The sequence below is a fragment of the Eleutherodactylus coqui genome, chromosome 10, assembly GCF_035609145.1.
Source record: "Eleutherodactylus coqui strain aEleCoq1 chromosome 10, aEleCoq1.hap1, whole genome shotgun sequence".
NCBI classification, from domain to species: domain Eukaryota; kingdom Metazoa; phylum Chordata; class Amphibia; order Anura; family Eleutherodactylidae; genus Eleutherodactylus; species Eleutherodactylus coqui.
In genome coordinates this window covers 53,429,628-53,562,026 of record NC_089846.1, presented here as the reverse complement: position 1 = coordinate 53,562,026, position 132,399 = coordinate 53,429,628, and the positions used below count along the sequence as shown (strand labels likewise).

At 43.4% G+C, this 132,399-nt stretch overlaps 1 protein-coding gene across 2 annotated transcripts; it reads right to left on the bottom strand.

The window, feature by feature from the left end:
* Positions 1-12,163: 12,163 nt before the first annotated feature.
* Positions 12,164-128,542, bottom strand: SHROOM4 (shroom family member 4). Of its 2 annotated transcripts, none has more exons than XM_066581006.1 (10): positions 128,291-128,542; positions 74,419-74,570; positions 51,098-51,229; positions 48,121-50,998; positions 36,354-36,418; positions 29,657-30,277; positions 25,901-26,107; positions 20,586-20,781; positions 15,665-15,937; positions 12,164-13,161 (listed from the first exon to the last, which is right to left on the bottom strand). In XM_066581006.1, the coding sequence occupies exons 1-10, from the start codon at positions 128,420-128,422 to the stop codon at positions 12,913-12,915; spliced, it is 4,905 nt and encodes a 1,634-aa protein (XP_066437103.1). In that variant the 5' UTR covers positions 128,423-128,542; the 3' UTR covers positions 12,164-12,912. The 2 variants fall into 2 exon arrangements, with proteins under 2 accessions (XP_066437103.1, XP_066437104.1); XM_066581007.1 differs by having other exon boundaries at positions 25,901-26,104.
* Positions 128,543-132,399: the final 3,857 nt, after the last annotated feature.

The following is a 132,399-nucleotide window of genomic DNA, read 5'->3' as shown; positions in this document are numbered from 1 at the left end:
AATCACTTTTATTGACGATCCGCGGGTATTTATGTATGCATCCCTATGGGGTGCGGATCCGCATGCAGGAAATCCGCTGCGGATCCTAAATCCTATTTTCCCCGTGGACATGAGCCCTTAGAGAGTGAGGGGATGGGGAACTATGCATCAGGTAGAGAGGGAGCAGTGCGTGTGAGAGAGAAGGGGAGGGGGCATGGGGAGCAGCACTTGAGAGGGGTGATGGGGAGCAGTGTGTATGAGGGGCTGGAGAGAGGGGGTGATGGGGGTCAGTGCATGGGAGGGGGAGAGGGGTGATGATGGTGAGCAGTAGGTGACAAGTAGAAGAATGAGGTGATGGTGCAGTACTTGAGAGGGATGGTGGGGAGGTTATGGGGCAAAGGGGGATAATGGGAAGCAGTGCGTGAGAAGTAGAAAAGGGTGATGAGGAGCAGTGCTTGTGAGGGAGAGGGAGTGATGGTGAGCAGTGCCCTTGATGTAGAGTGGGGAGCAGTGTGTGTGAGAGGGAGGTGATGGGGAGCTGTGAATGTGAAGAAGAGGGGATGGGGAGCATCGACTGCAGAAGTGGAGATGGAAATAAGCCCTTTGTAAAAAAAAAATAATAATTATATATATCTATATCTCAAGCACCTACGATTTGTTGTTTTGCTGTAAAAGTCAGCATGCAATTAGATCTCAGGCAGATATGCAAATAACACTGGTCAACAAATCAAAAAAAAATTTCTGTATCTGGTTTGGAAACAGGTTGATTCAACTAAAGAATACAGTATTGACAAATATTGTCTGGTTTTAAGTACAAAAAAAAACCACTCAGAACTCAATAATGTTTTTCTGGTAATGTATTTATGAATGGAACTCAAAAAATACCGATATGCTGAGGTAAGAATGAAGAGAAGTGCTTCATGCAGATTACAACAAACACTAAACAGCAGTACAGATAGGCTCATGTCAGTAACCTTCCTGCTCAACTACATTGTTCTGCTAACCAGTGACCGTTTTTAGAACTTCACCCACTGTGTATTACATTCAAATAAAGAGTTTAGCTTAGTCACTGATTTAATTTTAGATAAATAATTCACTAGAAAATGAGCACAAACACAAAAACCTTTTTTTAAAAATGTAAAAATCTAAATTGCATAAAACTCTTACGTGATATATCATTTCTAAAGGTAAATTTGAAATCTACACCCAAAAATCCATAAGCATTGATATATCGCACACCAGATGCAAAAATGATGTTGAGCAGTGTAATTAGAGTTGTGGCATGATTAGATGAGCGGTCTTGTCATCTGAGGCCCTAAAAGTTGTTCCAGCCTTGGTCTATAAAAAGACTGTTCGAGGCTACTTGTGTGTAGTGGACCTCTTTTTCCACTTGTGTACAACTTGTTGACCACTAGACGTACTTCTACGACACAATCAAAGAGATTTCATTAAAGTTTCAGAGGGGATGCATTATTGGGATGTGAGAAGCTGGATGGTCATATCAATGAATTGCCGCCACCTAGGCCGGTCGGACCAGACTGTTACGAGGTGTTGGGACCAGCAGATGTATGAGGGCACACGCACAAGGTGACCAGGCTCAGGATGCCCTCGACAGACCACCATAGAGAGGATCATCCGGCAAGCAGGAGTAGCTCTGTTTCAGGTGGCACTATCGTTACAGGCCTCTGTGTCTGTTAGAACAATTTCCAGGCACTTGGCTGAAGGACATTTGGTCTTACAGCACCCATTACATGTACTGCCTTTGACACCCACAGTCGTTTGTGTTTGCAATTGTGTCGTGAATGACGAAACTGGACGGCTACATAGTGGAACCTGGTTGTCTTGAGCGATTAATCCAGGTTTAGTTTGGGCGCTGACGATGGCTGTGTTTGTATCTGGAGACCTAGGAGTGTGCGCCTCAATCCTGCCGCCACTCCTTGTTTGATGGTCTAGGGGGCGATCACATATGATGCTCACTGCTAGTAGTAGTATGTTTTGGACCTTCTGGGACAGCAAATTGACAGCCTATGAGTTTGCACAATCAGATGCAGCAAACGTGGACAGATATGCCGCAGGATGCCATACAGAACCTGCATGACTCCATGCCCACCCGTATCATAGAATCAAACAATTGGAAGTGACCTCTAGGGTCGTCTGGTCCAGCCCCCTGCTCAATGCGGGATTCACTAAGTTGTCCTAGACAGATATTTGTCCAGTCTCTGTTTGAACACTTCCATTGAAGGAGAACTCGCCACCTCCCATGGCAACCTGTTCCACTCATTGATCATCCTCACTGTCAAAAAGTTTTCCCTAGTATCTAATCTGTGTCTCATCCATTTCAGTTTTATCTAATTTCTTCTAGTCTTTCCTCCGCAAGGAGGTTCTGTGGGGAACAGTTGGGGAATTACTTGCTCTGGCCCTGCTTCTCCCTCGGGCCACCCCACTGCCTCTTCCAACCTGTTCTGGTGCTGCACTTGCCTCCCCATCTGAAGCGCTGTCTTCAGTAGGCTTAACAACCCAGGTTTGGTCAGTCACCTCATCATCGACCAGCTCTATCTCTGAATCCTCAGTCTGCTCCTCCCTCAGACTTACTGATCTAACAACAACCTCACTGACAGACAACTGTGTATCATCATCATCAACAAATACCTTTTGAGACACTACTTGGAAGTCCCCACCCTCATCACCCTGAGACTGTGAAAGGTCCAAATTTTGGGCATTGGTCACGACAAACTCCTCAGGTGGCTCATGAACCATTGTTTGCCACTCAGGGAAGGGACCTGAGAACAGTTCCTGTGAGTATGCCTGTTCTGAATCTCTCCTTTTCCTGGAATGAGCAGGCTAGGAGGAAAGAGGATCAGCGTGAGGATTTACAGGTCCAGTCCCTTGGCTAGCGTGAGTGGACTGCGTGGAAGACTGGGTGGTGGATAAATTACTGGACGTGTTATCTGCTATCCACGTGATCACCTGATCGCACTGTTTTGGTTTTAATAATGGTGTACCACGCGGACCGGCAAACTATGAGATGAAGCTAGGGAGCGTAGATACGTGGCGTTCTACTTCTCCCTCAGCAGCAGGCACTGTTTCACCCCGCCCAGGACCTCGGCCTCTACCCACACCCTTATTCGGACGCCCGCATCCTCGACCCTTACCCCTAGTCTTGATCATATAGTATAATGTACTGCGTCAAAATGCTACGCAAACGGTATTTTGAGTACACTATAGCAAAAAAAAAAAAGAACGCGAAAAATGTGTACGGTCTGCTTATATAGTGTGGATTGACAGGACACACACTGGGGCATTTTGCGTACACTATAGCAAAAAAAAGACCGTGAGAAATGTGTGCAGTCTGGTTATATAGTGTGGATCGACAGGACACACACTGGGGTATTTTGCGTACACTATAGCAAAAAAAGACTGTGAGAAATGTATATAGTCTTTGTGCGCACTACTGGTCCCAGGTAGCCAAACTGCTGATGCACAAAAGTGGAGTTGTAGTCCTAAAAAGGACTGTTGGGTTCTTTGAAAATGGATCCCTGCCTAAACGCTCCTTCTAACCTACACTAATGCTCTCCCTCATTCACAGCAGTTCTGTCCCTCAGCTAATCCAGCCTCTGTGTGAGGTGAGCATCAGGTGACCTGAGTTTTTATGATCCCAGGTCACCTGTTCCGGACAGCCAATCACAGAGTTGGCACGTCAGAGCAGGAGGTGCCAAAGCCTTCCCTGCATGTTGATTATCTTAAAAAAGCCGCTTAACTTGGGGAGGAGAGGGTGAAATTTTCTCGAGCACCGCATGATGCTCACTCGAGTAATGAGTACTCTCGAGTATGCTAATGCTCGGACGAGCATGCTCGCTCATTTAAACCTTTATTGATTTATATACTTCATTGATACAATTCCGCCATTTTGGGAGGGTCTTGTTTCTACGGCATACACCAGCACCAAAAATGACGTAGTAACTTTATTCTCTGGATCAGTACGATTGCTACCATGCAAAATTCCTATAGTTTTTTTTTATTGCTGTAATGTTTTTATTTTTTTTTTAAAGATACTTCATTTTTTAAAATTATTTTCTAAGAAGTAGTCACCTGTGATCTTTGGAGGTAACTTCACTGTAATCACTATTAGGCCAGTTTCAGACTAGCTTAAATGTGCCTGTAAAATGGACTATGGATCTACTGACTCAAACTCACAGCATCATAGATCACCAATTTGCCATAGATACAAAAATTTAGCACTAATGCGCTTGTATTTACACTATGCTTACATAAGTATTGGGACACCTACCAATCCTGTGTTATCAGGTTAGAAGGATAGGCAAATTGGATGCGTGCGCATTAGGTATAACGGAGAATATCACACAGGCATCTCCCAGTACAAAAACTATCAGAATGCCACCAGATTTAGAGTTGACAGGCTTCCAGTGGGGTATAGTGGTGGTATGTTACCTGAGCACCCAATCAGCAGGGTATACTGCGGAGCTTTTGGACCTTTCAAAGTCCACTGTTGGCAATATTATTTGGAAATGGAAAAGTGCAGCCATGTTCGGGGAGACCCCGTAAACTGACAGAGCATGGACAACAAAGCCTTGTATGAGCTGTGAAGGCATCACCCATATCATCTACCGAACACTTGTACAAGAGGTCTCTCGGGTCATTGGAACATCCATTAGCACCAGAACCATAGATCACTGCATGCAAAGGGTTACCATGAATAAGCGTGTGCATGCAAGCCTAACATCACATCAGTGAATGCCCAGAGGCACCTGCAATGGTGCTTGGAGCGTCATTCTTGGATTGTAAATGAGTAGAAGCAAGTGTGGAGAGCTGAAATCACAGCACTCCATCTTCCGTTCAGATAGCTGCATTTGGGTGTAGTGGTTGACTGAAGAATGGTTTCTATGCGACTGCATCATCCTAACAGTAAAGTTTGGAGGTGATTTTGTTCTGGTGTGAGAGTGTTTCTGCTGGGAAGGACTACTGCCATTGGTTATAATGAAGTCCACCCTCTACGTCAATGGGTACAAAGACATTCTGGACAATGTGGCATTAATTTCCCTGTGGCAATGCTTTGGTAGAGCGCCATGTTTCTACCAGGATGACTGAGTACTATAATTCACAGATAGACAAAAGACACTGACTGACAAATGCCCAAAACACAACCAAGCATACCTGCATGCATAAACATGTAAATAGATACGATGCGAGGCAATGGTTTGTATTGTGGCCAAGATACTTAAGCCCACAAGCCCACTTCAAGGGTCCTCATTGTCTTGCGGGCCCCTACTCTAACGAGACCAGTTCCACATGAAACCTACCTGCATGTGGCGCGATCATCCCGACAGGGACTGCCCTGTCCTGGAACCTAGGGACCTACCTAGACCTAGATGACAAACGAAACACAGCAGGACTGAATGCAACACATACCAACACACCAGGGATTTGCATACACCAAACACCATGCACTCTGAGCAGGACTGTCTACACCTCATGTCCAGCACCCTGCACAGATACGTAGGAACATGATACTGTTTACACTGAACAAACAGAGGGAAGCCCAGCAGCCTCTAGCAGAGGAACTGGTATATATGAGCAGCAGATTATTGGTGATTGGCTGGCTGGAGAAATCCACACCCAGCCAGCTCAATCAACCCCCACCTGTGGGGGGGCTGCTCTGTAACCTAACACCCACACTGCTCTCTTTCAGTCCTTCCCCTTTCTGGTAGTGCAGTCATGTAAGATGGTATGTGACTGCTATGGCGAATTTCTAGCCTCAATGCCTGAGGCCAGGATTACCTACAGCGATCCTTTTTCTTGTCAAGTTACCATGCTGCTCAGAAGTGATGGACAGGTTTACCAGAGCAGAGTATCATGGGGAGTGTCATCTTTTGTTTTCTCACAGCATAAAAGGGGGCACCTTGGCTGCTGGGGCATAAAGTGGCATTATGGCTGTGTGGCACAAAAGAGGTAATTATTACTAAACTAGGCACTTACTGTGTGGGGCCTAATCACTACCTACGGCAATATGAATTGTGGGATTGTGTAGAGGTGTGGAAAATATAGGGAGGTTGCCGGAATAGCAAGGAACCAAAGATGCCTGTATTTCAAATATTACAGTGAGGAGCTCTCATGATGGACTCCGCTGGATGGAGAAGTTCACTTGCCCTTTCCAATCCAGTCAGAGGTGACGTCACCTGTGATCACTGGACATAATAATACAGAGTTACAATATGCAGCCACTGACTCGCCTCTCCCAGGGGCTGTGCCACACACTTAATGTCTTCTCTTGCAAATACCAGTTCCCAGATTGTCTAGGACCACGTCCTGTGTAACGGCCAGGAGAACTCACAACAAAGCCCACATCCTGACTGTTGTGGTTAAAAGATGGAGACTGTAATATCTCAGATGTCACCCTTAGAATTTGACCCAAAGCCAAACCAGTCTATAGCTTGGTGGAGCCACATCCACTGATCTTGATACATGTAATCACTTACACAGTGTGCATAGCACTTGTGTAGAGCTGGTGTTTATCACTGTATGATCACTGTATGGGGATAATACACTCTTTGTAAAAAAAAAAAAAATCAAGCACCTAGTAGGAGTTATCATTTTGCAGCAAGACACAGTATACAGTTACATCTCATGCAGATATGCAAATGATTAGAGTTGTGGTGTGATTAAATGAACTATCTTGCCATCTGAGGCCCTAAATGTGGTTCCACCCTTGGCCTATAAAAAGGCTCTCAGAGGTTACACTGTCACACCTGTCTCCTCGGATCTGTGGTACTACAGATGATCTGCAGCTTTCCTGCTCAGGTGTGGGGGATTGGGCTAGCTGGGCATGTGTGTGTGTCTCAAGTCAGCCAATCATCCTAGGTCAGTACACATATAAGCTGTCTTCCCAGGTGTGGGTGTGGTCAGCTTTCTCTGTTCTCGTTCTGTCTCTGTGTGTGGTGTGAGCAGGTTCTATGTTTGGTTACTGCAAGAAAGGTTTGTGTTTTGTGTTTGTTTGGTTGTGTCGCTGTACTTCTGGTTAGTGTAGGGACTAGCGGTAAAGCCAGGAGCCATGAAGTGGCCTGCTAGCTTCCATATTTTGATGTCAACTAATACCTGGCATTTATAGCAATTACATCTTCTACTATGGTGGCGTGTTTACTGCTGTATGGTGTGATTATGGCTCTGTGTGTCTTCTTACCCTGTTCAGTTTTCCCTGTCAGTGGTGGCATGTTTATGTGTCCTATCCAGGGTGTGTGGGTTCTAGGAGCAGCAAGGGCCCCGATCCAAAAACTGTTGGTCCGCCTTTTATTGGGGCGATGTCCCCGCTCAGGTAGGTCAGTGTCACTTACAATAGTAGAAGATAGGGAGAGGTACTAATCTGTGGTAGTTCACCTGGTGTTCCCTATCAATCCTTGGTAATGTTCGTGTGGGCCCGGTGCTCACTTGCCCAAACGAACATAACATACACTTTTTCCACTTGTGTAGAGCTTGTTGACCACTAGACATTTCTCTACGACACAATTAAAGAGATTTCACCCAGTTAACCAGGGTTTGAGAGGGGGGCGCATTATTAGAATGTGAGAAGCTGGATGGTCATATTGACGAATTGCCCACCACCTGGGCCATTTTGACCAGACTGTTAGAAAGTGTTGGGACTAGTGGATACGTGAGGGCACACAAGGTGACTAGGCATAGGATGCCTTTGACAGACCACTATAGAGAGGATCATCTGACAAGCATGAGCAGCTCCAACAGTTTCATTGTCTAGCATCCAGAGACAGGTGGAACCATCGTTACAGGCTGCTGTGTTTGTTGGAACAATTTCCAGGTGATTGGCTGAAGGGCATTTGGTCTTTTAGGCTCTCGGAGACTACTTGTATGTAGTGGACCTCTTTTTCTGCTTTTGTTGAGCTTGTTAACCACTATTCTATGTTGCAATCAAAGAGATTTAACCCAGTGGTTTTATTTCATCATTACATGGTATCAATACATGATCATGGTTTGGCCCTTTTATGGTATTATCAGTAATTTTGGGCTTGGTATAATGGATAGTGTTCAGTGACAGTATGGAGGTTATATGAATGGAGATAATATTTACACCTTGTAGATATATATGTTATGTGAACATATCAGTGCTCAGCTGTTTGTTGCCTTATTCCAAAGCCTGTAAGGATTAGGGTACTTTTACACGAGCTGACAGTCGCAGAAGTAATCACAAAAAAAATGATTACAGGCGACTATTTTCCCATGTAAACATTTGTTGGAGTCACTTGGTTTTCAGCTCACTTAAAAAACAACAGACTGTCAGCCCATGTGAACAGGCAGTCGTTCAATTATAATGACTGCCTGTTTATTCTGAATGGAGGCGTGCAGCCGGAAGAGATGTTCAGCATACTCCACTCCCATTTAGTGAACAACCATCACTCCTATAAAAAAGCACAGGACCAATAATCATTGGGACCACTGTCAGATGCTTAAAGGGGTTCTGACATGAAAAAAAAAAAAATTTACTTACCTTGCCTGGCCAGGACTGATCGTCAGGCATGTCCCCTCCATTGGGCATCTTCTTCTGTAGCTTCTTTAAGCAGAGCTTCCTGCTCTGCTCTGTCCGTGAGTCACTTCCGAGGTGAACGGACGGGCGCCACGTCACAACCAGTGCTTGCTGTGGGCAGCCCGTCCGTCCAGGCTGAACTCCAAGTTCTGCGCGTGCACAGTGGAGAGGCGGCCCGTCCTGACTCCTGTCAGAGGGCATCTGTCCTCTGCGTCTGCGCGCAATCCCGGAGGGGGCAGCCCATCCTGCCTCGTCAGAGGAAGCTGTAAGCCTGCTGGGAGATGACCCCCGCTGCACAACAACAACAGAACAAAAAGGTAAGCATTAGGTTTTTATGCTTAAGCGCGCCAAAAATTGTGTATTCCCTGTGTCCATTAGGCAGACCAGGGAACAATGGCTGCTAAAGCATAAAAACATTATTTGTGTCAGAACCCCTTCAAGCGCCCAAAAGTCATCCTATGTAAATATACCCTAAGGGCACACTTGATGGCCTATTTTTTTTGCAAGTGCAATTCCACGGGAAATGTGTCCTTTCATTATGTTCTACATACGTTTTATATGAGGCTGGTTGTCATGCTCGAGGGGGGCCCCATTCAGAATTTTTAAAGCCTTTTCTAGTTCTGCCCCTGACCCCTAGCAACATTTCTACATGACTAAAAGACAAAACACCATAGACAGCATAGATCTGAAAATTTGCATTGCCATTATGTTTAATCATGATGGAGTTTTCCAAAACATTCATTGATCATAGAATATAACTTACATAAGCCTTCATTTTCACAACAGCCTATTCTTAGCTTTATGCTAATTGTGCAATTATTTAAGACATAAATAAATATTTATAAAATGTCAGTTAAATGAATGTTTGTGAAATCACACCATGACTGCACCAATTGTATCAAACAAGGGAATGGATCTCAATAGATATTATATTGGCACAACCAGGAAGAAAAAGCAGGATAACTGATGCTCTGGTGTCCAGGTGACATTTTGCAGGTTTGGTATTCTGATTTTTAAAAAATCATAACTTTTTTATTTGGCTTGTAAAAAACTGCATCGATTCCCTGCATTTGTACATGCATTTTGTGTTTTTCCATTCAGACATGTTTTACATGAGTTTTTATCTAATGCAGTTTTTAATACCTATAGAGATGCCTATGTCGAAAAAAAAATTCCATTGACCACAAATGCTCACCAAAAGTGAAGAAGTATGCCACTAAAAATGTAGTCTGTAGTTTTTTTTTTAATATTTCCCCATTGGCTTACAGCTTAACATCCGGCTGTAGTGTTTTTGACAAACACATATGTGAAAAACACCAAGTAAAATGCTAAAAACTGTGAAGGCACCTTTAAAGCAATTTAAATGCTTAAGAATAGTGTGTGAAAGAGCCCTTATGAAAATACGGAGAACAGTTTTTCACTTGAAAAACGAATATCTTGCAGTGTTTTCCATTAAAAAAAACCACAATTAAAAATGGCAGTCAAGCTTTTAAATGATTAATGCCCAATGTCCACAGTTGGATCTGATTTGCGGAATCCGCAAATCAAGCCGCCCATAGGGATACATGGGCGTTCGCAAGTGAAATAAAGCATGCGGATTTGATTTGCGGACCTTTTGGTCCGGAAAAAAAATCACAGCATGCTATGTTTCACTGCGTATCCCACATGGACAGCTTCCATTGAAGTCAATGGAAGCCGTCCGATCCGTGAGCCGTCTGCAATTAAATTGCGGACGGGACGCGGATTTCGCCGGAAAGCAGGGGATTTAAAAAAACTGTACTGTGCATGTACAGTGGTGCGTCGGGCAGCACTTCTACACACATCTATTGTGAAGAAAAGAGAAGACCCGGACGGGCAAGTAAAAATCACGCAGCGTCCTCGGCCACGGGCAGGGTCGGATTCTGCTGTGGGCTTCTGCATGCGGAAGCCAATCTTCCTGTGGACATAAAGCCTTAGGCCTCATGTCGACAGGGAAAAGAAGAATTAAAATCCGCAGCAGATCACCCGCACGTGGATCCGCGCCCCATAGGAATGCATTGACCACCCGCGGGTAGATAAATACCCACGGATGGTCAATAAAAGTGAATTAAAAAATTTCTGGAGCATGAAAAAAAATGAACATGCTCCATTTAGGTGCTGGTCTCCCACGGGAACGGCTCCCCCAGGCTTCTATTGAAGCCTATGAAAGCCGTCCGGATCCGCAGGAGACCCGCGTCTGAATTAAACTCACCTGCTCCGGGCGATGCAGATCTTCCTTCCTTTGTGGCAGGATCTTCTTTCCTCGGCCCGGCGGATGTGCCTGGCGCATGCGCGCAGCACGCAGCCTGCGTGCCGAGCACTTCTTCCGGGCCGAAGAAAGAAGATCTGGCCACGAAGAAGGGAAGACCTGCACGGTCCGCAGCAGGTGAGTTTATTCTTATTTTAATGCCTCATGTCCGCGGGGCAGGAGGGATCCGCTACGGATTCTCCATGGAGAATCCGTAGGGGGCCTGATTTTTCCCGTGGACATGAGGCCTTAGCCAAAATGAATATGGATATTCCACAAATGATTTTACTCTACTTTCTGCTGTCCAGGTAGTCATTACAACGTTTATCGTATTATAGACTGATATTACCTTTTATTGCAATACTTTAGGGTAAGCTTTAATGTAGTGCACCGGGCTAAAATACGTAGATATGAAATGGTTATAATTTAAAAATGTGCAAAATAAATGTATACAAAGATGATGTATGAATCTTAGTACAAATTGTATACGTTTAAAGTAAAATATTTATAATAATTTAACTCAATGGGCTGACCCAAACTTCTTGAGCTAGAAAGAAGAAAAGAAAACGTTTTGTCGATGTCTCTTCACTATAAAAATATAATGTACAGTACATAAATATATATTCATATATATATAGTTCAACAATTCTAAAACTATATGTGCCATGGTAAAAGAGATCACAAACTATTTAAGCTTTAGATGAAGAAGGCCAACTGAATAGTAAAAATGAGAAAAAGTCAACTGGAGAAACTAATATTTGTGTGTACATTGTAAATGAAAATTCTTTGTTTTATATTAACATAAAAATATACATAAACAGTAAGGCACTTACAGATCCACATTGTGGAACCACAGTTTGCTTCATTTTTTCTTGTTTTAGCAATATGTTAAGTTTACAAAAACAAGTAAGGAGATTAACAAACTGTTTGGGTTGATTTAAAGCCATTAAATAGTTTAAACAAGACCAACACATTTAGTCCAGTTCATACAGCAATATCTTTGGACCCCTGAATACTCTGAAATCTATGTATCCAGTTTATATATAAGTTCTGCTGTGTCAACTTATATTTTAAAGGAATACTGCATATCCATTCCACTGTGGTCCCAAGACTGAGTTTCAACAGTTATGGATTGTATAAAGAGATAGCACTAGAGATGAGCGAGCACGCTCGGTTAAGGCAATTACTGGAGCGAGCATCGGTCTTTTCGAGTAACTGCATACTCGTCCAATAAAATTCGGGGGGCGGCGGGGGGAAACGGAGGGTTGCGGGGAGGAGAGAGAGATCTCTCTCACTCTCCCCGCTCCCCCCCGCCGCCCCCCGAATTTTCTTGGACGAGTATGCAGTTACTCGAAAAGACCGATGCTCGCTCCAGTAATTGCCTTAACTAACCATGCTCGCTTATCTCTAGATAGCACTTTTACATTTGAGTTAAAGTAAATGCATGCTAGCTAGTAAAACCAAAGCACCTCTAACTTAATACATGCTTCATGCCACAATATTCAATGTAGCAATACTGAACTTTACGTAGTCATTAGTTTATACAGCCAACATATATGAGAAATGGCTAGAACATAAAGATTTTGAATTACTCTGTTTGTGAGAAACATCAATTCTTCTTATATGAACAAGGTTAGAATTGTAGCTTTTGAATCTGAAGATAATATTCATTAGTCTAAGTTTGTGCAAAATGAAATGGTAATTGTCAATTGCTCGAATAGATCATGGCAATTTAGTGAAGTCTATTTGAAAATTCAATTTCACAAATTAAATCATCTATAAAATTACAGATGTGTAATATATACATAATACGAGAGATGCTAAAGAGGGGAAGTGAAGATTCACTCAACATTTTTTAAATAGAAGCATCTTTAAGAAATTCAAAGAAAAAAACCATTTGCTGGTTACACTTGCATGGATGATTCTTAAAATACAGCTAAAGAAATCTGAAGAGGTTTCAAATACTTCTAATAGTGAAAAAAAGTCTGAACAGTTATCATTCAGAGTCTTATACTAGTGTAAGGCTCGTTCAATTAAATTATTAGCTGGCAAGAATTAAAAATACTAGGGAATAACCTAATATTACACCTCTTCGGCATTTTTTTAACTGCTAGTTTGTTTACAGACTTTCTCGCAGACACCTCAGTTGTTCCTCTCCCAGTCTGATTTTGTCTTCCAGTTCTCGCTGTTCCACAACAAGGGCAGAGGTCATCTTGACATAGTGGCGATAGTCCTGAAGCTGCTCATCGTTTAGATACTTAGATACTGTCTCTAGAACTATTTGCTCTCTCCTTGTGACATGTGCTTTGAGTTCTTTAGCATCCTCAAGTTGGTCGGTCAACTGTTTTTTCTTCTCCAAGAGATTCAGCTATAGATGGAAGAGAAAATATCCAGTAAATTATAAATACAAAATACAAGTTGTCACCTACCTGGCATGTTGCTACACATTTTATTTAGTGTTTATATTTAGTGGTACATTGTACAGGATTATAATACTCTATATCACACGTCAACCACACCGTATTTTATCTGGACCATCGGCTGTGCAGCAATCTAACAGACATTCTACTCATCCAGCCTGTAGCTGTGGTCCGGCAGTGGCAGTGCATAGTCTTTGACCACTGATCTCTTACCCCTGGCATCCTGTATGCAACTTAGACGCAGAGGAGAGAGGTCAGCGTTCGCAGACTCTGGGTGAAGGGAATGCCTGTAGGGATGCTGTGCGGCCAGAGACCATAGGGAAGGGTCACTATTACTACTGGGGCTAATATAGGGCATACTTATTACTATTGGAGCCACTATGAGGGGCGCTATTATTACTAGATCCACCAGTATAGAAAACACTTACTACTACGGCCACTACAGGGGCACTTGTACTGCTGGGGCGACTATGGGAAATACTATTACTACTGTGGCAACCAGAAGGTTCACTATAACTACTGGGGCCACTATGGTGCTCGCTATTACTACTTGGGCAATTATGGGGGTCACTATTAGGGTTACTATTACTAGTGGTGCCACTGTGGGGGACACTATTACTATAAAGTCTACTATTACAATCGACCCTTTGCAGGCAACCATAAGGCTAATGCGGCCCTCAGTGAAAATTAGTTTGACACTCCTGCACTATATATATTGAACTGAGTATAATACAATTTCAGTATATGGGAAGAACACTGAGCCAGATGCTGCAGATTTCTAATTTGGAACCTAAGTTCACACTTGGCTGAATTTTTTCACTGCTGATCTTGGTTCAGCAACAAGACCAGCATGTGATACTTGAAGACTTTGCCATGGATATCACCCTACTTTTAGAATGGTGAAATTTGCTATGAAAATAAGCATCTTTCCACAACATAATAAGCTTGCTGAAGATTTGATTTTTTTCCAGTGCAGATTGTTTTCCCGCTATGTATGGATGGAGTTTGGAAAATATTGCAAATTGTGAACATTGTAGAGTGCAATCGACAACCAGCTGCCAGCAGGAATAGTTAGTAGGAGATGGCAGAACAGTTAAGGTGGCCATACACGTTAGATGAACGTTGGCCACACCTAGGGATGTCTAACCTGTCAGTGGAAAGAAGGATCTGGCATGTTACATTATAACTTGCACCGCTGTTATCTTCAGATAACATGTAAATATTTAATGACTCTTATTGGAGATCAAGGATTATAAATTATTGCCCTGACAGACTCATCGCCCTGCTAACCAATACCCTGCTCTGCACTGATGAGGGGTAAACATCCTGCAAAAGCACGTCTGCAGATGGGTGGCTTTTTGCTTCTGGAGAATACTCTGATTTGGCTTATATTAGTCATGCTTTAAGGCTTGTCAGGGTGCTTTCACACGGCAGAGAACTCAGCCAAATGCAAATCTGCACCAAAATCCATATTTTTTGCATGTGGATTTTGCTGCAGAATTTTGGTTGAATAGCTTAGGGTTTTTGCACACACAAAATGCATGGAAAAGAACCCATTGTTTTCAATGGGTTCCCTCACATTCTGCATTTTTTGTTTTCAATTTTCGCATGTGCAAAAATATATAACCCACATGCTCTATTTTTGTGCGCATTTGCACACATAAGACACCATAGGAGTCTATGGGGGTGCGCACCTGATCCGCATGAAATTGTGCAATGAACTGAACATGAATTTTGTCATTGATTTACAGTGGAATTGTTGTTGCCTTACAGTACGAATTGAAAATATGGAGCATGTCAATTTATACTGTGGATTTTCCCATATCATCCTTTGCAAACGAAATCTGTGGCAAATCAACCACATTTCCACAACAAAGAGAGTACCCTTTGGTGCAGTTTTTCCATTGCAGATTTTTCCTGTCCAGTGTAGACATACACTTAAGTTGCTTTGACACGGCCTGTAATATTCTGCACAGAGATTTTCTACACTAAAATCTGCATATCTTGACATTGCAGATCTGCCACAATGTCACAGTAAATCCACGGCAAAAGTCACATTAGTGAGGAATATGGGCGTAATATTTCCCCCGGGACGCAGCAGAATTTGCCACTGCGTGATTCCACATCAAAACCTGCAGGGGTAAGTGCAGATTTCGAAGTAGAATTGCAGTCCAGTTTAAGCCCTTTTCATTCCACATCAAGATCCACACAGAACCGTTTTTGACCCCTCAGTCGGCTAGAAGCACCACAAAAACCAAAATGCTATGCTTGTAAAATTTTCAATATTTCACTTATAGTCAATAAAATGACATCTGACGGCAGGGTATTTGACCTTGTACTGCACTGTGTGAAATGTTCTTTGTTGTTTTTTTTACCTTAACCTTCCCCCCTCATATATGTTGAGCAATGTTCTGTAAAAAATACACAAGTGCATTTAAAAAGTAGCGGTACCTTTTCTTCCATGGAGGGCTCTGGGTCTTCACAGCTCAAGGCACTCTCCACTCTACGCAACCGTCCAGATAGGGACAATAGTAAATTGACCACCTTGTCTCGGTCCCCAATGAAGATTTGAAACTTATCGTACTCATTGGGTTTGCAAAAACTTTTAAGTAGATTCTCCATCTCGCAGCCAAGAGTAGCATTGGCACTAATGTCCTCTTGAAGTCCTTGCTGAGCTTCACGGAGGACAGAGATCTTTCTACTAATGCTTTCTATTAGTTGCATCTGTTAAGAAGAAAAAACAAAACATGACAGTTGGAAACTAGTAGTTAAATGCAAAATCATTTTAAATTGCCTTTATTTTTACATCAAAAGTCATATGTATAAATTACCAAAATAACAATAATCAGGAATGTTTGCATGTTTATTGATGATACAGCACTTAATCATAGTAAACATCTGGATTAGGCCGGTTTCACTTGACCGGATTTCTACTGTGGAATGCGCGATCGTTGTCCACACGGAGAATCCACAGCAAATGACATGCACTGAAAGGTATGTAAAAATCACTTTTTCCTTCACACCAGCAGAAACAAATGGCGTATTCCGCGAGCGGAGGAAAAATCGCAGCATGCTCTATTTTGCTGCCGACTCCGTGCGGATGGCCTACATCAAAGTCAATGGAGGTCGTCTGACCTGCAGCCCATCCGCAATTGACATTGTGGATGGGCTGCAGGTATCCGCGTTATTGCCTAGCGACAGCACAGTAAATACAAGTATTTAGAAAACAAAATCTGTACTGCGTATGACCGTAGTACAGTGAGCATAGTACAGAAATAGCAGGTACGCAGGGTTACAAATGGATTTCACTGCCGGAACCCGCATGCAGAATCCATATCGTTCGCCTGAGCCCGGCCTTAGACTGTCTGTTGTAGTAGTGTATCGTGGGTCCAAGAAGCACACAGCACAACCACACACTTAATTATATATGGAGTTACTGTGGTTTTGTGATGCTGTTTGTGTAATGTCGTATTTACATGGATGAGAAAAACACGTGAGTTTTGTGTGATGAGACTCACAGATCTTGCGGGTTGTGATAACACAATATTGCAATATTGCCCATTATTTTCTATGGGAGCAAAAAAAATTGCATTGCACTTGCATACAGATGTGATTTTCATCCAAATGCAATGTGATTTTTTTATTTTTCCTATTGAAACAACATGTCTAGATGGTTTTAAAAAAATGTTATTGGAAAACCACTTTAAGCAGTTTAAAGCAGGCCTGGGCAAACAAAGATGGTTACACCAGCTTTTCTAACTACCTGCTGCACATTGTGTATTAGTATGCACCATTAGTCTAAGCCTGGGTTCAAACGAGGCGGATTTGCCACGGAAATTCTGTGCGGAATTTCGCCGCGGCAAATCCGCATGCGGCCGCTAATCCCGGGATTAGCCAGCCATGTGGACGAGATTTCTGAGAAATCTCTTCTACACGGGACGGCAAATCGGCTGCGGCTAAGCCGGCAGAAGCCGCCGCTGCGGCGCGGATTTGCTGACCGCAGCATGGCCTGTTTTTTCCCCGCTGCGGCCGTTCTCTCCTCTATGGGAGCGCCAGCCGCAGCGGAACATTGAGCGGCCGGGCCGCTTCAAAGCCGCCGCGGGTTTTGCAGCAGCGGTTCTCCCGGCGGAAATCTTGCGTTTTTTCGCTGCGGCCAAACCACGAGATTTCCGCCGAGAATCCACCCTGTGAGAACCCAGCCTAAGACTCTACATGTGTTGTCTACATGAGCAGTGCTGGCCAGTCAGATCAGCATGTAGGGTCTTAGACTACCAATGTATAGTAATGCACAGTATGCATCCGATAGAGAAGCGGTGTGGCCATCTTTGTTTGTCCAGGAGCAGAGGGACACTTTAATGCAATAATCATAGTCAATTAGTACTCTCTCTTTAAATTTGTCTATGATTATTGCATAAAATTTAATAAGGAATATTACGCTGATTTCAAGTTCAGTTTTAATAATACAATATATCATATAATCTGATTAAGAACTTCAATTATCTCTTTGACACCAATTCAATATAATAAAGCAACATGATAGCAAAATCCTTGCATTCTACAATTCACAATGCAATCCCTGGGTGGTTGCAATGAAAGCATATATGTAGGATAGAGATCTTGTGACAGAGTGCAAAATTATGTTGTTTAGAATAGCTAGTATCTCATGTCATACATATTTGAATATATCTAGCAAAGAGTGCAGGAGGTACAGCTATGCATAGTGGTAGAGTAGGCATTAATGGCAAGCCCAGTGAGCTACGGCAGGAGAAGGCTTGAAGGGCTTTTCCGTCTGGCCATTTGTCTCAGGATGGTAAGCGGACGAAAAAGACAGTTGTATGCCTAACTGGTAGCACACAAAATGCCAGAACCCAAATACAAACTGCACCCCTCGATCAGAGACAATGTTAGATGGTACCCTGTGTAACCTAATAACATGAACTATGAAGAGCTTAGCCAATTTCTTAGTGTTAGGTAGGCCGGGCAGAGCCACAAAGTGACACATCTTACTGAAATGATCAACCACGACCCAGATACCTGTATTTCTCTCGGAGAAAGGTAAGGTTGTGGTAAAATCCATGGACCGATCAGTCCAGGGTCTCTCCAGCACCGGTAGAGGCAACAACTCTCCGGCAGGGAGATACCGAGGCGATTTGGCTCTGGCACAGACCTCACATGCCGACACACACAAAAAAAAATCTTGTCTTAAAAAACGCCTACCAAAAAGCTCGACTTAATAACTTATGCGTATTATTGATGTCAGGATGACCTGCCAGAACAGAGCTATGCATCTCCGAAAGTACTTGAAACCTCAAAGTCTGCCTTTAGGCAAGTCAGTAGGTGCCAAATCTTGAGCCTTATGGATCTGCTCCTCAAGATCCAGGGACACCGCGGACACAACCACCCCCTCCGACAGAATGGGTGCAGGGGGTTCATCAGAGACCACCGGAACAAAACTCCTAGAGAGAGCATCCGCCCTGATATTACAACTGCCAGGTTGGTATGTGCCCACCAAATGAAACCGAGCGAAAAACAACAACCACCGAGGCTGTATAGGGTTAAGTCTTTTCGCTGATTCTAAATAAATTGAATTCTTGTGATCGGTGATAACTGTCACCTTATGTTGAGCTCTTTCCAGAAGATGTCGCCATTCCTCAAACGCCCACTTAATGGCTAAAAACTCTCTGTCCCCAACGCCATAGTTCTGTTCAGTAAAAGTAAACTTTAGTGAGAAAAATGCACAAGGACGAAGATTCTTTAATTTGCCAGTGCTCTGAGACCCCCTAAAAAACATTGGCTAAAGGCAGGGGCTGTGATAAAATAAGAAAAGAAACGTTGTTCACCTGGCATATTGCCTGTAGATCCATGATGCAGTGGGTCTTTGTTAGTGGTCCTGTAGTAATCACACGCTGACTGCCTGCACATGACCGCTGCATCAACAGTGAGGCCAATGATTGGCTACAGCAGTCGTGTGCAGGTAGCAGACATATCATTACTGTGCAGGCAAAGTGTTATGTTCCTTTTAGACAGTCAAAGAATCTCATGATTCTTATTTGCCTAAGCGAACAAGCTGGTAATGTCATCGCCAGGCCACTAGCGCTCAGGCGGCCTGTTTAAACTGCAAGATTTTCGTTGAGAATCGCACAGTTCTCGTGCACTAATCCTTTAGTATGTCACATTCCTATGCGAAACCCTGAATGATCAGTGATTAAACTACACGAGAAGTGCGCAAGCCGGCGGTGATTTTTATGCTGGCTGAAACTGAACAACAAACGAGAAGCGCACGATTCTTGTTCGTCATTGGCTGTGATTAAACTAAACAATTATCGTTAAGTTTTGCTCATTTGAACAATTTTCTGAATGATAATCATTGAGTCTAATTGCATTTGAGTGCTTGCACACATGGCATATTTTTAAATGTTACTATAGATGGCAAAATCAAAAGTTAATCCAGCAGGAAAGATGAGTTTAAGTCCTTCCTTACATTTCACATTCATTATGAATCTACTGCTAGCTTTGGCTCGAGAAATCTGTCACAAAAACACTGTGGGTGAAACCACACTTAGGATTCATGAAAAGAGATTTCCCCTTTAATGCCCTATTTCATTGTGTTCAAAATCACAAAACAATGCACTCACCCATAAGATGTTTATTTCCAAAATGCTCCGTTCTCCAGATTTTGCAGATATTGATTCCTCCTGCCTCTGCTTGTTTTTTGCTTGTTGCAAGGGAAACAGACTACCTCTTCTATGGAAATGCTTATGCTGCTCCTCTGTTAAAGGGGTTTCCCAGGTACAAACTATTGATGACCTATCCTAAGGATAAGTCATCAATAGTTAATCGTCAGGGACCCACCACTTGGGTTCCCCAGCAATAAGCGAGAGCAGAAGTGCTCTGGCTGTCTTTACTCCCAAGGAAATCAATGGGAACTGAAACCGGGTATTATACTTCCGGCACTTTGACCTCAGACACAGGGTTCAGACACATAAGTGTAATAGCTGCTTCAGCTGCCATTGATTTCAATGGAAATGAAGTCAGCTAGAGCACTTCTGCTCTCGTCTCCTATGACGATGTTTGGTCCCACTGCACTGACAGTGGGCCGGGCAATCAGTTTATCGCTGGGGATCCCGAGCAGCGGGTCCCCAATGATTAACTTTTGATGACCTCTCCTGGAGGGGTAGGTCATCAATAGTTTTTGTCACAAGACTTGTCGCGCTCTGTAAGGACAAGACTGCTACTAAGTTAGTGCATAAAAGACAAGAAACTACACCAAATTCAACAACGATTAACTTTCACACATATGCTGTTGAAAATTAAACTCCGTAATTGGGGACTACAGAGATCCATACAAAATCTGTGCTCTCAGAGTTCTCACCTTCTTAAAGGTCAATTCATTCTCTTCATTCTCTGCCTCTGTGACATTTCCGGTTTTCTCCTGGATTTCACTCATTTCCTTCATTCTATTAAGCAGTTCAGCCTTGGCTGTTGATGTATTATAATACGTGGCACATGTAGTAGGACTAACAGTTCCACACAAAAGTGTTGGAGAGACTGATTGGAATTCATCATACCTTTAGAGAAGATACAGTTATATTAATAAACCTTATATAAAAATAATATCTATAGTGTGATAAGCTGATATATTCTCTTATTCTAGACATAAAAATAGGACAAAATAAAATTAGTAGTATGCAGGTATTCAAGGATTATCTGCTCATTTGCAGATTTGCTGGGGAAACTTCAATACTCTGTGGCTTTAACAAATGTTATGGGGCATTTTTTTTTTTACAAAAGGCCATAAAGACACTGGACGAATTCACCTCTATTGCCATTACATCGGTAACAAACCCAAAACTTGGGGTATTGCTAGCCCTCATGGCCAGGAGATATGCCTTGGAGCTCTAGACTGGTGTCCCAGAGTTCTGGCCAAGTGCCCCAGATACACATTTAAGCTCTGCTCTTAATTGTATCGCTGTCCACAGGATACCATTACAACTATAAAGCCCTACCTTTCCCTGCTCTGTAGGCTGCTTTAGGCCTGTGGCCTACAAGAGGCCACTTACATCCAGGCACAGAAGGTGCAATGATGTCATTATATCGCACATGCCTGCATTGGGCCAATAAGTGAATGAAGAAGATTTTTTTTCTTCCCTCCTGGAGGCACTCAAAGGATATTTAAGAGCATTGTCACTCTTTATGATGACATTGATGGGTATTATTACTCTTTAAGGGAACACTGAGGGGCGTTATTACCCTGCAAGGGGTCATGATGGTGGTCATTATCACTCTTTAAGAGGGCACTAATGGGGTTGGTATTACTTTTTAAAAGGGCACTCAGGGCATTATTACTCTCTAAGGGCAAACAGAGGGCACTTTCTAGGGGGGCACAAAAAGGGAAATATTACTTTCTAGGTGACACACAGGGCATTATTACATTCTAGAGGAGGTAGAATGTCCCGTGTCCCTTATGAGTCAGTTCAATTATGATATCCCTGTTTCTCTGAAGGATTTTTATGCCTTTTTTTTCTTTAATTAGGATTTTGTGGTCATTTTGGGAATTACATGTTTTCTGCCTGCAGGTCTTCTAGCACCAGAATAAAAAATGTTCTAATGTAGTGGCCCTGACTTCTGCTTAGAAGATCTGTAAAATCAATAGGAGACGGCTGTAAAGAGAAAAAAAATGTAAAGGAAAGGGGCAGACCCATGAGACACTACAGAAGTTGGGGTAGCTTGTAATTTGTTGAAACATCTGGGGATCCTTCGATTTTTTTGCAATGTGTATCACTTCCCAGGTTGTTGTTTTGAGGGTGGCTGTAGTAGGGTTGCTTGATGGTCATTTTGCAGGTAAGGATAAAGGTCTAGATTAATGTCCAATTCCAAACAGATGGTTTTATTCTCTCTGCACATCAGGCAATCAGTATCTTTCCATTTACTGATACAGATATTCCAAATGGGAATAACCAACATAACTGGTGCTGTTTTTGTCTCAGAGTGGATGAAAATGATTTACTTAAAGGGGTTGTCCCGCGCCGAAACGTTTTTTTTTTTTATTCAATAGGCCCCCCGTTCGGCTCGAGACAAACCCAAGGGATGGGTTAAAAAAAAAAAGGTTTAGTACTTACCCGAATCCCCGCGCTGCGGCGACTTCTTACTTACCTTACCAAGATGGCCGCCGAGATCTTCACCCACGATGCACCACGGGTCTTCTCCCATGGTGCACCGTGGGCTCTGTGCGGTCCATTGCCGATTCCAGCCTCCTGATTGGCTGGAACCGGCACACGTGACGGGGCGGAGCTATGAGGACCAGCTCTCCGGCACGAGCGGCCCCATTCACCAGGGAGAAGACCGGACTGCGCAAGCGCGTCTAATCGGGCGATTAGACGCTGAAATTAGACGGCACCATGGAGACGAGGACGCTAGCAACGGAGCAGGTAAGTGAATAACTTCTGTATGGCTCATAATTAATGCACGATGTACATTACAAAGTGCATTAATATGGCCATACAGAAGTGCTGAACCCCACTTGCTTTCGCGGGACAACCCCTTTAATGATATAATTGCTAAATCTTAATAAATGGACACCAGGGAATTTTCATGTTATGTTGTCTATTTCTCTGGCTTTTTGAGAAATGTGTCCTTTTATGCTGAGGTTCAGGATCTTGCATATTACATATCTTGGTGATTCTGAGGGTTTAGGTTTAGATTTAAATGAATAACGTGTTCTCCTGATGATTATGTGCTACTGGTCTTCAGAGTTTAGCAGATTGCAGAAGATCTCTATTTCTGTGATAGCTTTGGGTATATTGTAGCTTGCAATGGGAAGACTTTTTGTTAATATGGTCACCATGGACCTGTAGGCACGTTGATACTTCTGATAACTTTTTGATTAAGGAAACCTGTCTGTTTTCCAGTAAGTCAACCCTGTGATCACGTTGTTGTGTGTCTTGTTTAATTTCAGATAGATCTTTGGCTAATGGCTCTAGTGTTTTTTTGTGTGTATGTTTTATGAAAGAGTGGAAGACTAGTAGGCCTCACGTGTGGCTTGCCATCTCATGCCTACTTTCACTGTCCATGTCAGAGTTGCCCACAGAGACCCTGTTGTGGGGAAATAGGTTTCATTGGATGAGAATTACTTGTGTGCCTTTTAAGAAATTGACCACATCAGTTTGTGTGATGATTGGTCTTGACCTGGCCCTAGAAGCTGGATTTTTTTCGTTTGTCAATTTGCATCATGGTGTAGAAATATTGAGGGGTTATAGATGGTTCTCATGTAACCTAACAGTGTATTGCAGTCCTAATAAGTCATATTGCTCCACAGTAAACTGACTCAAATGTGAAAACATTTTTTTTTAATGTTTGTTGAAGGTTTATGGTATTCAGACTCATTAGATAGGCTACATGTCATTTGGTCCTAACAGCAGTTAGGGGATAAAGTGTGTACTCTGAAGTACTGGCGGGGCCAGAAGGAAAGTAGTTCTTCTTTGTTTGAGGAGTAAAGTTTCAGCCTCTACGCACTGCCCGTTGGCACCATGCTAAGGCTTCATTCACACAGGCATATGCAATTTTGGTCCCTGAAAACGACTGTTTTCAATGTGTTTGTATGTGATTTTTGTTGTGTATTTGGTACGTATGCCCGTTTTTTTTGTCCTTTTTGCATCCACATTCACTGTCTTTTTCGAAAGCACAAGAAAAATGCAAGAAGGGCTAATTGATGTCACTTTTTTCCACTGTCTTCTAGCAATATGCATCAAATTAAACAGTAAATACGCATGTTACACCTGTTTTCACACCATTTTTTTTTACACTCCCATTGACTTTCATAGGCAATTTTGATGGATACATTTGTTAAAAATATGGACTGAATGCGGAGAGAAAATGTGTCTGTGTGAATGGGTCCTATGGTTCAGGTGAGAATTCTCAGGGTCTTACAGAGGCTATGCTTCTATTATGTTTAAAGTGACAATGTGGCCTCTCCTATCTTGTCGCTTTGGATTAGGTTGGGGAATCAGGCATTTCACTTCCATTTTATTGAATATGCCCAGGAATGAATGAAGTACTCTGTGGACCTGCTGCGGACAACCGTATCCACTCTGAAGCAATTTTGCTGTATCTCTGAAAAATATTCTTGTAGGCATAATTTCTGTTTTTTATTAAAGGCAGTGGTCCCACAAAAATATTGTTTATAGTTAAATTCAACCCATAATTGTAAAAATGTTTTTGTATTTAATCTTATTAAAAAATCTGCTTACAAATATTTCATACTAATTTTAGAATAGCGCCACCTGCTGCTTCTACTGAAGAGCCTTTCCATGTCCAGTCCACCTCAGTAAATGTTCCACACCTATTTAGTTTTCCTGCTCTGCAATATTACTGTCTCACTGTCTTATCACTCTCTCAGCATCTTTCTGACATTAGAGAAGATGCAGCAACTTCATAAGTAGCCGCTTCCCACACTAGAGATCCCTCCACACACCCAGTGCGAAAATAGAGAAGCGATACTGAGCATGTGCGACCACCTTGGAACAATTACTGAGATAGACAGAGCAGATAGAATAACTTTGACATTATTTCTGAAATATCTTGGGATATAAACATTTTTTTACATAGTATAAATGCAAAAAAGTTTATAATTATGAGCTACATTTAAATACAAACAACATTTTTTTGTGGGACAATCACTTTAATTGCTCGCCGCTTGTCACTATTTTTATTTTTTCCACTATGACGTACTCTTGTTATTGGATCCCACTCTAAATACACGCTTCTATTTAATTTTTCTACTTATTGCATTCTTTATTCCTCTTTAGTTTCAGTAGCCTCTCTCTTCCACTACATACTCAACTCTAACAATATAGCACATACTCGTCCTCTAGTACATAACACTCCATACCCAAATGCCAGCCAGTGCCACTGCCGTTTCTCTTTTTATTTAAACATACCCCTCTGCTCACTTTTCGTTGTGATAAAGAGTTGTTTTGGTGCAATTGTACACTGTGCTTATCTTATCCAGGCCCAAAGAAACAAGCAACAAATGAAAGACATCTCAAAGAACAGATCCAGCATCTGGTAATACTTATGTTGGCCCCCTTTGCTAATAATTTGGATTTATCTACTATATGAGGCCACTTTTAGATTTTTTCCAGGGCCATTTTAAGTTTCCAATTTTCTTCTAGACCACACCAATCGATTCAGGAGTTTGTGTGGTAATGAAGCTTGTTAGGCTTCACGTGGGGGAGTCATTGTGGTATGAAATTAAGTTTGTGGCTTCAAATATTGGGCAGAATGCCTATACTTTGTAAGGGAGTGATTGTGATTATAATGTTTAGTTAGAGGCTAGATGGCCAGGTGTTGATTTAATATATTTGCACTTTGACTGTGTGAAGTACTTGCTGTAAAAAGAAGCAATAACACTGCCTAAAGGCAGATAAAAGAGAATCCGTTGGGTGGAAGTGAGTTCCGATGCTGTAAAAACTATCTTGCCCAAGAGATGGCGATGCTGCGAGTGGATGGTTATATGCAATCATGCAATAATGCACGCAGGTCACAGAGAATAGATCTTATCCTAAAGCCATACCAGCTTCCTTCTGATGCAATCAAACATCATTTTTGGTAACAGAAAATACAGAACTACAATACTAAATCTAAACACTTGAATTGACATGGACAGAAAGTGAAATAAAAATTACTAACCTTTCTGGAATGGAAACTTCAGATTCTCTGTCTGTTGACCAATCATCTTCTGAATGTCTAAATTCACCTTCAAAAATGTTCTCCAAAGCAGGAGAGCACTTCCCTCCATGGACATCTGTAGATAACGATTCCATTCTGATAGACTCTGAGCAGAATAACTGGTCAATAGTGCCACATCCATCAGCGTCTTTAGATTCCGATGCACTGCTAGGAGAAAAAAGAGGCTTTGAGGATCAAAGTGTGAAATGACTCCTGGATTGTGACTTCTGGAATAATCAATGTGCAACAAAAAAACAGCTAAATATTTAAACCTTGCCCTAAATGAATATCTATGCCATATACATGCATGTACACACATTGTGGTCAGGGTCATTTTTGAAATGATGCTAGTATTATACCATATATCTCTGAACACCTCCCAGCAGCAGCTGGAAAGCTCAAGGAACTTTGCTGCTCTAAGGAAAACTTATAGATTGACTTATTGATCTTACTTTACCAAAAATGTATCTTAAACCTTATAAATCAGCCAATCTATTCATTTGGCTAGCAAGTCAGTCACAGACGAACTATGGAAGATAAGTGATCATCTCAGTTTGTAGTGTTAGTAAAAGTGGTTTCACACCTGCATCAGGGGTTCCGCTTTCCTGCACCTTTGAGGGAGTCGGAAAAGGGAATCCCCATGGCTGAATGGCTTGGTCTTAGCCGAAGAGCACTGAACGAACCCCATTGACTATAATGGGGTCTCTTCGCTTTTTGCTTAACTGGCCAGCTTTCAGCCAGAAGAAAACGTTCTGCATGCAGCGCTTTTTCTTCCAGTATTTTGTGGTGGATCTCCGACCAGATGTTGCAATGCAGATGTGAAACCACCCTAAATTGGCATTTGAACAATAACTTTGTTTCTTTTACTAAGAGCAAAGACAAAAAAGAAACAAATATGTCAAATCAGCATGCAGTAAAATATTGTCACTGTACATCTGAATAAAGTGACACAATGGAGAAGATATGGGGAAGCTATGGGTGCGATCTCCCTCACTGTATGTGTTGTAGTAGTACATGTAAAAGGGTTGTTGAGGTTTGTAGCAACGTAACAGGTGTAGAAGTTACCCGATTGGGAGTGTTTTTGAATTAGCCAGCCATCTCAATTTGTTGTAAATGTGCTGGAGTCCTGCTCTGGCCACAGTATGTAGGTGGAACTACCATGTATCTCCATACAAGTATTAATAAACACAGGTTAAATGTGTAAGATAGCTATGTTAAACACATGCTATTCTGGCACACAATAAAGATTTCAAAGCGTTTTGAGTGACACATATAGAGCGCCTTGCTGATAAAGACGAGATTTGACATTTTAAGAAAAAAGTGAAATGTTCTGGATTTATAGATTGAATATAATAGTACCTATGGGGGTTAACGAGATGATAGAGAATGTTTAGAATTGATCCTTGATTTTATTGTCTCAATTGTATAGTTATTTTTTGCTTTTATACATACATATATATTTTATAAAGTATTCTTTTAGGCTAGCGGCACACGAATGGGTGGGATTCTGCATGCGGAAGTCCGCAGCGGAATCTGGCTCTGACAGTGGCCGGTGACCCTGCGTACCTCTGTATTGCATATGCGCAGTACAGATTTTTTTTTTTAAATATTTGTTTTTCCTGTGCCCTCGCTAGGTGGCTGGTACAGTAGCAGCTGTCATGAACAGGTCAGAGGCACTGTATAGCAGTACCGGAGGGTCAGACAGGCATGTGGTCGTTACACAGAACAAGCAGAGTTGTTTTATAAACAAAAAGACAGGCCAAAATTCAGGCAGAAATCAGGAAAAATGTAGTCAAATAGCAAGCTGAGGTCAGGACAGGAGACGATGGGAAAGCTGGGTAAACAGGCACAGGATGAAATCAGAAATCGAGCAGAAATCAGTAATACCTCTGCAAGAGCAAACAAAACCTATTACTCAGGCGCCTTACAGCTGGGGAAAGTATCTTAAATAACCAGGAAAGTGTTCAGGTTGGTTGTAGAGAGGAAAGCTGGGTGCACATGCATGCCCTATAGCATGCTCTGGCGGGAGCAGTCTCTTTTATGTATTTAGACTTTGTTACTCCCTTCTTCACTTAGCCAGGTGGCAAGCAGGGTGGTCCTGCTCAGTCACATGACCAGTATTCTTAACTAGGAAACTACAGTTCTTAGAAGCATCAGCATCACCTCATGGCTGCCAGGATATCCTACCTCTATGCTTTTTCCAATAATACTACTCTGCCTGTGCACTAAAAGGGTTAATTGAAGCAGATTAACCCTTTGTCGTCTCCCTGAGGCTTAGTTATAGTGTGTGCAGAGGGAATGAGGCTAAAGTTCTGCAAAACTTCTTTCTTACCTGATAAGACTAAGAGCTCCATTAGGGCTTCCTGTCTCTCTGTACCATTTTTAGAGCAGAGAAATGGAATTGAAACAGATTTCAAAGTTTGTCTTTAACCATTAATTTCATTTGGTTTTCAAAAACATAAAAATCTTTCAGTTTGCTTCCATTGCATTTTTGCTTTTTTAACCGAACAAATAGCAATGCAGATGGTGCTCAGGTAGCATTTGTCATTCTCCTTTTGGGGCAGAGAGGCCTTTAGGCTCAGTCAGGCTCTGGAGCCCACATGCGACTGCTACCCCTACACCCACTATAGCTATAGCCCTGGCAAAAGATTTCTCAGCACCAAGGTCTGCAGTTTTTGAGAGAAATTGCAAGGACAGTCTGGGCCAAATGTAGAAGAAAAGTAAGGTGGGTCACCTGATGAAATACTTATTCTGCCTGTATCGGTTTCTTTAAGAATGTGTTTACCTCTCTTTCATTAGAAAATAAGTTGGTTTTTACTTGACTCTATGGGTTGGGGGGGGAAGGAGTGGCACAATTTGCCTAATCTGCCCAGAGCACTGAATCACCTTATCCTGATGCAGCTTGGGTGATCAGAAAATAGGTTGCAAATATCAGAGTCTGGGAAGGGAGCTGATGACCTTCAAAAGCTGACTTGTGAATATAGGCAGTGATTTATGTAGCAGGTGACAGATAGCATAAGGGCTTTACTTTCCTCCATAACTGGAGGGAGCTCATTATAAATCTGTCTACTGCACTGCCAGACAGTGATCTAGGCCATCTGCAAGCAAAAGGGGTAGTAGATAAAGCGATACATTGAATAGGGATCCCCTTCCACTTGAGGGATCGCTTCATCTACTATATACCCTAAGAATCCCGTTATATACGTATAGTTCTCAGAACGACAGGGATAGTGCAAACCTCTTTGAAACATTCAGGACCAAATACACACCTACCTCCTATAAAGATCATATACACCAAATACCCAATCCTCGTTTTTCTGAACATAGACCCCTGATGAGACTTGGTACAGTTGAAACGTGTTGGGTCCATTCACAGGGTATATTTACAGTGGGATTTCTACCTACAGGGCTATTTGTGCTGAAAGTCATGTTTTTCTCCACCTGGATAAAGTACCCTCTCTCGCCTCAGATTTTTGCTGATGTGATACGGGTTGGAAACATCCAGGGGATAACACTATTATTCGTTGTATGTCCATATGTGTATAGTGCCTAGGGTACCGGTTCTTTTAAAGTATTTCAATAAAAGTTATATTTTATATATTTACACACTTTCTCAGTGAATCTAAGCAGTATCTTCAGAAACAATAATAACCTCTGTCATATAATGCAGTAAAAGAAATAAAAAGTATTGGGGAGGAAAAGCAAACAAAAACTTACACTGAAAAAGCCCGGCTAGGAGAAGCAGCAGGTGAGGAGTCCTGAGATCCTTGCAAAGCACATCTTATTTCAGATAGTTCTTTAAAATGATTAAGTCCTTGAATGGAGGAAGGAGACAAATTATATGCTACATTGAAAGATATCTTATCCAGAGGCAGACTTTGGGAACGTTGTCGAGTATCCTTGATTTCTGTCTTAAGTTCTGGCATAGGCCCCTCTTTACAGTTGAAGAAGCCAGACTTGCTTGCAGTTTGCTTAGATGCCTGGTGCTCTTTGTACTTTTCCCATTTAGGAGGTGGTGGACGAGGAGGTCCTTGTTTCTTTGATCGGGCAGATGGCTCTCTTTCTTCTAGTTTGGTGGTAGGAGACTCCATCCTGTCTCTTAAAGCAAGGTATTCCAAGTCGAGTTGACTTACAGAATAAGCTCTGTTTTTTGTCAAGGATGGCTCTGGATGCCCATCCTGAAATGATGCAAATTTTACTGGTCTGAAGAGATTTTCATAGGAAGGATTATAAGAAGATGTTGTCTTGGAATACTGAGCGCATTCAAGGTTGTCCTTCTCACAGCATGATTTTAATGGGCCAGGGAGTTGAATGCCAGATGGAAAATGATATAAGTCACTGCAGGATAAAATATAATTACTTACATTTGAATGCAACATTTTAGTTTTTTTTTCTGAACATTTGTACAGTATATGTAAACTTCTCACAGAATAAGTGTATTTCTAGTTTCAACAGAGTAAACATTCACATGCTACAGTATATACAGTATTGTGTAAAAGTTTGAGGTAGGTGTGGAAAAAATGCTGCCATGTAAGAACTAAAAAAAAAGCTGTCTGATTGACTCCAAATTTATTCTTCAGCAGGACAACCACCTCAAACATACAGCCAATGTCATTAACAACTATCTACAGCGTAAAGAAGAATAGGGGATCCTGGAAGTGATTATACGGCTCCTAGACAGCCCTAATCTTGTTGCAGTTTTGGCAATGGCAAATGGTGGCCATACCAAATATTGACTTGATTTACAACCCTAATTCTAAAAAAAACTGGGACGCTGTGTAAAAAGTAAGTAAGTGTAAAGAAAAAAAAATACAATGATTTAGAAATATCATATATCCATATGCTATTCACATTAGATCATAGATTACATATCAGAAGGTGAAAATGGAAATTTTTATCATTTCAGGAAAAAAATAATAATTTAGAAATTGATAGCGAAAGTTGGGACGGGGTTTACAAAAGGCTGAAAAAGTAAGTGCTACTAATGAAAAACAGCTGGAGAGTCAATTTTCAATGGCTATACATATATGTACCCAGAAATGGTACCAATAAAAACTACAGTTTGTCCCCCAATAAACAAGCCCTCATATGGTCACATTGGCAGAAAAATTAAAATGTTATGGCTTTTGAAAAGTGGAGATGAGAATCCCCCAAAAATTCGTCATGCCCTTATGCCCAAACGAGGCCATGTCCTTAAGGGGTAAAAGGGGCTATCCAATGAACAATATTGTTTATAGTTTAATCCAGCCCCTATAGTTTTTTAAATTAAACTACAGTTAGGATGAAGTAATGCGACTCTACACAATTAATGGGGACATAATTACATATCTGTCATAATACAGTGTGTAATAATGATACAATGAGCCGATTCGGCAAATAAACATTTTAACAATAAAAAAGGATGTGACTCATTGTGTCCATCACACACAAAGAATCAAAAAACTTCTAGTACTATAACAAAAATAAAAATAAACCAGTCTATGCGTCAGCATACAAATATAGACATTGCATTATGTAAAGAACTCAGTGAAGGGAAACAATAACATGGCTGGTATCATTGTAACTAAGATGACATAAGACCACAGGCTACATTTTTGGGGGGTTTTGGTGCAATTTATTATTTGAGATTGACAAAGGCCAAATTCAGATTGAATAGTAGGGAAACCCCTAATAGCTGTGTCTGCTGTAAAAATAATCATATACTACATTTATCCAAAACTTATGACAATAATAACTCCAGGAAATCTTTAGTATAGCAGACAGGAGAGTAGGCACACACTTCCTGTACTTGAAAGGCATCTTTCATCGCATATCATACTGGAATGGCTTGTCTAGGAAATGGGTGATTGCCATCATTATGACCTATGTGTGCCTCAAAATAAAAAGAGCAATGGGTTTGGATAATTGGAGCTAAAGGGGTGATAACTAAAGATTGTACATGGGAGACTTCATCTTCAGCTGAGCATGTTGAATAGTATTATTTGACATTTGGCAGTGCCAATCCACATTTATTGCAAGGTGTGGTGAGATGCCTGGTCAATACATGGTGGTGACCACTATTCCAAATAAATGAGAAAGGATACTGTCCATTGGCTGCATCAAATTCTGGGGGGAGATATACAGGAGGGTAAATAGAGGATTTTTTAAGAAGTGGCATTTTAACTAAGTTGATCTATCTAGCTACAGAAAGCTAGTGGACCAAACTAAGCGTAGAGAGAGAGAGGCCTCAGTTGTAACTGAGATATCTAAATATGAGATTGGCCCAATTTATGATTAACCAAAGTGGGAAATGCATTTAAGCAGTAAGGGAAGGGAATTATTTGGGTTAGACAGATACAACAGTGTCATCCACATATAAATTACTTTTAAGTGAATTGCAGGTAATTGAAATCCATTAATGAGGAGACTTTAGTGGAGATAAAATGGCAATGTCTCAAAAGCCAAGTCAAAACGGATTAGGGAGAGAGGACAATTTTGTCTAGCACCCATAAATAACTGAAAGGCTTGAGACATCCAACCATTTACAAACATCCTTGAGCAAGGATTGACATATAATAAATGAACCTATTCAATGAGTGTAGGGCCAAAACCAAATTTGGTTAATGCAGGGGAGTCAGAAGCTTTTGTGGCATCAGCTGATAAAAGAACCCTAGATCCAACTTCTAAATTGGATATTTGTGAACAGTCTGCATAAATTTTGGGTGGTGGTTTTGCCAGGCATGAAGCCCAATTGGTCAGAGTGTATTAGAGTAAGGATAACCCAATTAAGTCTCCTGGTGTAATGATGTTTGCTTTCTATTCTGGAATCCAATGGAAGAGGCAGTCATAGTCAGATATACTGCTAGCAGAGCTCGGTACACAAGAATTGGGGATCACCAGTAGTCAAATATAAGCAGAGTTCCTTACATAGGGATTGGAGATCAGCTGTTGTCAGAGATAAGCGGAGTGTGGTACACAAGGATTGGAAATCAGTATAATGGGGAGCACAATAAACTCAGCAGGTCTTCTTTGTAGCTAATAATTCCTTGTTTCCAATGACAGTTTCTTTTGGAATATGATATTTGGCAAGAGTAAAATCCAGTGGTTAAGGGTGCTTTTACACGGGATAACCTGTTAGACGCAGATGTCTGACAGGTAGCCCCAGCGATGATCGTTCATGAGCTAACACAGAAATGATCATTGCTAGTGAATGGAGGTGGAGTGGGACGTGAATCATTTCAACCCACCCACCTCCATTCACAGTGAACAGGTAGGCAGTCGTTCATAGATGAACTTTCACAGACGCATTGATACCAATTGTTTGTTTGTTTTCTTCATCTGAAAAATGGGAAAGGGGTATTTTGATTTATTTTACTTCTTTATACTTTTGAAAATGCTATTAAACTTAATTTTACTTTTTGTTTTTAAAATCCCACCAGAGGAATTGAACTTGTGATTGTACAATATACTGCAATAGTTTTGTATTGCTATATATTGTGCTGTGTCCAAAACAGCTGATAGGCACCAGAGTTGGAGTGAGATCCTCCCAAATGTTCTCCATCTGCGACCAATGATGTAAAATTAAGTGATAGGTCGTGACGTGGTTAAAATACTATATTATGGTATACATTACAGCAAAGGAAAACTATATACAGCTTATTGTTAAGGATCTTTTCCCACCACAATCCCCCACCCATCCGTGTGGGAGATGCACCTAGGCACCATGTGAGAACCCCTCCATCGGCCAGGTGCCATGGCCAGGGAGGGTAGAGAGAGATCAAGAAGGCACATACAGGCGCTGGAAAAGGGACCCTTTCCCATACCAGTGCAGCAGCAGGGGAGGAAAAGGTTGTGGAGAGAGGAGAGTACAGAGGATTAAGCCTTATCTCTTCTAAGATCACATGATTGTGACAATACTGTAGATCCTGGAATTCACTATGACTGTCCCTGTGCTGGGGCTAAGACCCCACCTCCAGGTCATGTGATGGGTACCATCTTGGCCATGAAGTCAAATAAGCTGCGTCACAACAGAGCTGTAGTGAGGTTGAGTGTGTGAGCAGAGTAGCTCAACTACCAGAGTGAGCATCAGCACAGGTGTGACCAGAAAAATTCCCTGGAGAAGTATTGATGTGGCAGCAGCCCTGGCATGTGAAAAGTGGTAGAAGCAGCCATCTCCTCATACTATACTGTATGGCCTGGGACTGAGAGCAGCACAAGCCACATGTGTGACCGGATCCCTGTGCTGGGGGGAGTGGACAGGGGAGCCCAGCTGTACTGTATGGCCCGGGAATGAGAGCAGCACAAGCCACATGTGCGACCGGATCCCTGTGCTAGGGGGAGTGGACAGGGGAGCCCAGCTGTACTGTATGGCCCGGGAATGAGAGCAGCACAAGCCACATGTGCGACTGGATCCCTGTGCTGGGGGGAGTGGTCAGGGGAGCCCAGCTTATGGAGAACTAGGACCCAAAGGGCCTGATGACCAGAAGTTAAAATGCAAGCAATGAAAGGATCCTGATGACTGAGGACCAATGGGCAGGCCAGATTGCAATGGCCTGCAAAAGAAAAATGTTCGGAGTAGCGTTGCAAAGGTGGCAGATTGGGCCACGACAGGACAACAGACATTGCTGCAGCATCAGGGCATAAGTGAGGATCGGCCTTAGTTAGCCTTGAAGAGCCCCGTGTGGTGCAGAGTGCTAAGACAGCAGAAATGCAGTCCTAAACTCTCTTTCACAACCTGAAGGTTGCGAGTTCAAACCCCACATGGTTCAGGTAGCTGACTCAAGGTCGACTTAGCCTTCCATCCATCCAAGGTTGGTAAAATTAGTACCGAGTTTGAAAGAGCTGCGGAATAAGTTGTCGCTATACAAATAACAAGATTTATTTTATTTTTTTTAGTTCAGTTGAGCACCGTGGTTCTTTAGTAGAAATATTGTTCATTTATTAACTTGTATGTGACACATATGATGTAATGGCATAGTAAACACCTGCGTTTAAGGGAGAAAATGTGGCATAGACAGAATACACCCTTGGTAACTAGTTGATGTCAACGTTGTCTGCATATACTGATAAAAGACACGTAGCCCCTACGGGTGGATAGGGTCTAGTGTACATAACTCAGTGTTTGGTAAAGGCCTGCTGCCTGCTGAAATGGGCAAGTGAAATGCTGCAGCCTGAATCAAATCAATATCCCAAAACGTTCGATCTTGTTCTAACGGTTATGCCATATGACATTAAGGTGTCAAAGAGATGTGAATTGCAAACAGCATTTTATGGTATGCAACGCTCAAGTATAATGTGCCTTCCTATGGAGTATTAAGCCAACATCTGTTTAGTAAAGTTCAGTTGCTTAAAAAGTGTGCTGCCTCCAAGTCTGTCACCGCCACGCCATAGTATCAACCACCTGCTTCATAAACATGTCCTTATTGTCTATTCAATGAAGCTCATATTTTTAAGAAGAAATACAATCCGATTCGTCAGATAGGTGGGATCCATGGTTAATTTTTCCTCACTTCTTGAGAAAAAGATGTGATTTTTGGAATAATTGCAGGCTTTTTTATTTTTGCTTTCCATTTTTCCCTCCAGGAGAGTATGGGTGCAGGTGGGGTAGAGTTGGTAAACTTAACATTTAACGTTTTTGGGATTTTTATATCTTGTAACATTGCAAATTTTTCAAAAACTAAATAAAAAAGTAGTATTTTATTATTTTGAAGGGGGATTTCCCATCACTGAATGAGATAAGATATTGCTAGCACTTTCATCTGTTCAAGTGAACAGGGCCATTCTGCAATTACCTGTATAGTTGATAACGGGGAGTACTAATGTGCAGGTCAAAACGTTGAAGGCACTGCAATACTAAGAGTGCTTTCACATGGGCAGAATTACCCCGCAATCTGTACCGCAACCGACAGGGTAAATTCTGCACCAAACACTGCAGGACTACCTGCGGATTTTGGTGCGGAATTTCACGGTCACAGCTTAAGCTATGCTTTGCGGGTGGGTACATCCTTGGGGAATAATTCCGCCCCTGTGAAAACACCCCAAGACATCCCTGAAATCCCAATCATTCTCAGGATCAGTGAAAGCCTCGGCAATCAGGCTACAAATAATCAAAAAGTGGTCACTTCTTGTGATGGAAAGATGCCATTGATGTATAGGCACAAGTATATACAGCCTAAGAAAACCAGTTAAAAGCTGTTGTATGGGGAGTACAGACACAAACCAGCAACACTGCTGTGGTTTATAAATGCTTCTAATTATATTAAGCATCCGTAACAGAGGAAAAGTAGAATGTAAACATGAACAAAAATGACTGAAATTATTTTTTTTCCATTTTCTTCTCCAGTAATGTATACAAATATAAATTCTATACATTTTTTACAATTTATTTTCAAATTGACTTCTTTCACATAGATTCCTAAGGATACAAACTTCTCACCTCACAGACTGGCTGCACTTCCTGTTGATTTTCAGATGCTGGTTCCTCTCCTTCAATGGCATATCCTGTTTTCAACATTCCATGGTACAATGAAGAAAAACACAAAAAGTAGTTCAGCCAAAACAAAGACTTTAAAAATAGCCATTCTGTAGCCCTTTCCTGACTAAAACAGTTTGTGTCATCCCTCATAAATGTACCAACAACTAAATTATGTAGAAAACAGTAATTTATTCTTTAATTCAGTTTGTTTTCATTTATAATGATAAAACATGTTTACAGACAGTAATTGTTACAGTATAGGGGTTCTCCTATACTGTATATCACCTACTCAAAAATAGGTGATAAGTAGAGTTGAGCGAACATACTCTGTCGAGCTTGATGCTCGTTCAAGTATTAGCGTACTCGATGGTGCTCGTTACTCAAATGAGCATCAAGCCGTGTTTGCCCCAGTTTTTGACTCCTCCCCGCTGTGACGTGCCTGTTTTGGCCCCTTCCCACTGCGACGCAGCGCATGTCAATGGCAAACTTTTTGTCTGGCAGGCAGGGGAGAGAGAGAGACACACACACAAGAACCAAGAAAAAAAAAAAAAAGCTCGGGACCCAGCGTCCCCCATACAAAAATGCTCGAGTCTCCCATTGTAGCCAATGGGGTTCGTTACTCGAGTAGAGCTCTCAAATTTTATGAAAAGCTCGACTCGAATAACGTGGACTTGAGCATTTGGGTGCTCGCCGCTCATCTCTAGTGATAAGTGTCTGATTGCTTTGTGCCTTAATGATCGCTAGATTGGTGTTCTTTGGGTCTAGACCTCTGTGCACTCACCACGGCTTGTAGCTCACAGGGGCTGTCATTTCCGATTTAGTTCTTATATCAAGCAATCATTGGAGACGCACCCAGACAAGCACAACCATTTCATGTGTTAGGAACGAAAAATTAGTTCATTCTTTTTTTGCTTATGAGAATACTACATCTAGATCTGTGCCCTTGGCCCTCTCTGTTTATTCTTTGCTTGTAGTTCTAGAATTGACGTTACTTATCCTGATTGTTAACCCCTTAACGCTATAGGACGTACAGTTACATCCTGCAGCGATGTGGTATGTATGAAGAGATATTGCGCGTCAATCTCTTTTTATACAACGCCGGGTGCGGGCTGTTTCTTACAGCCGACACCCGCCTGCAACAGCTCCAATAAGCTGTGCGGCTGATCGGAGCTGTTAACCTTTTAAATGCTGTCGTCAATTCTGACAGTGACATTTGAATTAGCTGGCCAATGTTCCAAGGCCCCATACGGCCCCCTGCGATGAGAGTTAGCAGGGAGCCGTTCAGGTGTCATGGCAGCCGGGTTCTTTCTGAAAGGCCCCTGGGCTGGTATAGTAGAATGCCTATCAAAGCATGCCTTTGGGGTGATTTGATAGAATATCTGACCGATCGCAGTATGATGTAATGCTATGGCATTACATCATACTGCAGGAGTGATCAAAGCATTACTTGTTCATGTCTCCTCTGCGGCCAAAAAAAAAAAAGGAAAAGATAATTTTTTAAAAGTTTCACTAATTATTAAAAAAAATAAAAGGTAGTAAAAGGTTTGAAAAAAAAAACCTCTTGCCATATTTATAATAAAAGAATATAAATAATAAAACTAAAATATTTATGTGGTATTGCTCAGTCCGTAAAATCTATCTATTTTTTTCCATTTCTCTCCACTTAGAATTTTTTAAAGGTTTTTCAGTACATTATATTGTACATTAAATAGTACCATTGAGAAATACAACTCGTCCTACAAAACACAAGCCCTCATACAGCTACATCGATGGATAAATAAAAGAGTTATGATTTTTTAAAAGGGGGGAGGAAAAAACGAAAAAGAAGAAAAAAGGGCCATGTCCTCATGGGGTTAAATGACAACAATTTAGAAATCATGCCAGAATAGTCTTTTTTCTGTTCATGTGGCCCCCCGTAAACAGGTATAAAAACTAATCAAAAAGATGTATCTATCCCAAAATAGTACCAATGAAAATTACAAGTCATCTCGCAGAACACAAGGTCTCATACTTTTCTATTGACTGAAAAATAACCATATTATTGTGTTTTGCAATACAGTGACACAAAAGCAAATCACTGAGTCAAAAAAAGTTCTTATTGTGCAAAATTCGTAAAACATAAAAACGAAATCAATTTGGTACCGCCATAATTGTACTGAGTGACAGAATAAATTAACATATTGCTAATACTGCATGGTAAATAATGTAAAAATAAATACCCCCAAATTGTGAAATGGCAGTTTTTTTTATATGCCTTCCTAAAAAAAATATCATTTGTTCACCACTTTTTAAGCACCAAAAAATAGTTCGTACACAAGCTACAACTTGTCCTGCAAAATACGTCTAATACACCCATACTGAAAAAACGTTAAATAGCTATGACAGTTGGAACAAAGAACGTAAGAAAATATATCAGCTGTATTTTCTTATTGGTTGAACCCAGATAAAGAAAAATATTTTTCCCAATCTATTTATAATTGTAGATTTTTTAAATTTTGTTATTTGTACATCATTGTAGGTCAGCCATCTTGTTTGGGCAGCAGCTATGTGATGTATGCAGTGGTCGGGATGAAGAGAGGGTAGGGTTGCCACCCCATTGGTAAATCACCAGTCCAGCTTGAAATTACATCAAGAGGCTATTGCTAGTTTTACTCATCTAAATTGCACAAAGATTAAATTGTCCAAATTTTCGCAAAATTGAATAGTTAGTCTGAACCGATTTTTGGTGAAAATTATGGGAAAATCAAATTTACCAAAATGCCTGCTGCAGAGGTCTAAGTGCAGCCGAGGAGCAGTTAGGATGCCTTGATGATGTCACCATGTGTCCTCTATCTTGCATATGGGCAAGTAGTTTCATTGGATGCCTGCATCACATTATCTAGCCATTTATAACATAGACACAGTGTAACCAGCAGACATTTTACAGTTGGGCACAGGACAGAGAAGCTGCATCAGTTTTATGTTTATATAACTGGTTGTCTTTTGTTAATGGAAACAGATATTCTACAGAGGCTATATTGCTGCTGGGTGAGAAAGGTTGTATTCCAGTAGAAAACTTAAACAGGTTCTATTGAAGGGAGCAGAGAAAGTTGCTGCATCACATTTTATATGCCTATACGAAATGTGGTCTGTACATTTGGAGAGGTTATATTTCTGCTACTGTCAATGTATATAGCAGCAAAGCAGATAGACAAAATATGCTTTGGCTTGGGGAATATTGAAATTCTCTGTTTGTGGCCTCGGACGTCATTAAAAGTCACCAGCGTGGCCACTACAAATTTTTTGCAGACCTTTCACAACTAGCAGTGAGGTTTAGATAATTCAATTACACTGCACCAAACAGGGACAGCTCACAAAGATACTAGCTATACTCTGTAGCTTTCTCTCTTCCCTTGTCATGACTCCCAGAAAGTGCAGCTTATTTAGTTGGTGGTGCTTTTTTTTGTTAATATAGAATAAAAAGAAAAACAAACAGGGAAACAGCAAATACACATAGTGTGTGTCAGCGGCCTCAGGCGTTGTTCAAAGTTGCCAGTCTGGCCACTATGAATTATTTGTAGGCCATATGCAAGCTAGTAATGCTTATTTGCAAGCTACAAAGTTAGCTGATAAGTTGTATAAAATGACACTGAAAAGTAAACCAAAAACAAAACTAAATTTTAAAAAAAGGAAACATGAAGAAAGCAAGGAGTATGTGATGTGTTGGTGGAAGTAGTAGAGGATGGGCCAAGTTGGCACTTCAAGTGACTCCCACTGAATCAACAGCTCCACGTTTTGCAGGAGGTGAAGCAAGCCTACTGCCGTTTCGTAAAAGTGAATCTGCCCATGAGTTAGCAGCAGTCTGCACCATTCAGTGATAAGCATCCTCCCTCTACTTCATCCCATGCCAAATCCCCTGTACTCTTATGCCCAACCATTTTTTTCCTTCGAAGAGAAAGATGAAGGTGGGTCAGTGCTTGTGGTCAGCTTTCCACTAGCAATACGTACTCAGGATGATGTGGAAATGAAGGTGCCAGCTCCCTGTGCTCACTGTGACATAGAGTCCACTCAGAAGGAGAAGAACAATGAAGAAGAAGAAGAGGAGTTGGAAGAGGATGAAGTAATCAATCTGACATGAAGAGGTAGGGAGAGTCATCAAAGCAGCTCGCAGAGGGAGGAGGAAGAGGTGGACCTTGTGGGGCAGCACCCTACTAAGGCAGCAAGGAGGGTGTCGCAGAAAAACAAATAATAATTCGTATTGGCTGGACTGGCGACTTTGTACGTATGAGGCCACAAACAGAGAACTGCAATATTTGACATGCCAAAGTGTACTCTGTAAGCTCATACGTTCTCTGCTGATATACAAGCTTTCACACCAGCAGCAATATATCCTTTGTAGAGTATCTGTTTCTGTCATCAACAGACCATGTGTTACATAGGCCTATAAATGTGATACAACTTTTCAGTTTTATTTTCAACTGTAAAATGGCTGCTGGTTACACTGTGCCTATGCAATATATAGCTAGGTCATGTGACTGCTGCTCATATGCAAGATGGGGGACACAGTTGGTGATGCCAGCAAGGCGCCCTGGCTGATGATTGGCTGCACACTGACCTCTGCAGCGGGCATTGTAGGAAATGTTATTGTTAAGAGATTTTCGCCGTCTAACCTGATTCAATTTTGCGAAAATCCGGCTGATTTTAATCGTCTGAGCAAGACTAATTGTTGACATGTTTTTACAGGCTGGTGATTGGGAAAATGAACGTTCGTACAAACATTCTTGCACAATCATTTGGCCTTAATCCTGTGTCTTTAGGCAGCGATCAAGAAAGGATGCATGCTGAAAATTAAATTTCCTGGATGTCCTGCACAGTAGCACACACATATCTCTGTACCACATGCTTTGGACAGGTAAAACAAAGAGTTAAAGGCGAAAGGTTGTCCAAGATTAGAAAAATATTGCTGCTTTCTGCGAAAAACAATACCACACCTGTCCACAGGTTGTATGCGATTGCCAAAAGGGTTAAGAGTAGGAGAAAAGCAATGCGGCTCAATAAAGATGTAAAGGGAGCAATAAACAACAAAAAGAAACTACTAAAACAAGAAGCACTAAAAACCTATAAGGAAAAAAATAAAATACATAAAAAGCAGATAAAAGCAGTAAGGGTGGAGACAGATAGACTTATTGCCAAAGAGAGTAAAAATAATTTCAGTTATATAAATGGTGAAAAGATTTATACTGAAAGTGTTGACCCCTTAATAAATATTGTAGAATAAATTGTAGAGGTTGATAAGGAGAAAGAAAATCTAATAAATAGTTTTTCTCCAGGGTATTCACAGAGGAAAGTGAAATGTCAGATGAGAAGCTGAGTGATAAAGTAAACTCTCCCCTTAACTATCACCAGTCTAACCCAGAAAAAAGTGCAGAGCCACCTTAAAAAGATTAAAATAGACAAATCGCTGGGTCCCAATGGCATACACCCCTTGGTTTTAAGGGAATTAAGTAATGTGATAGACAGACCATTGTTATTATATTTAAGGACTCTATAGTGACAGGGTCTGTTCCACTGGATTGGCGTACAGCCAATATGGTGCCAATATTCCATTGTTTCTAGTGAACCTAGAAACAATGGGCCTGTAAGCCTTATTTCCATTGTGGGTAAAATACTTGAAGGGTTTCTAAGAGATGCTATCCTGGAGGACCTCAAGAAAAATGGCTGTATAATTCCATATTAGCATGGATTTATGAGGGGTCGCTCCTGTCAAACCAATCTGATCAGCTTCTATGAGGAGGTAAGTTCTAAACTGCATCGGGAGAGTCATTGACTCTTGTGTATCTGGACTTTTCCAAAGCGTTTGATACTGTGCCACATAAAATGTTGGTATATAAAATGAGAATGCTTGGTCTGGGTGAGAATGTGTGTAAGTGGGTAAGTAACTGGCTCAGTGATAGAAAGCAGAGGGTGGTTATTAATGGTACATATTCTGATGGGTCGCCGTTATCAGTGGGGTAACACGGGAGCAATATTGCACCCTATTCTTTTTAATATATTTATTAATGACCTAATAGAAAGATTAAACAGTAAAATATGTAAAGTAATTTATACCAGAGAGGACAGAACGCGATTGCAAGTGGATCTGAATAAGTTGGGGGCTTGAGCTAGAAAAATGATGTTTAACATTGATAAATGTAAGGTTATGCACATGGCCAGGGAAAATACATGTCATAAATGGGAAACCTCTGGGTAACACGGCCATGGAAAAGGACTTGGGGATTTTACTTAACTGTAAGCTTAACTGGAGCAACCAGTGTCAGGCAGCTGCTGCCAAGACAAATACGATCATGGGGTGCATCATAGGAGATAATGAGGGACATGATGAAAACATTGTTCTACCTCATTACAAGTCACTGGTCAGACCACACATGGAATGTTGTGTATAGTTTTGGTCACCGGTACTCAAGGAGGACATATCAGAGCTTGAACGGGTTCAAAGGCGGTACTATAATACCCAGAGGGGCTATCAAAATTGTGGTTATTTAGTTTAGAAAAAAGACAACTGAGGAGCGACCTAATAACGATGTATAGCAGACATTACAGAGATCTCTCCCATCATCTATTTATACACAGGACTGTGACTGTAACAAGGGGGCGTCCTCTACATCTAGAGGAAAAAAGATTTCTACACCAACATAAATGAGGGTTCTCTACTGTAAGAGCAGTGAGACTATGGAACTCTCTGCCTGATAATGTGGTGATTGCAAACTCGATAAAAGTATTCAAGAGGGTCTGGACGCCTTTCCTGAGTGTTACAATATTGCATGTTATCACTTATTACTTCAAAAGGGTCAGTGATGCCAGGATTATTCTAATTGCCAAATTGGAGTCAGGAAGGAATTTTTTGTTTTTCTCCCGTAAATGGGAAAATTGGCTTCTACCTCATTGTTTTGTTTTTACCTTCCTGTGGATCAACATTGGCAGGAAATAGGTTAAACTGGATGGACATATGTCTTTTTCAGCATAACATACTATGTTACTATGTCAAGTACTGCGTCAATCTGTTTGCTGCTCATCTTTTTGGCGCCGTCTGTCTGCATCTCTGTGGAGATTGTCCCGTGTTGCTAGGCCCTCTTTGCATGCCACTGGATTCTGGCCCAGGATAAACAAGTTCTGACAGTATGGTTTACTGTGGCAATGCACTGTTTACGGCTGTTTTCACACATGCAGGATCTGCTGCAGAAATTCCACAATTTTACAAATCTCCTTCACACACTGCGGACTTTTTCTGCTATGGAAACATAGGAAATTTGAAAAACGATGTGGATTAAGAATAAGCAGCATGCCTATGTATGTTGTGGAAGCTGCATGGAAATGCTGCAGATTTTTACCATAGAAATCAATGAAGAACATAAAACCTATACCAAAATCCGCTAATATGCTTTTGTTGCAAATATTTCCGATATTGTCTGAATATCTCAATGTAAATTAAAATACGTTAATACGCCTGTGCTCTAACTCTCTCTGGTCTTTGGTCTAGTTTGCCACATTGTGAACTCATTAGCTACTTTATTTATGTCCTAGTACTCCAGTAGTCAGGAGTCCTTGCCTGAGTATTCCCTTCTACTGTTGGAAAGTGAGTAAAATAGAGATGTATCCGTGTGTCATCAGTATTTCATCATTATTTGTATTTTCTGTCATTGGTATTATTTGTTACTGGGCAAATACAGATCCATATTCCTTCCTTCCATGTTTGTATTCCTTCCTGACTCATTTTCCTTCCCATCTCCAAATTTGGCAATCAGTATAACTCTCTGGATCAACATCCCTTCTTATCGTGTAATGCTGTTATGCTCAAGAATACATTAGGGGCTCATGTCCATGGGTGGGTTTGATTCCGTATGCAGGCGACCCTGCTTACCTGTCCGCATCTTCTTTTTTCTGTACTGCGGATGTGTGCGGAAGTGCCAAGTGGCACACATGTGCAGTACAGTTTTTTCTTTTTAAACTTATTTCCTGCGGAATCCGTGGCCCGTCCGCAGTGTCACTTGCGGATAGGCTGCAGATCGGACGACTTCCATTGACGTCAATGGAAGCTGTCTGCATGAAGGCTGCACTAAAATTAAGTATGCTGTGATTTGTTTTCCGCATGTGGAATCCAGAAAATAAATCCTCGTGTAAATCCAAGTGCGGCCGCCCATTGTTCCCTATGGGCAGCTTGCACTGTGGGTCTTAAGTGCAGGTGTCCTGCGCAGATTCTGCAATTCAAATTTGCCTAAAGCATACTGTACTATTGTGAACTGTTGAGTGTACCCCCGGAGCTACTCCAGGTCTGTTGTGACATACAGAGTCAACATATGTAAGAGGCTGTGGCTTTTTACAATGAGGGTGGAAGGGTTGTGATAGTTGTCATGTATAGGGACTGTTTTGCCAAAAGTTTTGAAACTGTGTTTCAATGTTCTAAAGACTGTTCTGCTGATTCAGGTACCAAGTTAAGACTGTTATAGTTGACTGCAACGAGTGTGATGACCGTCAATCTACCAGAGTGATCCCACACAATTCGATGTAGTAGGTATCATAGACATTGTAGAGAGCCCTAAGCGGACCCTAGCAGTGTAGGCCCAGAGATGCCCATAATTATCCCTATGAGAACAGTAGTCATGACGGTGCCCAAGTTTGATAGAAAATCTGTCTTGCTGCCAGATTGGGTGGAGCAATTGCGAACCACTGTTAGAATGTATCAAGTACCAACTAATGATCAGGCCCTGAACTCCTTAGAGGGCGATGCCAAGAAGGCTGTAATAGTCTTACCTCTAGACCATGGATGCTATTGATCGATTAGAGTCTCTATAGGGTAACATCACGATGATTGCTGATTTGCAAAAGAAATTCTGGTACTTGTGAGTTATAGGTTACCAGTTTTTTAATATATACCATTCAATGCTATCTTGCAGGCTATTGTCACATCTATACCACCTGAGTAATATTATAAGTATTTAGATTTTGGAGAAATAAAAAGAGTTTAAGAAACAAATAGTAGGCTTTTTTACACATATATATTGGTGAAACATTTGTGAAATTAATTTTAAAAATTTTGACAGATAACCCACAAGTACCGAAATTCAATATCAGCAAGATGGCAAGACAATGTAGCAATTCACAGTGGCAATGCAGGGCCTCTGGAAGTGGCTGCTTAACAAAGACCTCTAGCAGTGCAAGGCTGTGCCCTATACCAATTGGTGGTTTCAAGACCAGTTCATCACTGGTTTACGAAGTAAAGACATCCATAGAGTGCTATGTATTTATGTCTGGTTGAACAAACATGCATCCCTGCAGAATGTGGTTCGTGAAGCCACAGACCTGGTGAAAGATGAAGAAAAAAACATCTCAGTGGTAGCCCAAGGGGTCAACCCTATGGAATCTTGATTGCTAGTGAACAGAGAGGATTTGGGGATACTTTCTATGACCTTGTTAACCTCCATTTTTGTGAACTGAAAGAGGAGATTACACAGAGGTAGAGTCTTAGGTGGAACAGAGTCCACTGGGGACGTGCTGGCTGTTTTGAATTTGATGGCAGGTGCTGGAATTGGGGTTTGCCTGAGACTGTATGACAGCCCAACCCCATCCTTCTGAACAGTCACCTTTAAGCTTAGAGAGCCCATTGCTGAATGCCAATCGGCAGGAACATGTTTGAGTTTTCCAGTCCACCCCAGAGAAGATTACTGGATGCTGCGTGGTGGTTCATGCAGGAATCAATGGACTGCTAGTTGCATGTTTAATTGACACTGGCTCAGAAATTACTATTATGTTTAGTCAGCTTTATTAGGCCTATTTCCAGAATTCACAAGTGCTGGAACCCTCCATAAGTTAATCTCACCACCATCAACAATCTTACCATCCCCATGATGGGGGTTACTTGCATGGATGTGGAGCTTTTCGGGGGAGTGTTCCAAAAAAAAAAATAGTGGTGGCAAGAGATCATGTCAAGGCGGGAGTCCATGTAATAGTGGACATGAATATTCTACAAGAATTACATGGGCTACTTTTGCAAGACATTGGGACTGTCTATAGAGAGCAGAAAGAGGAAAGGCGAGCTGCCCATCAGACTCTTGAGACAATTACATGCTACCTATATAAGAAAAGATCAACACTCCATATATTAAGGCCCAATGTCCACGGGCAGGTTTGAATTGCGGAATCTGCGCTGCACACCTGCACGGATGATCTGCAGTTCAAGCCACCCATAGGGAAACATGGGTGCCCGCAACTGAATTAAAGCATGCAGATTTGATTTACGGATCTTTGCATACAGAAATCAAATCATAGCATGCTCTATTTCAGTGTGGTTCCTGCACGGACGACTTCAATTGAAGTCAATAAAAAGCCATCCAATCTGCGGCCCATCCGCAATTGACATTGTGGACGGGCCGCGGATTCTGCAGGAAAGCAGGAGTTTGAAAAAAAACTCTCTACTGCGCACGTGCCCTGGCGCGCCAGCCGATGCTTCCGCACATCCGCAGTACAGAAAAAAGAAGACCCAGACGGGTAAGCAGAGTCCTTGGCCACGGGTAGGGTCGGATTCCACTGCGGGCTCTAGCATGCGAAATCCAACCCATCCGTGGACATGAGGTCTAAAAATGAAATATCTTTATTAAATATCCGAAAAGATAAAATGGATACCGCAGCAGTACAGGACAACCATCTACCTCATTGTCAGACAAAATGTGTTCACATATACAAAAACAAACACAAGCCTTGGTGGGAGTTGGTAAAACTGTTGTTTTAATACTATAACTCAGAAGGTTCAAGTCTACCCTGTATAAAATGCAGTCATTGTAGTCACTATACACTTCTCTCAGTACTGCTCCTTCTGCACAAGGCAGCAAATGTCAAGCAATCGCTGAAAAACAGCCTAAATTGTCTTAGACTTTAACGTAACTACACCTCTTGCTGCAAAAGTGGCGGCGGTTGTAACAGAAGCCATGCAAGTTAGATCAGCAGTTACTGTGCAGCCCTTTAGGACAGAAAAGGGAGTTTTATACCAAACAAAAAGAAACAGGGCAAATAGAGGGGGCAGAAGGAAAAGTAGGCAACAATTCAAAACAATAGAGGAAAAAGTGCACAGTCCAGCATTTTCGAATGAAGCATTATATTGCCTTGAAACACGTTATACTCACTGGTTAGCAATAGATAGGAGTCAGGCTCAGACCTTGACTCTATTTTGTCTTACAGTGTTAACTTGTGCACCATACCATTTTTTTTAAAATTATTGCTTTTATCTCTCTTATGTGCCATCATGCTCACTCTTATAAGTGTATCGTTCTCCTGGACTGGCAACACTTTTTCCACAATTGTTGATAAAGTTACACAATTTGACTTTGGTCTACAGGTCACAACCACTGCAGAGAATACATTAAGGATGCTTCGCCTTCTTTCACTTGATTCTCACAAGTTAATTTAGTAGTCAGGTGTACCATATCTATTTGCCTGCAACTCTTAGCATGTTGATCATCAGACCAACAGTAATAACTAATTAGTATTTGTTAATCAAATTTGATGCTAAACTTGGGCATTTCTGTCCTCCCAGAAGCTGTTTTCCAAAGTCCAATATTGATCACTCAATGGATAAAGAATAACAAATGGGTGCATACATAAAGGTACAAGCTTCCACACACACCCGCCACCCCCAACTAAAATGCTAGAGATAAATAAGGACACCAAGATAGTACCAGACATTAAATCAGTTTCTCACCTGTAACACCGGTTTCCTCACATGGCATCGGTCAATGTGAAAAGAGCCACCTTCCTCCAATAAATCATATTGAGTAGGACACAGGTAATCTGCACATTTTGTCCACTGATGATGATGCTGTTGGTGAAAGTGTTGGCAGTGACAATTGTGATGGGTCATGGGGATGTTTCTTTTACGTAATGCAGGGCAAAATTCGTTAGAGCAAAATACGCATGCTCTGTAGCCATAGGTCAAAGAGGGCAGATAATCGGCAGAGTGTTTTCCTTGATTGCAGCACATTGGAGGATCTACTGTATGATTCATACAGAAATCATAATGAGGCAAACCACTGTCTTGCCTTCTAGATGTGGAGGTATAATGTGTATAGTCTACAGAATGCCTCCTTCGATCTGGAACCATTGTCCGAGAAAAAGGATTATCAAGTATACTTGGACAAATGTTTGTATTAGTTTTATCATTTACAGCTGAAGATGATGTTGGTCTTTTGCTTACTTCTTCAAAAAACTTTCTTCGATCTGCAAACGGCATTAGCATATTTTCATCACTCAGTCTTGTTATGGGAGGAGGAACAATTTCTTCCATATTCAGTCCATTTAGTTTTTGCCCAACCTCCCTTTCAATGGAAAAGCGAGCCTGAAGTTTTTGCTCCGGAGACCATGTCCATTTGGCACCACCATTGGATTTATGCTGAGGAATATGGTTTTTGAAGTCAAAAAATTGCTGTGGAGACTTCAGCTGGGTTTCGGAAGAAAAATTATCTGTTCTTTTTACTTCATGAAGCTTTTTCTCTTGCCCTAAATTTCCCTGGCAAATTTTCCTTTCTGTAACAGGTTGTTCACTAGTACATTGTGTCAAACTCCATTTCCTTCCCGAATCAAAAAACTGGTTATTCATATAGCTGGTGCTGTGGGTATAATTATCATCTGTTTCAGGTGGAGGTTGATTGTCACATGTATTTTTTAAAGTATCAACACCACAAACTTCGGGTGATAATTTTTGTTCTACACTGGAGGAATCTTTGCATTCTACCGGTATTTTCAGGCTGCCTAAGCTAATTTTATCTTCGGGTGCCCATTCATTGAGGCAGCTTTCAGGTTTAAATGCCATGTAATTAGCAGGTTGCAAATCCCTTGTGGAGTAAGAACATTTCTGAGCCGTGCTCTTTTGATGATCCATTTGATTAATTTTTTTAAAAAGAGATTCTTGGTGATGTATATCAGACGCATTTGACTTCCAGCATTCATTATAGGTTTTGTCTTGAGAAGACAATAGCAATCCTTCATCTTCTGTAAAAGCCTCTTTCTTTGGTGGTATATTTTCTTTAATAGTATGTTTGTGAGTTTCACTAGTTTTATCAATCAATTGACCCTCTGCTTTTTCCTGATTTGAATAATCTTTGGGGCTTCTATACTTTTCGACACTGGCTCTTTTGATTTCTGAAAAAAGTGCTTTGTTTTTTGGTGGTGGTGGTGGTGGGGATGCAGGAAGAGACATTAACTCAGATTGACTTTCAAATACATTGTCTTTCTCCTCAACAGACTCTTCACCAGATAGCAGCACTTTTGACCCTTTACTCTTCTGAAGTTGAGCTTTTCGACATTGTATCTCATTCCTTAGGTTTGTGGCAAAGCGGTCACTTTTTCTTCGCATCTGTGCTGAACGATGTCGACATGAACCAGGTTTTTTAATTGGACCTGGCCTAAATGCACCTTGTGTTAATGTATCAGTATTGCATTTTGAGTTGGGTGGATTTACATTATTCAACTGTGAACTTGAATCATCTTTTGTGTCATTTGGCATTCTAACGAATTTGTCCGAAGAGGAACAACGATGAAAACCACCAGTATCTGAGGGTGGCTGCTCCATACTCTGATGTTGTGGCATTTCAAATTCTTTGTTAGTAATGCACTTGCATCTTTTTTCATTATCTTCAAGCTCTTCTTTGCATTTACTTTTAGGAGAGTGGCAGTCTGAAGAGGATAGTAGATCATTTCTAAAGCTGGTTTGTGCACTAGACATATTTGTTTGAGTAAAAGGATTGCGAAAAGTCTTCCAGTGGTCACAATCTGAATTTTTGACTGCTTCTGTTGCCATGTGATCAAATGGGACCTCACCAATATTATTATAATTAGATCCTTTTGTTTCTCTATTGTCAGACCACTTTTTGTTTAATTCAGTGCAATGGTTAGGCTGCCTCTCATCATCCTTAGCAAATTTGCTAATTTGATGGACCTTGTCAGTCTGTGAGCTCAGCATATAATATTGGCCAGATGACAAGTTCTCCTTAAGATATTCAGTACAAGGTCCATTTCTGCACTGACAAAAGCTATTTTCAGAACTGTTAAACTGTTCTGTGTTTGATGACCACATACCAGGCACATGCAATGCGTCACTTGGAGCAGAAGGCCTTTCATCATGATTGCAAAGTTGAGTCTTGTTTTCCCGTAAGCTATCCCTTCGTATAGGTGGTTGAGGGGGAGAACTTATATTGTCCAAATTATGTGTATCGTGGGGAAATATGGAAGCTTTTTGAAAATGTTTATTTAATGATTGCCTACAAATATCCAGTTGTGAATCTATAGCACCTTTTCCTGTTTGGAGATACTGACCAACGTCTTGCTTGTTTGAGCCCTGAAAGCAATTGCTAGATGAGTCATCCATTCTTGTGGAGGCAGTATAATCAGAGATGTTAGAGCATGTAGAGAATGAGCTATATGCAGAATCCCGTTTGTTTTGGTAAATGTCTGAGTCAAGTGGTGAAGGTGTTCCCTCATAGTAATTCTGTCCAGGCTGATCAAGACTTTCCATGCTACCTATCGAGCTGCTTTTGTCAGTGCTGCAGTGTCTTGAGAGAATATTCCACTGTAGATGATGGTCACTGTAACAGAAAACAGCGCCGAATGATTACTCTTCACTATTTATGCATACTTACTAATCAACAGGCCTCAAGGGTTACCCAGAAAGCACATAAACTCACCTAATTTCACTACCAGCATGCCAGGACATACTGAAGGCATCTGATGGATACTGCATACTCGCAACATCTGGGTGGACCTCGGAGAGCTTGGCAAGGTGCCATGAATGGGGCCTGATGACTAAAACACTCCTCCTAAAGAACACACAGATTGAATGAAAAAATTACTATACAATTCTTTATAGTACAAAAACATCAGGCAAAACTCTAAAAAGGAAAATCAAATACAAAAAGTTATATACATTATAAAGGTTCTCTGATCTAACAGTTACAACATGGTTTGTATGAAGTAGGCAGTAAGACAAATGTCTATGTACATTATATTAAGAATTGGCATTATGTAAAAGTCCACACTCTTTTGTGATTTTTTTTTTAAGCATCTGTAGACCTATTGTTTCTCAGCACTGAGAACGTGTTATTATTTCTTTGTAATTCTATCTCTCGGTTGGGCCATCGGCGTGAGATTAGTGGCAGTCTGAACTAAGAACCCTTACTGCAGTGCATACAGATGATCTGCTGTGCCTGGTTTCAACATTGTGGGAAAGCCATCGTTGGAGTCCCACCGGTCATACATGGATGGCTAATCCAAAGCTTGGAGTTTCAGTGTTTTACCGAAAAACTATTTTGAGCCTCTGTACACATCAGTCTTGGTCTTTATTTCAACAGGTTGCTATGAGAAATACCATCTTTTATGCACATCACACCTCTTCAGTTTTTTTTCCTTTCTCTGGATCAACATTGCAGAATAAGAGGCCGAACTGCTTGGTCATATGTCTTTTTTAGCCTTACAAACTGTTACTATGCCTTGTAAAGCGTCTCTTGCAAGTAACTAAGGATGGCTCAAAGCTACAAAAAGGTGTTCTCTGAGTGTATATAAACAGGATTCTGTTAAGATTTAGTATTCTCCCTGTTATCTCAGAAGATGCAGCCAATACTAAGGCTGGGACATCGAAAACCGATATATCGATATATCGCTAATGCTTTGACGATACTTTTCATCGATCTTGTTATGTTCGATATATCGGTAACATCGATAGTTTAAGGCGATATAATATCGATTTTTGTAGAGAAGAAACATGTCTTGTGGTCCAGTGACCATATTTTCTTTCTTTAAACTCTGCCCTTTCCTTTGTGTTGGTACAGGATGTAATTTTGCTCGAGGCACTAATGAACTTATAAACAAGTTCTAGAAACTTTTGTAAAGTGTCAGGTGACTCTTTGTCACCAATAAGGTTTGCTCCAGGCAAAACGACTCTCAGAAAAAGTGGGGTCTTTGGCCCATTTTCCACATGCGTTTGTTGATTGCGTTAAACGCAGGCTCTGAACGCTTGCGTCTAACGCGATGGCTGTGGGCAATGCTTTCTAAATGAAAGCATTTCCACATGCAGATGGAGGGCTGCGCTGAACGCACGAAGGTCACATCCAGAAAAGGAGATGCGACATGTCGTGTGTTCAGCGTCTAACACAAACGCAGTGCCCATAGAAAAGACAAAAGACCAATATAACGCAATTACAATTGCGTTCGGGGCACTGCATTCGCGTTACCAGGCCCTGCATTGTTTACAAGTTGCCATGGAGACCGTTGGTCCCTCAGCGGCAATTTAAAAAAAATGCAGGGCACGCAGCCCCACAAACACACACAGATCATGTTCACATCCCGTCAGCTCCAGCAGCCAGCTTCTGGCACTCCCGGTCATGTCTGCTCGAAGGAGCATTTTGTAAGGAGAGCATGCGAGCAAATTAATATTTCTTGGCTCATTAGATAACGATTATTGGGGCCAATGATAAACTTCTTTTCATATACCTAATTTTAATGATATGTTTCATCTGTAATTTTTTTTTCATTTGTAACTTTAATATATTTTCATGATGTTGTTAATAGTTAGAAGTCATAATAAATTCAACAGTTTAAAGTTTTTAAAAGAAAACTATATATTTCTTGTTGATTGTGTTGCTTTATTAACCCTAGACCTGTTTTATTTTTATACAGCCTTTTAAAAAGTCGATATATCGAAATATCGATAGTTTTCCACCAATATTTTACAATAATCGATAGTTTGTTCAGTGATAGTCGATACTATCGACTATCGATATTTTTGTGTCGATGTCCCAACCTTAGCCAATACTGAGTACAAATTACCTACTAATCCATCTTCTACACATCTTGTAGTCCATTGATCAAAGTATTGTAGCCAACAAGCGGCCTGGCATATGTTTCTCCCATAAGTTCACAAATGCTGTAAATATCAGCATAAAACTTTAAAAGTTTTATGATTAACAGTGAAAGTACCCAAAGAAATGTGCCTAAAAACACAATCTGTGCAAGAAACATATGGGAGACAGTGGTTGGGGTGTCACTGCCGTTGGCCACCGTATTTATTAAAACTTATAAAACATACTTTTTTTTTTAAGTAATGAGCTTAAAAAATATAAAATATACAAAATTGATTCCTGAAGATCTTAGAACTCCAACAGGTGGACACAAGTAAGTGAGAAAAAATGGGGCAGAAAAAATACATGTCCCCATTATATGCTAAATGAAAAAACACTGACATGACATGAACTTGGGATTTCAATTAACCATAAACTTAACTGGCGCAACCATTGATGCATTGATCTACAGAATAAACTTACCGTTATTTATACCACATGTGAATGAATGTGTTTGAGCAGCAATAACAAAAGAACAAGTTTGGACACCTCATCCTAAACAAAGTGAACAAAAAGTGTTTTTGCAGTGCAGCCAGAGTAATGTGCATCTGCATACAGAGCATACAAACGATGCAACAGAGCACTACTAGCAGCAAGAAATGTGTCAACATTGAATATATGAATCTTAAATGTCATTACTGACAGATGAGCTCTTAGAATTTGCTTAAAATGTGTGCTAAAAACCTCCAATCTATATACATAGTAAGTATAGCAGTAATGCAATTCAAAATTCATATATTCAATTAAAGGAGATGTCCCGAGGCAGCAAGTGGGTCTATACACTTCTGTATGGCCATAATAATGCACTTTGTAATGTACATTGTGCATTAATTATGAGCCATACAGAAGTTATAAAAAGTTTTATACTTACCTGCTCCGTTGCTGGCGTCCTCGTCTCCATGGAGCCGACTAATTTTTGGCCTCCGATGGCCAAATTAGCCGCGCTTGCGCAGTCCGGGTCTTCAGCTTTCTTCTATGGAGCCGCTCGTGCCAGAGAGCGGCTCCGTGTAGCTCCGCCCCGTCACGTGCCGATTCCAGCCAATCAGGAGGCTGGAATCGGCAGTGGACCGCACAGAAGAGCTGCGGTCCACGAAGGTAGAAGATCCCGGCGGCCATCTTCAGCGGTAAGTATTGAAGTCACCGGACCGCCGGGATTCAGGTAAGCGCTGTGCGGGTGGTTTTTTTAACCCCTGCATCGGGGTTGTCTCGCGCCGAACGGGGGGGGGGTTTAAAAAAAAAAAAACCCGTTTCGGCGCGGGACATCTCCTTTAAGTATTTCTTGGCACTTGGTAGCATGTTGTTACACTGTAGCTTTGAGCTGCAACACGAGACACAGTCCATGGACAGATGTGCTGCTGGTTTTTGAAGAACAATAGACCCTTTTTCTAGCCCCGGACAAATCCTTACAAATGAGTGGCTTATCCCTTTCAGATCCGAGGGTCATTAAAGAATTTTGAACTATTGCATTCTAAAGTTGAATATTTTTTTTTATAGTCTGCCAATATTTTTAGTCTTTTCTTTTTTTGTTGGGCATTCAGACTTTTCTTACAGGATTAAAAAGGACCGATATGTTTTGACTTGTCTGTGTTATATTGTATAGGAAAATTGGACACAAAATTGAAAAAAGTGCAGTTATCCTCGGTTCTTTCCTCTTGTACATTAATGGAATTGGAATAAACAGTAAAATTTTCCTATATTAAAATACTTCTCTTATTCCCCTGAGTATAAAGACACCAAATATGTACACATTACTTGATGACTGATGCACTCTTTACTGCTCAAAACAAAGATCTCTATTAATGTTTTAAGCCTGTATCCCTCGATTGGCATCCATCCATGGTGGTAAAGGAGATGGGTGTTTTTTTGGACTAAGATTAAGATCAGATAGGAAGAAGGCAGAAAGTGCCTCAGTTCACAACGGGCATTATTTTTTGTGGTTTTTGGGAAGCCTCCAGTATGATTTGGGCATACTGTAGACTAAGCGGTGGCATTCTGATAGGGATTATCCAAGATGCATAAGGAGCTTTGGTAATTTTTGTTCTAATTTTTTTTATTTTAGGATTTTTCTTTTTATAGGAAGGAGAAAAATAATCACTTTTAATTTTGGAAACCTGAACATTCCATCTGGCACAATTTTTGCCATCTTAATAGCAAACGCAAAATTATTTCACTTGTTTGTCATTTTGGAAAGGTCATCTAATCAACACCACAGTCTAGTCTGGAGAATAGCAGTGTTCTATTAAAAAGTAACCAGCCATCAAACTGCAGATTTAAATAGGCAGATTGTAGACATGAAGGGGTTAAAGAGCTTCTGAGATCAGTTTTACACAGGCATATTTATATACATTGAGAATATGGATGTCATCAGTATTTCAGCAACATTTGCTTTCATTGGTTTTATTCTCTTCTTGGCAAAAAACAGATCCAGTTTTGTCCAATAGAAAATAATACCAAGGAATGCAAATATGGATGCAAATACTGATGCAATCGTATTTTAATCGCTTTCTATAGACTATAATAGGCTTTTTTGAAATAAAAAACAGACAAAAATAGCACATGAAACGTGACCATGAAAAAAGTGCACATGTGAATAGCCCTGTAGATTTGCATTAGAAGGTCAGCAAAGTAAAGACTAAATACGGATTTGAAATACGCTTGTTTGATTGTGGCCTAATCTCAAATATCAAGTTGGGGCCTCCATTACTATCTCCCAGAGGTTGTATCTAAATACATTTTAAAAAAGCGACAAATGGTAACAGTTTACATATTAGGAGTTTACTTAAAGAATGCAAGTCCGAAAGGCTGAGTAGCATAGAGATAGATAAGAATTCATGGAAAATATCTACTTATCATGAAATCTTGATCAACGTTTAAAAAAAGTCATTAAATAACTGAAGAGTCAAGTAAAAAGTAAAACAGTAATGACAGAATTGAAACAAGTATGTGGCAAGTTAATATTTAGATTGATTTTATCAACTGGTATCCTATTGAGAGAACATTTGTTCATTACTTACCTAGAACATAAGAAAAAAGTCCAAAATCCAAAGATTTTGACTAATCCTATTTCAAACAAAAATCCTATTATTCAAAAGAAATATTCACCACTGACAGAAATCCAAAACACGCTTTGAAAGGAAAATGACAGACTTTTTCCAGTGACTAAGAGGCGAATGAGGTGAGCTTCTATTTAAGTGGACAAAAAGGATGGATGTTAAAGATGTGGCCTATAAAAAAAGGAAAGACCTCATATACCGAGCGATGATGCATATGAACCCCTCCCAGACATTCCTAAACCTTTCAGGAAAAGCAAGGGGAACAAAGGAAAAATCGAGATAAGACTTATGAGAGGGACATTAACCAGCAGCTCTGCTTTTTATACATAGACTGTACTTACATAACCCCTAAAACATGGTGCATGTTATTAGACTAACCTCTCCATTAATATTTTTGCCACTACCTGATTGAATTGACATAATGCTATCTCCTTTCCCATAGACTTTAATACAAGCAGTAGCATTCCATTGGCTCCCCCTCCTCTGCTCAGCATAGGAAATAACTTGCAATTATTCAGGCTGGCAGGAAGCAAGTCGATCCAACAAATAATACTGCATTTATTTGTATAGGAAACTCGAAGAGGAAAAAAAATCATGGAACAATGCAAACCCCTACCACACCTAAATGATTCTGGGAACTTGACTCAGTGAAAAATGCCGTCTTTTAATGTATTCTAAAATATAATGTACACCTGTAGTACATCGTAAAATTCAAAGACGAAGCCCCACCAGAATTTCCAAAAGCCTTTATTTTTACTAAAAAAAAGTTGCTACAAACTCAAGGGCGGAAAAAATGAGGAGTAAGCAATGAGTTGAATTGTAGAGGGAAGAGATTATGAACGCAATTTTGAGACTTATAGCTTTTTAGTGCTTCTTCCTTCTTGTTTTATTAGTTTTTATACTTCATTTTTGTTTATTGTCTCCTTTACATATTTATTTAGCCATATTGTTTTTCTTTTATTCCTAACTTTTTTATTTCGCTAACCACTAATTTCCCATTAATTGTGTGAACTCCTACTTTTGAGGGCATGGTCCTATTCAATAAGGTTGTGAGGGCATCTGTAGGTTGATCGAACTTTGCCTTTCTGAAGTTTAGCATTTTGTGGCTCCCCGCCAAAACATTCTATTGAAAGACATGTGGAAATTTATTACATTATGGCCACTATTTCCTAAGTGCCACTTGAGCTGTACCTTTGTTCTATCAAGTTTGTAAGTTAATATTAAGTCCAAAATTACAGTTTCTCTAGTTGGGTCCTGTAGAAGTTGAGAATGGTATTTATTAGAGATGAGCGAACACCAAAATGTTCGGGTGTTCGTTATTCGGAACGAACTTCCGGTGATGCTCGAGGGTTCGTTTCGAACAACGAACCCCATTGAAGTCAATGGGCGACCAGAACATTTTTGTATTTCGCCGATGCTCGCTAAGGTTTTCATGTGTGAAAATCTGGGCAATTCAGGAAAGTGATGGGAATGACACAGTGACGGATAGGGCAGGCGAGGGGCTACATGTTGGGCTGCATCTCAAGTTCACAGGTCCCACTATTAAGCCACAATAGCGGCAAGAGTGGGCCCCCCCCCCCCAACAACTTTTACTTCTGAAAAGCCCTCATTAGCATGGCATACCTTTGCTAAGCACCACACTACCTCCAACAAAGCACAATCACCGCCTGCATGACACTCCACTGCCACTTCTCCTGTGTTACATGCTGCCCAACCGCACCCCCTCCCCCCCACAGCGCACACCAAACTGTCCCTGCGCAGCCTTCAGCTGCCCTCATGCCACACCACCCTCATGTCTATTTAGAAGTGCGTCTGCCACGACGAGGGACCGCAGGCACACACTGCACAGGGTTGGCACGGCTAGGTAGCGACCCTCTTTAATAGGGGCGGGGCGATAGCCCACAATGCTGTACAGAAGCAATGAGAAATATAATCCTGTGCCACCGTCATCAGGAGCTGCACACGTGGGCATAGCAATGGGGAACCTATGTGCCACACACTATTCATTCTGTCAAGGTGTCTGCATGCCCCAGTCAGACTGGTAATATGCACCTTAACAGTAACCGCGTTGGTGGTAATGTGGTGGTGACTGCGGACCTAGTACCACGGTTGTATTTTGTTGGTTTTCGGAATGTGGCCAGGATTAAGTGGGCCGTGGCGGGGGGATGGTGGGGGGGCTCTCTTGTAGTGTCGGTAAAGGTGAAATTCTTGGACTGCCACCAGACGAACCAATGCAAAGGCATTTGCCAACAATGTTTTCCCTGTTGGAGGAGGAGGGGGATGTTTTTGAGGCACTACGTGTCCTCTCCACGTGTCCGTGGTTATATGCACCTTAACAGTAACCGCGTTGGTGGTAATGTGGTGGTGACTGCGGACCTAGTATCACGGTTGTATTTTGTTGGTTTTCGGAATGTGGCCAGGATTAAGTGGGCCGTGGCGGGGGGATGGTGGGGGGGCTCTCTTGTAGTGTCGGTAAAGGTGAAATTCTTGGACTGCCACCAGACGAACCAATGCAAAGGCATTTGCCAACAATGTTTTCCCTGTTGGAGGAGGAGGGGGATGTTTTTGAGGCACTACGTGTCCTCTCCACGTGTCCGTTCCATGTAAGCAATAGTAGCACTCAAGACAGGCCCCAGTAACAATTCTGAAGCAGCAGTATAGCGGGAGCGCAGTCTTCGTTCCATGTAAGCAATAGTAGCACTCAAGACAGGCCCCAGTAACAATTCTGAAGCAGCAGTATAGCGGGAGCGCAGTCTTCGTTCCATGTAAGCAATAGTAGCACTCAAGACAGGCCCCAGTAACAATTCTGAAGCAGCAGTATAGCGGGAGCGCAGTCTTCGTTCCATGTAAGCAATAGTAGCACTCAAGACAGGCCCCAGTAACAATTCTGAAGCAGCAGTATAGCGGGAGCGCAGTCTTAGTTCCATTTCAGTAGCCTTAGTATAGCCAAGGCACAAGTGACATTTATGTAGCTAAAGTGTAGGCCAACCCCACACACCTTTCTGTACCATGAGTGCAGGCGAAGAACATAGAAATTACTATGATTACACTGTAGGTGAGGGCCCCAAAAAATTGGTGTACCAACAGTACTAATGTACCTCAGTAAAAATTGGCCATGCCCAACCAAGATGGCAGGTGAATCGCTTTGGTTAATGTGGCTTAAGTGGTAACTAGGCCTGGAGGCAGCCCAGTGTAACGAAAAATTGGTTCAAGTTAAAGTTCCAACGCTTTTAAGCTAATTGAAACTTATAAAAATTGTTCTGAAAAATTATTTGAGTGAGCCTTGTGGCCCTAAGAAAAATTGCCCGTTCAGCGTGATTACGTGAGGTTTCAGGAGGAGGAGCAGGAGGAGGAGGAGGAGGAATATTAGACACAGATTGATGAAGCAGAAATGTCCCCGTTTTGGATGGTGAGAGAGAACGTAGCTTCCATCCGCGGGTGCAGCCTACGTATTGCTTAGGTATCGCTGCTGTCCGCTGGTGGAGAACAGAAGTCTGGGGAAATCCAGCCTTTGTTCATCTTGATGAGTGTTAGCCTGTCGGCACTGTCGGTTGACAAGCGGCTACGCTTATCTGTGATGATTCCCCCAGCCGCACTAAACACCCTTTCCGACAAGACGCTAGCCGCAGGACAAGCAAGCACCTCAAGGGCATACAGGGCTAGTTCAGGCCACGTGTCCAGCTTCGACACCCAGTAGTTGTAGGGGGCAGAGGCGTCACCAAGGATGGTCGTGCGATCCGCTACGTACTCCCTCACCATCCTTTTACAGTGCTCCCGCCGACTCAGCCGTGACTGGGGAGCGGTGACACAGTCTTGGTGGGGAGCCATAAAGCTGGCCAGGCCCTTAAAGACTGTTGCACTGCCTGGGATGTACATGCTGCTCGATCTACGCACATCCCCTGCAACATGGCCCTCGGAACTGCGCCTTCTGCCACTAGCGCTGTCGGCTGGGAATTTTACCATCAGCTTGTCCGCAAGGGTCCTGTGGTATAGCAACACTCTCGAACCCCTTTCCTCTTCGGGAATCAGAGTGGGCAGGTTCTCCTTATACCGTGGATCGAGCAGTGTGTACACCCAGTAATCCGTCGTGGCCAGAATGCGTGCAACGCGAGGGTCACGAGAAAGGCATCCTAACATGAAGTCAGCCATGTGTGCCAGGGTACCAGTACGCAACACATGGCTGTCCTCACTAGGAAGATCACTTTCAGGATCCTCCTCCTCCTCCTCCTCCTCCTCCTCCTCCTCAGGCCATACACGCTGAAAGGATGACAGGCAATCAGCCGGTGTACCGTCAGCAGCGGCCCAAGCTGTCTCTTCCCCCTCATCCTCCTCATGCTCCTCCTCCTCCTCCTGTACGCGCTGAGAAATAGACAGGAGGGTGCCCTGACTATCCAGCGGCATACTGTCTTCCCCCGCCCCCGTTTCCGAGCGCAAAGCAGCTGCCTTTATGGTTTGCAGGGAATTTCTCAAGATGCATAGCAGAGGAATGGTGACGCTAATGATTGTAGCATCGCCGCTCACCACCTGGGTAGACTCCTCAAAATTACCAAGGACATGGCAGATGTCTGCCAACCAGGCCCACTCTTCTGAAAGGAATTGAGGAGGCTGACTCCCACTGCGCCGCCCATGTTGGAGTTGGTATTCGACTATAGCTCTACGTTGTTCATAGAGCCTGGCCAACATGTGGAGCGTAGAGTTCCACCGTGTGGGCACGTCGCACAGCAGTCGGTGCACTGGCAGCTTAAAGTGATGTTGCAGGGTGCGCAGGGTGGCAGCGTCCGTGTGGGACTTGCGGAAATGTGCGCAGAGCCGGCGCGCCTTTACGAGCAGGTCTGACAAGCGTGGGTAGCTTTTCAGAAAGCGCTGAACCACCAAATTAAAGACGTGGGCCAGGCATGGCACGTGCGTGAGGCTGCCGAGCTGCAGAGCCGCCACCAGGTTACGGCCGTTGTCACACACGACCATGCCCGGTTGGAGGCTCAGCGGCGCAAGCCAGCGGTCGGTCTGCTGTGTCAGACCCTGCAGCAGTTCGTGGGCCGTGTGCCTCTTATCGCCTAAGCTGAGTAGTTTCAGCACGGCCTGCTGACGCTTGCCCACCGCTGTGCTGCCACACCGCGCGACACCGACTGCTGGCGACATGCTGCTGCTAACACATCTTGATTGCGAGACAGAGGAGGAGGAGGAGGAGGAGGGTGCTTTAGTGGAGGAAGCATACACCTCCGCAGATACCAGCACCGAGCTGGGGCCCGCAATTCTGGGGGTGGGTAGGACGTGAGCGGTCCCAGGCTCTGACTCTGTCCCAGCCTCCACTAAATTCACCCAATGTGCCGTCAGGGAGATGTAGTGGCCCTGCCCGCCTGTGCTTGTCCACGTGTCCGTAGTTAAGTGGACCGTGGCAGTAACCGCGTTGGTGAGGGCGCGTACAATGTTGCGGGAGACGTGGTCGTGCAGGGCTGGGACGGCACATCGGGAAAAGTAGTGGCGACTGGGAACTGAGTAGCGCGGGGCCGCCGCCTCCATGATACTTTTGAAGGACTCCGTTTCCACAACCCTATACGGCAGCATCTCAAGGCTGATGAATTTTGCGATGCGGACGGTTAACGTTTGAGCGTGCGGGTGCGTGGCGGCGTACTTGCGCTTGCGCTCCAACAGTTGCGCTAGCGACGGCTGGACTGTGCGGTGCGAGACATTGGTGGATGGGGCCGAGGACAGCGGAGGTGAGGGTGTGGGTGCAGGCCATGAGACGGTCGTGCCTGTGTCCTGAGAGGGGGGTTGCATCTCAGTGGCAGGTTGGGGCACAGGGGGAGAGGCAGGGGTGCAAACCGGAGGCGGTGAACGGCCTTCGTCCCACCTTGTGGGGTGCTTGGCCATCATATGCCTGCGCATGGTGGTGGTGGTGAGGCTGTTGGTGTTGGCTCCCCGGCTGAGCTTTGCGCAACAAAGGTTGCACACCACTGTTCGTCGGTCGTCAGGCGTCTGTGTGAAAAACTGCCAGACCTTAGAGCACCTCGGCCTCTGCAGGGTGGCATGGCACGAGGGGGCGCTTTGGGAAACACTTGGTGGATTATTCGGTCTGGCCCTGCCTCTACCCCTGGCCCTGGCCACCGCACTGCCTCTTGCAACCTGCCCTGCTGATGCCCTTGACTCCCCCTCTGAAGACCTGTCCTCCTGAGTAAGCGTTGCACACCAGGTGGGGTCAGTCACCTCATCGTCCTGCTGCTCTTCCTCCGAATCCTCTGTGCGCTGCTCCCTCGGACTTACTGCCCTTACTACTACCTCACTGCAAGACAACTGTGTATGATCGTCATCGTCCTCCTCACCCACAGAAAGTTGTTGAGACAGTTGGCGGAAGTCCCCAGCCTCATCCCCCGGACCCCGGGAACTTTCGAATGGTTGGGCATCAGTGACTATAAACTCCTCTGGTGGGAGAGGAACCGCTGCTGCCCAATCTGAGCAGGGGCCCGAGAACAGTTCCTGGGAGTGTTCCCGCTCCTGAGCAGGTGTCATTGTAGTGGAGTGAGGAGGCTGGGAGGAAGGAGGAGCAGCAGACAGAGGATTCGGATTTGCAGCAGTGGACGGCGCAGAACTGCGTGTTGACGATAGGTTGCTCGAAGCACTTTCTGCCATCCAGGACAGGACCTGCTCACACTGCTCATTTTCTAATAACCGTCTCCCGCGTGGACCCATTAATTGGGCGATGAATGTGGGGACGCCAGAAACGTGCCTCTCTCCTAATCGCGCAGCAGTCGGCTGCGACACACCGGGATCAGGAGCTCGGCCTGTGCCCACACCCTGACTTGGCCCTCCGCGTCCTCGGCCGCGTCCACGTCCTCTAGGCCTACCCCTACCCCTCAGCATGCTGTATTACCAGTGATTTGATTTAACAGGCAGGAAATAAATTGGCGCAAGACTGCAGGCCAAATATAATTTTTGCCCTTTTGGGAAAACGAAAGGCCCCACTGCCTCTAGTGAATGAATAATCTAAGTTTAATAACTGTGCTGTGTCCCTGCTTATGTGTCACAGAACGTGAGGGTAGCAGAGTTATTATAACTCTGGCAGAGCAGGTATTTTTTTTCCCAATTAAGGAAAGCAAATGGCGAAGCCAGCAGTAAAGCGTAGCTGGGTGCGTATGATTTAGCAATGTTTTTCACGCAGCTCACACTTGTCCACAGGCGTTAGGACGGACAGAGGCTGGACAAATAGATTTGTTTTCAGTTTTTTCCCACCAAAAGGCAGCACTGCGTATATTCAATGAACATGAGAAGTTTAATAACTGTGCTGTGTCCCTGCTTATGTGTCACAGAACGTGAGGGTAGCAGAGTTATTATAACTCTGGCAGAGCAGGTATTTTTTTTCCCAATTAAGGAAAGCAAATGGCGAAGCCAGCAGTAAAGCGTAGCTGGGTGCGTATGATTTAGCAATGTTTTTCACGCAGCTCACACGTGTCCACAGGCGTTAGGACGGACAGAGGCTGGACAAATAGATTTGTTTTCAGTTTTTTCCCACCAAAAGGCAGCACTGCGTATATTCAATGAACATGAGAAGTTTAATAACTGTGCTGTGTCCCTGCTTATGTGTCACAGAACGTGAGGGTAGCAGAGTTATTATAACTCTGGCAGAGCAGGTATTTTTTTTCCCAATTAAGGAAAGCAAATGGCGAAGCCAGCAGTAAAGCGTAGCTGGGTGCGTATGATTTAGCAATGTTTTTCACGCAGCTCACACGTGTCCACAGGCGTTAGGACGGACAGAGGCTGGACAAATAGATTTGTTTCCACTTGTTTTTCCACCAAAAGGCAGCACTGCGTATATTCTATGAATAATAACTGTGTTGTGGCCCTGCCTATACAATTCTTTCCCTGCAGTATCAATGGAGGGTGGAATGCTCTGCAGAGGCGATTTTGAGAAGCCCAAAAAAAATGCAGCACAGCTAACAGCAGCCTGGACAGTACTGCACACGGATAAATATGGCCCTAGAAAGGACCGTTGAGGTTCTTGAAGGCTACACTCACTCCTAACACTCTCCCTGCCTATGCAGCACTTCTGTCCCTAATGCCAGGTGCAACGCTCTGCAGAGCCGATTTTGAGAAAAAAAAAAATGCCACTGCTAACAGCAGCCAACACACAGCTATCAGTGGCCCTAATAAGGACCTTTGGGGGGTCTTGAAGCCTACACTAACTGCCAATTCTTTCCCTACAGCAGCTCCGGTATAAACAGCACTGTCCCTCATCTAACTCACACCGCATCTGAGGCGAGCCGCGGGAGGGGCCGACTTTTATATTAGGCGAACACCTGATCTCGCCAGCCACTCACAGCAGGGGGGTGGTATAGGGCTTAAACGTTGCAGGGGGAAGTTGTAATGCCTTCCCTGTCTTTCAATTGGCCAGAAAAGCGCGCTAACGTCTCAGGGAAGGAAGTGAAAGTAACCAGAACACCGCATGGTGTTCGTTACGAATAACGAACATCCCGAACACCCTAATATTCGCACGAATATCAAGCTCGGACGAACGCGTTCGCTCATCTCTAGTATTTATCTTTAGTTACTAACAGAAACCTGCTTCCTTTATGAGATCCGTAGGTTTCAGTTTTCTATTTTATAGTTAAAGTCCCCCATACTAATTTTGCCTTGGTAGTAGATGTTCAGTGAATTGTGTTTTTTTTGGTGGCTTATAGCAAACCTCTATGAGGAATTTATTATTGTTTTTTTCCTCCGTGTATTTCTACCACAGAGACTCCACATGTTCATTTCCTTCACATATATCTTGCCATAGTGTGGGCTTTACACAAGAGTTTAGAAAAAGATAAACATCTCCTCCTTTCCAGTTTTTACGATCCCTTCTGAACAAACCATAATCCTACAAGTTAAATGCCCTGTCATGGCTTCCATCCAATCATGTCCGTTATTCCCACTATGTCATAGTTTTCCTCAGACATTATTACTTCTAGTTTGTCAGCTTTATTGGTCAGACTTCTACAATAGTAACTATTCAGTTTAGAGGTCTTTAGTTATATTTGTTTAGGTCTATCCCTATTAACTGTTCTGCCAGTTCTAACTGTACTAAGCCCTCCCACCGTTCCACCACAATTTTCATTACTTTCTCTCAGATCACTGTCTACTCTTCCAACATTCTAGCCACCTTCTCCCCAATCACAGCTGTAGTCTCCCTATTGAGAAGCAGCCAATCCCTACTGTAGAACCTGTAGCTAACAGCAAGATTGGTCCAAATCTCTTCTTTGTACATCAGCTCTTGAGCCACTTGTTTACTTCCCTAATCTCCTGCTGCCTTACTTCTGTGGTACATGGTGCATGAAATACTACTTTAGAGGTCCTTGCCATAAATTTATCTCCTAGGTCCCTGAAATTGTTTTTAAGGACCTTCCACTGACCTGTAATTTTGGCATTGATGCCAATGTGCACCATTACTGCTCGGTCCTTTCCGGCCCCTTCCAGAAATCTGTCAAACTGATCCATAATGAATTGAACTCAAGCGCCAGGTAGACAACACATTGTTCAATGATCCCGGGCTTTCTGACAGATTGCCCTGTCTGTCCTCCTAATAATTAGTCCCCTGGTACTAGGACTTGTCTAGTTTCTATGTGCTTGTATTCCCCTTCTTACTGGATGCCTGAAGAAGAAAACAAACAGCAGGACACAACTGAAAGTGCACATACTGCAGAATTGACTTTGCCCCTCAATGTATGAAGATAAGCTGAGGCGTAACTACCATCTTAGCCGAGGCCTACAGACTCGGGAGGACCTAAACCACCAGACACAGAAGTCTCTGAGTCAGCACAAGTGGCCAGTGAGCCAGCAGTATTCCTTTGGCAGTGAGCACTAATTGGTGGAGCAGAAGTCAACAGGGGCTGCTCCGTCAAACAGAGAGTTGCTGCATAGTCTGTTGCAAAAAGGGCTATATTTTTTTGATTCTCTCCCTACTTGGGCTCTGAAGGCTGCTCCATACTGCCTCTACCCCCTCTGCACCTCCACCCTGCTGCTGTTTTTGCCTAAACAAAGGGAGCCTTCAGATCACTGCTTCATAGATTACTGAAGGTCCCCCTTCCTTGCCGACAACACATAGGAGCTCCAGGCTGCAGCTTAAACGTGGTGCAGCTTCTTTCTCTGTTCCCTCCGATATAAGCCCAGTATACACGTTACACACCAACAGCATTATACCCTCTGTAGACTATTTGGCCTTACAGCCCATGTGTTATATAGGCATATGAAGCTTCTCTGTCTTCTGCTCGACTGTAACATGGCCGCTGATTACACTGTGCTTATGGTATAAATGACTAGGTCATGTGATGCAGGAGTCCAATTAAAATTGCTGCCTACATGCAAGATGGGGAACACATTTGGTGATTTCATCAAGGCACCCTGGCTGATGATTGGTTGCATGCTGACCGCTGCAACAGGCACTATGGGAAATTCTATTTTTGCTTGATTTTCACCAAAAATCGTTTTAGACTTACCCGATTCGATTTTGCTACAATTGGGCCAATTTTTTTTTTTCCGCCCAACCGACCAAGACGAACAACACTAATGCTAATATTTAGGTAGTGTTTGATGTGTGCAGAAATACATACAGTATATGAGCAGAAATAAGCCATTAACAGGGTGACTTAAATTTTATCACCTATAGTAGTTACGGACCCTGAGAAGACTAACTTTAGTAGAAATCCATTGGGCCTTTGTCAGTCAGGGAACAAGGTGCCGAAGTAGTTTAGAACCTTCCTGAAGGTGATGGACAGGCAGCGAACCGTTCAGCTGTTTTTAGTGCAACTTTTACATGTGAAGGTGAGTTTACTGCACATTCTGTTCATCTTAATAAATAAAGTAATTAAGGTTACATTTAAATTTTTTTCTTACTTATATATTGACTCTCAGAAAAAGTCAAAAATTTTAGAGAAATATTCAGTAATTCTAATCTTTATGACTACTATTAGTTGGTTCCTGTTCCAGTTCCTAATACAAGTACTTGTATAGAGTTCATTATTCGTGCCCTAATCCTAATATATGAAGTGTAAATACATTTATTCCAGTTAGTGAGATATCTTCTGAGGAACTGTTAGATAGACAATTGGGGTCTTAGGCCCAAAGAGATCTATCTGTTAGGGCTCAGTCACACGGGCGTTTATTGCCGCGATTTGCGCATGCGCATGCGTCCGGCGATTTTTTAAAACCATTGCTTTGCAATGGTATCGGACACATGAGCGCTTTTTATGCGCTCGTCCGATAAATTAGAGAACAGAAATCGCAGATCGCACCTATCTGCGATCTGCGATTCCTGTTCTCTTCTCTATATGCGCTCAATGGGGCCGGCGGCAGCAGCGCCGACCCCAATGAGAACATATAGAAGACAAATCATTCTTCTCTGCCACAGCTGGAACAGCTGTGGCAGAGAAGAACGATGTTTGCCCATTGAATTCAATGGAGCGGCAATACAGCCGCTCCATTGAAAGCAATGGGCTGCCGGCGTGCGCGGGGTTAATTGTCGGGAAGGGGTTAAATATATAACCCCTTTCCTGCAATGCATCCTGAAAAGTGAAAAAATAAAAAAAAAGGATGCACTCACCTGCTCCCGGCAGCCTGAGATCCCTGCGGCGGTCCTGCAGTGGGTGTGAAGGGGGTGTGACTCAGGCTTGCCCCTGATTGGCTCAGCCTGAGCCAATCAGAGGCTGATCTCAGTCACACCCATTCATGAATGGGTGTGACTGAGACTTGCTTCTGATTGGCTCAGCGCTGAGCCAATCAGGGGCAAGCCTGAGTCACACCCCCTTCACACCCACTGCAGGCCGGCCGCCGGGATCTCCAGCTGCCGGGAGCAGGTAAGTACATACATTTTTTTTATTTTTTCACTTTTCAGGATGCATTGCAGGAAAGGGGTTATATATTTAACCCCTTCCCGACAATTCATCCCACACTCGCCCGCAGCGCTTGCATTCAATGGAGCCGCTGTATTGCCGTCTCCATTGAATGCAATGCGCTGGACAGCTCCGGCCCGTTTCTAATGAAACGCGGCTAGGAGCAGATTTTCGGGCGATTTTTGGGCCGATTTTTCGGCGCCGGTCACGCGATTTGCGCATGCGCATCCGTCATGCGATGCGCAAATCGCGTGAAAAAACGCCCGTGTGACTAAGGCCTCAGTGTTAAGACCAGTCCGAAAACAAGGTCACCTGGACGTGGTGGATGGGCCCATATACTTTGATCAAAATATGTTGTAAGAAGCGTGTTTTTTTATGTGGTTTGTATATACAAGATTTATGCTATTTTATTCAGATATTACGTGCGTTTGAATGCTATTGACCCTTGTTTTTGCTTGTTTGACAAACATAAATTAAGATGACAGGTGAAAACAATGAAGAACCACTGGAGAAGAGTTGAAATATCACCAGCAATGGCTTAGTACATAGCTTAGGGCTCATTCGTATTAGCATTCAGCCTGCATTCAGGCTTTCAGTCTCTCAGTCATGTTGTTGCATTTGATTTCAGTGGGTTTTTAAAAAATGGAAAGCAAATGGAAAGCTTTCAGATTGCTTCTGTCCTGCTTGGTTTATGGTTTTTTAATTGAACAAATACAACTGCAGATTATGCTATTTGCTCCACTAAAATAACAGAACAGAAGAAAACGTATGACGCTTTCTGTTTTTTTCCAGTTTTAAACACTAATTGAAATCAGTGGTGCTAAAAACTGAACCATTTACTTGTTACTTGTGAACCAATTACTGTTTCAATTCTGTCTCTCTGCTCCAAAAAAGTAACACAGAGACAGCCTAAACGTAGGCTAAACGCTAATGTCAATGAGCCCTTAGCTTGCACATGTACGGAGACAAGGAAGTCAAGTGTGAAGGCCTTTAGAGAGCTGTCACCTGCAATTAGGTAAGTGGCAGGAGGACATGTTAGCATCTGGTGCCTGTCCTCGGAGGTCTCCAGATGCTGAGAGATTGCAGAAGGGTCCGAGCAGCGAGCTATGGGCTTGCACAATATTAAACCAGGTCAGCATCTGAGCTGTGAAGGGTGAATGATAAGTAGAAGGTATGCTTATCTTGAAATACTGCTAAAAAATGCTAAGACTAGTAAATAAAGCTTGTCAAGAGTAAATCTTCTGTGTATTTTTTTCGTGGAGAGGGTACACTGAGCTTGAATATATCAAGACAACTATGAGACATCTTGACAGAGTTAAAGAGTTTTGGAAAAGTTTTCATGAAAGTAAGACATATGAAAAAAATGGAATCATCCAGATCCTTGTGTTTCTCACACAGAAATGATATTAAATTCCAACTATGTTGCTATGTAAGATGACATTTTTTTTAAATTGCATAACTCATTGAGAATGATGGTGATGGTCTAAGCATGGTCAGACTGGCCCGCCAGGTAGCCAGTGAATCCCCTGGTGGACCCTAGCAACTGCAAAGACTTTGTGGGACTGACGGACAGCTTCTGGAAGCAGCATGAGCAGAGAAGACCGTGCGTGCTGATCCCACACCCAGCAAGCACAGCGCTGTATTGAATGAGAGTGGCAGATTACTGTGACAAGCAACGAGGCTGGAGGGGGGGAAGCCGCCTCCTTGACTTATGACGCACACGCAGGTCTTTCATCCTCTTAGTGTGGCAAGCACCGTCATGATGCCTGGCACAGGAGAAGGGGCTGCAGTTTGAACAGCTCAGCATGGTGCCAGGATCTTGCTGAGGCAGAGCCAAGAGTTTGTCTGCTCTGCTTTCAAGGTGAATTTGCTTAACGGGCCCAAATTGCCCACCGGACAGCCTCCTGAGGCTGTCCACTTAAAAAAACAGGCATTATTACAAAGTACACATAGGGCACTTTCACATAAGCTGTAAGGTTTTGTACAAAAGCAATCTTTGGATTTGTGGTGGAATAGCTGCGGAATTGCAATGGCGACATCACCATTGCAAATCTGTAGCAATTTAACTGTAAATCCATGTCAAAGTCCACATACGGAATTTGGTGCTAATAGCTTCCATGCAGAATATTGTAACCAGAGGACAATACAGAGATCTCTCCCATCATCTATTTATACCCAGGACTGTGACTGTAACAAGGGGGCGCCCTCTGCGTCTAGAGGAAAGAAGGTTTCTACACCGACATAGAAGGGTGTTCTTTACTGTAAGAGCAGTGAGACTATGGAACTCTCTGGCTGAGGACGTGGTGATGGCGAACTCACTAAAAGAGTTGAAGAGGGGCCGGGACACCTTTATTGAGTGCAACAATATTACATATTATAGTCAGTGATTATTTCAGAAGGGTCGGTGATCCAGGGATTATTCTCATTGCCAGTTTTTTTATTAGCGAATGTTTTTCGCTAAAATAAGGAAAATTGGCTTCTATCTCATTGTGGTTTGTTTTGCCTTTCTCTGGATCAACATTGCAGGATGATAGGCTGAACCGGATAGATACAAGTATATCTTCAGCCTTACATAACATATTATTATGCTTAGCCAGCAAAAATCAGGTAGTAGCTTAGATGGTCCAACTGCTACCATTACCATAACAATCAGGAAGCGTGGAAGCAGTTTATTGCTGAATTTCTAGAGATGAGGAGGTCATCCAGTCCTGGACTTTTTTAGGTGGGTATGATCAGTTATTATGAAGGAGACTAACAGAAAGGTTTTCCCTTGAGCATTTAAACTGGTGGCTCCAACTGAGTTTGGAACTGTATCTATCAGGTCTTAGTTGTTTGACATGGTGCATCTATCGCCTAGTGTTCATTAAAGGGGTTGTCCCGCGCCGAAACGGGTTTGTTTTTTTTTCAATAGGCCCCCCGTTCGGCGCGAGACAAACCCAATGCATGTGTTAAAAAAAACCAAATGTTTAGTACTTACCTGAATCCCCACGCTGCGGCGACTTCTTCCTTACCTTAGCATGATGGCCGCAGGGATCTTCACCCACGATGCACCGCGGGTCTTCTCCCATGGTGCACCGTGGGCTCTGTGCGGTCCATTGCCGATTCCAGCCTCCTGATTGGCTGGAATCGGCACACGTGACGGGGCGGAGCTACGAGGACCAGCTCTCCGGCACGAGCGGCCCCATTCACCAGGGAGAAGACCGGACTGCGCAAGCGCGTCTAATCGGGCGATTAGACGCTGAAATTGGACGGCACCATGGAGACGGGGACGCCAGCAACGGAGCAGGTAAGTGAATAACTTCTGTATGGCTCATAATTAATGCACAATGTACATTACAAAGTGCATTAATATGGCCATACGGAAGTGTATAACCCCACTTGCTTTCGCGGGACAACCCCTTTAAGATTATATATTCAGGAATACAAACTGTGAAATTCTTGAGCTGTGTGGGATAGAAATGGTGTTTGACCTTTGATCTGTTTCCATGGTAGAAATGTTTTCTGTTTGTTGTTTAGCAAGCTTGTACATGAACTTTGAACATTAGTTTCTGTAAGCATAAAATCTAAATTTTTAAGTTTTCTGGGATTTAGCAGTCTTAGGCCCACGGGTGGATCTGATTTGCAGAATTCGCGCGGGAGATCCGCAAATAAAGCCGTTCATACGGATACATGGACATCCGCAAGTGAAATAAAGCATGCAGATTTGATTTGTTGACCTTTTGGTCCAGAAAAAAAATCGCAGCATGCTGTATTTCACTGCCGATCCCGCACACACGTGTTCCATTGAAGTCAAGGGAAACTGTCTTCAATTGAATTCAGTGCAAAAGCAGGAATTTAAAAAAAATTCACTGCGCATGTGTGGCGGCACACCGGCTGGCACTTCCGCACACATCCGCAGTGAAGAAAACAGAAGACCTGCAGAACACCCAGATGGGTAAGTAGAATCCCGCAATGTCCTTGGCCACGGGAAGGCTTGGATTTCGCTGCAGGCTCCAGCATGCGGAATTCGAACCTCCAGTGGACATGAGGCTTAACATTTTTTTTTTTGTTTTTGTTGGAGGGATTCATGGTCTTTTTGGTGTAGTGGTGACTTGGGCTACTTATGCAGTTTCTTCAGTGATACATTCTGTGAGAGGAAGAATTGCTTTGCACTCTGCTTTTTGGCTTGTATTCCAAGAGAAATAACTTTGCCCCTATTAAAGGCCTTATGCGCCTCCCAGAGAAGGGACCTAGATACAAGTGGGTCATCATTGAGAAGAAATCATTCCTCAAGCCTTCCTTCCATTTTTTTTGCTTCTAAGAAGGAACTTCTAATAATGTAACATTTTAACATCTACGTTGAGACCCTTGCTGGGAGATCATAGATGGTAAACTCTAATGCAATGGAGGCATGGTCCAAGCTGATGCTAGTGGAAGAAAAGGCCTATGAAAAATAATCAGGGACAAAAAGATATTCTAAACCTTGATATGTGCTGTGGAGTTGTGACAAAAATGGAAAGTCTTGAGTACTTGGATTGCGGATTCTTCATTCATAGAATAAATGCATATCAATTAGGGCTATTTCAAGTTTGCACAGCGTATTAGGCAAGAATTGTGTTGTGGAAAATGTAGAATCGAGAGCTGGTTATAAAGCAATATTAAAGTGAACCCCAACTATTAGCAGGTTGTGTGGACTTTCATAGTGAGTTGAGGGTTGACTTGAATCAAGGAATGTCTTGTATTGGGTGCGTAAAAGTAAGCAATGGTAATTTTTGTGTTACAGATAGAACCTCTCAGGAACAAAAACCTGCCATCCTGATCTGTACAGTAGTTATCCAGTTTACAAAGCAATGTTCTTCCTAAATACTATGGCGAGCCATCTTCAGGCCGAAGAATGGTTATTGTGGTACCATTGAATATATTGTGTTTTGGATAGTTTTCAGGATAGACTGGCTCACCACAATGTACTATTACAACATACTATTATGTACTGCTTTTTATATGGCAGCTGCTGTGGTTGGTGTGGGCACTGCTCCTGTGCCATTTACTAGATGTAAGTGTATGTCTATTTGTAGGAATGTACTGCAAAAATGGATGTACAGTTATGTCGATTTGCTTAAACTAGTTAAAGGGAATCTGTCACTATTTTTTTGCAGTCCTGAGTAAGAGAACCATAAGGTAGTGCCTGTCACATAGTGATATGCCTGCTCTATGTAACTGTGCAGTAGTTTGGGAGAAACTTGTATTTTAGTAGTAACACCCAGACACAGAACTAGTCCTGCATATTCATGAGCTGCAGGATAGCCACATCCATCCCACTTTCCAGCCACTGGCATAGCTATAGGGGTTGCACGGGATGCAGTTGCAACCGGCCCAGGAGCCTTAGGGGACCCATAAGGCCTCTCTTTTCCATATAGGGAGCCCAGTACTATGAATAAAACATTACAGTTGGGGGCCCCGTTACAGGTTTTGCATTAGGGCCTAGAAGCTTCAAGTTACCAGCCAATGATTGGCAGCTCTCTTTGCATAGTAATAGGCAGACAGTAGTCAATCAATTATTAGAGGCTGGGTGTAGCTAGCCTGGAGCTCACAAATATGCAGGACTACTTTAGGCTGCCTGTCCACGGGCGTTGTGGTATCCTGCCGCAGGAGCTGCAGCCTGGGACCAGGAGCCAGCAGACAGATCTGCGCCGGTCAGCCTATCTGACAGATAGGCTGACCGTGGAGTATGACGGCAAATCGCAGCATGCTGCGATTTCCCGGCAGCGAGTGGAGAATTGCAATGATTCTCCGCTCGTGGACAGGGGGGAAGCGCTCTCCATAGCGTTGCTATGGAGAGCTTTCACTGCGCTCCCTGCGGGGAATGCAATGAAAACCCGCCCGTGGACAGGCAGCCTTAAGTAGTCCTCTATGCATGTGCTGCCACTGGTAAAATGCAAGTTTCTCCAAAAGTACTGTACAGATCCACACAGCAGACATATCACTGAAATCAGTTTGACTGTCATTAGCTTATGCTGCCCTCAGGCATGCAAAAATATGCTGACAGAGTCTCTTTAATATCAGTTTCTTCAACAACAGAATTCCATTTCTCATTCTTAAAATTCACAAGCTAATATATTGAAGCATATTAAAACATGCCATACATTATGTTTAATTTTTCTTGCTTTGGCAATAGGAGTTCAGTCACTTGATATTACAAGCTTAAAGAATTGATAGTTACCTCTTAACAATCATTTTGAGAATCTTGTATGAACCCTTGATCAAGATTAAAGCTTCTTGTCGGGAACCATGTAGAGGCGTTCCATTAATGTTTACTAATTCATCACCCACTTCAATCTTTTCACTCTTTGCTGCCTTCCCTCCATCTTCAATCTGTCAAAAAATAATATAGTTATATAACTTCGGTTTCGTTAAATTGCATTTCCCCTAAAATAAATGCACCTGTAAACGCAGAGTATCATCATATCATTTTCTGCTAACTTGTTAAACATTGTAGTCTACTATAAAAAAAACTTTTTTCCACATAGCTTGATAGGCCGACCTTGCTTTCAGTGAACTGTATGGATCATCAATGGTCTGGGCTGCTCATTGCAGCTACTGATGTATCCCAAGATTATGTCCTTAGTATAGGGGCTATCTCTGTAAAATCATATTACATACTCCTTTAGGTCACATTCATACAGCCATATTGCATGTCCTACCCTCGTTTGTTGTACGGACCAGAATAGGACATGCAGTGATTTTTTTCATGCGGACCATCGGGCCATATGGAAAAGCACTTGTGTGAATAGCCTTACTAGCTATAATGCTTTCGTGTGCTGTCCGGAAAGCACATGGACAGGAAATACGCCCTGTGTGAATGGCCCCTTACTAAGGGAGCTGCCATCATCACAATCGGTTGGTGTTGCCCTCACCACATCATTTTACCTGCAATGGACACTGCATGGGAAATGGACATTTAGTTAACGATGGATGACCAGAGTCTGCCGGAGTAAAGAATGGGGCTTTTTAGAAGTTCTGCAGTCTGGCTCATGTACAGGAGACCCTCTCTATGACATTGACATGCTTTAATAAAGGTTATGGACACAGACATTGTAGCTTATGGAATTAACCCCTTAACCTAATTCTTGCTTTTAATTTAATATTGTAAATTAGGTGTATTTTTGCATTTTCCCATTATTTTTTTCTTCTTATGATCAGGATTAGTAATTAGGCTTTGTCAGATCACATATTGAACACTTGACAGGGGAAGCTGGGTATAAATGTAACTGACAGGCATGTTTATAAAGTAGGTTTGGTAGAGCCAACATGTCAGCTAACCTGGTTTGATGAATGAAGGTAATTAGAATTAACTGAATATGAATGGGAGGCTGCGAGTAATGAGCTTATTTGTCCCACTCTACCTTCTGATAGGAAAGGAGTTCAGGCAGTGAATTTTTAATAATGAATCTGGCTGCTCTATTGAAGTAGATGACTACTTGATTATCATTGGCTTACTGTCATCATTTTCCCGTGAATAGAAAAAAAAGTCCTGCCAGTATGACATTATGCTACAACTTTTTGTACACACAAGGTAGAAAGCAGCACACAAACGTACCCTTAATGGAAAAGGGCAGGCAATAGCTGGACAATGCTGCACGCTCCAAATAAGTGGTTTTGGATCCTAAACCACACTTCTGCAAGCAATCCTATACATGATGGAGCAGCAGTCTGGGGTACCAAATAAACGAAATCCCACTCAAATCCTTGAAAGTGAACACATCTTTATTGTGCCCGTGTCATATAGCATAGTTTCAACCACAGTTGCAGTTGAAACGTCGCTATGTGATACGGGCACAATCACGTATAGGATTGCATGCTACAACTTTTTAATAGAAAAAGATTAAGCAATTTCTTTATGAAGTAGTGGAGGAGGGAATGACACACCTGGAAAATCTCTATATATATATATTTTTTTCAATAGAGATAGGTATGAAAGGTTTTGATTTGGTGCGTGAAGCCCTGAAAGAATATTCTAAGGAGCGAAACCTGAGTCGTGCGGTGGCACACTAGCGAGACCCTCTGTTTTACAATTTTATGCATTTGATACTCTGTTCTCCGAGTATAATAAATGTGTTTAGGCGACCTAGTGAGTTGCTGTGCTTCACCATATGTGGTCCTGCTTGGTAATATTGACCCTGTGTGGCCCCATTGCCTAGTAGTGCCCCTCTGTGAACCTGCTTACTAAAAGTGCCCCAGCTGGCCTCTGCACTCCATAGCATGGTTACACTGTAATACAGGTTCCAGCAGAACAATCTCAATCACACAGCATTTGTCTTATGCCAGATGCCAAGCGCTCTATATACAACATAACCTGTCAGGATCGTAGAATGATTGTATGCAGAAAAACAGCACACGGTCCATCTAGTCTGCCCTTATATTATTTGCTTTTTATTTCTCTCTTAGAATAGATCTATGCTTTTCTCAGGCAGCTTGAATTAATTTATTGATTTTCCAACCACATTTGCTAGAAGTTTGCTCAAAACATCTACTACTCTTTCCTTAAATAATATTTCCTGACAATGCTTCTGACTTTTTCCCCAACTAATCTCTGATTGTGCCCCCTTGTTCTAGTGTTTAACTTCCTAAGGGCTCCTGCACATTGGCGAGAGCGATATGGGACCGTGATTCACAGCCCCATATTGCTCTTGCAAACCTACTGAAATCCCCTGGATGCAAGGCGTTTTCATGTGAAAAATTGCCTCGCATCACTGCGGGGAAACCTTTCATCCAATTGTTTTCAATGGGGAAGCAGCAGCGTCGGCCCCATTGAAAGCAATGGGAGAAGATTGTGATCCTCTGCTGCAGCTGTGACAGCTGCGGCAGAGGATTCCTTCATCCAGGGATTTCACATTGTCCTCAATGGGGCTGGCGGCAGCAGCTCCGGCCCCATTGAAAACATCGCAATCTCCTGCCGCCGCTGTGACAGCAGTGGCAGGGGATTCGTTCATCCCTGTGGGGAGTCCCCTCATCACTAAACACCCTGCTGCTGCTGTCATAGTGTTCAGTGATGGCGGGACACAGCAGCTGCAGAGGATCGCGATGTTCTTACTATGTTTTCAATGGGGCCAGCGCCGCTGCTGCCAGCTCCATTGAAAACAAGGTGAAACCCCTGGATGAAGGAATCCCCTGCTGCAGTTGTCACAGCCTCAGCAGGGGATCGTGATCTTCTCCCATTATTTTAAATGGGGGTGGCGCCACTGGCCCCATTGAAAACAGTGGGTGATATTGCAGAAAGATAAAACACGCTCAATTTTTTTTTTTCTCACAGCATCGCGGAGTGAAAACATCTCAAATAAGAATGAAACCATTGAAATTCATTGCTTTCATAATCATGCGTTTTCACTCACTCTTAAAGTGTGAGAAAATCATCAGATTTTCTCGCCAATGTGAAGGCACCCTAATAAATACCCTTCTCTCCTGGACCTAATTTATACCTTAACATATTTCAAGGTTTTAATCATGTCCCCCATTTCCCTTCTTTCCTCCAGACTAAAATTAAGTTCCTTAAGTCTCTCCTGTTAAGTTTTGTTCTTGAGACCTTCCACCAATTTTGTAGCCAGTCTTTGGACTTGTTCTCTTTTATCAGTGTCTTTCTGTAGATCAGGTCTCCAGAACTGAATACGCTCAGAAAACAGAATTCTTAACTTCTTCTCAAAGCAAGATTCAAGATATAATGCAGCAGATGAAATCAACAAAGAAAATATTTGAGAATACAGAAATAAAAGTGTGCAATAGGTTAGGAATGAATAAGCAACTCTTTTCCCTGACGTACGTAGACACTACCTGCAGTTAAAGGGGTTGTCCCGCGAAAGCAAGTGGGGTTATACACTTCTGTATGGCCATATTAATGCACTTTGTAATGTACATTGTGCATTAATTATGAGCCATACAGAAGTTATCAGAAGTTATTCACTTACCTGTTCCGTTGCTAGCGTCCTCGTCTCCATGGTGCCGTCTAATTTTCAGCGTCTAATCGCCGGATTAGACGTGCTTGCGCAGTCCTGTCTTCTTCTTTTCTGATTGGGGCCGCTCGTGCCGGAGAGCGGCTCCTTGTAGCTCCGCCCCGTCACGTGCCGATTCCAGCCAATCAGGAGGCTGGAATCGACAATGGACCGCACAGAAGACCTGCGGTCCACCGAGGGAGAAGATCCCGGCGGCCATCTTCACCAGGTAAGTAAGAAGTCACCGGAGCGCGGGGATTCAGGTAAGCACTATCCCGTTTTCTTTTTTAACCCCTGCAGCAGGTTTGTCTCGCGCCGAACGGGGGGGGCTATTGAAAAAAAAAAAAAACCCGTTTCGGCACGGGACAACCCCTTTAACCAGAATGTAATAATAATAGTGAGCAAGCTCAATAACTCTTTACCAACAGCAATTCAGTCTCAGAAAAAATACAAACTCATGAAACACAAGGCTCAGTTCCTTTTTGGTAGTTAATACTCTTTCCCTTCAAAGCTGGTGCCACTTTACCCCCTTGCAAAATATCTCAGTCTGTGATTGGGGCATGAGCAACGGAAACCTAGCAACATTCCAATTTCCCAGTGTAGTCTCAGTCTCTTTCTACAGCAGGCCTTCTGACTAACTATTTTAACCTTATTAGGCTGGGTTCACACTGGGCGGATTTTCCACGGAAATTCCATCCGGAATTTGGCCACAGCAAATCCGCTTGCGGCCGCTAATCCCAGGATTGGCCAGCCACGTGGACGAGATTTCTCAGGATTCGCCGGCCGCAGCATGTCCATTTCTTTTTCCGCTGTGGCTGCACTTTCCTCTATGGGAGTGCCGGCCGCAACAGGAAAGCTTGCGGCCAGGCCACTTCAAAACCCGCAGCTAAGTTCTGTGGGTTTTGAAGCAGCACTTTTTTCGTCGGAAATCTCGTGGCTTTTCTCTGTGGGAACCCAGCCTTAGTGTGCAAACATAGTGTTTTTAATGAGGCTGGCCCTCACTTACGAATTGATGCACGAGACTTGCCGCTTCTACCGACCTGAACAATTCTGTAGCATTGCCCAGGGTCGAGAGCGCTACTCTTGGTTACTTTCATAGTCTCCTCATCAGGGTGACCTAAGCCTTGTTAGGGGGCATTAGAAATAATAGCATGCAGTAATCCCCTTCCCAACATACACACCGCACATGTATGGCAGGCACATGTGATAGATACCAGTTGTATTTATTAGAGAAGGGCTCTGGATTTATAGCTCTGGCTGTTTTAGAGGCATAGCCTTTATAAATAGGCAGGGTATATATCAGTAAAAAATGTTGGGTTGTCTGTGATTTCTGCCTCAGTTGTCCAGATACGAGGGGGTGCTGATATGTCTTTGGCTTTGTGTTCTTTTTTTGTTTCTATGGTAACGAATGTTACATCACACGAAAGCCTTATGTGTCTAATATATGTTTTCAAAATTTTGTGTTTGTAGCTTATGGCAACAGTGATCAAGGCATCCAGGAAAACAAAATGGCGGAGTCTAAGGCGAGATTTACAGCGAATGAGAGCAGAGGAGTGATACAATTCTTGTTTCTGCAAGGAAAGTCGGCGAAGGATATTCATGGTGATGTGTCGCAGACATTGGGTGATCAATGCCCTTCATATTCTACAGTTAAGAACTGGGTTGCCAAATTTTAAACGGGCCACTTCAGCACCAATGATGAGGAATGTCCTGGATGATCGAGAGAGGTGGTTGTTCCGGAGATCACCAATGCTGTGCACAACCTCATACTGGAGAATCAGCCAATTTCTGCTAAAGGAATAGCAGACATCATGGGGATTTCTGGTGAACGTGTTTGTGTCATTATCCATGAACATTTGAACATGAAGAAGCTATCTGCAAAGTAGGTCCCCAAATGTTTGACAACAGATCAGAAAAGCATGTGAGTTAAAACTTCCCGGTCCATTTGTCAGCGTTTCTGGACTAATAAGAACTTCCCGGATCGACTGGTCACTATGGATGAGACCTAGATTTATGCGTGCTGCTAGTGGACTACCTTCAAAATGGTTTCACCATCAATGCAAGGTGTTACATTGAACTTTTGGACCAGTTGAAGGCAGCTCTGAAGGCCAAAAGGCGCGGCAAGCTGTCTAAAGGAATCTTGTTTCTGCTCACACTGCACAAGCGACCACGGCAAAACTGGTGGAGCTAGGCTTCCAGCTGGTTGACCACCCACCTTATTCACCAGATCTAGCTCCCTCTGACTATCATCTGTTCCCAAACCTGAAGAAACACTTCAAGGGTACCAAATTTCACACCATTTCTGATGCCATGGCTGCTATTGATGACTGGTTTGAGGCTTACATAACTTGGAATACCAATGTAAGAAGTGTGTTGACATCAATGGAGAAAATGGGAAAAGCTAAAGACTTATCAGCAGCCCCTCGTATAACTGAACACGAGACTGGCAACCTTGCCACAACCTGGCCCCTTCATACAGATCTTACCTATTACCCTAATGCCTCCCAGATGTAGTCTCTAGTCCTTGCAAGATGTCCTTCTCTAGTCTGTCCATCACACAATCATCCCCAAGATCACCTATATTTTGGAGCTCTTGCTATTCCAAAACATCAGACTCTCCGCTTCAAAAGAACCCGAAAACCCACCTCTTCAGAAAAGCCTACAATCTGCATTAAACATGCTTCACTACTTCAGCAACTTCTACCCTCACCTACTGTCTCTTTCCGACTCCCTCCTAGACTGTAAGCTCTTGTGGCAGGATCCTCTCTCCTTCTATATCAATTTGTTAGGGCTCATTCGCAGGACCATGTTTTTGCCGCGTATTACGCACATGATGCACGGCCACATAAGTACATGGATTTTCATTGATCCATTCCATGTAAACACTACATGTAGATACGTGCGTGAAAAAAAAATCGCAACATGCTCTATTTCACCAAGTATCATGCTGTGACAGCCTTATTTTTTTCTATGGGTATTGAATGCAACACTGTCCATGCGCAATACATTGTGTATGGGCGACAATATATATACAACTTCACTTTGAAACAGAGCAGGGAATATAAATAGACAAGTCACACATGACCGCGTGCGTGAGATACGCTGTCATGCGCAGTGTACTCGCAGCCATATGCGCTGATAGCCGGCTCTTAGCTGGCTTACACAGGCCAGTAAAACGATGCGTTACCCATGCAGTGTTTTACGCATCCGGTCATGGGAATGAGCCCCTAGTCATTTAATAGATGTTTATTGCTCTTGTCATGTTATATATGTAATATAATGTATTTAAACCCCTGCAGTCATATGCACAGTGCCCTGGAATCAATGGCGCTTTAAAATAGTAAATAATAAGCACTGTGACAGATCATGGAGTAACGCACTATAGAATAACAGAGCCAAAGTTGCAGTATGGTGCAAATCCAGGAAACCAGGCATAGGCTTCCAGGGATAGGGACAAGGTTCAAGATGCAGGTCTAACTTTAGACCTCAGGAACAAGACTCAAGATACAGGGCACAGAGATACAAGATTCAAACTTCAACTTGAGGGATGGAAACACACCCAGGTCGGTAACTGAGGGCACACATGCAGCCCAACATCCAGAACTTAGGGTTTCAAGTTTCAGCAAGAACCAGCCCTGGCTCCGTAAACAAAGTCCCAAGTATGTAAGTGCTAAAAGTAATAAAATAACTAGAATACAGACTAAAAAAATAACCAGGCATCCAAGAACAGGAAACTGGAGGTTAAAGTGATTCAGTGTTCACTGTGACTGGCCGCAGGTGATGTCATTAAGTATGGAGCATATAAATGAACAAGGCTTCACAAGAGTGCAGATGGTATGAGGAAGGCTGCAAGACATGACTGGAAAGTTCACAGCTTCAGTTGCAGTGAAAACTGTTCCTTAGGGGGCCTGTCCACGGACGTTTTTGAATTGCGTTCCCCATTGCGATAATCTGGCCAAGGGGAACGCAATGTACGCTTTGCATGCTATGGAAAGCGCAGCCCCCCTGTCCAGGAGCGGAGATGCATTGCGATTCTCCCCTCGCGGCCAGCAATTTGCAGCATGCTGCGAATTGCTGCGATTCTCCACGGTCAGCCTATCTGTCAGATAGGCTGACAGCGGAGATTCGTCTGCTGGCTCCTGCTCCCGGGTGGCGACTCCCACGGTGGAGATCCGTCACGGGAGTTCGCAACGTCCGTGGACAGGCATGAATGCATGCATGTTGATGTACGTGTGCACAATTATGTATGCTAGTATGTCTATATGTGTGTGTATATATATATGCACATGCACCAATATATATATATATATATATATATATATATATATATATACACACATACATATGTTGGTACATGTGCATACATATGTACTGCATGTGTAATGAATGTTTGAATACTGTCCTAGATTGTAGAGCCACTACTATATAAGGCCAAATGCGCATGGGCATATCTACTGCCCATAGATATGCTATTGAAAAATCACTTTTCCCTGGCCACAAGCGGAAATCAAGTGCGGGGGAAAAATCGCAGCATGTTACATTTTAGTACGGACCTTGCACGAATGGCTTCCATTGAAGTCATTGGAAGCTGTCTGTCCCGCAGTCCTTCCACAATGAGCATGGCAGAAGGATCACAGGATCCACGTCATCGCAGCACAATCTGTACATCCGCAGTACAGAAGCTGCCTGCACACAAACACATTGGACGGGTATGCGGGGGTCACCACTGGGGCACAGGGTTGAATTCCGCTGCAAGATCTCGCAGCCAGAATCCGACCCATTCATGAGCATTCGGTCTAACACCGTCGACATGTGCGTTGTATCTCAGTGTTCCAGTCCTACATGACGATACATGTTTCATTCCGTTGGCCACAGTCTTTATATTCAATTCATGGTTGCAGCATCCCTTCGAGTTTCTACTGCATTATGACCCAATAATCAACCAGCTGTATGTAGCCCTATTATGAAACCTTAAATAAATGTGTCCTTCTGATGAAATGGCTCTCAATGGTCTCTTAGAGGCATCTTCACTCCTTAATCTTTATCCAGATGCAATGGGTTCAATATCCATGCATATATATATTTATGTATATTAGTGCTGGATGTTATACATCTTCCTACTAGAACTTTCAGAGAGGTCACACGACTGATTTCTTTTTTTTTTTACTTTAACATTACTGGTGTGGATAAACAGGACCTGAGCTGCCTATTGATTGGTTGATGGGCTAGGTATAAAAAGCAGGTTCTGGTGTGACTCAGCAGTTTTTGCAGAGAGCCTTATGAGGATTTAGTGGTTTCAGTACTGCTGGAGAGCTAGGTTTTCCTATTCCAGAAAGAAAGAGTGCAACTCAGATTCCTGGAGTGGCACTACCCAGCTGTTGTAAGACAAATGCCAGAGGAAGGTTGGACGATCGCCCAAGGAAACGTCAGCTGCAAGCGCCAAGCCATCAATGGGAGAAAGTTCTCCAGCGAGAATAGATAAACCAATAGTAAGTATCCAGTGGTGTGTAATTGTGACTACTTCACCAGTAAAACTGATTATTTTGATTTCATCACTGAACAGCCTCCCCAAAGGTACTGTGCTAATATTTTGTTTAGGAAACTGACTGCATATTTCAGTTAAAAGATTTAGACATTTGGTTGAATGAAGTTCCTGCAAGACTGAATTACTTCAGAGGAGACTCCTATTTTCAACCAGTATCTGTGGAAGTATTTTCCCATGGTCAGGGTAAACCACTTATTAGAACAATGAAAAAGTTGAAAAAAAGCATCAGCTCACCACAATCTAACTTGTCTGGCTCTGTGGATAATTTCTTCAGAGCGTGGGAAGGAAAAACACCAAGCCATTTCTTGGAGGACAGGCATAGCAAAATGAATGGTTCCAGCTCCAGTTAATAAAAGACCAAAATTTATTGAATCATATTAAAAACGAAGAAAATATACAGCATCAACCCTGTACATCCCATGTATAAAAGCAACGGCAAACGTGTTTCAAGCGAAAAGCTCCAGAAATTAAGACCTCTTGAAATAGACAGCTGTGAAGTCGGAAAAAGTGCAATGGGTTGAAAATCTAGTCTAGATTTTACATATGTAGAAAAAACAGCAGCCCTCAGTAAAAATACATAAGATCATATTTGGAATTTAGCCCTAAAAGGAAGCGGGTACACATTTCCATCATCCAAAAACCTTCTCATGCAAGAAGCTTCCTCTGCCAATTGCCACCATGGAAAGGTTGACTGACCCTCTCAATACATACATTACATATAAAGAACTGGTGTTGCCTTAATGGCATAGTGCAAAATAAAAAAGAAACACTACACTGGCTGTGGCTCCCTGGTAGTTCCCCCACCCATGAGCTGTGAACCGCTGCTGGCTCTCACTGCCCTCGCCCCTCTAGGCCATCCTGTTCATGTTTGTGCTGCTCCTCTAGAATGCTGCCTGTTAGAACTATGCACATCAGCACTTGCACAGTGCAAACTTTGCAGAAAGTAAAACAAATTACGTACAGTGTTTTTTTTCTCTGCTGAATGCTACATATGGCAGAAAAAACACATTTTTTATGGGTTTCCTCGGTGCACTAGTCTAGGCTGATAGAGGTGGAGTAATGTAATGGGCTGCCCAGGTGCAATAGTCTAGGCTGGTAGAGGTGGAGTAATGTAATGGGCTGCCTGGGTGCAATAGTATAGGCTGGTGGAGGTGGAGTAATGTAATGGGCTGCATGGGTGCAATAGTATAGGCTGGTGGAGGTGGAGTAATGTAATGGGCTGCCTGGGTGCAATAGTATAAGCTGGTGGAGATGGAGTAATGTAATGGGCTGCCTGGGTGTAACAGTCTAGGCTGGTAGAGTTGTTGTTATATAATGGGCTGCCTAGGTGCAATAGTCTAAGCTGGTGGAGGTGGAGTAATGTAATGGGCTGCCTGGGTGTAACAGTCTAGGCTGGTAGAGTTGTTGTTATATAATGGGCTGCCTGGGTGCAATAGTATAGGCTGGTGGAGGTGGAGTAATGTAATGGGCTGCCTGGGTGCAATAATCTAGGCTGGTGGAGTTGTTGTAATGTAATGGCCTGCCTTGGTGTAATAGTCTAGGCCATCCTGGGTATAACAGTATAGTCTGGTAGAGTTGTTGTAATATAATGGGCTGCTTGTGTGCAATAGTCTAAGCTGGCGGAGGTGGAGTAATGTAATGGGTTGCCTGGGTGCAATAGTCTAAACTGGTGGAGGTGGAGTAATGTAATTGGCTGCCTGGGTGCAATAGTCTAGGCTGGTAAAGGTGGAGGAATGTAATGGGCTGCCTGGGTGCAATAGTCTAGGCTGGTAGAGGTGGAGTAATGTAATGGGCTGCCTGTGTGTAATAGCCTAGGCTTGTAAAGTTGTTGTAATGTAATGGGCTGCCTGGGTGCAATAGTCTAGGCTGGTAGAGGTGGAGTAATGTAATGGGCTGCCTGGGTGCAATAATATAGGCTGGTAGAGGTGGAGTAATGTAATGGGCTGCCTGGGTGTAACAGTCTTGGCTGGTAGAGTTGTTGCAATGTAATGGGCTGCTTGTGCGCAATAGTCTAGGCTGGTAGAGGTGGAGTAATGTAATGGGCTGCCTGTGTGTAATAGCCTAGGCTTGTAAAGTTGTTGTAATGTAATGGTCTGCCTGGGTGCAATAGTCTAGGCTGGTAGAGGTGGAGTAATGTAATGGGCTGCCTGGGTGCAATAATATAGGCTGGTAGAGGTGGAGTAATGTAATGGGCTGCCTGGGTGCAATAGTCTAGGCTGGTAGAGGTGGAGTAATGTAATGAGCTGCCTGGGTGCAACAGTGTACACTGGTAGAGTTGTTGTAATGTAATGGGCTGCCTGGGTGCAATAGTCTAAGCTGGTGGAGGTGGAGTAATGTAATGGGCTGCCTGGGTGCAATAGCATAGGCTGGAGGAGGTAGAGTAATGTAATGGGCTGCCTGGGTGCAATAGTATAAGCTGGTGGAGATGGAGTAATGTAATGGGCTGCCTGTGTGTAATAGCCTAGGCTTGAAAAGTTGTTGTAATGTAATGGTCTGCCTGGGTGCAATAGTCTAGGCTGGTAGAGGTGGAGTAATGTAATGGGCTGCCTGGGTGCAATAATATAGGCTGGTAGAGGTGGAGTAATGTAATGGGCTGCCTGGGTGCAATAGTCTAGGCTGGTAGAGGTGGAGTAATGTAATGAGCTGCCTGGGTGCAACAGTGTACACTGGTAGAGTTGTTGTAATGTAATGGGCTGCCTGGGTGCAATAGTCTAAGCTGGTGGAGGTGGAGTAATGTAATGGGCTGCCTGGGTGCAATAGCATAGGCTGGAGGAGGTAGAGTAATGTAATGGGCTGCCTGGGTGCAATAGTATAAGCTGGTGGAGATGGAGTAATGTAATGGGCTGCCTGGGTGCAATAATCTAGGCTGGTGGAGTTGTTGTAATGTAATGGGCTGCTTGTGTGCAATAGTCTAAGCTGGTGGAGGTGAAGTAATGTAATGGGCTGCCTGGGTGCAATAGTCTAAACTGGTGGAGGTGAAGTAATGTAATGGGCTGCCTGGGTGCAATAGTCTAAACTGGTGGAGGTGAAGTAATGTAATAGGCTGCCTGGGTGTAACAGTCTAGGCTGGCAGAGTAGTTGTTATATAATGGGCTGCCTGGGTGCAATAGTATAGGCTGGTGGAGGTGGAGTAATGTAATGGGCTGCCTGGGTGCAATAATCTAGGCTGGTGGAGATGGCCTGCCTTGGTGTAATAGTCTAGGCCATCCTGGGTGTAACAGTCTAGTCTGGTAGAGTTGTTGTAATATAATGGGCTGCTTGTGTGCAATAGTCTAAGCTGGTGGAGGTGGAGTAATGTAATTGGCTGCCTGGGTGCAATAGTCTAGGCTGGTAAAGGTGGAGGAATGTAATGGGTTGCCTGGGTGCAATAGTCTAAACTGGTGGAGGTGGAGTAATGTAATTGGTGGCCTGGGTGCAATAGTCTAGGCTGGTAAAGGTGGAGGAATGTAATGGGTTGCCTGGGTGCAATTGTCTAGACTGGTGGAGGTGGAGTAATGTAATTGGCGGCCTGGGTGCAATAGTCTAGGCTGGTAAAGGTGGAGGAATGTAATGGGTTGCCTGGGTGCAATAGTCTAAACTGGTGGAGGTGGAGTAATATAATTGGCGGCCTGGGTGCAATAGTCTAGGCTGGTAAAGGTGGAGGAATGTAATGGGTTGCCTGGGTGCAATAGTCTAAACTGGTGGAGGTGGAGTAATGTAATTGGCGGCCTGGGTGCAATAGTCTAGGCTGGTAAAGGTGGAGGAATGTAATGGGCTGCCTGTGTGTAATAGCCTAGGCTTGTAGAGTTGTTGTAATGTAATGGGCTGCCTGGGTGCAATAGTCTAGGCTGGTAGAGGTGGATTAATGTAATGGGCTGCCTGGGTGCAATAGTCTAGGCTGGTAGAGGTGGAGTAATGTAATGGGCTGCCTGGGTGCAATAATATAGGCTGGCAGAGGTGGAGTAATGTAATGGGCTGCCTGGGTGTAACAGTGTTGGCTGGTAGAGTTGTTGTAATGTAATGGGCTGCTTGTGTGCAATAGTCTAAGCTGGTGGAGGTGAAGTAATGTAATAGGCTGCCTGGGTGCAATAGTCTAGGCTGGTAGAGGTGGAGTTATGTAATGGGCTGCCTGTGTGTAATAGCCTAGGCTGGTGGAGTTGTTGTAATGTAATGGGCTGCCTGGGTGCAATAGTCTAAGCTGGTGGAGGTGGAGTAATGTAATGGGCTGCCTGGGTGTAACAGTCTTGGCTGGTAGAGGTGGAGTAATGTAATGGGCTGCCTGGGTGCAATATTCTAGGCTGGTAGAGTTGTTGTAATGTAATGGGCTCTCTCTCAACGTCTGTTGCACCTTATTACCTGAAACTCTATAATCAAGCCTCCCAGTGGCCACTTCAATATCTGCACTACTACCAGCCTAGACGTTGCACCCTGGCAGCCCATTACATTACTCTACCTCTACCAGCCTAGACTGTTGCACTCCCCCCCCCCCCCCCCCCAAAAAAAAAAAGGCTCCCATTGTAGTCAATGGGGTTTGTTATTCAAGTAGAGCTCTAGAATTTTACGAAAAGCTCAACTCGAAAAACGAGTCCCCGAGCATTCGGGTGCTCGCTCATCTCTATTAATAACCCTTAATACTCCAGGTTTCTTTATATGTTTGACAAATGGCATTGAGGCCGAAACATTGCAAATTGTGTACTTAATGTGAACATCTGGACTGCTCAAATAAACCTTATGAGCATTTACCAAAAAAAAAAACCAGTGTGCTGTCCAACTGTTTACTTCTGTTGCTAAGAGGTCATGCGTTCTCCGCCAGTGTCTTCCATTTTCTAAGTAGCTCAGTTGGCTGAAGAGCAATACTTCTCAACAGCATGTGGTTGTTACTACTGTCCAGCAAGAGGAGCTATGCTTACGTTAGCAGAAAATGAATGATGTGGGTGATCAACATTGACAGCTGAAGGTGGTGTTCTTGTTTGCAGAAATGGAATGATGCGGATGCTAAGGGTAAAAACTACTGAGCAGAAAGAGTTGTGTTGGAGGTGCAAAAGAGCAGATCATTGTACATTTAATGGTTCTCTGGTGAGGAAGCCAGAAATTTTGATTAAGAAAGTCCCTGAGTTGATTGTCGGCAGGGTCTTCTGGTCTGATCATCATAACTGTGATTGGAAAGCCTATCTGGGGATGCTACCAAGCAAAGAGAAGAGTTCTGAGATGCTTCTAATGTCCACTCCTGCAGCATGGACTTGAAAAGTTTGATGGACTAAATGCTGTAAATGTATTGTATGATGTGTCTCGTGAAAATGACACACATCAAATATATATTAGAATAAGGCCTCCTATACACGAGCCACAAAGCCACGCGACTTTCTCGCGTTGTCACAATGGTACATATCGCATGTACGTGAAGCCCATGCTTTTCCTATGGGTTCCTTCACATTTGCAATGTCTCATTTGCATGCAATATTGCAAGTCAAAAGCCTTGTGGGTTTCGCGGTATGCACGCGACTTGCAAGGTTTTGTAGCCCATGTTTTCCTATGGAGTCTTCCTCTTTGTTGGATTGCATCGCACGAAAACGCGGTTTTCGTGCGATGTGATGCAACTTTGACATTAGGAAATCCTACTGTCAAAGCCCTGAACTAAGCCCTAGCTGCGAAAGAAAAATACACATACATCATTCTAATTGATCAGTTGGGTGGGCGCATGCTGTCAGTGCTGCAAATACACAGGGGTTGGAGTGGAAGCTGCTGCTCCAACCTGTGTAGTAGCCAACACTTGTAAGTGTAGGCTGGGGTCCTATTGATTTCAATGAGAATGGTGCCTGCAATTACAAGCGCTGGCCACTACATAGCGTTCGGAGCAGCGGCTTCTGCTCCGACCCTTGTGTATTTGTGTTTCTGACAACACGTGCCCTCTCAACTGTTTGACTGGGTTGCCGAGCGGCGGAACACGGCTGATCAACTATTGATGACCTATTTGTACCTGGAAAACCTCTTTCATAGATTCGCTGCATGTCACTTGCATGTGAGAGTCGTGCAACACACAGCAAGTATGCAACGGCATTGCGTAACTGCTGTGGGCCGCCGATCTACATGCACTATCTTTGCATGTATGCACGCGTAATACGTGCCACGAAAGAACATTCTGCGATCTTTGTTGGACGCATATTTTGCGCAATATATGCAATCAGCAACATGGGGGACTATGGCATATTGGTACAGTGTATTCCATGAGTAAAACGTGCGTGGAATACACTGTAACAATATGTTTGTGTGAAGGAGCCCAGAGACGTAACTTGAAGCTCCTGGGCGCCAATGCAAAACCAGTAACAGGGCCCCCAACACTAATACTTTATTCATAGCCCTGGGCTCCTTATATGGAGAAGAGAGGCCTTATGGGCCCCTTAAGGCTCCTGGGCCCGGGTGCAACCAAATCCCCTGCATCCCCTATAGTTACACCAGTGAAGAAGCCCTTAGATGCATAGGGAATAATTATTTTCTATAGTGAGTATACCAAAGATCACATTGTGACTTCCCTTGTAGGTCTAAATAAATAACGGAATAAATGTTAGTTTATTATACTTTCTTTATTTCGTAAAAGTGAAGAAAAAAAGTGAAACCGTAGTGAAAGCAGTCTTGTAGATTGGACATCATTTAATGGCTAACAAAAAGGAATGTATATTTACAAGACTACTTTGTTTCTACTAGCACATAGTACTGAATAACAATCCAAACACATATATGCGGTATCACTGTAATTACTATGACCCATATAAATATCTCCACTGTCAATGAGAAAAACCAACTAAACCAAGACTAACATTACCAATAATAACACTGTATAAGGGCCAAATAATACCACCAGACCATGAATATATGTAACCACCACATAGTGATTAATACCACCATATTTTTACTGAATAAAGGCCACTACAAACATCAGTTTTACCAATAACACTATATGAGGGCCAGATAGTGAATAATACCAACATATAGTGCTGTGACTGAATATCATCATAGTGTTGCTGAAAAAAACACAATACAAAGACAGTGACCATATCATGATAAATAGCAGCTCTACAAAAGTGATTATTGCACTGTTATATCCAGTGATCACAGGTGACATTGTCTTTGATTGGAATAGTTGACTTTCCCTTTTCTTCTCCATCTGACCCAGACAATTATAACAACTTCTCCTGGTCACAACTTGTCTCTGTAGAATTTGACACATGTATCTTTCACTGCACAATTTTCCAGCTACCTAGCTTTGTTTTCCAAGCCTCTACACAATCTCCCCTTCCATAGTGCCCCAGATATAAATAATGACAACCGTGGTGGCTCACATAGTAATCGTATTCCCCGTTTTTGTGTTACATGTAGGCCCCACACAGCAAGTGCCACTTTTTGTCCCTCAAACACAGTAAAAGTGCCTCCACACAGTACACCCACTGCTTTGAAGTAGGTGTACTGCGAGAATTTCAATATATAGTAAGATAATACCCATCATATCAAGATGGTGAAAGTTGGCCAAGGCACAAATACAATACCTCGCTCCACCCCACCCAGCACTCAGTCCAACATGGGAAAGTTTTTAAAGAAGCAAGCAGTCCAATGTCTCCAGCAACCAGTATCACCACACCATGATCTACCTTTACACAGAGATTCAGATTCAGAAAACTAGAGTGATGAGGGAGAAGGGGGAGGAAGTAGAGGTGCCCCAATTTCAAGGTTTTTCATTAAAAAAATTCCAACTAAAGCCTTAGAGCCAATAGCTAAAGACCTACTTGAGCTTAAACAGGATATTCAGTATATTGGCCACAGAGTCTAATTAGAGAATTCATAAGTCTCAATAATTCATTAATTAATTAATACAAGTATCCACTCCTTTAATTATAAAGGGAATATGAGAACACTTACTTCGGAGGAGGGGGGTATGGATAAAACACAAAGGCCCCCTCCTAATGGTAGAAACCACCGTGGTTTCTACCATTAGAAGGGGGGCTTTGTGTTTTATCCATACCCCCCTCCTCCGAAGTAAGTGTTCTCCTATTCCCTTTATAATTAAAGGAGTGGATACTTGTATACGAGATCCCTTTTATGAGCGCAGGGATTTAGAAAAAAAAATTTGTTAAATCTGCTTTGCTTTGTACCCTTGGGAGTTCCTTGGACCCCATGCAGCTCTCCATCCTCAAATTGGATACCTTTGGCATAAAAGTACATTAATCAGATATGAAGACTAGGACTACAGGTGTGGCACCCGGTTCCCTCATCCACATTGGGTCCTGCTGCGCACACCAGGTAGGTCCAAAATACTTTATACGCTTTCAGGATTTAGTATCAAATCCTCCTAAGGCACTTTTCTAACCACTCCAATAACTTAACATGTCACAACAACAGATGCTTGTCTGTCTGCGCATGACGATCTCATCAATAAAATGTACCTTCCATTTGAAAACCATGACAGAAGAAATAATCTTCACAATAAAGGTCTTCCTGAATTGGTCAGCATAGAAGCGATTCCGAAAGCTCTGACAGAGATTCTTACTAGCCTGCTCAAAGAATCTGATCCCCACCTACTTGTCATAGAGTGTACCCACAGGTAAACCAACTGATCCATCAAGAGAGACATTATCTGCAGAGTCCTAGACTTCTATATTAAAGAGCATATCCTACAAAGTACTGGAACATCTGGGAATGTTCAATATGAAGGAAATCAAATCAGTATCTTCCAGGACCTGGCAACGTCCACACTCACTAAAATATTTTTTCTGAAACCTTTTACGACAGCTCTCTATCTCAAGCAATATCAATACCGCTGTTTTCTTCCTTTTGTCATTTCAATTCTTGCTAAGGGTTATTAGTATACAGCTATATCATCAGTTAACCTCAAACAACTATGCACCAAACTGGACATTACCCTCGACTGGTTAGCAGTCCTGGAGATGGTAACTAGCACATCGGATATGCACCCGCTTCTTAAATCTTCTCTGTGGGAGGTTGTCAACACGCCAAAAGGCAGGAGATCCATACATAAGCTAAGAAAAGCTACTCATCACCCATCAGCCCTAAGGGTACACCTGATATGGCTTTGCTTCCTGCAAATCTTGGATCATGATGATATCTCAAAACTTGCATTTTAACCAGGCCACTCAGAGTCAATCAAAAGTTTGACTCTTTCCTTCATAGTTTGTTTAGTCCCCTGTTTCTTTATAATTTTTATTCTACTGGGTCCCACTCCAAGAACGAAGTGAAGATTGGAACTACACTGTGGGTTTTTAGTTAGTCTATACATCAGAACTTCGACTAGCCCTAGAGGGCCTTTTATTTCTGCTGTTGACCTCCACATGCAAACTACAAACTGTAAGTTCACCTTTTATATGTTTATTGATGTGTGATCCCCAGCCATCCTAGGAAGTTATAAAACTATTCAATATCAATATGAATATCATTTAGGACATATAAAACCATATGTTTGATGGAAGGGGGTTAATAATTCCCCCAGTCTTTAATAATGCCCTTGCTATCTCTCCAGGCTTTAATAATGCCCCCTTTATGCCCCAACTCTTTAATAATGCCTACGTTATGTCCCCAGTCTCGAATAATAACTCATTTATTCTGCCTCCAGTCTACGTGACTTCTGCGCCAGTCACTGACCTCGGACACACCATCACTGGTCATGTGGAGACCGGAACAGTGCTGATTTGATCAGTTGGGGAAGCGAGAGATGAGTAAAATCTGCTTTTTTATATTATGTTCCCCTACATAAGTCCAGACTCCTGTGCTTTGTATCACTTTGGGGCCGTGAGCCCTTGGCAATTGCCCAGTTTGCCACCCTCTAATGCCAACCCTGGGTGTCAGAGAAGCTGGGCCTACTGAAATCAGCTGATCATTGGATTAAAAAAGCAGATTGTCTTCAGCTTTTGTCCCTTTCTAATCAAAAGCAGTACAATCGCTGTCATTTTACATTTCCGCTTACTAGTAGACAATGTGCTAGAGACACACTGTATGTTGAGGTAAGATTTGTGAACAGACCTCCTATGCTGACATCTACTGACTAATATGAATACTGCAATATTTTTTTCAGTATATTAATTGGAAAAATGTCTTACATAGGAGCCCACTAGTGATCTCCTCCAGCCACCCGTCTCCTTCTACTGTGCACAGGCCGTCACTCACAGATGAACTACCTGTATACACTCAGCGAGAACTCGCGCACTAGTCACTTCGTGTCAGTTAGCTAAAGCGAAGCAACTATTAACTACTGGGCTATTTCTCGCTCAGTTATTGTATTTACACTGGACAACTTTCACTAAACACCCCTCCACCCCCCCCCCCAAAAAAAAACCCTTAGGCCAGCTTCGCACGACGTATGCACAATTGTGTATGGCTCACTGCGAAATATTTGCGCACTGAACCAGCCTCTTTGGCATAACAAACAAGACATGCCAGACTAATCTAATTTCCTTTTTTGATAGAATCACCGACTGGGTTGATCAGGGAAATGCTGTGGATATAGTTTATCTTGACCTTAGTAAAGCATTTGACAAAGTATCTCATACCATACTTCTTGAAAAAATGACCTAATATGGGATTGACAAGGCAACTGCTAGGTGGATTCAGAACTGGCTGAGTGATCGTACTCAAAGAGTGGTCATAAATGGCTGCACAGCACATCCAAGTGGAAGAATGTATCAAGTGGGGTACCACAAGGCTCTGTCCTAGGCCCAGTGTTGTTCAACAGTTTTATAAATAATCTGGAGGAGGAAATTGATGGGAAACTGATCAAATTTGCTGATGACACAAAGCTAGGAGTGATAGCTAACACTAGGGAAGAGAGAGAGTATTTAAAAAAATAGAAAAACTTGCACAGTGGACGGCGACTAACAGAATGGTATTTAACAAGGAGAAATGCAAAGTCCTACATCTGGGCAAGAAAAATGAAGAAAGCACATACAGAATGGGAGGAATTGAGCTAAGCAGCAGTATATGTGAAAAAGACCTGGGTATACTAATAGATCATAGACTGAACATGAGTCAACAATGTGATGCAGCAGCCAAAAAGGTAAACACAATTCTGGGATGTATTAAGAGAAGCATAGAGTCCAGATCACCTAAGGTAATTATCCCCCTCTACTTCTCCTTAGTCAGATGTCATTTAGAATACTGTGTCCAGTTCTGGGCACCCCACTTTAAAAAAAAGACATAGACAAACTGGAGCAAGTTCAGAGAAGAGTTACCAAGATGGTGAGCAGTCTGCAAATCATGTCCTATGAAGAACAGTTAAAAGATCTGGGAATGTTTAGCTTGCAAAAAAGAAGCCTGAGAGGAGACTTAATAGATGTCTACAAATATCTGAATGGCTGTCACACTGCAGAGGGATCAGCCCTATTCTCATTTGTACAAGGAAAGACTAGAAGCAATGGGATGAACTGAAATTAGATATTAGAAAAAAACTGTCTGACAGTGAGGGTGATCAATCAGTGGAACAGTTTACCACGGGAGGTGGTGAGTTCTCCTTCAATGGAAGTCTTCAAAGAGAGGCTGGACAGACATCTGTCTGGGATGATTTAGTGAATCCTGCACTGAGCAGGGAGTTGGACCAGATGACCCTGGAGGCCCCTTCCAACTCTACCATTCTATGTTCATTTAAAGATGCACTGATTGAAATTGCAAATTTGTCTAATGAGTTCCAAATGTGTTCTTTTTTCAGTGGGTCCTTTAGTTCGCAAATATGCAGAAAAATAGAACTGGTTTTGTTTTTGCGGCCGAAATGCACGCACGAAATACAGAAATGTGTACGAACTCATTGAAATCAATGTGTTCTATTCTCTGCATATTACACTTACAAATTTTGCGCATGCAAATACATCCATATGAAGGAGCCCTTAGGGCTGTTTCTCACGAGCATATGCGTAAAACGCTGCGTGTATAACACGCCATTTTACTACTGTGTAAGCCGGTGGTGAGCAGGCTATTGCTGCGTAGGGCAGTGATTTTCACTGCGCATGACAGCATATTTCCCGATCTGCCTCTTAGCAATGTAGTTGCTTATGTACAGTTTTTATTACAAACCCATAGGGAACAATAGGGCCCTATTGTGCGCAATACGTGGTGAAATAGAATGTGCTGCGCTCTTTTATATGCGCGTATTGTACGTAATAAAAAACTGCTAGTGTGAGTGTGTCAATGAAAATCAATGTACTTTCATTGACTCCATTCACCGTGTATTACATGCATGTAATACAAGGTGAAATTACGATCGTATGAGCCCGGTCTTAGACTGCAGGGTCAATATACAGTAATATGAAGAAGCTGCAAAAGACACTCTGTGCCGACGTTTTAATTAAACCCTAATTGCAAAAATAATTGTCAGCCAAAATGCATGCATTTACAGTAAGGCCTCCCTCACACAGGGCGTTTGCAGAAACGCAGCGTTTTTCAACGCTGCGTTACTGCAGATTCCGCCCCGTTTCAGCAGCGCTGGCATACTTTATGCCAGCGTTTTGGCTGCGTTTTCAGCTCGGCTGAAAACGCAGCCAAGAATGCTGAAAAGAAAAAAAAAAGTAATACTCACCTAGCCGCTGCAGTCCGGGTCGCGGCCGCTGGTCTCTGCCGCTGATCCGGGCTTCCTCGGCACCCCCAAGTCTATTGCCGGAGGATCCCCGCCTCCGGCAATAGAGTGCTGCGATTGGTTGTCGGTGCTTGCTCGATGCCCAATCACAGCCCTTCATTGACTGTCTCAGCCAATTAGAGCTTGCCGGCGCTGATTGGCTGAGACAGTCAATGAAGGGCTGTAATTGGGCATCGACCGTGCCGATAACCAATCACAGCACTATTGCCGGAGGCGGGGTTCTCAAACCTGGCCTAGGGCAATAGACTTGTGAATGCAGGGGAAGCCCGAATCAGCAGCAGAGACCAGCGGCCGCGACCCGGACTGCAGTGGCTAGGTGAGTATAGATTTTTTTTTTCCTCTAGCCTAGCTGGGGCAGATTTTCGGGGTAGGGCTTCTATTACAAGCCCTCACCCCGAAAATCGGTGAGCGGTTAACACTGCCAAAAACGCAGCACCAGTGGGCGACGCAGGGCTGAAAACGCCCCAAAATAGAACTTGCATCGCTGTCAAAGCGCAGCGTTGCAAGGCGCTGCGTTTTCAGCCCTGTGTGAGCAGCCCCATTGAAATGAATGGGAGTGTTGTACAGCGTTTAGCGCTGGGCTGAAAAGGCAGCGCTAAACGCTGTATAAAACGCCCTGTGTGAGGGAGGCCTAAGGCTAACTTCACACGGGCAAATGATTCACGGCCCGATATCAGGCTTGCCAACGTGCGATGCAAGGCGTTTTTATATCAAAACCACATCGCTTCACTTCGGGGAAGTAGCGGTCCTCCCATTGTTTTGAATGGGGAAACCTTGCATCATATAGCAGCGTGTGCACCTTGAAGGTTGGGGTTGATTAACCTTTCTTTGAGGTTGGGGTTGTTTTGGAATCACAGCTGGGTAAGGGCTGGGTAGAAGTATATTCCTATCTTTGGCGTATATGCTAAGATAAGCCCTTATACGCATTTATGGTCGGTCTAGTGCTTCAGCTGCTGCTGGTGACAAGCTCAGGGTTCCCCCTTTCTTCTGTGCAGCATGTAGGCTCTCTGTCTGCTTAGTCTATGGGCGTAAAGTCTCTCTGCACTCACAGAACCCTTTGCATGTGTAGTGAGCGGCTACTTCCCAAGTAAGTCCTTCACTGGGGACCTCCCTGCTATGGTCTTCTGATCATCTGTGAACTTCTCCGATCATCTGTGTAGACCATGTTACTCAGCTCTTGTGTTTTTTACTTTCTGTGGTTGAGTCCAGCTTGTCTGAGATAAGTGGAGATGATGTGGGGTCCTTTAAAGTGGGAGACAGCTCCAGTGTTGGGCACTGAGATGTTTGGCATTGTGGAGTACTAGAGGTCTCCTTGTAGCTGGGGAGGATAGTTATAGGCAGACTATAGCGGGTTTCCCTCCAAGGTTAGGTTCTAGGTTGAAAACTTTCTCCGCTTTGCAGCTAGTTTAGAGAGATTTATCCCCCACTGTATAGGGATGGAATCAAGGGGCTATCACGTTATGCAGACATCTTGCTGTGCTTCCGCCCCCTCCCATCCTCCTTCCTTAAATACAAAGTTTGTGGATAGCTGATAAAAGCTTAGGGGTGAAATTGAACTTTTAAAAGTTATAATCTTGATAAAAGTAAGCACTAATATTTCAGATCACAATATGCGACCTTCTGTTTGGCTACATTGCAGTCCTCATTTTTCACCCAGGTACTAGGATCACCTTCATGAAAATTCTCAGAAACAGTCAAAGCCATGAACAGCTTCTTGGTATTGTTTGGAACAAAGTCTGTAAGTTTCTTCACTTTATTCTTTACTAGTCGTAACTCTTTGTGGAATGGGATCCTCCACTGGTTTGTCCAAAGATGCTACTATGGCTACTTTCATCTCTACAGGCACAGTTTCATTGAAAAATGCAAGACTAATTAGAATTTCATTCAACTACCACAAATGTCCAGAGAAGCTTTTGATTGCCGCATTTACAACAGATTCCTTTTTTAGTTTCATATATTACAAGATTCTGTAATAACTCAATGTCCATCCTTCCAGTAAGCGCAGCAGCTTGTGCAGTAAACCATGATGTTAAAGGGGTTTTCCAGGCAGCGCCTGCTATCAGTGCAGGGATACCCAGGGGTCAGAGCAGCGGCAGGCCCTACGACCCTTGTGTATCCTGGGACTGACAGTGAACGCTGCCTGGAAAACCCCTTCAACTATTTTATATACAACTGTACTTAAAACGAGTTGAATTCACAAAGGCAAGATAGTTCTTACATAAGTAAGGGCTTATTCACATCTGTATTAGGACTTTTCGTCTTTGTTACATTTTTGGAACAGAAAAAGGGAATTGAAATGGAAATAAACTTTTATTTGTTTTCCCATTGATTTCAATGGGTATACCAAAAATTAAAAAAAGCACAAAATGCCTTCAGTTTGCATCTGTCCTGTCATGTTTCCGTTTTTTTTAACGGAGCAAATAGCACAGTCTGCAGCTGTAAGTCTCCAAGTTGTTTTTTTTCCAAAGAAGAACAGTAAGAATTGTAACAGCTTTTTCTAGTCATTTCTAGAGTGATATTTTGCCAACTGGCTATGAATGAAAGTAATTAAGTTCCTTTTAATTTTTTCTAATCGACCAGAAATAACTTCATTTTCTATACCTAACTCATGCACATCTTTCTTATGCCAACTCCATGACTTTGCAAATATCTGAAAAAGCTGGGCAGGATGTTTGGCCCACTTGTAGCCCTTTTAGATGATCAAGAACACATGCAACAATAAGTTCAAGTCTATGGTGTCGACCAGCCAAACTTGTAAGAGTTCACTTTAATTTTTGTTCTAGCAAAGTACATGCTCCACCTATCAAACCTGCATTGCCTGCTGTGGTGTCAAATGACATGAACTGAACTCTTTCACTTACATTCCAGTCCTGAATTAATTGGAAAACTGCATTTGCTTGTGTTATTTCAGTCCCATTTGGGAGTTTCAGGGCACCAAGAAGTTTCATAACTCCTTCCCCAGACACCAGAGCTGCAAGCCGATCAAGAGTCTCCTTGTTAGTCAAGGCAGGAAGCATTTTTCCATCCCAGCTACAGACACATCAAGAACAAATTAAATTTGAAATTTTGCTGCTTTGGCCTCTCTGTATTATCTTCCTGCCCTTTAACCGCATGAGGACAGGGCCATTTTTTGTTTTCTCCTCCCCCCCTTTCACAAGATCATAACTATAGCTGCCTGAGGGTCTTTTGTTGTGGGCTTAGTTGTATTTGTCAATAGTACTTTTTAATATACCATATAATGTACTAAAAAACATAAAAATTTGTAAGAGGAGTTAGGGCTCGGTCAGATGAGCGTATTTTTTTTTAAAGCGCGCCTATTCATGCATTGTCGCAAATTGCTGACCGGGTCACCACCTAGTGACTGGGGTGTTCTTAACCTGGAGAACTCCTTTAATCGAATGCTAGTAAAATGTTTGTATTGTATCCAAATAATACTGTTGTAGAAGCTTTAAAGCAACTGAACTGGTGTAAAGCCTCTCCATCACCGGTGTCATACCTCACACTTCTCATCTGTTACGCAAGTATTTGTGCAACCTATTTGATGCTACAATCCATATGCTGGTAAATGTCTGGGGGGTCATGGAGTCAATAAACAGACTAATTAGATACAGAGTGGTGATTAGATAAGCAAGTGGTCATCATCTCACTGGGTGTGTGAAGGTAACACCCCAATATGTGACAATCAAAGAGCAAGTATGTTCTCTAATTCATTATAAGGAGAAAAACAGGGGTTAATATGAACAAAATTCCACATTACCCCCTCCTCTGGGGTGAACTACAGTTATATATGAAGACAGGAAGATCTGATTTATCTTTCTCTTCTTTACTGCAGCCTGCTAGTGCCTCAACAGCCCCTTACCTCCTTCTTCATGCTGAGGAGAAAGCGCAAATTGCCTGAAAGAGGTGGAGTGCCACTTCAACTTGCTCTATCTCAGGCTGTGCAGCAACTACAGAATGGAGTTTGGCTTTACTTTAAATCTAAGTTTCTTTAAAACAAGACCAAGATCAATATTCTAGATCCAGTACAGCCTGAGATATAGCCTGTATAAACACAGCCTGGAGTCAGACCTGAGAGTGTCAAGGTATATTGTGACTAGAACTATAATCCTGGTCTTGCTTTAATGCCAAGATGCTCTAATTGTCTTACAGCTTGAGGTACAGTTATTAGTAGCAAAGATGTGTCTTGTGCATTCTTGGCTACTGAAGTACATCCCTGCAAAGACGTAGGAAATATGTGCTTGGCAAGGAAAGGGTTAATGGTGTCATATGAAAATATGTATCAATTGCTGCCACAGGCTACTGTAACTATAAAGCACTGAACTATGTATATTATAACCGTCAAGCTTATTTGTCTGAGTACTGAGTAAATTAGAGCTTTGTTTGCACTGCATCTTATGCCTCTGCCTGCTTTATTCCTCTGCAGCATCGCCCCTGGCCTGCACCACCACTCACCTGACAGCAGAGCCAAACTCAAGACAGAGATCAAGTGCAAGGTCAGCTTAGGACCACCATCACTCTGTAGCCCATACAACTAAGGCTACTTTCACATTGCACTATTACTTCCAGTTCCATCTTGGTTTTCATCTTCTACTCAAAAAACTGTATAAGAACCGAAACCTAGATTGAACTATAATGTTTAATATGCAAGACTAAGACCTCTTTGGTCTCCATTTCACATGGTTTTCATCCCTGTCACTTGTGATGGAAAAGAAATCATCGTCCTCCGCTTAGACCAAAGAGGTCTTCATCTTTCATATTAAGGACCCCTACCCACTAGCTATATGCTTTCTTGCGAGTGAAAACGCATAATTAAGAAACCAATGATTTTCAATGGTTTTATAACCATTTGTGATTTTTTTTTTTTCACTCAAGCCTTGCAGCGTTAAGAAAAATCTGCGATATCGCTCACTGTTTTCAATGGGACTGGCGGCAGCAGTGCCGGCCTCATTGAAAACATAGGAAGTACATCGCAAACTTCTGCCACTGCTGTGACAGCTATGGCAGAAGTCTGCTATGCTATCCCATTGCTTTTAATGGGGCTGGCACTGCTGCAGCCCCATTGAAAGCAATGGGTTTTAGGCAACCCCCGCAGCAATGATTTTTGGGGAAGGGCTTGAAATATAAGCCCTTCCCTGAAAATCATCCCTAGCTATAAAAAAAAAAAGTAAAAAAAATTTTTTCTACTCACCTAGAAGAGCTGTCTGGCTCTTCTCTCCAGCCCCGGCAGTCATCTTCTGTCTTCTGGTGGCCGGGGATTGAAAAATCCCTGCCCTCAGAAAGCGCTTGTATAGTATGTCTGACTTCTGCCACAGCTGTGACAGCTGTGGCAGAAGTCCGCAATGTACTCCCCATGTTTTCAGTGGGGCTGGAGCTGCTGCCCAGTCAATGTTAAGAGATCTGTGACATTCGGGTTGCACATGGACAGTGCTCGCTTACTGTTCAATGTTTTTTGAGTCCAATTTTTTTCGGACTCAACATGGGCTCATCTGCAAGAGTTAGCCTTGAAAGTTTGGCAACACTGAATTTTAGTGAGATATGGGATTTCCTTATTAGTAGAGATGAGCGAGCATACTCGTCCGAGCTTGATGCTCATTTGAGTATTAGGGTGCTCGAGATGCTCGTTACTCGAGACGAGCACCGCGTGGTACTCGTCTCGATTAAACGAGCACTGACCATTGAATTCAATGGAGCCGGCAATACAGCCGGCTCCACTAAAAGCAATGGGCTGCCAGCAAGCGTGGGATGAATTTTCGGGAAGGACTTAAAAATATAAGCCCTTCCCTGAAATTCATCCAGAAATGTGTAAAAAGTAATAAAAAAAAATACTCACCTTGTCCCGGCAGCCGGAGTTCAGCCGCGGCCGGCCGGCAGTTCTCCTGAACTGCTGTGAGTAGTATTCAGCAGCCGGGGATTTAAAATCCCCGTCTGCTGAATGAGCTGCCTCTGATTGGTCACAGCCTCACCAATCAGAGGCAGCTCTCACTCACCCATTCATGAATTCATGAATGGCTGAGTGAGTGCTGCCTCTGATTGGCTCAGCGCAGGGACCAATCAAGGGCAGCTCTCAGCTGTCATTCACTCACCCAATCTGACCAATCAGAGGCAGCTCATTCAGCAGGCGGGGATTTTAAATCCCCACCTGCTGAATACTACAGAAAGCAGTTCAGGAGAACTGCCGGCCAGACGCGGCTGAACTCCGGCTGCAGCGGAAAGGTAAGTATACATTTATTTTTACACATTTTAGGATGATTTTTAGGTAAGGGCTTATATTCTTAAGCCCTTCCCGAAAATTCATCTCGCGCTCGCCGGCAGCCCATTGCTTTTAATGGAGCCGGCTGTATTGCCGGCTCCATTGAATTCAATGGGCTAACATCGTTCTTTTCTGCCACAGCTGTTACAGCTGTGGCAGAGGAGAACGATCTTTATGCTGACAGTGCAGGGGGGCTCACTCTTGCCACTATTGTGGCTTAATAGTGAGACCTCGGAGCCCGAAATGCAGCCCTGCATGTTGCTCCTCGCCTGCCCTATCCATTTCTGTGTTTTTTACATGACTTTGCTGATTTGCTAAGATTTTCACAAATGAAAACCTTAGCGGAGCACCAGTCATATACAAAAATGCTCGAGTCTCCCATTGACTTCAATGGGGTTCATTACTCGAAACGAACTCTCGAGCATCACTGAAAGTTCGACTCAAGTAACGAGCACTCGAGCATTTTGGTGCTCGCTCATCTCTACTTATTAGAGATGATCAAAACAGACACCCAAAGCATAAAAAACAATAACCAAAACCACCAATTCCAGAAAATACAATTGTCTAGCAGGAGAAGGAAGGTTGAGGTATCAGGTGTGCAACAAGAGAACGGTTTCCGAAACCCCTCTGTGGACCAAAACCCCTTCCGTTCTTCTGCTGACCTGATCCTAGATATCAATTCTATTGATATAATTACAACTCTCTCCCGGCAGCTGCGACACGCATTTTCCTGCTACCCTGCAGATACAGGTGCACACACTCGCTGAGACAGCGACTCAAAGGGCGCACACACTCTTTTGGCCATGCGCTTAAATGGGCAGTATGCTCAAAACTAAATGTTCCTCCTGCAATGGGATATGACATCCAGCTATGTCAGACATCTTTCCATTGTGGTGCCTGAGTATCAAGCTCCTTTTTATCTGTCTGCTTAAGATGTGCTAGCAGGTTTGGTCTGACTTCCTGGTTTCCTGACATTTGGCTATTCCTTGACTTTGCTCCTGTCTTCGCTCCGGGATACAGCAGGTGTTGCCTCAGGATGTGGCGCAAAGCCAAACCAGTATGTGGGTCAGTGGATCCACGTTCACTGATGCTGACAGATATGATTGATACAATTAATTAAATTCAACAGAGGCACTTCCACTTCACTGTAATGATCACTGTTTTCCCAGTTACATAAGCAGCATGATAATCTCATTGTACTACCTTCATTTTTCTGCCGGATAGAAAAGGCCAAGGTTGCACATGGAAGATGGCATAGCAATGCAGGAACATACGAAATTAAGTTTCCTTTTTGTAAGGTCTCTTGTCCACGGGTGGGTTAGATTCTACAGGCGGGAGCCTGCAGCGGAATCCGACCCTGCCCACGGCCAAGGACTGTGCGGACCCATCTGGGTCTTCACTGCAGATATGTGCGGAAGTGCCGGATGGCGCCGCATCACATGTGCAATAGAGGTTTTTTTTCTTTAAACCCCTGCTTTTCTGTTAAATCTGCTGCCTGTCCACAGATCGGACAGCTTCCATTGACTTCAAAGGAAGCCATCCGTGAGGGAACCGCACTGAAATAGCGCATGCTGCGATTTGCTTTCCGCACCAAAACGTCCGCAAAACAAATCTCCATGCTTTAACTCAGCTGTGGATGCCCACGTTTCTCTATAGGCGGCTTGAACTGCGCATCCCGCAATTCAAATTTACCCATGGACATTGGGCCTAATTGAGGGGACACGGTGACTATTGAGGAAACACAATGGCATTTTTCATTGAGGGGGTACATTGACTTAAAAAAAAGGGATACTATTTATATTGAGGGGGCACATTGGCATTATTTTAAATTGAGGGGCATGGTGGTATTCTTTATGAAGAGGAACAGTGCCACTGCTTTTATTAGGGGGAACAGTGGCATTATGTTAGGGGGCACCATTGCATTTTTGTTATTGAAGGAGCACAGTAGGCCTACTAATGCAAGGTGAAAGGTGTGACAAAATATTTGTTCGTGAAGACAGAGATTCATTAATTATATTTTCAAGGGGCACTGTGTATGGCAGTATTAAGAATTTGTCTTAACATAGGGATTAAGGATGTGTAAAAACTTAAGAGTCAAAGACATTTGTGTGGTAAACCCTGCAGAGTCTCTGGTGTTGTCTGATTCACTAGTTCTGATTCATCACAGACTTTTTGAAAAATATTCAATCATCCAAATGGAAGCCTGGATGGAACAATGGTCTCCGAGTAATTGAAGCTTAATGAGGTCTCCATTTGAGCAGGGGTAAGTTTGTTTCTGGCATTTGTGCCATTGAGAATTGCATGGAGGACGATTATATTCTCTCCTGTATAAATGCTAGAAACAAACCCCACTGAAATGGATACCTTATTTGTGTTGTGTTGAGTAATGGAAACCTGTGGTTCCCTTTTGTTGCTGTTTTCAGCGATTCAGATGGAATTTGGGAATGGAGGCCAGAATATAGCGAGAACAGGTCCTAAATAGTTCAGGGAAACTGGAACGCAGAATGAAGACTAGAATGTAAAGCTAAGACGCACCAAGTCTGTAGTGAATACCAAAGTTCTAGTCTAAAATGGTGACTCTGAATAAATGGACCTTAGAAACCTCCCCATTAAAAGGTCTATGACGTTCAGTGCTTCTGTAATTCTTCTGAACTCTCGTTGTGAGGCTGTACAGTAAGCATTTACCGTTTTAACTCCTTCATAAGACAGGCATTTCATATACCTGTCTTAATATAATGTGTGCTGGAATAAGATGCTTGATGCACATGGATGTGCTACACGATGGTGCATGGGTCCTTGGAGGGCCCGGAACATGGATTTCAATTTTGTATTGTGCCTCCTGTAAGAGAGTAAAACCCATTTGCAAGTTGAAGAGTAGCACATTGTGTACGCTTTCCTTTCCTTACTTCAGTCATAGCAGTGGTCCCATGGGGCTTAGAGAGACGCGGAAAGTGGATTTCTGCTTCTCACATGTTACTTTTCAACTTTGCAGTTGGATTTTACTCTCTCTAGGGCAGCTGCATACGACCGAGTCGCATTCCGCATGCTGGAGACCGCAGTGGAATCTGACCCTGTGCCCAGCCGGTGTCCGCGCGTACCTGCTTTTCCTCTATTGCCAGCTGTATGGCGGATGGTCCGCACGGCTAGCCATCAGATGTGCGCAGTACAAATTTTTTTTTTAAATCCCGGCTTTTCTCATGTTGTTGCTAGGTGATGACATGGAATGCGTGCCCTTTCCGCAATGTCATTGTGGAAGGGCCGCGGGTCCAATGGCTTCCAATGGAAGCCGTCCGTGTAAAATCCGCACAGAAATAGAGCATGTTGCGATTTTTCCTTTGCGAGCAGAAAATCGCAATGTAAATCTGCCCGTGTGCAGCCAGCCTTACAGGGGCCACTACATAAAACTGAAATCCATGTTCCAGGGCCCTATTCAAGTATGGCATTGTTATTTCAATAGAGGGCAGCAGTATTGCAAAATAGCGTTGGATCTCTTTTTTACTAAACCCTGTGCAGTTTACATATTTCTTGTAAATTGTTTTCTGTCGCCTTATTCTACTTATTTTTTACCTCCATGAGGCTGTATGAGGGCTATTTTTTGCAGATTGAGCAGTGGTTTTTATTGGTACTATTTTGTGGTACACATAATTTCTTGAACACCTTTTATTCAATATTTTCTGGGAGACGAGGGTAACAAAAAGCCCACAATTCTGGCACTGCATATTTTTCTCCTGATGGCATTCCTTATGTGAAATAAATGATGCAGTATGGTTGATCAGACTCTTACAGATGTGGCAATAGAATTATTTTTTCCAGTTTTAATTTTTTTATGTGAAAACTGAAAAGCGGGATGTTTGAACTTTTAATATTTTTTGTGAGATTTGAAAATGTATTAACCTTATTTTTACTATTTTTTTTAGTCCCCATAGTGTTCTTGCAGTCATTTGATCACTTCTACAATATACTGCAGTATTAGGCCTTAGTCAGACGGGCGATTTTTCGCGCGATTTGCGGATCGCATGACGGATGCGCATCCGCAAATCGCGTGACCGGTGCGCGCAAGTCGCCCGCAAATCGCCCGAAAATCTGCTCCTAGCCGCGTTTCATTAGAAACGGGCTGGAGCTGTCCAGTGCATTGCATTCAATGGAGACGGCAATACAGCCCTTCCCTGCAATTCATCCTAAAATGTGTTAAAATAAAAAAAAATTGTATACTCACCTTCTCCCGGCAGCCGGAGCTCCGCGTGGCCGTCCTGCAGTGGGTGTGAAGGGGGTGTGAGTCAGACCTGCCCCCTGATTGGCTCAGCGCTGAGCCAATCAGAGGCATGCCTCACTCACACCCATTCATGAATTCATGAATGGATGTGAGTCAGACCTGCCCCTGATTGGCTCAGCGCTGAGATGCAGCAGTCACTCACCCATTCATGAATTCATGAATGGGTGTGTGAGTGTTTTCAGCCTCTGATTGGTCAGGGCTGTGACCAATCAGAGGCAGATCATTCAGCAGGCGGGGATTTTAAAGCCCCGCCGGCTGAATAGTGCCAAGAAGCAGTTCAGGAGAACTGACAGCGGCCGCGGCTGGACTCCGGCTGCAGCGGAAAGGTGAGTATACAATTTTTTTTAATTTTAACACATTTTAGAATGAATTGCAGGGAAGGGTTTATATATTTAACCCCTTCCCGACAATTCACCCCGCGCACGCCGGCAGCCCATTGCTTTCAATGGAGCGGCTGTATTGCCGCTCCATTGAATTCAATGGGCAAACATCGTTCTTCTCTGTCACAGCTGTTACAGCTGTGGCAGAGAAGAATGATTTGTCTTCTATATGTTCTCAATGGGGTTGGCGCTGCTGCCGCCGGCCTCATTGAGCGCATATAGAGAAGAGAACAGGAATCGCAGATCGCAGATAGGTGCGATCTGCGATTTTTTTGTTCTATAATTTATCGGACGAGCGCATAAAAAGCGCTCATGTGTCCGATACCATTGCAAAGCAATGGTTTTATAAAATCGACAGACGCATGCGCATGCGCAAATCGCGCGAAAAATCGCCCGTCTGACTAAGGCCTGACAGTTTTTTGTACCTGTGGCAGGAGTTACTGAAATAAATGGCAAGTCTGGTAGCCTTCACTAGGCCAAAGGCTTCCATGGCAACCCACAGACATTCTGCAGATATGATGCCAATATTCAAAAAGGAGTCAAAAAGTGAACTCCGGAACTATGGGCCAATAAGTTTAACTTGGTACTGTGGGTAAAATATTTGAAGGGTTTCTAAGAGATGTTATCCTGGAGAACCTCAATGAAAATAGCTGTATAACTCCATACCAGTATAGCTTTATGAGGGATAGGTCCTGTCAAACTAAACTGATCGCTTCTACGAGAAGGTACATTCTAGACTGGACCAGAGAGAGTCATTGGATCTCATATATTTCAATTTTTCCAAAGTGCTTGATACTGTGCTGTATAAAAGATTGGTATATAAAATGCTTGGCCTGTGTGTAAGTGGGTAAGTAACTGGCTCAGTGATAGAAAGCATAAGGGTGGTTATTAATGGTACACACTCTGATTGGGTGCTCATTACTAGTGGCGTACCACAGGGGTTGGTATATTTTTTTAAATATATTTATTAGTGATCTCATAGAGGAATTATAAAGTAGAATATCATTTGCAGATGATACAAAACTATGTAACATTATTAACACAAGAGAATAGTATATGGTTGTAAATGGATATGTATAAGTTGAATGCTTGGGCAGTAAAGTGGCAAATAAGATTTAATTACGCATAAATGTAAGGTTATACACATGGGCAGAGAAATACATGTCACCCTTATACACCAAATGGAAAAACACTGGGAAACACTGACATGGAAAAGGACTTGAGGATTTTAGTTAGCTATAAACTTAACTGGAGCAACCAGTGTCAGGCAGCTGCTGCCAAGACAAATAGGATCATCAGGTGCATCAAAAGAGGAATAGATGCACATAATGAGAACATTGTTCTTCCTCTTTATAAATCACTGGTCAGACCACACATGGAATATTGTGTACAGTTTTGGGCACAGGTACTTCAGAAGGACATATTACAGCTTGAGCGGGTTCAAAGGTGGGCAACTAAAGTAATAAATGGAATCTGTGGACTACAATACCCAGAGAGGTTATCAACATTGGGGTTATTTAGTCTAGAAAAAAGACCACAAAGTGATGTTTTAATAATGATGTATAACTATATCAATTGACAATATAAATATAGAGATCTCTCTCACAACTTATTTATACCTAGGACTGTGACAGTAGCAAGGGGACATCCTCTACGTCTAGAGGAAAGAAGGTTTCTACACCAGCATTGAAGGGGGTTCTTTACTGTAAGAACAGTGAGAATATGCAACTCTGTGCCTGAGAACGTGGTGATGGAGAGCTCACTATAAGAGCTCAAGACTGGCCACTTATTACTTCAGAAAGATCGTTGATCCAGGGAGCTTATCTGAATGGCAGATTTGAAGACAAAAAATAAATTTTTCCTTAAAATGAGTAAAATTGATTTCTACCTTATGGGGTTTTTTTTTTGCCTTCCTCTGGATCAACAGTGCATGATGATGCTGAATTGGATGGAAATTGCTTTTTTCAGCCTTATATGACTATCTTACTGCATTACTATAGTGTGTGTATATACACATCACATAGCATTAAATAAATCTGGTGATTTGGTGCATCTTGTAGCAGTTTGTGGAAACTTGAAATTTGTGCCCTAATGTATTCCAGTTTCTGACGTACATGATAGTAAATTGGTCAGCCCATAGGAGATTTCCACTCCCACTAAGCCTTGCCCACTCTTTGCACCAAATTTCAACTTTTTTTATGCCAGTAAACAGGCGCAAGAGCCTTGATGAATTCCAATCCTTATCTTAGGATTCTTTTACATTTGTGCTCTGGCATGCAATTTTACTTCTTCTATCACAGGAACAGGAGAATAAAATGCCAATCAGGGACAAATCTGTCATATGAATGAAGCAAACAGCATGAAAGAACCTTCATGAATGTTGTGTGCCAGAGTTATTACATATTTAAAACACTTTCTACGCCTCGGCAGACACATCAGACATTAATAGAAAAAGGAGTGTGGCTTAGTTAAGTCCTAAAATGTGACAAATTTATTGATGACGTGCGCCCCAATTTTGGTCGAAAATACTGGTCTGAAGGAATCCAACCAAGTTAAGAAAGCTATCTTACAAGTATATATTAAGACGCAACAAGACTACGCTGTGATAGATTTGGCGCATCTTCTCCTTTTCTCCTCTACTCCTTATTTTAGACATTATTAAAGGGCTTGTCCAGTTTGTATTTCTTAAACGTATTAATTTACAGAACAGAAAATCATATGATTTTCTAATATACTTGCATTTAGAATTCATCTCCAATACTTTTCTTTACATCCTGTTTGCACAGTAGAATGGCATAGACTATAGACCAGTCAGTCCACAGTAAACATGGCGTCAGTCATGTGACACGCACATATCATAGGAATAAAGGTCGAATAATTACTGTATTATTAGTTATTCCCTTTCCCCTACATACAATTTGGGCCTTTCTAACTAATTCCCATTTTTCAAATGTGTCACTTTATGCAGTAATAATTATAGAATGCATACTTATCTAAGTGATTATGAGATTGCTTTTTTCATGGCTTATTGTACTTTACGTTAGTCGCCAATTTTGGTCAACACATTTTCTGTTTATTTAATAATTTTGAAACTTTTTGAAAAATTAGGCTCTTTGAAATGTTGTTCATAACACAAAAAAGACAATAAATAACATTTACCATATGTCGACTTCATGTTTGCATAATTTTGCTAAGGGCAATTACTTGAGCGAGTATTGTCCTTAGCCCGCTCGGAAGAAAAGATTCGGGTGTCAGCGCTGGTGAGCGGTGAGTTGCGGGAGTGAGCAGGGGGGAGCGGTGGAGAGAGAGGGAGAGAGAGATCTCCCCTCGGTCCCCCCCCCCCCCCGCTCTCCCCCGCCGCTTCCTGCCCCGCACCAGCACCCAAATCTTTTCTTCCGAGCGGGCAGGTACTCACTAAGGACAATGCTCGCTCGAGTAATTGCCCTTAGCGAGTATGCTCGCTCATCTCTAAAAGCGTCCTTTTATTTATTTTGGACGTCAGAAAGCATGTATGTATTAGGGCAATTCTTTTTATTTTGAAGAAATTATCCTAAACTTATTCTTTATGGGACCAGTTTAGATCTGAAGTGACTCTGAAATGCCAATATATTAGAAACCCCAATATATCACTCCACTTTAAAAGTTGCACCCCTCCAAGTTTTTGAAATGGTATTTACAAAGTCAATTAAATCTTTAGTGTTTCACAGGAATTAAAGCAAAGTGGAGGATAAACTTGAAAATTTCATATTTCTCACATTTTCAATTTTAATAATTATTTTCTGTAACACAACAAAAGCTAACAAGCAAAGAAACCTCAATATGTATTACTCTGGAACTGCAGTTTTAGGAAATATTCCACATGTGGCTCTAGTTTGCAATATGACTCAATACTAGTCTCAGACATAAAGGAGTACCTTGTGGATTTTGGGGCCTCCCTTCTATTGGGACATTTTCCAGGCACAATTTTATGTTTGCAGAGGCCTTGAGTTGCCAAGATATAAGAAACACTCCTCAAAAGATCACATTTTGGAAACTGCACTCCTCAAGAAATACATAAAAAGGGGTAGAGCGAGTGTTTTGGCTCTCAAGTGTTTTAGAATTTTTCTTTGAAAATTAATATTTCTAATAAAAAAAGTAAGTTTGTCTTCAAATGTTCCACTTTCACAAGAGGAAGTAAAAGGGAAATCGCCCCACAATTCATCTAATTTTTTTTGAGGATTGAAATACCACATACAGTGGATATAAAAAGACTATACACCCCTGTTAAATTGCCATGTTTTTGTTATGTTTTTTTTTTTTTTACATGTAGGTTTAGCACAATTTTATTATTTTTATGAGGGGCCCTGGGAGAAAAAGCATCACTAAAGTTTCTCTCCAATCTCTACTGAGAACAGAAATGTCCCACATATGAACATAAATTACTATTTGCATCCAAGGCAGGGCCCAAAAAGAGAGAAGCACAAATTTTGCTAGAATAATATTTGGACACCATATGCAGAACCCCTGAGCCACCCAGTATAATAGAGCAACCCCCCCCCCCCAATCCCCAAAATGACCTTTTTTATTGTATTCGTCTAGGGGTGTAAGAAGTAGCAGTTTTGTTTGGGGTCTTAGTGGTAATGTTGGGGCATATGTAAGCTGTGGAAAATACATCAGGGCTTAATAACTTTTTTTTGGGGGGTGGGGGGGAATGGGAAATCACTAGAGATGAGCGAACACCAAAATGTTCGGGTGTTCGTTATTCGTAACGAACTTCCCGTGATGCTCGAGGGTTCGTTTCGAACAACGAACCCCATTGAAGTCAATGGGCGACCAGAACATTTTTGTATTTCGCCGATGCTCGCTAAGGTTTTCATGTGTGAAAATCTGGGCAATTCAGGAAAGTGATGGGAATGACACAGTGACGGATAGGGCAGGCGAGGGGCTACATGTTGGGCTGCATCCTAAGTTCACAGGTCCCACTATTAAGCCACAATAGCGGCAAGAGTGGGCCCCCCCCCCTCCCAACAACTTTTACTTCTGAAAAGCCCTCATTAGCATGGCATACCTTTGCTAAGCACCACACTACCTCCAACAAAGCACAATCACTGCCTGCATGACACTCCACTGACACTTCTCCTGAGTTACATGCTGCCCAACCGCACCCCCTCCCCCCCACAGCGCACACCAAAGTGTCCCTGCGCAGCCTTCAGCTGCCCTCATGCCACACCACGCTCATGTCTATTTAGAATTGCGTCTGCCATGACGAGGGACCTCAGGCATACACTGCAGAGGTTGGCACGGCTAGGCAGCGACCCTCTTTAAAAGTGGCGGAGCGATAGCCCACAATGCTGTACAGAAGCAATGAGAAATAGAATCCTGTGCCACCGCCATCAGGAGCTGCACACGTGGGCATAGCAATGGGGAACCTATGTGCCACACACTATTCATTCTGTCAAGGTGTCTGCATGCCCCAGTCAGACCGGGCTTTTTAATTCATAGACACAGGCAGGTACAACTCCCTATTGTGAAGTCCCTGTCGACCCACAGCATGGGTGGCTCCCTGGAACCCACCGGCGGTACACAGAAATATCCCATTGCATTGCCCAACACAGCTGAGGTAGTAATGTCGTGCTTAATGCAGGTGGGCTTCGGCCCACACTGCATGCCCCAGTCAGACTGGGGTTCTTTACAAGTGGACACATGTAGGTTTAACTCCCTGTGGACCCACTGCCTGGGTGGGTGCCAGGAAGCCACCGGCGGTACATAGAAATATCCCATTGCATTGCCCAACACAGCTGAGGTAGTAATGTCGTGCGTAATACAGGTGGGCTTCGGCCCACACTGCATGCCCCAGTCAGACGGGTTCTTTAGAAGTGTACAGATGTATTAAAAACTCAGTGTGCACCTACAGCATGGGTGGCTCCCTGGAACCCACCGGCGGTACACAAAAATATCCCATTGCATTGCCCAACACAGCTGAGGTAGTAATGTCGTGCGTAATACAGGTGGGCTTCGGCCCACACTGCATGCCCCAGTCAGACTGGGGTTCTTTACAAGTGGACACATGTAGGTTTAACTCCCTGTGGACCCACTGCCTGGGTGGGTGCCAGGAAGCCACCGGCGGTACATAGAAATATCCCATTGCATTGCCCAACACAGCTGAGGTAGTAATGTCGTGCGTAATACAGGTGGGCTTCGGCCCACACTGCATGCCCCAGTCAGACGGGTTCTTTAGAAGTGTACAGATGTATTAAAAACTCAGTGTGCACCTACAGCATGGGTGGCTCCCTGGAACCCACCGGCGGTACACAAAAATATCCCATTGCATTGCCCAACACAGCTGAGGTAGTAATGTCGTGCGTAATACAGGTGGGCTTCGGCCCACACTGCATGCCCCAGTCAGACTGGGGTTCTTTACAAGTGGACACATGTAGGTTTAACTCCCTGTGGACCCACTGCCTGGGTGGGTGCCAGGAAGCCACCGGCGGTACATAGAAATATCCCATTGCATTGCCCAACACAGCTGAGGTAGTAATGTCGTGCGTAATACAGGTGGGCTTCGGCCCACACTGCATGCCCCAGTCAGACGGGTTCTTTAGAAGTGTACAGATGTATTAAAAACTCAGTGTGCACCTACAGCATGGGTGGCTCCCTGGAACCCACCGGCGGTACACAAAAATATCCCATTGCATTGCCCAACACAGCTGAGGTAGTAATGTCGTGCGTAATACAGGTGGGCTTCGGCCCACACTGCATGCCCCAGTCAGACTGGGGTTCTTTACAAGTGGACACATGTAGGTTTAACTCCCTGTGGACCCACTGCCTGGGTGGGTGCCAGGAAGCCACCGGCGGTACATAGAAATATCCCATTGCATTGCCCAACACAGCTGAGGTAGTAATGTCGTGCGTAATACAGGTGGGCTTCGGCCCACACTGCATGCCCCAGTCAGACGGGTTCTTTAGAAGTGTACAGATGTATTAAAAACTCAGTGTGCACCTACAGCATGGGTGGCTCCCTGGAACCCACCGGCGGTACACAAAAATATCCCATTGCATTGCCCAACACAGCTGAGGTAGTAATGTCGTGCGTAATACAGGTGGGCTTCGGCCCACACTGCATGCCCCAGTCAGACTGGGGTTCTTTACAAGTGGACACATGTAGGTTTAACTCCCTGTGGACCCACTGCCTGGGTGGGTGCCAGGAAGCCACCGGCGGTACATAGAAATATCCCATTGCATTGCCCAACACAGCTGAGGTAACGTCAGCTGTAATGCAGGTGGCCTAAAAATTAATTTGATTACACTGTAGGCGAGGGCCCACAAAAATTGCTGTATCAACAGTACTAATGTACATCCCAAAAATTGGCCATGGCCAGCCAAGAGGGCAGGTGAAACCCATTAATCGCTTTGGTTAATGTGGCTTAAGTGGTAACTAGGCCTGGAGGCAGCCCAGTGTAACGAAAAATTGGTTCAAGTTAAAGTTCCAACGCTTTTAAGCTAATTGAAACTTATAAAAATTGTTCTGAAAACATTATTTGAGTGAGCCTTGTGGCCCTAAGAAAAATTGCCCGTTCAGCGTGATTACGTGAGGTTTCAGGAGGAGGAGCAGCAGGAGGAGGAGGAGGAATATTAGACACAGATTGATGAAGCACAAATGTCCCCGTTTTGGATGGTGAGAGAGAACGTAGCTTCCATCCGCGGGTGCAGCCTACGTATTGCTTACGTATCGCTGCTGTCCGCTGGTGGAGAACAGAAGTCTGGCGAAATCCAGCCTTTGTTCATCTTGATGAGTGTTAGCCTGTCGGCACTGTCGGTTGACAAGCGGCTACGCTTATCGGTGATGATTCCCCCAGCCGCACTAAACACCCTCTCCGACAACACGCTAGCCGCAGGACAAGCAAGCACCTCAAGGGCATACAGGGCTAGTTCAGGCCACGTGTCCAGCTTCGACACCCAGTAGTTGTAGGGGGCAGAGGCGTCACCAAGGATGGTCGTGCGATCCGCTACGTACTCCCTCACCATCCTTTTGCAGTGCTCCCGCCGACTCAGCCGTGACTGGGGAGCGGTGACACAGTCTTGGTGGGGAGCCATAAAGCTGGCCAGGCCCTTAAAGACTGTTGCACTGCCTGGGATGTACATGCTGCTCGATCTACGCACATCCCCTGCAACATGGCCCTCGGAACTGCGCCTTCTGCCACTAGCGCTGTCGGCTGGGAATTTTACCATCAGCTTGTCCGCAAGGGTCCTGTGGTATAGCAACACTCTCGAACCCCTTTCCTCTTCGGGAATCAGAGTGGGCAGGTTCTCCTTATACCGTGGATCGAGCAGTGTGTACACCCAGTAATCCGTAGTGGCCAGAATGCGTGCAACGCGAGGGTCACGAGAAAGGCATCCTAACATGAAGTCAGCCATGTGTGCCAGGGTACCTGTACGCAACACATGGCTGTCTTCACTAGGAAGATCACTTTCAGGATCCTCCTCCTCCTCCTCCTCCTCAGGCCATACACGCTGAAAGGATGACAGGCAATCAGCCGGTGTACCGTCAGCAGCGGGCCAAGCTGTCTCTTCCCCCTCCTCCTCATCCTCCTCCTCCTCCTGTACGCGCTGTGAAATAGACAGGAGGGTGCCCTGACTATCCAGCGGCATACTGTCTTCCCCCGCCCCCGTTTCCGAGCGCAAAGCAGCTGCCTTTATGGTTTGCAGGGAATTTCTCAAGATGCATAGCAGAGGAATGGTGACGCTAATGATTGTAGCATCGCCGCTCACCACCTGGGTAGACTCCTCAAAATTACCAAGGACATGGCAGATGTCTGCCAACCAGGCCCACTCTTCTGAAAGGAATTGAGGAGGCTGACTCCCACTGCGCCGCCCATGTTGGAGTTGGTATTCGACTATAGCTCTACGCTGTTCATAGAGCCTGGCCAACATGTGGAGCGTAGAGTTCCACCGTGTGGGCACGTCGCACAGCAGTCGGTGCACTGGCAGCTTAAAGTGATGTTGCAGGGTGCGCAGGGTGGCAGCGTCCGTGTGGGACTTGCGGAAATGTGCGCAGAGCCGGCGCGCCTTTACGAGCAGGTCTGACAAGCGTGGGTAGCTTTTCAGAAACCGCTGAACCACCAAATTAAAGACGTGGGCCAGGCATGGCACGTGCGTGAGGCTGCCGAGCTGCAGAGCCGCCACCAGGTTACGGCCGTTGTCACACACGACCATGCCCGGTTGGAGGCTCAGCGGCGCAAGCCAGCGGTCGGTCTGCTGTGTCAGACCCTGCAGCAGTTCGTGGGCCGTGTGCCTCTTATCGCCTAAGCTGAGTAGTTTCAGCACGGCCTGCTGACGCTTGCCCACCGCTGTGCTGCCACACCGCGCGACACCGACTGCTGGCGACATGCTGCTGCTAACACATCTTGATTGTGAGACAGAGGAGGAGGAGGAGGAGGAGGAGGGTGCTTTAGTGGAGGAAGCATACACCTCCGCAGATACCACCACCGAGCTGGGGCCCGCAATTCTGGGGGTGGGTAGGACGTGAGCGGTCCCAGGCTCTGACTCTGTCCCAGCCTCCACTAAATTCACCCAATGTGCCGTCAGGGAGATGTAGTGGCCCTGCCCGCCTGTGCTTGTCCACGTGTCCGTAGTTAAGTGGACCGTGGCAGTAACCGCGTTGGTGAGGGCGCGCACAATGTTGCGGGAGACGTGGTCGTGCAGGGCTGGGACGGCACATCGGGAAAAGTAGTGGCGACTGGGAACTGAGTAGCGCGGGGCCGCCGCCTCCATGATACTTTTGAAGGACTCCGTTTCCACAACCCTATACGGCAGCATCTCAAGGCTGATGAATTTTGCGATGCGGACGGTTAACGTTTGAGCGTGCGGGTGCGTGGCGGCGTACTTGCGCTTGCGCTCGAACACTTGCGCAAGCGACGGCTGAACGGTGCGCTGAACTACACTGCTGGATGGGGCCGAGGACAGCGGAGATGAGGGTGTGGGTGCAGGCCATGAGGCGGTAGTGCCTGTGTCCTGAGAGGGGGGTTGCATCTCAGTGGCAGGTTGGGGCACAGGGGGAGAGGCAGGGGTGCAAACCGGAGGCGGTGAACGGCCTTCGTCCCACCTTGTGGGGTGCTTGGCCATCATATGTCTGCGCATGGTGGTGGTGGTGAGGCTGTTGGTGTTGGCTCCCCGGCTGAGCTTTGCGCAACAAAGGTTGCACACCACTGTTCGTCGGTCGTCAGGCGTCTCTGTGAAAAACTGCCAGACCTTAGAGCACCTCGGCCTCTGCAGGGTGGCATGGCGCGGGGGGGCGCTTTGGGAAACACTTGGTGGATTATTCGGTCTGGCCCTGCCTCTACCCCTGGCCCTGGCCACCGCACTGCCTCTTGCAACCTGCCCTGCTGATGCCCTTGACTCCCCCTCTGAAGACCTGTCCTCCTGAGTAAGCGTTGCACACCAGGTGGGGTCAGTCACCTCATCGTCCTGCTGCTCTTCCTCCGAATCCTCTGTGCGCTGCTCCCTGGGACTTACTGCCCTTACTACTACCTCACTGCAAGACAACTGTGTCTGATCGTCATCGTCCTCCTCACCCACAGAAAGTTGTTGAGACAGTTGGCGGAAGTCCCCAGCCTCTTCCCCCGGACCCCGGGAACTTTCGAATGGTTGGGCATCAGTGACGATAAACTCCTCTGGTGGGAGAGGAACCGCTGCTGCCCAATCTAAGCAGGGGCCCGAGAACAGTTCCTGGGAGTGTTCCCGCTCCTGAGCAGGTGTCATTGTAGTGGAGTGAGGAGGCTGGGAGGAAGGAGGAGCAGCAGACAGAGGATTCGGATTGGCAGCAGTGGACGGCGCAGAACTGCGGGTAGACGATAGGTTGCTCGAAGCACTTTCTGCCATCCAGGACAGGACCTGCTCACACTGCTCATTTTCTAATAACCGTCTCCCGCGTGGACCCATTAATTGGGCGATGAATGTGGGGACGCCAGAAACGTGCCTCTCTCCTAATCGCGCAGCAGACAGCTGCGACACACCTGGATCAGGAGCTTGGCCTGTGCCCACACCCTCACTTGGCCCTCCGCGTCCTCGGCCACGTCCACGTCCACGTCCTCTAGGCTTACCCCTACCCCTCAGCATGCTGTATTACCAGTGATTAGATTTCCCAGGCAGGAAATAAATTGGCGCAAGACTGCAGGCCAAATATAATTTTTGCCCTTTTTGGAAAACGAAAGGCCCCACTGCCTCTAGTGAATGAATTATCTAAGTTTAATAACTGCGCTGTGTCCCTGCTTATGTGTCACAGAACGTGAGGGTAGCAGAGTTATTAACTGTGGCAGAGCAGGTATTTTTTTTCCCAATTAAGGAAAGCAAATGGCGAAGCCAGCAGTAAACCGTAGCTGGCTGCGTATGATTTAGCAATGTTTTTCACGCAGCTCACACGTCTCCACAGGCGTAAGGACGGACACAGGCTGGACAAATAGATTTGTTTTCAGTTTTTTCCCACCAACAGGCAGCACTGCGTATATTCAATGAACCTGCGAAGTTTAATAACTGCGCTGTGTCCCTGCTTATGTGTCACAGAACGTGAGGGTAGCAGAGTTATTAACTGTGGCAGAGCAGGTATTTTTTTTCCCAATTAAGGAAAGCAAATGGCGAAGCCAGCAGTAAAGCGTAGCTGGCTGCGTATGATTTAGCAATGTTTTTCACGCAGCTCACACGTCTCCACAGGCGTAAGGACGGACACAGGCTGGACAAATAGATTTCTTTTCAGTTTTTTCCCACCAACAGGCAGCACTGCGTATATTCAATGAACCTGCGAAGTTTAATAACTGCGCTGTGTCCCTGCTTATGTGTCACAGAACGTGAGGGTAGCAGAGTTATTAACTGTGGCAGAGCAGGTATTTTTTTTCCCAATTAAGGAAAGCAAATGGCGAAGCCAGCAGTAAAGCGTAGCTGGCTGCGTATGATTTAGCAATGTTTTTCACGCAGCTCACACGTCTCCACAGGCGTAAGGACGGACACAGGCTGGACAAATAGATTTCTTTTCAGTTTTTTCCCACCAACAGGCAGCACTGCGTATATTCAATGAACCTGCGAAGTTTAATAACTGCGCTGTGTCCCTGCTTATGTGTCACAGAACGTGAGGGTAGCAGAGTTATTATAACTCTTGGAGAGCAGGTATTTTTTTTCCCAATTAAGGAAAGCAAATGGCGAACCCAGCAGTAAAGCGTAGCTGGCTGCGTATGATTTAGCAATGTTTTTCACGCAGCTCACACGTGTCCACCGCCCTTAGGACGGACAGAGGCTGGACAAATAGATTTCTTTTCAGTTTTTTCCCACCAACAGGCAGCACTGCGTATATTCAATGAACCTGCGAAGTTTAATAACTGCGCTGTGTCCCTGCTTATGTGTCACAGAACGTGAGGGTAGCAGAGTTATTAACTGTGGCAGAGCAGGTATTTTTTTTCCCAATTAAGGAAAGCAAATGGCGAAGCCAGCAGTAAAGCGTAGCTGGCTGCGTATGATTTAGCAATGTTTTTCACGCAGCTCACACGTCTCCACAGGCGTAAGGACGGACACAGGCTGGACAAATAGATTTCTTTTCAGTTTTTTCCCACCAACAGGCAGCACTGCGTATATTCAATGAACCTGCGAAGTTTAATAACTGCGCTGTGTCCCTGCTTATGTGTCACAGAACGTGAGGGTAGCAGAGTTATTAACTGTGGCAGAGCAGGTATTTTTTTTCCCAATTAAGGAAAGCAAATGGCGAAGCCAGCAGTAAAGCGTAGCTGGCTGCGTATGATTTAGCAATGTTTTTCACGCAGCTCACACGTCTCCACAGGCGTAAGGACGGACACAGGCTGGACAAATAGATTTCTTTTCAGTTTTTTCCCACCAACAGGCAGCACTGCGTATATTCAATGAACCTGCGAAGTTTAATAACTGCGCTGTGTCCCTGCTTATGTGTCACAGAACGTGAGGGTAGCAGAGTTATTATAACTCTTGGAGAGCAGGTATTTTTTTTCCCAATTAAGGAAAGCAAATGGCGAACCCAGCAGTAAACCGTAGCTGGCTGCGTATGATTTAGCAATGTTGTTCACGCAGCTCACACGTCTCCACAGGCGTAAGGACGGACACAGGCTGGACAAATAGATTTCTTTTCAGTTTTTTCCCACCAACAGGCAGCACTGCGTATATTCAATGAACCTGAGAAGTTTAATAACTGCGCTGTGTCCCTGCTTATGTGTCACAGAACGTGAGGGTAGCAGAGTTATTAACTGTGGCAGAGCAGGTATTTTTTTTCCCAATTAAGGAAAGCAAATGGCGAAGCCAGCAGTAAAGCGTAGCTGGGTGCGTATGATTTAGCAATGTTTTTCACGCAGCTCACACGTGTCCACAGGCGTTAGGACGGACAGAGGCTGGACAAATAGATTTGTTTTCAGGTTTTTCCCACCAACAGGCAGCACTGCGTATATTCTATGAATAATAACTGTGTTGTGGCCCTGCCTATACAATTCTTTCCCTGCAGTATCAATGGAGGGTGGAATGCTCTGCAGAGGCGATTTTGAGAAGCCCAAAAAAAATGCAGCACAGCCAACAGCAGCCTGGACAGTACTGCACACGGATAAATATGGCCCTAGAAAGGACCGTTGAGGTTCTTGAAGGCTACACTCACTCCTAACACTCTCCCTGCCTATGCAGCACTTCTGTCCCTAATGCCAGGTGCAACGGTCTGCAGAGGCGACTTTGAGAAAAAAAAAAATCCCACTGCTAACAGCAGCCAACACACAGCTATCAGTGGCCCTAATAAGGACCTTTGGGGGGTCTTGAAGCCTACACTAACTACCAATTCTTTCCCTACAGCAGCTCCGGTATAAACAGCACTGTCCCTCATCTAACTCACACCGCATCTGAGGCGAGCCGCGGGAGGGGCCGACTTTTATATTAGGCGAACACCTGATCTCGCCAGCCACTCACAGCAGGGGGGTGGTATAGGGCTTAAACGTTGCAGGGGGAAGTTGTAATGCCTTCCCTGTCTTTCAATTGGCCAGAAAAGCGCGCTAACGTCTCAGGGAAGGAAGTGAAAGTAACCAGAACACCGCATGGTGTTCGTCACGAATAACGAACATCCCGAACACCCTAATATTCGCACGAATATCAAGCTCGGACGAACGCGTTCGCTCATCTCTAGAAATCACTAATTCTGTCATTGTGCTTGTTTTGTTTTTATTGCATTCAATGTGTGGTATGAATGACATTTTTATCCTGTGGATCAGTAGGATTACTCAAATAATTTTGCGTTGCCATATTCAAAGAACCATAACTTTTCATTTTTCCATCTACGAAGATGTGTGAGGGCGTATTTGGGAAATGATGTCATTTTCATTGATACCATTTTGTGGTGCAAACAACATTTTTATGTTTAATCTGTTTATTGGTTTTCAAGAAAGGTGACAAAAGCAAATCTAAGATTAAGTAAATGTTCAATAACAAACACCTGAGGGGCAAGTTAAAAAAGTATGCTGCAATAGCAGGCGATTGAAGGAGATATTTTTATCCATTGTTTTAGACCATGATAGGTTCTCCTAGAAGACTATGATGTGAAGCAAAGCCCAGGACTAGACCATGAATCAAAAGAACTGTATTACATGCAGCATGATAGAACCTGCTCAAACATACATTATGCTCCCCATGAAACAAACATATAGAAACCAAGCGCAAAGTAGAATGGAGAATAGATAGAAGGAACAGAGAGGAGAGCTGGAAGGAGAAAGAGAAAATGGAAAAAAGGAGAAAAAGGGCTTAGGGCTTGGGAATTCCCACCATACATGTAGTATTGTACACATTGCAGAGCCACATTGCCAGCAAGAGTCAGGGATCGTTGGATAAATGCAATGGATGAGGTCTGGACACCTATAAAACCTGGTGAACAGTTTATAATTTTTCACTTGGGGCACACAAGCTACAGGCATCTTGTGTGACAACGCAAATGCCTTGTCCCAGTCAGAATCAGGAAAAGAGATAGCTCCCTCTCCTAGGAGCCAGTAAAAGGAAGATGGTTTTCCAGAGAAGTGTGGGCAATCAACATCAACTATAAATTCTTGAGAGGCCATTAGCCGGGCAACTCTTCGGCAGGAAGAGTTGTTCCATTGAAGTCGGGAAGTCCTGTAATTGGAAGACTCGGGTTAACCCTCAAAAAAGGAGCCAACTGTTGGTACTCCATCTAAGAGAGATGTAGATTTGGATGATGAGTTTTGGTGGAGGGTGCTACTCTACCTCCTTTCTCACAACTCCAATTGCCTAGTCTTAGGTTGTTGGACACCCGCCAGCATAAGAATGTATGTTTAAACAATCCAGGGGAAAAAGCTGGATTATGAAAGAGCGGTGTCAGGGCCCCTTTGTGACTCAAAAGACCACCACTAGCTATCAGTCCATCCCAGGTATTCTAGGCAAGAAGCTTGTAGGAAGGAGTGAGATGAATAGAAATCCTATCCTTGAGGGACAGCCAGGGAAGAGTGTGGATGTGGGAGCATGTCAAATCTGCCTCCAAACCCATCCATTTTTTGGATTGCCAATGGTACAACCAATCAAGTAGTCTAGTGAGAGTATCAGCAGTATGGTAGAGCTTAAGGTCAGGCAAGCCAGCCCCACCACGAGATTTCGGGTGGGACAGAGTCTGACAGTTAAGTCTAATATTCCTCCCTCAAACAAATTTGTGGAAGACTGTCCGTGTTTTCTTAAAGAACTGAGCTGGAAGCTTAATGTGGAGCATTTGAAACAGGTATAAAAAGTATGAGGTTGCATCCATCTTAAATACATTAATCTGACCAAACCAAGATAAATATTTCCTGCAGTATTTGTTCAGTTCCTGCATAGTCCACTCTACCATAATTCAGTTGGAACAATTTGGACAGATTTGTAGAGATACGCACTCCCTGATATTGAATTAAGAATGTTTTCCACTGAAAGGCAAACTGTCCAGTTAGGTGTTCAACTTTTCTAGCGCGGAGAGACATATTCAACTCTTCTGTTTTGTGTAGGTTAACTTAAAAATTGCTCAGGTGGCCAAAATCTGCAAATTCACAGAGGATCACTGGAAAAGATATGCAAGGCTACATGATCCAGGCAGAAGACCAGTCACACAAACGTGAGCAGTTGGATCACTATATCAAGCCAGAATTTTGCCTAGTATGATTTACTCAAGGGAGGACTGGAGAAAACCCTGATGCACCCACTCAAAAGTTTTTTCAGCATTGACAGAAAGTAAGCAAAAGAGGTTTGCACTGATTGAGTATTGGCTAACCGTATAAGAGTCTTATTGGTGTTATTTTTGGCATTTATCCTCGGAACTAACCCCACCTGGTCATTATGAATGATGGAAGGTAGGAGAGGCCCCAATCTGTTCACTAACAATTTTAAGAGGAAAAAAAAGGGGGGGAGTGGAGGTTGGAGGAAAAAGAAAGCTGAGCCTAAAAGAAAAGTTGACAGAAAATAAGGAAAATAGAGAGGAGCTCTACTAGGCACCAAGTGAGCTCAAGCAGTGGTACCATGTAACAAAAGTTACCACTATAACTAATAGAGTAAGGTCCCAGGGTGGAGATGAACTTTCCACGAAGGTAGCTCTGCCCCATCTCCAAACACACCACTGAAAAACAGGGAAATGTACGCTACCTGATTTAAACAAAACACTGACAAAGAAATGAGATACTCCATAGACAGAGATAATTATACAGGCAAAGCATATTGGGTTTCACTGTGTGCTGCCTAAGTGTCAGCAGGGACCATGAAAGTGGAGAGATGAAGGAGTGAAAGAGTCAATGAACCATACATGACCAAGACATATGTATCAAAGCTCCCATGGAAAAAGTCTCAAGCACTCAAACTCCTCCCTCCCTGTGCCAGAGTAGGGAGGCCAGCATTCACCTGCAAAGACAACTTAATGACACTATAATGTAATCCCCAATTGATGACAAAAGAGGAAGCTTGGATGGTACTTATTAGGTAGAGGAAGGGCTCAAGATGCTGAAGATATCCCTACATCTGTGTGTGCAAACCTTGCGATGGTGGGGTGGGGGAGTTCCCTTGTGGGCCCTCAGGCAGTCCCAGGCAGTCAGGAAGGGCAATTTGGGGAAGATCTAGGTCACCTGGGGAGCAAAGAATGTGTGCAGTCTCCTCATGACGCACTTGGAGGTGAAAGGGGAAGCCCCATGTATAGCTGAGATTGTGATCCTTCAAAATTTCTAACAAAGGCCTAAGGCCCGTCATTTCTACTGAGGAAAACGTGAGAGGTCAGGCAGAAACTGTGGAGCTTCACTTCTCAATGAGTCTGTAGCTCCATCCCAGAGTTTTTGTGTAAGATGGCTTACTTCTCCAAATACTGATGGACCCTGCAAATTGCATCTCGAGGGCCTAGTCTAATTCATAAGCTGAGTTGTAAAATTTCAGTCCTTAGGTTCAATGGACTCTGATAATCCCCAAATTCTTAAATTGTTCTGCCTTCTCATATTTTCTGCATCGTCTAGCTGGTCCATTGGGTATTGAAGCAGTTATGAGTGATTGTCAAGAGTATCCTGAAAAGAGTCAGATTTGATGTTGGAGGCACAGTGCATGAAGCTGCGGATGGTACTTGTGAAGTCTCTGGCCCCCGCTTGGGTCTCCTGCCTTTCTTGGGGTTGCCCATGTTGTGATGCAAACAACATTTTTGATAACTTTTTATTGCAGTTTTAGAAGCCAAGCTGTTCAAAGAAAACACAACTCTGACAGCGTTTTTTTTTGTTTTCCTTGTTTTTTTGTACTCTGTTTACCATGCAGTATAAGGGTGGCTTCACACGAGCGTGTTTTTGTGCGTACATAGGTGCGCACCCATATACGTGCAAAAACACGCGTGAATGCAGGTCCGTGCATTGAAAACAATGCGTGCATTCACTATGGTGCACGCATGTCCTATCTTTGCAGGCACACGCCTGTAAAGCACGGACATGTGAACACACCATAGGGAATGCAGTGTTGCTAATAGAAGCGTGTTTTTGTGCACGCGTATGCACGCAGATGTAAGCAGAATCCACTTTGGAGGCCCGCAGCAGATTACAGCTGTGAGCCTTGTTGTGATCCTGTGTACGGACGCAAAATTGTACTGTGCATAACTGCATATTCACACAGGCGGTCATGCGCAATACAACTGGTTTTCTTTGGTTTATATTTCCCGCATCTTCGCTTAGCGATGACGCGGATACCCACAATGTAATTGCATATGGGCTGTGGGTATATCCACGACCATAGACAACAATGGGCTCTATGTTCCGTATTTCTGCTGTAAAATAGAACATGCTGCATTTTTTTTCCACTCGCGGATTATGCAACTCCAACACGCTAACGTGATTGGAACTGTCTAAGTCAATGCACTTGATTGATCCGCATATTACGAGGGAATCATATGCTCGTGGACACTGCAATTAAAATCCGGTCGTGTGAGACCGGCCTAAGATATATTGCTCTCTTTTTATTGTGTTTTTTTTTTACATGGGAAGATCAAAATCAGCAAGTCTTGTGCACTGTATGGGATAGGTTACTATTCACTTTATGAAAAGGGTCATTACAAATGCAGCAATACCAATTTTGTGAGGTTTTTATGTTTTCCCATAGTAAATTGGGTTTTACAACAGAATATGGTGAGTATTATGCACGCATACACATACACACAAAGATAGTGCATGCCTCTCGTGGGTGGCATGCTGCAAATTACGTCCATCTAAACCCAGCCTAAGGGTCCGTTTAGACCTGCCAATTTGTCATTCGAACGAGCCAATGATGTGAGAATTCACTAGTGCAGGCAGATTTATTGTTGGCTCATTCAGCGAGAAATTGTTCAGTCATTCACATTCGCTGTATAACTTAATGAGAACGAATGAATGATCAGTATTTAAACCAAATGAACAAGTCAATGATGATTTTTATGCCTGCATACAATGAACAAAAAGCGAATGACTTGTTTGTCGTTCAGTTATTGGCCACGTTTACACTGAACGATTATCGTTTATTTTCGCTAATTTGAATGATAATCGTTCCGTGAAAAAGGGCTTTAGGGCCTATTACTGTCAGTGAAGAAACCGACCACCCTAGCGCACTGTACATGGCAGACACAGAGGCCATAATTTGGCCTTTGGCTGCCATGGTAACCACTGGCGCCCCATAACTCAATATTGTGGGGTGTTGGTGTGGTTATTGATACAATAACCATTACTATGGTTATTGTATCAACCTTCACTGTGTGGGAATTTACTTGTATGACATGGCTGCCTGTCTCTATGTAACACAGCCATGTCGTTAATGATTATAAAAACGCAATGCTAGCGGCGGTCTCGGGTGATGTTTCATATTGCTGTTAATAAAGTTAACTGGTAAAAAATAAATAAGAAACAGAGGAGACGGAGATGAGTACAAGAGCTTCTTCTACACAGGACAGGCATCAAGCTCACATGCCTTTTATTTTATCAAGGTGCAATATGTCCACTAGACATATTAAATGACCTAACCAACATGCAATGGACACTGATCAAGCATCTAAGGCTTGTTCACATCTGCGTTGGAACCTTCGGTCAGAGGTTCCGTCGCAGATCCAGCTCAAAACTCCGGAAGAAAAAGTGCTTTTTCTACCGTCCAAAAGCCGGGAAAATGAGTGGAAAACAAAAGGACCCCATTATAGTCAACGGGGTCCGTTCGGTGCTTTTTGGTTCCATCCTGAGATGGAACCATTCGGCCACGGGGATTCCCCTTTCCTGTTCTCCCAAAGGAGCCCCTGACACAGATGTGAAATCGCCCTAATTGGTTTAGTGATGATCAGAAATGATACAGTATTAGTATCTGCAGCAGCATCTCATCATGTCTATCAGTGGAGAAGAACATTGATACTCTTCTCTCTGTCTCCTGTGCGATATTCTTTTTTTTACCTGTTAACTTTACTTTACTGTTTGTTTTTTTTAGCAATTAAAGGGTTATTCTGGGCATTTACTATTGATGAACTATCCTCAGGATGGGTCATCAATAATTGCTGATCGGCAGGATCCCTACAATCAGCTCATCTTCTGGACCACTGTCATCGCAGATGGGCCGGGCGTCCACATCGGTAGTCAGGGCCGGAAGTTAAAAGGATGGCTACACTCACAGTGAAATTTATGGGATTGATGCCTTCTATTTCACCTCCAACTATAATGGAAGACATTGCTCCCGTTGATTTCAATGGGGGTGAAGCCGTCTATTACACTTCCGGCCTTGACCACTGATATGGACATCTGCACTGTCAGCCGGCTGTAGTATCAGCTGATTTGTAAGGAGCATTGGATCCCCGTTGATCAACTATTGATGACCTATCCTGTGGATAGGTCATCAATAGTAAATGTAATACACCTTTAACTGTAATCATTAACAACTGGCCTTTGAAAACGGTCTTGGTGCTGCCTTCCTTTTAAATGTAAATCATATCTGTGTTCAGTGAAGAACAAACACACAGTTTTTCCTATTGGAACTAGAAACATGTAACTTTGCAGGCTCCAAAAACAAAAATCACAGTTCTAGATACCCCTCCCCCTTCCACATCTGAACAAAAGGTTTCCCATGAGCATTCTTTCCTCGCCACTTTCTAGTAAAGCCAGGGGTAATTTGAATACGACTAATAAGAAAAGTTGAGTTAGTACTAATGCAGTTTCTTTAGTTATACCGTTTTACAACAACATGTGGCCTATTCTCTAATCCCATTACTAAGGGAGACTAGGGGGGAAAGTCTCTAATAAAGAGAAACTTGGCAATAACAATCAGATTGTATTATTAACGCAGAAAATCTAGTAGACGTTACAGAATTGTCAGCAGTTTTTGTTGGACAGTACACTGTATTTACCTACTGGGAACAAAAGCCGTATGCATTTCGGAACTTTTTTCTATAAATGTTTCCCGTGGAGCCAGAATATATACGGAAAATACCCAGTCACATAAATAACTGATCACATATAGTATATAATGTAATATATAACATCACAAATTGCTTAATAAGTTAAAAAAAAAAACATGCCATTATAATCTGTGTTCTCTACCTTGTCTTTTCCATACCTTTGAGATGAGCAGAGGGCTTCCATGCTCTAGACCCCCTTGAAGGGTAAACCCCCAAGGTGCTCCCCCTTGTAACTGCACATGGATGTATTGCAACGGATCTAGAATCCTATCAGCAGCTTGAGGATCCATAAAGTTTTTAGGCAGCTGTAGTTCAGTTTAGTAAGGAAAACCATCAAATCTCCACTGAAACCAGGCTATTAGGAATAAGAAGTAGCATAAAGTGCCGGGTAATGCAAACAAAGCAAACAGACAACATTCCACAAGCAGGAGTACATAGAGTACATACAACTCTTTCTTCCTAATGACAAGGAAATACAGAAGAGGAGGGGGTGGGGGTGACTTGTACTACCAGAGGCTACAGTTAAAAGAAGGAAGGGAGGAGTTTACAAATGCCTGAGACTGGAAACTGAGGGGAAACTTTGAAACCAGATTTTTGTGAAATGTACCAATGCTTCCAATTACTACTGTTTTCTCTCTTCTATCTTGTGAATACATATAAAGTATTATTACACTGTAGGAATTGCAGAATTGCGCTGCGGAATATGTTGGCGCTATACAAATAAAGATTATTATAATTGCCGGTATCCAGACATGAACTAGGGAAGTTATGTCCGAAGAAGTTGCTAAACAGCTTTAATTGATAGAAGAGTGACCTGTACGGTTTGAAGATTACTATTTGGACCTGATTAAAGGTGGCTTTAAATGGGCATCTATTGTTGGAAAAGTCTCTCAATAGAGCAAATGTAGGTGGCAATTGTTTTCTATAAACACAGCCACCAACAGGGTAATGAGCGAGAATGTGTTTACTACTCGCTTTGTTTCAGTTCACCTAAACATAGGGTACGAGTAGACCATATGATTATTGCTTGAGCGAGCGAAAGACGTCAGAGTTTAGATAGGCGGATACATTGTTGGCCTGTTCATATGAGAAATCGTTCTGTCATTCACATTCGCTGTATAAGTGAATGAGAACGACTGAACGAGCGCTGTTTAAACCGAATGATTAGTGAACAATCCGACGATGCCTTTTATGCCCGCAGGGAATCAACAATAATCGAGTTCAGTCGTTGACTACGTTTAGACTAAGGGCTCATGCCAATGAACGTATCAGTAAAACGCTGCGGGTCTCTGATTTTGTAAACTGTGGTAGAGGTCATGTATGGCTGCAAATGCAGAGCGCATGCACATGTATCACATGCACATTTAAATTAAAGTCCCTGCTGTGTTTCATAGTGGGGTTGTGTATGAAAACGGCACAGATACACAATGTATTGCTTGTGGACAGCGTTGCATACTCTGCCTTTACCAGTGTATAGGGTCACGATGCATAGTATGACGAGAAATAGAGCATGCTGCAATCTATTTTTCATGCGTATTGATACGCAGTGTTTACACGTGCATGGATCAATGAAGGTCCTTCCTGCTGCTCTCCAGAGCTCCGGCGCAGCTGCCACAATCCTCAGCTGTTCACACAGGATCACTTCTTGGTTAAGGGATTCAAAAATCCTGCCTCCATGAAATGATGGCTGTGATTGGTTCTTCAAGCGCTGCATTGATTGGCTGAGTAGCGCTTGAAGAACCAATCATAACCATCGCTTTGTGGAGGCGGTATTTCTGAATTGGCTGAGCTAACACATATGTTCATGTACACTGTGACGAATAGCAGTGTGAAGATTGTGTTATGATTTCTGTTGATTTGCCACAATAAAGCTTGGATTTACTAAGGCGGGACCCACACGGATAGATTTATATTGCAGATTCCGCAATCGCCAACCAAGCGAAAAATCCGCAGTAGAACATGGAGATTGAAAGGTATGAACTTTTGATTTTTCGTCCACACTCACAGATATGAATTGCGTATTGTGTGAGCGGAAGAAGAATCGCAGCATGCTCTATTTTGTAATGGAATCCACACGGATGGCCTCCTTTGATGTCAATGGAGGCCATCCGACTCCTAGCCCATACACAATTACCATTGTATATGGGCTGCGGGTACCCATGTCATCGCTAAGTGATGGCGTGGGCAATACAAATAAACAAAAAATAAAAACTGTACTGTGCATGACCACCTGAGAGCCTCCGTGGTCATCCGCAGTACAGTTTAATGAGGTACACAGGGTCACCAGCTGGGCTCACAGCCGGAATCTACTGCGGGCCTCCCGCATGCGGAATCCAACCCACTCATGTGACCCCGGCCTACGCTTGTACCAAACTTCTGGCCTGGATGTGGTTTACTGGTGTGTGACAGCAGTTTTTGTAGAGAGCCTTGTGAGGAGTGAGCTGCCTCTGTATGCCTGGAGAGCTGTGTACCAGAGAGAGAGCAATTCAGATTCCTGGAGTAATGCTACCCAGCTGTTGCAACACAAGTGCAAGAGGGACATCTGCTGATCGTCCAAAGTAACTTCAGTTGCAATTACCAATCACAAGTGCTGAGCCATCACGGCAGAGAATCCTTCAGGAGTGGCAGGCAGACTGACAGCAAGTATCTGGATATTAAAGTTTCGGGGGGGGGGTGTAATCATGAGTACCATCACCCAGGCTCATCACCAGTAAAATGGATTGTTTTCATTACATTACTGCACAGCCTCCCCAAAGTACTGTGTTAATAATTTGTTCAGGGAACAGTGACCACATATTTCTGTTAGCGGATTTACTTCTTTGCTTAACCTCAAGACTGAGTTACTTCAGAGAAGACTCCTATTTTCAACCAGAATCTATGGAGCTATTGACCCCTGGCCAGGGTAAACCATTGATTGTGTATTGTGTGCACAATATTAAGGACACCCTATTCGTAGGGTACGGACTAAGTTATAGTGTGAATTGAACGTTAGTAAACTATTTGCATTGTATCCAAATAACACTGTTGTAGGTTATTTCCATATTATTCTCTATTGTACATTCAGTAAAGCATTGTTTGTTCAACTGAACGGATGTAAAGCCTTTCCATAAATGACGTTATATTCTGCACCTGCAGCCTGCTTCGATTTGGCGTAGTTGGCAGAATATGACGACTAAGATGGAAAATACTAGTGTAATGGCTGCAACATCTAGTGCTCATAGTAGTGGAACACTAGCTGTGGTCTTACCATAGCAGGTGTTCCACCTGACTAAATTTTAATAGTCAAAACCTGATGCTGTCGGATTGGATCCAAAGTCTGAAGAGGACCGTGAGACTGCATTATGTAACCCCAGAGCTTCGATCTGAAATAGCCCTCAGTGCCTTCTAAAGGAAATACTGTGTTATTAAGAACAGAACGAGAGTGTAAAACTCTGGACTTAATCTTTGAAATATTGGAGGCTACATATGGAGAGACTTTTAATGCTGGTAATTTACTGACCAAATTTTTCTCCCAATTTCTGTGGGACAACGAAAGCATTCCCAATATGTGAATGGCCAGCAGGGGATTATCACTGATTAGTCTTTCACTGCATGTGTTCACACTGTACAAATATTGTGCAAACTGCTCGATTTAACAAGCAATTTCCACAATAATCATCCTGTGTAAAAGGGACTTTAGTTAGAGGACACTAATCACAATGTATCGTCCAACTCAAATGCTTTCCTGCGGCTGATTAGAACGTGTGGGCTACAAAAAAGTACTTTCAAGTGAAAAGCATCTGGAAATTAGTATTTTTCTGCCTGATTGACCCTTGACATTCCTCATAGGAGAAGATATTAATGCTACCTGTGGTGACTAACAAGCGCTTAAATAGAATGCCCATGATGACTGAATCTGGTGGAGTAGCTGAAGCAGGATATGGTCCTTTGGTACATGGAAGCTTGCTATTGTTTAGAATGGCTGTGCTGTAGTGCACAGTACCAATGAGAAAGATCACATAATCCAAATGCAAGCCCAGTGCAGATTTCTTGAGTACAGATCTATCAACGAGAAATAGTATGCGAAGACGATCTATCTCAATGTCCTGTTGAGGATTCTGCATAGGCTTTGGCCATGTCCTTTGACAAAAAGGAGGAACTGTTGCCAGAGTGGAATGGATGGAAGATCCTCAAACAAATGGGGATGACTTGATGTTATTTTCCTGAGAGCATTTGACCTTCTTTGGGAGTACCAGGCTGTTTTTTTTAAACATGGGGATGACTATGG

Bases quoted from the DNA above. Each gene is read 5' to 3' on its own strand.
- SHROOM4 (XM_066581006.1), bottom strand. From the start codon at position 128,422: ATGGATCCTCAAGCTGCTGATAGGATTCTAGATCCGTTGCAATACATC. The intron at 51,230-74,418 runs GTAACTATCAAT...TGTGTTCTTTAG, and splicing joins CTCAAAATGATTGTTAAGAG to GAGGAGTGTTTTAGTCATCA. The intron at 36,419-48,120 runs GTGAGAAACTGA...TGTTGAAAACAG, and splicing joins TGAGGAAACCGGTGTTACAG to GATATGCCATTGAAGGAGAG.